This window comes from Polyergus mexicanus, unplaced genomic scaffold (assembly GCF_030449975.1).
Source record: "Polyergus mexicanus isolate NDT 795.1 unplaced genomic scaffold, iyPolMexi1.0 SCAF_15, whole genome shotgun sequence".
NCBI classification, from domain to species: Eukaryota; Metazoa; Arthropoda; class Insecta; order Hymenoptera; family Formicidae; genus Polyergus; species Polyergus mexicanus.
The window spans coordinates 6,095,122-6,217,017 of NW_027223335.1; the positions used below are offsets into that span (position 1 = coordinate 6,095,122).

The 121,896-nt window shown below is 34.2% G+C and overlaps 3 protein-coding genes across 16 annotated transcripts; all 3 read right to left on the reverse strand.

The window, feature by feature from the left end:
- Positions 1-7,670: 7,670 nt before the first annotated feature.
- Unpg (homeobox protein unplugged) lies at positions 7,671-23,901 on the reverse strand. Of its 3 annotated transcripts, none has more exons than XM_070308292.1 (5): positions 22,159-23,901; positions 19,382-19,699; positions 10,177-10,484; positions 9,339-9,844; positions 7,671-8,127 (listed from the first exon to the last, which is right to left on the reverse strand). In XM_070308292.1, exons 1-4 carry the CDS (start codon positions 22,436-22,438, stop codon positions 9,374-9,376), a joined length of 1,377 nt encoding a protein of 458 aa, XP_070164393.1. In that variant the 5' UTR covers positions 22,439-23,901; the 3' UTR covers positions 7,671-8,127; positions 9,339-9,373. The 3 variants fall into 3 exon arrangements, with proteins under 3 accessions (XP_070164393.1, XP_070164392.1, XP_070164391.1); XM_070308291.1 differs by lacking the exon at positions 7,671-8,127 and adding an exon at positions 8,423-8,750; XM_070308290.1 differs by lacking the exon at positions 7,671-8,127 and having other exon boundaries at positions 8,425-9,844.
- Positions 23,902-35,782: 11,881 nt separating this feature from the next.
- On the reverse strand, positions 35,783-37,434 carry Dctn6-p27 (dynactin subunit 6). Its single transcript, XM_070308011.1, has 5 exons — positions 37,326-37,434; positions 36,787-36,957; positions 36,583-36,710; positions 36,243-36,385; positions 35,783-36,165 (listed from the first exon to the last, which is right to left on the reverse strand). The coding sequence occupies exons 1-5, from the start codon at positions 37,373-37,375 to the stop codon at positions 36,064-36,066; spliced, it is 594 nt and encodes a 197-aa protein (XP_070164112.1). The 5' UTR covers positions 37,376-37,434; the 3' UTR covers positions 35,783-36,063.
- Positions 37,435-38,283: 849 nt separating this feature from the next.
- Hr3 (Hormone receptor 3) lies at positions 38,284-119,477 on the reverse strand. Of its 12 annotated transcripts, none has more exons than XM_070307684.1 (10): positions 101,074-101,845; positions 94,533-95,312; positions 62,928-63,155; positions 56,716-56,881; positions 56,148-56,377; positions 52,444-52,815; positions 50,312-50,584; positions 49,563-49,787; positions 48,950-49,293; positions 38,285-43,940 (listed from the first exon to the last, which is right to left on the reverse strand). In XM_070307684.1, the coding sequence occupies exons 2-9, from the start codon at positions 94,654-94,656 to the stop codon at positions 49,034-49,036; spliced, it is 1,878 nt and encodes a 625-aa protein (XP_070163785.1). In that variant the 5' UTR covers positions 94,657-95,312; positions 101,074-101,845; the 3' UTR covers positions 38,285-43,940; positions 48,950-49,033. The 12 variants fall into 12 exon arrangements, with proteins under 12 accessions (XP_070163779.1, XP_070163777.1, XP_070163776.1 ...); XM_070307679.1 differs by having other exon boundaries at positions 100,994-101,084; XM_070307682.1 differs by having other exon boundaries at positions 94,533-95,424; positions 100,994-101,074.
- Positions 119,478-121,896: the final 2,419 nt, after the last annotated feature.

Genomic DNA, 121,896 nt, shown 5'->3' on the forward strand with positions numbered 1-121,896 from the left:
TTATATAATTAAAAGAGTAAAGAACACATACATTGACATCTGTTTTTACTTTTGCATATGATTTCCTAGTTCTGTACTAGAGAAGACGTAGCACACAAAACGAGGCTAAAGGAACGGAGACCAAGGACGTGCGGCACATAGTCGGACTCCATTATGAGATGTAGGCATGTCAAAATTATCATACATATTGGCTGGCTAGATGCCGACACGAAGATATGCAGTCCGGTCTTGAAACGTTCGATTATTTAAACAAATCGGAGCGATACGATCGCAGTCACACCCATTACTTTAATGCGCTCCGTGTAGGTATTCTCGCTCAGGTGAAAGATCCCGTGCATCACGACCAATCCTCGTACGTTTCGATATGCATTTAAGCTCATTTTAATTTCCTCTCTTAATCAAATTATTTCTAAAATTGATACATAAAAACTGTATATAGATTCTTTCGATTGTGTACATTTACTGTTTCTCGCAATTGATTTAAAAAATAGAGATAATTAGTTTTAATGCTACATTACTGGAAATACAAAATTAATATTATCAGACTGTGTAAAGCTTGAATGGCATTCCCACAATTTATAAATATCTTATACAAAGGAGGGAAAAAACGATTAAGAGCCAGCGCGATTAATTGAGCGGTAAGTGAACGTACATTTTATAAATATCCTTTTACCTTGCAAATTATTTTACTCTATATAAAATTTTTCACATCTTCTTTATTAAATTTGCAAAATTTGTGGATTTTTACAATATAAATTAAATCAGTATATACATATAGAATTATAGAATTATTTATTTATTATTTTAAAAAAATACTCGCTGTATTATTCTTCTCATATAATTTGCATGCAAACTTTTCCCTTTACACAAATTGTTTGCGGTAAATCTTCGCGATAATGTTCCCATTCAACGAATATTACCGAAAGCGATACACGGGGGTGGACGGGGTGTGCAATCTTACCGCAGGGTGTACAAATGAAACGAACCCAGGGGTGAAACGCGAGCGCGTGAGCGACGATTTCCCCGCGTGCACGCGTCGAAACGAAATTCGTGTCGTACGAAAATTACGAATAGGTAGGTAGATATATGCACGCGCTCTCTTAACTCTCGCATATGAATAATAAACGAGGCGCTAATGCGCGCCCCTTCGACACCCCCTGTTTCTCTTCGTCTTAACCGAGCCCGGCGTGTCCGAAAGCGCACAGTAATCGGACACCCGCGGTTACATCATTAATTCATTCGCTCGCTTTATGCTCTGTCGCTTGTATCGATTGCCGAGTGTCACGTGTCAAAGTTTCCTCCAGTATGTATATATGTTAAATTATTTTTTAATTAATTTAGAATGTAATTTAGACAAAGAGAAAAAGAAATACAAAGAAATACACACACATAGATATTTATAATATATATCAGTAATTTAAAAAAAAATTAATCCTTGGGAAAATGCTTGAAGATTAAGACAGATTGACAATGTGCGAATGCGTACAAAAGAAAGATAACACGCATACATGTAACGTATGCACGACTTGATATGCAGACGGCGTGCATGGCACGGCGGCATTGCTTACCAAAGAATCCTGATTCTCTTTGGCTGCGAAATAATTCTCAAAAATAGAAGTCGAATAGCAACTTTGTTATGATGGCTAACGTTTACATTTCTTGAATTTTATCAATTTTTTAAATCATACTATACATCTCCATCTTTCACATAACTTTATCCATATGTTTGCCAATAGAAATAACTGAGAGATTAAACAAATTATTAGCAATAGAGCTATTACTTTGTGTAATAAGTAATTTTATTATCAGCATCTATTTCTTAAATATTACGTCATATTACGGTAACACTGCACGGCGCAGCTTGGCTCACTTAAATGACAAACGCGAGAAGCTGAATGGCAAACGAGAAGATATTTGTCTGTGGATCAAAGCGCGGTATTGAGTGGGCGTATCGCCCGGGGGTCAGGCAGTCGATCTCTCTCGGTTTTGCCGCTTAACAAGGATCGCCTCCTCTTTAAATGAGACTCGATGACCGGGCGGAAATCGAAAGCGCGTTGCGATGACACCGTAAAAAAATTACGATTCCGTTCACCGATCCTGTTCGAATTTAATCCCCGGCCGATAGATCGTTCCGCTAATAATTTGCGGCGTGCATTTAGTAAAGATGCATCTCATTGTAGAATTGCATTTGGAATATATTGGAATATATGCGTACGAATATATCTTTTTTCTTTCTTTTTTTTTGTTTCATATACGTATTTATATATATCTTAGTATCAAAATAAAATATTATAGTATCAAATTTTTAGTATCGAGATATTTGATGTCGCGCGTACAGTTTTCTTTGCGTCAATACTTTTGCGGCATCGAAACCGTAACGCGTATCCACGCCAATCAAAAAGTATGTCGTTATCGACGCTATGTAGAAAGAGATAGATGGCTTTTCCAACTGCCTCGTTTTCGCGGTTCTCGATTTAACCGCCGTTAGATCGACCGGATGGATTGGACGCAGGACTCGACTCTGGCGCTTTCTCGTCCGCCCCCGCGTCGCGAGAGATCCTCTCTTCCGCGTCTCTCTCTCTCTCTCTCCCTCCGTCCGATGACAGAGGAAACTTCCTGCGGCTCCGGGTCGATCTTTCGGGTGCGGTGGTGTAATAAAAAACAGTCCAGTCAGCGGGGCGTGGATCGCCGATGGCGCGGACGGCCACGTTTCGTTCATCGAGTCGACGATCGCCTCTCAGCCCTTATCGCGCGACGCCCGTTTCTTTATTTATCCCTTGCTGTTTGCGTTCTCCGTTTATCGGCATAATTTGTTTCATTGGTATCAGCAGGTTTGTCGAGAGGTTTTTTACGTGAGAGTTTTATTATGTGGATTTATAATGCATTTTTTTTTTTTTTTTTTTTTTTAAAGAGATTATTATAGATTGTGTGGTGCTTTAATTATTCTGTATTTTTTGCCATATAAACCGATTTATATTTGTAATCTATTTAAATGTGTATGTAAATAAAGAAATTGTAGCTATATATTGAGCTATTTTAAAAACGAATTCTAATGTTTTAATAATTATAATTTTAATAATAGCCATTATAATGCTACATTGTCTCAGAATTTCGAAAGGTTCCATCGAAAGGAGCGAAACACATAAAAGGAACATGATTAATAAAATCCATTCAAAGTCGCGTGAGAGAACAGAAGATAGAGAAAACCATCTAAACGGTGTCGACGAGATTTCGTAGCAGTAGCTGTCATCACGTCGTCGTCGTCGTCGTCATCCGCATCACGACGATTCTATGCGGTAAGATGCGCGGAGAGAGCACGGGAGACACGGTGCCCGAACAGAGCTGGATGGAGGAAGCTGGTAGCCCAGGATATCAGTATCAACGTGGTGTAATCAACGAACCACGCCCCTTGGTGCTATGCTCTCTCCGTTCCGCCCACTACGGCAATTACACCCTCGAGTCACCCACTGGAGGGGAACATTAAATTCTCCCCTTTTCCCCTTCGCCGGAATCCCCCACTCATCTCCTCGATCTCCTTCCACTCTCCGTTCACCTTTCCTCCTCTCTCATTCTTCCTCTTTCTTCGTCTCTCATTTTTATTTTTAATTATCGTTTTTAAATACTGGGGTAGACAAAATAGTGGAAAATTAATTTTTCAATTCTGTTTCGATCATTCAATATTAATTATATTATCTGTTTTGTTGAATAATGATATAAATAGAATTTTTTGAATTTCGTAAAAGAAAGGATCTGTGATACTACTTAATATAATTAATCTCTACTTAATAATATAAAATATATTACATATAATTATGTGTGCAAATATGCTGCAACATGTTACGTTTATTTGCATTTTACTTATCTAACAATTATTAGATCGATTCTTAATGAGATTAATGAGATTTTGATAAAATTCCAATAATCGTGTTTCGCTCATTCAAAATTAATTGTCGCAATCGGTCATCATGATCTGCTTTATACTTTCGGCTAACTCACTTGTTCCGTAATACAAGGGTTATCCGATATAACGAGATGATAAAACGAGAATTATAAAGCTGCTCGCTCGTGAAATCGCATGCTCATTTTGCTAAGTGCAACGACGTGTAAAGTGATCGCATAAATAGCAACAAAATGAAATTCTTCAGGAAGAAATGTGCGCGAGAACTTTTAAGTCAGCGTATTGTGAAAAATGCGACATTTCCTTCCGTAGAAAGATCTCGAGTTTCCGCGACTGAAAAAAATTACTTTAATTGTTTGAAACTTAATTTAAACGTTCCTGTGCGCGCAATGATCTTTCTATTTTTGCGAAAAAAAATCAAATCTTTGAGCTAATTATATTGTGAGTTACTCTTATAATAATCGTGTCCACAAATCCTATTTAATTAAACTGTATAAACTTTTTTAAAAACAATTTTTTACGCCTTGTTTTTTGGCTTTTATTAGTTATTATACCTGTTTTAATTATTTTGTAATTTTCTTAACACACTTGTTAAACATATTTTTTATATTTCTTTTCAATTCTACTAATTTCAAAATTTATTTTTAAAATTTTTTATTACAATATACATATATGTAAATAATATAATTGCATTACATATTAGGATATTTTGAGAATTTATGTAATTCTTCATTTAATGAATGAAGAATTAGATTTTTGGATTAGATATCGCACAATTTGTTAATTTTTAATTTTAAATCCTGCTGATAAATGATTAGTCACGGAAATTCTTGTAAATGCATCAAATGCATGCAAACACATGATGCCACATTTAACTTGATGATAAATTTGATATTGTGGCAGCTTGACATTTAATAATTAAATGAGTAACAGGAAATAATCAATTAAGGCCAGATAAAAAAAAAAACTATAAAAATAGAAAAAATAAAAGAAAGCATAAAATAAACCAATTTTGTAATAGCGAGAATTGTATGATTTACACGAGCAAACTTAGATTGTTTTATATTTGGTATCGACAACAAATTTTGACATCAACAATCTAAGTGTTTATCGACTATTTAAATTACATAGAATATATATGGTTGATTGTGACGACGAACAAGAATACAAGATAAAAAACTGGTGAAAAGTAAAAATAGAATATGTTTTATGTGTTTGTGAAATTATTTATATATATATATATATATATATATATATATATATATATATAAAACATGCATGCGAATTTAATTTATTTTCTGTAAAAATTTGAATTTTTCGATTTCAGCATAAAAATCGAATATATTCACAATATTATTATAAACTAATTATTACATGGCCATATTTATAATATTAAATATGCAATATAAGTATCAGTTTTAGATTTAAAGTGAAAATACAGAATTCATGGTTCATATGTTAGAATTTGGCGATTTCAATGCCCGACAAAGGACATATTCGCTCTCTTAAAGTCTTCTATACGTCTTGAAAGATTAAAAAGGAAATTGATTTAATCTCGTCAAAGCCAATTAAGCATTGTAGGAAATTTATCGCAATTGAATTTGAAGATTTTTTCAAGAGAACAAATTATACAAATAGAACGAGAGCCAACTATAGACAGAACGTTCGACAGACGTCCGAAACAGTATGAGAGGACACGAATTGCGGACATTCGCTACGCTCTCTCGAGCTGCGATTTGTCCGCCCAATTTCACGGCCCTTTCGGGAAAAATGGGAAAATTTCTCCTCTCTCGGTCGTGGCAACGAGTGTGGGAAATAGATCGCGTTATTCTCCCGCGGTTGACTCTTTGACACGCCCATAGCGAACGCGCGGATTAAAACGTTCCTTTTCCAGTCTTATGTTTGGTGGTGGTATTTAAAAATCATATAAATAGTTTAAATGCCAGCGAGTCACTATAGAGGGGATTATAGTTTAATCTGCAAAAAAATTGCACACGCGTAACAGTGTAAGTTAGATAAATAACAATCAATTCAAACACACATCTCATTCTAACCGAATATTTTTCACTTTATCATTATTTATGTAAGAAAACTTTCAATTATGTTCTTTATAGAGTACTAAAAAGAATTATTATGGAGATTATATTTAAGAATTAATATATTAAAAATGTAGCTAGATTTATATTAGATATCTTTGCGATACCTTTATATCCTTCGTTAATAAAACTATGATATTTATATCATTTAGCGATTTATTTGATGCAGTTGATATCTATATTCTTATTTTTGAAATAAACTCTTTCTTAGAAAATTCAATTTTATTATTACTTAAGTTTATTTTTATATATCTGCGCTATATATGTATTATAGCCTTTAAATTTTCTATATCCATATAGAGATTGTATATTTGAGATATAAATAAGAAATATATGACTGCTGAATTAGATTTAGAAGATTAATTAAAAATTTGATCATTAGTCTTTAAATATCATCAATGATATAGATGCTTCTTTCAAATACCTTCATTGGATACATTGTTATAAACAGAATGAAACATTCGAATTATGTATCTTAACAACTAATATTAATAACATTTTTACCATAATCTCATAATAACTTTTGTTACGCAAATTTATGGACCACCCAAATCTCTCGAGAGATTGATTGAAAAATATGTTATCTTTTTAACAATTTTAAATATGAAAAGAATACAAGCTTGTAAACTTTTCCATTTAATCGTCGAAAACGTAACGTCAGGAAGTGATCGAGTCTGAAAAATTTCATCTCGCCGTTCTCTATCGACTAACTTGGTCCCTCGCCCTATGCAACGACGATGTCAATCGAGGTCACCGTCGCCGCCGCAATCTCAGCATCGCTTTCCGGAGCGAGTCCGCGGACGATTATTAGTTTTCCGCCTCTTCCGGAAACCGTCGGCTCGTTCTCATCGACCGCAAAGAGAACGTGGTAACGTCGTCGTCCACCGCCCGTCGTACGTTACCACGCTCTATAGGGGAGAGTCGCTCTTTCCGCGTCCTCCGGGTAGGCGTGGCAGCGTCGGGAGAGATGATTTATCCCTCGCGCGAGGCGCAGTAACTGCCGAGATCGCTGACTAAACGACCACGCCGGTCCTTTTCGTGTATTAACCGTAATGCACTCTGCCTTGCTATTGTGTACACTGTATACGATCCCGATCCCCCCTCCCTCCCCCCTTTCTACTTCTTCCGACCCCCTTCAAACCACCCTTCACCTATCCCGTCGACCTTCCGTTTTTTTTTTTTTTTTTCCTATCATCTTCTTCCGCAATTTTTTGACATTCTCTCTTGTTGAACATTATTATAACTTATGAATGATACCTCTGTTTTGTGTGCGAAAAAGAATTTCGTCCATGATTAATTATTTTTATCTTTGTTGTAGCGTATATTTATTTCATTTCTGTTCTTTCATTTTAAGCGTAAATTCGATTAGTTAATATACATGTTGTTACTTTAGATTTTTGATATGGATTTTTTTTTTCATGAAACGTATTGATAAAAGCTCTCGAGTTTTTAATGTAACATGATTTTGATATATATTTATGCCATTGTTCCGATTGATTTAAAAGTAAAAAAACACAATGATGAAATAAAAACAGGAATGCTTAAAAATAAGAGGAGACTTTACAATAATTATTATCGCATTTAAAAAATTAACATATATCGATATGTTTTTAAAAAGAGTACAAAAACGATATTAAATTTAATAATTAAACTAATTCCTATGTATTACTCTCGTTACTTACCTAAGAGAAAATCACCTGTCATCAATTATTGTGCGGTGAGAAAAATACCGTGTATTTTTATCGTGCTTCCGTTTGAAAAGTCACGGCTGTTCCGAGTCAAAGAAGGCTAAATCGAATTAGCCGGCTGACACATTGACGCGTTTTGCATCGTGCATCGTCCTGCAGTTGCAGCGGCCCTGCCGAACCCGGCATATGGGGTCACGCCTACGAGGTAAACGGAGGGAGCCCCGATTTCGTCCGTGGATCCCTTTTCAGAGGCTCGGGGCCCGCACGCGACGCAGCCTGCGAAAATGCGCAATCCACCGATTTGAGACGACGATCTGATCCCGTGGGAGCACCCGATGACGATGAATCGACCCGGGGCGGCCGGCCCCTCGAGAAACGCAACGAAATTGTCAAAACAAGGCAAACGCAGGAACCCTCGTGCGATTAGCGATCTCTGTCGATTGATCTTTTGAATCGAAATGCGCGAGATAAATTAGCTGAATAAGAGAAGGCGAATATAAAAGTCAAGAATTTTGAAAGACATTCTTGAAGACATTATCTCTCAAAATTCTCTAAACTTTATTCTAAAATAAATTAAGATTTCTTATATCTCATCAGAGTATTGCAAATCTCGATTAGAACTATAAATCATCAATATGCGACATGCGACCCTTAAAGTTTAGCTTTAAGGGGAAGGGGAAAATATCTTCTTTCGATTTTATTGCGATAGAACAATCCGTATGTATAAACTTTTTTTTATTATGCAAATAATTAATTATCAAGAAGCTAAGTAAACGATGCCTTTTTTCTAATTAACTTTTAAATTAATATATAGACATATAGTTGCGCACCGAGTAGGCATAAGGTAGAAGGCAAATAATATTTCGAATTACAGTCGCACATTTTATTGCCGATACGATATTACAACGTATGCAAGTCTATAGCCCGATATTTTGTGCGCTTCCGCCTCATTGTAACGTTTCGCCGTTGTAATACAGCTGCGATGATCGCACGGCTGATCGATACGCGGTATCGCCGTCACGTAATAGTTGTTCGCCAGGCTCAAACCCACTGCTTAACGTAAACTATCTACAAATACGAGCTACGATGTTTATGCGGAATTACTATCTACCTGGTATATGGTATGTGTATATTTACAAACTTCTAGGACTTGTTATTTACAATGTGCGCTGTGAAGTCGGAAAAAGATATCGAGCGCTCGAGCAATATGGTCGAAATGACTCTCTCGCGTATTTAGAACATTTGAATCGATGGCGCGATAAAAAGCGAACCAAGCGGAGAGGAAGTTCGGCTTTATATCTTCCGAATAATTATTAAAAATGTTTAAGAAAATGTTTGAAAGATAGAAAATATCCCATGCTATTGTTAGCAAGCGATTCATGCATATTTAATTTAATTTCAATGAAATATTCTCTCTCCTATCTCAGTGAATAATATAGCATATAATAAAAGTTGTATGTAAAAGATAAAAGAAAGATATATATGTTGACGTACAAGTATTTATCTTGCCACAATTTTTAAGTTAATGGTGATTGATTTTTAACTCCCGATTGATAAATATCACGACTTCATAATGAGGACATCCGATTTCATTTTGCCTCGCGCGCCTTCTACACCGATTATCATTTTATCTCTTTCCTTCGCGTTTTAACGTACCAGGCGTCCAATTCTCATCGTCCACACGACGTTCACTACCTCCCGGAGGATCCGAGACCAGCTCGATGCGCTGGTACCGCGAAGGCTCTTAGACCACCCCCAACCCCGATCTCTACTCCCATACCGGCACTCAGTGGCGGCTGCACCTGGCCGGTTAAGTTCACCGACGAGTTCACTAGCCCCAAAGTATCGCCCAACACCGACGCCGCTCCCGGGGATGCGCTCTCGCCCGAGGATGGTGTCGGTCTCGCGCGCGGTGCCCTCGCGCACTTCTCCAGATGATGATGATGCGATCTGACAGCCAAACGGCTCACGTGCACTGGTATCGGCACGACGATCCTGGTACTTGAACCGGTATGCTGGCCGGCAGTACCATTGTGACGACCAGAAGCGCCGGAGGGCGTCATAGCTGACGCCGCCGTCGAACCGACGCCGACACCGCCGCCGCTCAAGCCGGCCTTCACCCGCTTCCATTTGGCACGTCGATTCTGGAACCAGATCTTCACCTGCGCCAGAATTATGTCGATTTGAAAAATAAATTATACAAATTCTTTCACAGTAAAGAGAAGGATGAAGTTGCATATGATAAAAGAATTAATATAATATATATATATGCATATTAATATGTATTTAAAGAAATTAAATTTTATAACTTTGGATACGTTTTTCGTATTATAAATTAATTTTAATATTTCTGTAAATTTTCAGTACTTTTAACGTTGCGAGAATTTCTCTCAACATTCAATTAAATTCTAATAATTTTGAATATTAATTTATTCTTTGCTATCAAACCCTATGTATGATTCTTATCGATTTATCGTTTGTGTTCAGCACTGACCTGCACCTCCGATAGCTTCAGCGCATGCGCTATGTGCGAACGCTCTGTCAGGCTCAGGTATTTCTTTGCGTGGAATTCGCGCTCCAACTCTAACAATTGTTCCGAAGTGAACGCGGTACGTCGTCGTCGGGCCTTGCTGCCACCGGTATTCGACGCTGACGAATTCTGCCCGTTCTCTAAGGATCTGCTGGGACTTGTGGTGACATTGCCGATGCCACCGCCATCGGAAATGTCATGACTCTCACCGGAACCTATAGCACCGCTACCCTCTTCGTCGCTATCGGCTGATACACGACCGTTCTCAGATCCTGCAACACATGGATGATTACGAGGCATCTGTCAAATCGCATTTTTCCTTATATCAAAGTTTTAAATCTAATTAATATACCAAAATATAATGTAGCAAAGAAAATTTGAAATTGATAATGAAATAATTTATCATTAAATTATCTGCGTTTCAATATTCCGTCAAAAATGCGCGTTATTCGAACATTCATTACAAACATATGTACGAATAAAAAATATAACACGCTTTTCAATTAAGACGTTATTTTTATGATTAATCCATAATTGAATTATTAAAAACAAATAACAATTATGTTCAACATTCAAAAAACATAATCGTCGAAAAAAAAACGACTTTAAGGTATACAATTTCAAATAGAAGAGTTAATATCCACGACTGAATCTAGAGACATTAAGTCATCAACGAACTTTATCGCTATCGAGAGTACATCGCCGCGGTATGTATAGCCTGGCGGCTATTTAATATGCGGAGCAGATTGGTCGTTCCTTCATAAAAGTTGCGCTCTTCGATCGTCGACAACGTTCTCTCATCCGTAATTTTCCGTACAGAGTTTTTTTTTTTTTTTTCTCTTCATCCGCGAGGCAGCCGAGCGCGGCATGCAATATGCACCGGGATACGAAACAAAGTTACTGCGGAGTTTGATGACTCCGTCGGGTCATCATTTATTGAAAATTATTCCTACAACGTGGTTATATAGCGGTTCGATTGGCTCGCGCTCGGCTTGATCGACGTTTCGACGATCGACTGAATAAGAAATGGAAATTTGCATTAATTCGCGGATGTTCGCAAATGTCCGAGGAAAGTATTTGAAGATTATCTTTAATATCAATGATAATTGGAGGATTTTTATATAAAAAGAATTAAACGACAAGTTTAACCATTTCAAGTCAAAGATGCGTTCAGACTTTTAAAAGTTTAATAAAAAGAAAGAGAATTATCTGTGCAATTTATTGTCTGTAATATTTTAGAGGTCGGTGAATGAGTCATGAATCAATCAATATTATTCACTGCTTTTTTTTTAATAATATAAAAATATAAAAGTATATTAATTATTAAATGTCTTAATTATTGAAATCTCTATTAAAATAATACAATTAAAACTTGCATATGTAGATACTTGTAATGTGTATTTGAAAATGTATCACAGAACATAAAATTTCACGTTCTATCGGATCTAAAGTTGTATTCTAGTAGATGAATTAACATGTATTAAAACTTATGCACATGCAGTCCGTTTCCCTCAGAAATAATATAAATAGAATCGTATATAAGTTTTCCTCGTCGTATTTTCTCAAGTAAGCAACCGTACGTGATTCGCACAACTTTTCCCACCGCAATATGGTCGAGTCGCATGATCAAGAGCCGATCGTTATTTGCGAGCGAATCATTTCCTGCTAAAGTTCGTTGTCAACGGTCAACTCGGCTATGGTCAGCTTGAGTTATTCATCGGTCGCGATTCGCGTCTTTTTTATCCCGAAGTTCGCGGATCGCGCACTTACAGGAGCGCTCAAACTTTCCACCACCATCGGTTTGATGCACTCTTCAGTCGCTAACTTATTCAGAAGGTTTCGATTAGGCGAATGATACGCTTCCGCGAGCGTACACGGGCGTTGTCCCCTGCTTCCCGTCTTTACACTTTGCGGAGAAATCGATCTGGGAGAACGACGTTGTTACATCGTCGTTTAGCGGACCATACTCTTTTAGTCAATAGAGTTATTGGAGCGAGGCTATAACCCGAAACTTAAATACGATAATGAAATCGCTTTCGCTTGTTTGATGGCAATTCTGTTCATTTGGCTCTTATAGCAAATACCTAGGTAAAGACGACATGAAATCCGTAAATAAACATATTGATTCAGTCGCAAAAAAAAAAATAATATATATGCCTTTTTCAATAAAAGAGAAAAAAAAAACTTTACATAGGGATAAAAAAATATGTCTAGTAAATAAAATAAATAAATAAAATAAAGTTTAATAAAATATAATTTCTAAATTAATTTTATTAATGTAAATATACATTTTACATTAATACAGTATATTGCAAATTAAAATAATTTTGATTAAATTGTTGATTTATTCGCGGAAAATACTTTAAAAGAAAGAAAGAGAGAAAATATTTGCACATATTTCACACATACATACACATATACACCCCCACAAGACAAGCACGAAATATATTTTTTAGGCTATATATAGACTATAAATAATAACATAAAATTATGTAACGTATATGCGCATAAAATATTATATTATTTACAACAGGTAGAGTAATTTGCTCATGGATCGATTAGGTCGCAAATTTATCCGCCAATTACACAGACACGCAACAGATTAATTGGGTCGCGGCATCTTTATTGATTTCATCCTAAGAAAAGCTGCTGGTATCTACATGCTTAACGTAATATTACAATATTATCGATTCGTCATATATAATAATAATCAGCAAAAATAACTGACGTGCTTCAGAGCTCATATTTTATTTAACCAGCATGAGAGCAATTATTGAAATCTATCAATGATGAAACAGCCGGAAATTAAATCATTTAAAGATCTTTATCCTTGATTCATCGATCGTTTGTGCCGGGTTAATTTTCGCGATTTATCCAATTCCATTGTTTTCATTCTCTCAACTATTTCTTCGCTGATCAGCGATTCTTTTTTACACGGTTGAGAAAAGTATTTTATACTTTTTTTAGAAATTTTATATCCCTCTGATTATGAATCTCTAACGTATACAAAATATTTTAGAATATATTAGAATTAGATTACCTTTTTTTTTAACAATAAAAAATTTAAGCAATAAGATATTTTTAATTTTAAACGATTTTGAAACTCTTGATTTCTTAATATTTTGAAAAGTAAATATTCTTTCGATCCTAAGGAATTTTGGTTTAAAAATTTTTTAATTCTCTGTTTCCTTAAAAGAGTTCTTCAATTTCACGATTCTTAGATCTTTTCAAATACAATGAAATTAAACAAATTATTCTACGCCTATAATGTCTCGCATAATGACGCGAGATTCCACAATCGATCGGCGGAACCGTGCCAATCCTGGTATCGTCGTTACCGAGGGATACTATTCCTTTTTTTTTTCGCGACAAGTACGGCTCGGTCCTTTACGGAGCAAGATGCGATCCTCCCATATCGTGTCGGACGCACCGCAGGCTCTCCACGCTCGGGCAATGAATAACGAAATTTCACCGACCAGGAAAACTGCGGGAAAAGCAAAAAAAAAAAAAAAAAAAAAGTTCGGGGGTCTCGAGTATCTTCGTTCGATTGCAAGTGCGGGTATCGCGAGTAGTGTGGGAAATAATTTATGTATCTGTGGCCTTCGTAAAAAATGCAATAAGCTCGCGTGAGTTTGATTATAATTGTAGCTTGCATACACTTGATTGTGCATTCAGCATTAAGCATAATTCATCGTTGAGAAAATCATGCATGAAAACAAGTATACAGGATTCGGAGTACTCTATAATGAATAACATGAATATCTTATCCCTTTCGATCTTACACACTTTTAATTATGTCACTGTACTTCTCGCTATTTTTGCAACTTATCGATAAGATTTCGATATTCACATGTAGTTCCAGACATGCACGGGAAATATATCCGGTTCATTAAGTGTTAAGGAAACAGGCGAAATTCGCGACCTGATTCGAGAATAATTTGCTCAATCTCGCGACCCGATATAGCGCTCGGCGCGATCGATCGACGAGCTTCGCCGGAAGCAATTATCTAGATCGGATCGTAGGAAGCGCTCATTCGCTGCTCGCGTATGACTCTGAGTAAATGTATTTTTGAATATGCGACATGAAATTTCAATCGAGCTTATTAATCGGGCGTTCTGCCATTATATCTGTCGCGATGACGTTACCGAGTATTGCATAGACGATCGATATAGCGAAATGTCGGTTTGTCTCCCTTTCTTCTTTTCCTGCATCTGTCACTCGCTGCGAATATAATATCACGCGCATTCTTAGACACGCGCGTAGACAGCCAAATGTAAAAATGGAACGTAAGAAATATAACAAAAATAATTGTAACAATAATAATAATAATAATATTTAATACACGCATACAAAGGAAAAGATAGAGAGTAAGAAAAAAAAAATTTAATAGTAAGATAATAATTTTTGAAAAGAAAATTAAACCAAACTACTTCTCGCAATTGGATAATATATGTATACATTCCATTTTATGTATTTTTTTTTTTTTGTTATTCCGAGAATTTTTATTCCCATTCGATTACATCGCGTTTATCGACGGATTTTTTCTATAAATGCTTCCTATGCAGTATATAATTGCCGATTCGTTGAATCGTCGGCAATTATAGTTCAGATTATACGGTTGTTAATTATGCAACGCTGGCATTATAAATATCACACGATGCTCACGTCGCGGCAAAATTGACGACTTCCATTCACGGCGACGCGACAGCCACTTTGTTACTCTGACTCGAAGCCGATCCTTCATATAATCGGTTCCATCTCAGTCGTCGTCTTGACGGCTATGAATGACGAATGACGTGGTATAAAAAAAAACCTTTCATCTCGCATGCCAAATCGAAATATGATCTTTCCGCTCATCCGACGAGCGATACGCTAATCGGCTTCCCGTCGCAAAATCGGTGAGTGCGATTAAAATTCAAGTGACATTCGATGATTATCTTCTCGTGTGCTGTTGGTATGTCATTGAATTAAATTTGAGTACAAAATAGAGGAAGCGAGCGTTTAAAGTAATTACATTTCATAATTAATGTTACTCTCATTATAGGAAAAACTTAATGAAACACAAACTTAAAATTGTCTCTAATAAATATAACTCTGAATTGTTTTAGATTATCATAATCACAAGAGACGAAATAAATCACAAACGTTTTAATTTTAATTCACATAAAGAGCCCAGATAAATTACAAAAATTAACTTTGAATTATTATAACATTTTACTAAAACAAAACAAAACAATCGTGTTAGAATATTGAGATAATCTATGTATTATAATATAGCGTTTTCGAGTGAAGCAAGTTTGCGAGAACGATTAATGATATTATAAACTTCGCCTTGGCCTACTAGGCGTACTTGGATTATTAGATTAATCAATGAAATATTTCGAGTAAGCATTTGATTGATTAAACATGGCAAAGAATCTTGCGTTTTCAAGCCAAAATAGCATCAAACGGGATATACTTCATATTATTTATGTTAATTCAGATTCAAAACTCATTTTCGGTCGAACATATCTTCACGACAAATTGAGTTACTAGCATTATTAATATAGTTAATAACATAGTTAATAGCATTACTAATAGCAATGTCGAAGAAATCAGGCGACTTATTAGATTTTTTTATTTAGCATTAAGAGATATTTTTATAAATAGCTTATAAATATAGTATTCTGATTATGATTATGATTTTGTTTCGCGTATTTAAATGTCGTTTAATTTTAGATCGTGTGACACGATATATTAGTGAATCGATATATTAGTGAATCCGTTATTTTCGACGAACGAAATAAAACAAGATTTTCATGAATGACTTTTAGATTTCTCGAAGCGAAAACGGCAAATGTAATCGTTTCGCGTCGAATGAATGGAAGTCTGAATTTTCTATCGACAATCGAAAATTTTGTTCGACTCCTACACATTTCCAATTTACATGGCCAGCTTTCGTGTTCTTATGATGAAAATGCCGTTAACACACTTTCTGCCGTGTCACATCTGGGCCAACAATAAATAATTCGCTAGTGAATATCGCGCGAGACTCGTTCTCATTTCAAAGTACTTATCTGTTACCAATCCAATCTTCAATTATATCTATGTGATGTTCACGGATTCGATATTTCTGTACCTCCGAGTAATGGAATCCAAGTCTGTAAATTTAGGATTCTAGAGACTTATAAGATATTTGCCTTAAAGTTTAATTAAACGTTTGAACATTTTAAATGTATTATTGAGAAAAAAGATTCTGAATGATAGAATAGTGAAAAATATAACATTCATGAAGAAAATTTAATATCCTACATTTATTTACGTATATATACAGCTTCAATTTTTAAATGTAATATAAAAAAGACTTCGTTAAAATTAATAAAACGATATAAAATACGAAAGATTACTCGATATATAACGCGAATTTTTTCTATGAATGAAAAAAATTCAATATATATAGAAAAAGATCTATAATATAGATTTCTCTATTAAAAGAATTATCTTTATTAAAAGTATTATCAATACACTGAATATCTTCCAATCTTCAATTACAAAGATTGTATAAACAAAAACTTTAAAGATCCTAGACATTGTAAAAGGAAGAGTTATTTTTAACTTCTCGTCATTGGATAATAGCTCTGACAATCGATAAAATCTTAGCTATGCCGTTGTGTATTTATGACGCATCGTCTCGATCGACGATCGCATTAAAATAACTGCCCGTTCCTAGACCGTATAAAAATTCACTGCTCATCAAGAATAAAACCGATCGAGAATATATGCACAATGCATGTTACTTGATCGCACGAACACCGGCTTTATTTTATCAGCATTTCTTATAAAACCAATTTATCTATTCCTTTTTTAATAGCCAAAATTAGTCAAAATTAAAAGAATAATTAAAATTGTGAAGCTATATATTTCAAAAATACATGTAAAAAATGCCTGTTTGTTTGCATAATTTAAGTGGTATTTTATCTTATGTATTAAATTAAATTGAAGATTTACAGGCAATATATAATATTGTAATTTATTTAAAACACAGTCATATGTGAGAAAAAATAAATTTATCAAAATGTTTCGTCTTTTGAATTATATATTGTGATTTATTAAAAAATATTTAAATTCTTGTACATCATACAGAGGCTTTTCAAAGTACGATATGATTTATATAATTTAATTTTTTTAAATATTCTCTTTCTTTTATTATATCTGTGTCGTTGCTTAAAAAAAAAATTAAAATTTGTAAATCATAAAATTTTTACGAGCTCTGCTTTATCAGAGTTTGAGATTTTTATTTCTTAAATTGTACTTATATCTTTTAATTTTTTAATACTTGACTCTACATTGTTATCCAAATTTAGAATCTATATTTTTAAATTCATGTATAATTCTCAATTTTGGGATACCAATCGTAGCAAAACCAATTTCAGAGATTCGTATTTAACGTCTTCTTTTGACTTTTTTTCATTCCATTGATTCTCATCAGAGCAAGATCAGTGTTGGTAATCCACGCATTGTACGAGAATGCAATACTCACACGTAGGTGGATCGCGACGAATTCGTGGAACGTCGCGATCGCGCCTTACCGTGACAATCGGACGCACCGGTTCGGCGCGGTGCGTCATAAATGACCGATGACAGATTCTCCGAAGTCATTTCGTCTCGCATACGAAATCGCCGCCGGTCGGCGGTACATCAATAAAAAGTGTGTCCGGCCACGAATAAATGCGCGCGCCTGTACACCATCGGAATCGTCCCCACGAAAATACGTGATCGACGATCACGTATCCTTTGACTTTCGGCGATCGTCCGGTGGCGCGTTTTCGGAGAACTATGCAAAATGATATTTTTTTCATTGCGATTTTATATATTATATGCTTCCTTCTTAAATTTTTTATTTTACGGAAAGTATATAATATTTCGAACAATTTTTCAGAGTATGTTGTTTTTTAACTTTTCGATCATTTATCAAATATTTTCAGAAAACTTCCGAAAAAGGACTACATTAGAAAATTCGGCCAGGATATGTTCTGAGATATCTTAATACTACACTCATATACGTCTGTACTACACATAATGAAAGATCGGGCCACGGGATCGTAATAATTTATGCACGCTACCGTATATCTCGATCCTTTGCGGTCGATCGTGGCGACTGCGATCGTGACCAAAGACACGCCACCGGAATTCGTAAACACTTGACCGCCGATTTCTCTCGTTTCGCGATTGAATCCATAGATCATTCCGCGCCCCTCTTTACAGACCATCGCTTTGACGGCAATATTTATTTTCCTACGATTCAATGCGTAATTATTAAATAATCATATTATAATTTAATATTCCTTCTTTCAGAAATTCTTCTATAGAATTTCTTCTTAAAATACCATTTAAAATTATTATTGTGATGAAGATATTACTTCGTGCAGAATAAAAATTTATCCTATTAAGTTAATAGTCAGACAAGATTAAAGATTATCAGGATATAGATTTTATTTGGACAAATTTTCATTCGTTTCAAATTATTGCATTGAAGGATTGCATCGAAAGATTTAAAATTATGCAATATATATATATACAATTTTATTAGCATATAATCTGTCACTATAAGATAATCAAAGTACTTACGTATGCTCTTAGAAAACTAAGATTGTTCCATAGCACTCTTTGCATTTATAATAAGTTACCACTAACTCTTTGTAGCAAGTTACATTTAGTTACATTGTATATTAATGCGTGTTGTGTGTTTTCTACATATATACACTTCCCACGCAAATCTTTTTATTTTATCTATTTTCAAAAAATGGCGTGACAGAAAAATTCATAATCTATTTATAGAAATAATTATATAATAATATTTAATTTAATTTAATTTAAGTTATTTACATTACGTGTTTGCATTACGAGATGCGAACGATTAATTTAAGAGAAGGACGTAAATGTCACATGTATCATATATATCAAACATATTTCTTCACCGAAAGAAAACCCGTCAATTTTAAATAACCCGCAAATTCTCTTATCTCACATTTGTTGTTTCTATTATAAAAACTATTACTCCTAAAAATAAAATATTTGCTTTGAGAAAAATCTTTTTCACGGATTTTTACTTCTCTCGCGCTAACAATATTCTTTTTAAATATAAAAAAGAAAAAGGATATTAAAATAAGATTAAATTTTCTATCTCACCGTGCCGCGACTTGGAGAGATCGTGAGCCGGCGACGCCGGCGAGCCGATGCTGCCGTCCTCGTCTTCGCTGTCGGTGAAGCTGTTGAGCGCACGCTGACTCGCTGTGCGACGGCAACCGTCCAAGGGGTAGTATCCCTGCGGATGACCGGTCGCCGATGCGGAGAGCTGCGACAGCCGGCTCTGATGCAGCTCCGGATGAGCCGGATAGCCGGCGGACGGATGCTGCGGCGGCAGCATCGGAACACCGGCCGCACCGCCGCCGCCATACATCCGCATCGGTAGCCAGGCACTGTACAGGCCGAGCGGCACACCAAAACCTACGCAGATGGTTGACGGGATTAGATGGTTTAGATGGTCAATAAATTCAAGGTACACAAAATAAATAATCGACAGATTTATCCAGATTGTATCTAACTCAAAGCGGCCAATCTATCTTTGAAACTTGAACTAATAAGAATAATAATAATTTTAATTTTAATAATAATAATAATAATTTTAATTCAATGAAATTATTTAGCTACTATTATGATTTAATTATATTGAGTAAAAGTCAATTTAAAATTCGGATATTGAATATTGAACATATTTGTTAATCGCGTTTAAAATAACAATTTAATATTTTTAGCATTTTTCTTATTACATTCTTCTTTTTCTAGAGTTAGATATATAGTAGAAGCGTATTTCGAATCCGAAAACACGAAATTGATTATCTTAATGTAATATTTAATATCTTTCTTAAATATTCTATTAACAGCTTCGTTTACTACTTCAATCTTCCTAGTATCCATTAATAGCGATAAAAATAAATGTAACTGCAGGGTCAATTAATTTTTATGTTTTATTCCCGTTCATTCAATCTTATTAGATGATGTTTCTTGTTTGCTTACATTTAACTTCTATTTTCTTCAGCGCACACCTTTTTAATCGCATATATTCATATTCGCATTCGCAACTATTGTTAATATATATTGCACGTAATTGCTTTGTCTTTTAAGGTAAATGTTAGATTTCGGCTTTCATGTATATTTTTGTTAACTTTCTTTTACCCATTAACGCTAATTATGATTTTATATAACACATATTCTTCTTCATTAAATTCTTAATTAATTAATTCACAGGATATATCGAGTCTTTTTTGTATCAATGAAATTTCTGCGCATTATATATGTAACATCGCGGTTACAAGTTTAACGAGACATAACTTTGAGTTAACTACGCCATACTACGCCTAAGTTGAATAGAAGAAAAAACGGTTGGTTCCGAAGGTTCAATTATATGCATATACGTGACCGCAGATTATAGTTCGCGAAACGTCGCCAGCACCTGGTATCTTTTCACGTTTTGGAGCTTAGACACTACGGCGCCTTTCAGACTCGATAGAATAATTTCTTATAGTGATTGTGTCATATCATTATCTATCCGCATATGTGTTGCATTGAATAATCCAAAATATCAATAGTTGATATCTCATCCAACATCAACAAACAAATACTCAATGTCCGACAACAAATATATACATACATCTAGTATTTAATTTTTATGAATATATATTTATAATGTTTAATCATTGCATATGCATGTGACACCTCAAATATAGTTGCTCGCGTTTTATATGTATGTCAAACACAGTATCATAATCTTTAGTCAGTCACTGCTGACTAAATCAGTACATAATTCTCCTGTCGGAAGAATAATAAAGATTATATGAGAATCATTCATGTTTTAATTTTCAACAACTGTATACGAGTGAAGGAATTTTTCATCTTTTAATGAGGGTTCTTGCACGATGACTTGTTAAAGTTAAATATATAAAGTTAAATAAATGTTATCATTCTACACGTTTGAGACACTTATTAGTTTGATTATTGATCCGTAATTAAAATAAAAACTGATAGAAAACATATTCTCTTAAATTGAATCAGCGAACATATCTTCTTAATAAAATTTCACTATTTGAAATGCTATATTTATAACTGAAAGCACTGCTTGTCAATGATGATACATTGATTTCATTTAACAGAGTATAAGATGCAAACATTAAAAGCTTAATAATAAATTAATAAGGTTTTCCGTTTTATAGATTCAAAAAGAAGATTTCACAATTTCAGTATCTTTTATAAAATTAGCTGTTCTAGTAAAAAAATTTGTTTTCAATTTGTATAAATTATTTATAATAATATTTATAATTACATACGCACAACATATGTATATTTGAGATTTCAATTTGCTTTCTAACAACATTATCACATCTATTGTTAAATATATCGGCGAGAATTGAACGAATTGTCGGAATACAACAGACGTGGTAACGCGCTCTTTTCGCTGCAGTTATCGATTTCTTCATTTTTACGTATTTGTAGCCACCGTATTTTAAGCTGCAGTCACGATATTAAATTTTCGCACATATCTGCATCATTTTCGTCTAAAGAGTTCTTGTAAAATATTCCGAGTTTTATAAATTAATTCTAATCGATTCCTTAAAAAGTATAAGGACAAAAGTATGCTGAAAAATATGATGAATTCTATTTAATAATTTTCTGTTTTCATCTTTACACTGCAAAATCTTCTTTCTTATTTTACGATTGTTCGAATATTTATAACGAGTAACCGTTTTGCCGTTGGAAAATTAATTAGACTGGCATTATTTTTGCATGCAATATTCTTTTCACAGAGAATAAATTTCTCTTAAATGTCAAAATACATTATCTAGTATTATAATTAATTTATAGTGCTGCCAATAGCCCGAGGAATAAATACAGGGAACGAGAGCACTCACCCGAGGGCAGCGTGTTAGCCGTAGCGGTCGCCAGATAATGCCTCTGATAGAGCTGATACTCCCGATCCCGATGTTCTTCCTCCTCGCTGCCGTTCGTCCGATCATCCCGCGCGACGCCACCACCAGCATCGTGATCCTCGCGCCGGCCACCGATCAAGCTCTCGATCGTGAAGGGTCGCGGCGTCGGACGTCGCGCGAGCTTCGCTTCCGCAGCCGACGAGTCCAGCTCGTCGCTCGCCGATCCGACGTCGAGCTCGGTCTCTTCCACGCTTGCGTCCATGACTCGTTGAACCCTGATGGAGCCGATGAATGTGGCAAAAATCGAGAGCTGGACAAATCTCGATTCGATACTACATACGAAGCATGATCGTCCCTTTCCGCGCACAGAAATTGTCCTCGCGCGATTCAATGCGTCGTTTCCGTCTTCTAATAAATTCCGTTACCTTGAGTATTTTAGGAAACTGGATTGCGCAGATTTAATTGCGTTATGCGCCGAATATGAATGAGATTTGCAGTCAGTGTCGGATTAGCTTTATTTAAATTGTCAGTACCGAATCGTTGCAATATAAATTTGATGTTGTCAATTGTTGTTAAAGCACGCTTTGTATGTCAACAGATTTGTGTTAACAATTGTTTTATAGTTTTCTGTTTTATTCTGCTTTGCGTGGGATTACATTTCGTATTGTAATAGCTATGGCACATTTTATAAGGAGCATTACAGTGTGTATAATCTTCGCTGTCAATTGTCTTGCTTCTTTCTTTCTCTTTTCTTTTTCTATTCCGTATAATATTCAAATATAACATGTAGATATCTATTATGAGATTAATAAAAAAATCATAATCTTTTAATTCAACATGGCAGTCAACGTGTCGACGATAATTTCTTTTGCATTTCATTGACGATATCTTCCGTGATAGGAGTCATCGATGAGTTTCACAATTTAACAATTTCCGGTGTATATTTATATCTAATAATATAGATTTAATGTGTACTTTGGCACTGGTTACGATTTTATATAAAAAGTAAACCTTTATTACACACTTTTTCGCTGTCTATCTTCGTCGTGTGCAGAAACACTATCAATTATTGTAATTATAATACAATTTTTTATGAAAATTAGATAGCGTGATATCTAATTAAAATTAGACATGTATGATATCTCGAAATAAGATCTGTCATGTAAAAGATAGCGTTCGATTAGTATAAATGCATTTATTACATGTGATTTCGTCTTCATTCGCTTTATTATTGAAATATCGTGTATTGGAATAAAGTCATCGCCTTTTGCATATATTATAGCATTATATATTGAATAAAACTGATAGACAAATAGTTCAACTTGTCTAGGTCAATGATAAAATATGAAAAACTGTCGTCGGATTCTTGTCAAATTCTTACTTGTTCTTATTCTTGTTCAATTCTAAGCGTTAGATTATATCACCCAATATCGCAAGGGCTAGTAAAAAAATACTGTTAACTATCTGCAAAACCTGGCAGATATTAATCATCAGCACAAATTTGTCGATGGACAAATTATTATGATAATACTCGTAGATGAAACTTCTAGAATTGCTTATGTTCATCTTTATAATTTTTTTTTCTTTTCTTTTCTTTCAACTTTCTCGACTATGAACAATTTTGCACTACTTGTTGACGACAATGATGATGGCACCCGCGAAACTATATATCCACCCAAGTATGAAACTATACCCACATCAGACGGCAACCGTATGGCACACGGATCGACGGGCGACTGCCAAGGGTATAGAGCAAGGTATTTTAATTCGTGATCCCCCCAGCATGCGCGGTTCCGGTGTGGTGGATGGGGTAGCTGCGCCGTACCGACCTTCATTCAACCCTGATTGGTTGCAGGCGAACCAACAGTCGTCCGGCCGCGCCTATCGTTGGTTGACCCACCATCTTGGTGCCAGGTTTTTGATCCGAGGTGCTTGCATTCGGATGCTTCGAGATTGGAAACGGTGGACAGTTCAGGACAGTCGTGGTATAGGATCCATTTTTTAAATGTCACGTCGACTGCTGCGACAGCGTAATTAATGTACCTTAACTAAACACGATTTCTGGCTAATGATTGAAAAGATAAAACTCTCGAGAGCATCTTTCAGAAAGTGAAAATCTTGAAAATTATTTTCGGAGAGCAAATTCTGTAAAAGCAATAACAAAAAAAAAAAAAAAGAAAAAAATTTCTTTTGACATTTCCTTTCCAAGAAAGCTATTCTAATAAAGTTTTTTTCTCTCTCGAGGGTTAATAAAGTTTTCTGCCAATGCTTGATAAATATTAGATTACATTATTCATGAAAAAAAAAAATATATATATATATATTATATTATTAATACATATATTAATTACATAATATGGAATATTGCATACAATATTACACATATATTGGCATTCAAATTAAAGTTTAACAAATCTTATACACTAAAATTATATATGAGGGATAAGTTATGAGTGACAAGGCTCAAAACAATTTTGACAGATAATTGCACTTTCGTAGACGATGAATCGACGTTAATGAGCTTTTTTCACGGTCTATTTTGTACCTCAACATGTTCCCCATTAAATTATCCTTCGTGCCACCCCGAAAGAGTATTTTCTAACAAGCACACTTATCAAAATTGGTGTCTTGCTTCATCCGTTCACAAGAAAATTGACACGACTTATCCTATTTGTGGAACATTATTTGAAGTCACTGTTATACTTCGTCTTCTGACACTCTTACACATTATCGTGCCTGTCTAGTTCCTTTTAAATATTTTAATATGCTATGTATTTCAATTAATGCTAAATACTTTAATTTTTACATATGTAAACTTTTTTTAAATTAACCTTGCAAAAATAAATTGTTTTTTTTTTAATAGAAAAAAAATATTGCTTAGAGCTTAGATAACAAATTCTTTCCATAGCATTGTTTTGGCGTTGCTACATAAAATAATTAAATATTGTCAATATCGTAATTTTGAATGTTGAATAACTCATAAGCGCTTTCTTTGATTATGCTATTTTACTATAAGAGAAATATATTATGCTTTTATAAACTTGGAAAAATACAATTATTAAATTATAAATTATGCTGTAACGTCATTAGAAATGTTATACTCGTTACTTCACACGTATCTGCGTGCACGTTAAATTTTAGGATGGCTTACGCCCACGCATCGTTTACATCGTTGGTGGCTCCGAGCCGGCTAATCGATGGATCACAGTAACGACACTATTTCGATACTCGTTAGCGTGCCGTCGCTTTAATTGGATTCTAAAGTTATATATATATATCATTATTTCCATGCATATCACTTTATATTTTTATCTTTGGTTAAATTTAATGTTTCGGAAATATATACATGTTAATTTAATAAAAAAACATTTTTCTAACATTTACTCGCAAATATTATATATTTATATCACCTGATTATATTGTATTTACTTTATTCATTCCTATTTATACACAACATGTATCATTTGCTTATATTTATTTCACTTAATCTCTGTTGCATTTATTATAAATATTGATCTACTACTAATTCTCTGAAAAAATCTGATATGTGTATATTTATATCTAAAATTTCTATATAAAACATTTTTATAATATCATGTAAGCATATATTTACTCTCACACTTTCTCTCTCTCTCTCTCTCTCTCATATATATATAATTATATTATACATATTATCTTCTAATAATTTATTCGAGTTCTAACTCAAAGATGGAGATGATATTTCTATATTCTATACTCGAATGATATTTCTTAATAATGTAACAATATTTTACAATTATTAATACTCTTTCACGAATTTGAACATAACGGATATAGTTTTACGAGCTGTCGTCAAAGAAGTTTATGGCAAACGTTTGCACTCATTTGCGCGACAGAAAGGCGGAAATGAGTATTGGCGAAGCTAAAGAATCGAGCACAAAGCTCGACAAAGTGGCACTTAACGCCTTGTAAAATTAGAGAAGGGACACACATACAGAGGCAGAAAGAGAGATAAAGGCATTACGCCAGCGATGAAAGGTGTTTAAACGTAGTTCGCTGTGGTAGTCGACCTCCTCTGTCAAGTTAAGAACAAAGTCATCACTGAAAATAGAAAATTTGTAAACTTCTTTTAAAGATTAATCTCGATACGAAATATATGTATAAATATCAACAGATAAATGTGCTGAAATTTTTTAGAATTTTAAGAAACAAACTTATCGAAATATTTCATCGTATTACACGTGTAATGCGATATTGGAAAATAAAAAAGCAAATTGTTTTTACAAATATGCTTTATCTAGTACAACATCATCCCCGGAGAAAGAGCAACGACTATAAATTTCATCTGTGTACCAAGGAGTGGCAATCGGCCAGATGAGTTTCACCCTACAAGTAGTCACTGACAAATTGGGGCAGACCATGTCGCGCGGTGGAAAATGCGAGGCACGCGCCAGGTCGGCGCTATAGAACTACAAAGAATAATTCTTTTTTTTCTATAAATTTTTTGATGAGAAACAATATAAATTAAATGAAATAAACATTACACGCTTGTTATATAGAAAGAACTTGTATGTAAATCAAGCTGAGGAGAGTTGATGCGATTATTTTTTAAGTTACATATAAAAGAATTAAATCTCACATCGTGTAATCGTAATCGCAATAAAGAATTCGAGTCACGATAATAATTGTATAATAATAATTTTTAATTATAATAATAATTATAATAATAAGTAATAATAATTTTAACGTGTCTAAAAAAAGAAGTTTCTATAATAGATTCTTGTAACTTCGTCAGATTCAAATTGCATTAAATCTGAAAGGGGCAATTTCCGTCATATTCGTTAGCGATAAAGCTGAAAATTCTCCAGTTACATTGTACGACCGTCATACATCACGAATAAAGAGAAACGTTCAACCCCAAGCGTTCTACGAGTCGCCATGTGCTCGGCTGCTGTTCGCGCAGAACGCGTAGAAACACAGGAGAGAGTTCCGACCGTGAATGCTCAGACGGCCTTAAATCTCGTCTCGCTGTTCGCTTCGCGGACAGCGGAGCGAAGCGACGCTGCGGGCGTCGTCGTCGGTCCACGTCTTTTTGCGCGGCGAAGGCGTCGGTGCGCGTCCCGCTCGACTCGTTACGCACGTGTGAACGGAAATGTCGACGCTTAAACGCTCGCGGCCGGCCGAGTTTTAATTGCCTGCCGTTAGTTACGCGGCCCGAAGAGAAGCAAGAGGAAAAGGATGAGGAGAAGGCAAGGGCGATGTGCGCGCGCCTTTCTCTTGAGAAGCATTCTCCTCGTTTTTTGCTGCGGTTTTCTGCCGCCACCGATCGCATCCGACGGCCAATTTGTCCTAGCACGCATCTTCCGCTTGTAACTCCCTCGCAGCCAGAATCCCGTCTTCGTGCCTCCCTCGCGTTTTCTGACGACTTTTTTCTTTCGAAATCGCGATGTTATATTAAATAGCATGCTCAATTTGCACAATTCTGAAATCTCCGTTAGCTGTCACTTGTCTGAAACGCATATTTGAATATATAGGTATTCAATTAAAATTTAAACATAAAATTAAGAAGGATAAAAATGTTTAGCTTTTTATATAGATGTCAAATGTACATTTATAATTAAAGACAATCCCATTTATTGCGTGACAAACGTATACTAATATAAACTAAACAAATTTAATATTTATTCTTTATTTATTTATTTATATTACAGGTAGAGAAAAAGTGAGAAGAAATTATTTCGATTAGAAATATTTCAGTATAAAATATTAATTTTAATTTTTTTCATAATTATATAATAATTTTAAGGGCTAACTGCGTCATACAGACAGTTCGCGTTTCTCTGAAAATCGCGGTAGGTTCTTGTGAATGACCGACTCTGCCGCTAATCCATCACTCGCGGGCGGAGATAGATGACGGTTAGCCGACTGTTAAGCGTTAAAGAGTATTCCGCGCGTGCGTTTCTAAACATAGAGCGACACGAAGCGAGAGAGAGAAGGGCCAGGTTCGCGATTGGCGGTGCGCGCGAATGTGCGTGTTGGTCAAAATCGATGGTTAGCAAATTAGTGGGCGTCGCGAAAACCGAGAAGCCGGCTCGGCAGCATCCCCTCTCTCTTATAATGGATTAAATCGCCGGGTCCACCGATGCGGCGAGCGAGGGATGAAGGGGGGGCCCCTCACCGCGCAAATTAGCGAGCCGTCTATTTCGCGCTGGTTGAAACCAAAATTACTTCGTCGTCTATTTTCATAGTCCGTTTCTAATAATCCGATAATAACTATGGACTCTCTTGAGGCAAAAGCGAAGAATGAAGCATCGCTCCAGCATCCGAGGCTGTTACGCGTGTATATATATTCACGCACGCACGTACGATGGCCGGCATGCATCGTCGCGTTCATTTCACGCGTAATCACAAGCGCGTCCCATTTCACGTCGAGGATGCTCGTGCTTCTTGCATGTCTCAATATAGCATCCCGTTTAGTCGCGCCCCGTACGATTAACTTGATTTAGGCATACGCCGTTTAGCGTTTCGACCACGAGACCGCCTCCGGTGATTTAAAGACGTCGCTCTTTGTCGCTGGTCGTTTTTTTTTATATTAAAGGAATAAGATGATCAACACGTCCGACACGGTAGCGGAAAGCGTGAAACGTTGAGAGAACGATATCGGTCTAAACGGTATTTACAAAAAGCTTTCAAGTTCCGTTCTTCAGCGGCTGATCTCGTCTGCGCTAATTTTACATCTTATTTTATTTTTACAGCTTATTTTTTACAAAGTTATAGTTTGCTTTATTCGATCGTCGAATAAAAGATAAAATAAAAAAAGAGTAAAATCTTTATATCTAAAAAACGTGTATGTCTCTATCAAAAGGCTCTTTTCTATAATATCGCATTTTTTTTTTTCGTTTGTTTTTTCGAAGCAGAAAAATATATGAATTCGCTGCGTTAAATCTGCGAATCTATAAATTATCGTATATATGTGGATTTATGGATTTTGAAATTTATAATTTCCCATCACATATGCGATACACAATCGGTTAAAAATACAAAGAGCACGCGCACGCAGTCAGCTATATTCGAATAACGTAGTCGAGATGAACACAGACTCACACACACACTCTCTCTCTCTCTCTCTCTCTCTTTCTCTCTTTTACGGTAGTTACTGTACGCAAAGCATGGTAATCAGACAGCCGATTGATTAGCCGACAAAGTACCGCCGGCAAATTAGAAGAATGCCATCTACACGTCCCCATCCCCGCATTGTACGTGTTACCACATATGCGTGCACGTACGCGCTACCCGTATCCTTCATCAATGTGCCTGCGTGTGCGTATAAGATGTTTCACAAAAAACGGTCTAGACATATATCTTTAAAAAGCATATAATATAACATATACATATATATATATATATATATATATATATATATATTCTTTTCTAGAAGATTTTTTGAAATTGGAAAAGAATAATTTTTTAAATATACTTTGTTCATTTTCTTTTTGCATATTTATGATAAATCTATAGACGCACATACACACGTATGAGTACATATAGGATATTTTTTGTAGTTAATATTTTCAAAAAATATTAAATACAGATAAAGACATTATAGGAGAAAGCTCTTACATTTATTTAAAAAAATATTATATACGCGCGATTATGTCTTTAATTTTTTTTAGACATGAATCTCGTGAAACATCCTGTACCTAAAGATAACGTACAAGATGAGTAAGAAAGAGAGGGAGATTATCTGGTAAGAAGTCTATCCTTGAAGCAGTCCAGTCTTAGTCCGCTCGGTGCATCTGAATGCGCGCTGCCCTTTGAAGTGCACCGACAGCCATACACATATACACACCAACTCCGTCGACATTCCCTTCGTGTCCTTCGAGAAGAAAAATATCGTTATCCGCCCACTCAGTGCTTATATCTTCGAATAAGCGAGGATGTAAGTGGATGACACTGATCCGTGACACTTCCGTATTTAAAATTCTATTTAGTGAACGGAGGTTTAAAACGGAAGTCGGAAAATTTCAGTTCTTCTATCAAACACACAGTTCGGATTTTTTTTAATATATACTTTTTAATTACGGATAGTCTCTAAGTATCTTATTTCAGAAAGGAAGTCTTCTTTTAAATCTGACTTGGTAATATTTTTATAAAATTGCTATTACTGTTTGATTCTGAAAATTCAATATATAAATAAAATTTTATCTCTAAATATAATTGCAAACAAGAAATGTGAATTTATTATTGTGAATTTTTTAGAAACGCTAAATTAAAAAACAAATATTTTCTCGTCAACGGCTCCTAAATAAAAAAAAAAAAAAAAAAAAAAAAAATATCCTTTATTAAAATAATTATCTTTTGAAATTATATTGCCCTATATAAAATAGGAGATTATTAAAATTTTTCATTTGATTACGTAAATCAGAAAATTGTCTTTAGCGAGTTAATGATAATTTGTATATATAAATCAGGAAGTCGTAAAATTATCACTCGCTACACCCTCGCTTGATCGTTGAAAGCCAAGCATCCGAGCACAAAGGATCCGTTGAAATGTCGAGGATGAGGCCAGATCCTACAAATAATCCCGTCGAAATGTCGTCGCGCTTCGGTGGACACATAAATGCCGGATTCGTTCGAGTATGAATTACTCGTACGTCGTGTCGTCGCGACGACAATGTTCTAACGACTATCTTTCTCGCCGCATGTCGGAAAATCTTTTTAATCCATTTATAGCATTTTTTGCTATTTTTTTATCTCTAACAATATTTATTTCTCTCAGAATTGTATGTTATGTATAGTATTATATCTCTCTCCTATGATCTACTTAAATACGTATATATTCTCTGTGGATTTTTATCGAAGTTACTACAACAAAGATTTAATTATTAAATATTACAATGTCTATGTATAATCATTATAATTTTTTTTGAATATTTATATATAGCTAATAATACAAATATATAATAAATTAATTTATTTATCGTTTGGTTAAAAAACAGAAAATTTAACATGTTTTGTTGTTAATAATATTACGTTTAAGATTCGATGAATAAATTATTTAAGATAAATTTAATGATAAATATAAATAAAAAATAATAATTAAAATCTTCACTATCTTCAAATTCAACAAGTTGAACTTTTATATCATTTTTCCTTCTATCGTCAGAGATTTAAAAAATTCATATTGGATATATACTGAATATACACTGTTTATATGCTGTTATTTTATTGCTTTGAGAGATATTTCTATATAACTTATATATTCATTATAATGTGTATATATAGCGTGTATATAAAATAAATGTGTACGCAACCGAATCTAAGCGAAACGAGCGGGAGAGGAGAGGTGAAACGACGGATTCCGCGGAGAATACACGAGAGTATTGAAATGCAAAAGGCATAAAATATATTTGAAAGTTAAATACGAGTCAAGTGGCGCCTCGGTAGGGGGTAACCAGACGCGCGGTGAAGTCGGGGGCCCTTCTCTCACACCACGCAGAATTTCGACGATTTCCCGGACCTCTATCTGTAAATCCAGCCGAGAATTTTGATGCCGTTAAAACTCGCTTATCTCGCGGATTCGTGTAGGAACGCGCACATAATTCGTTGCAAGGACTCAGAATGCGCCAGGGGAAAGATGCATATTGCGTTGTATTTTGTAAATAACATTTTTCACAAAGTCTTTCGAATGTACGAATATATCTATTCTTTTCTGCTGAATTTTCTAATCTTTCTAATCTTTCTAATCTTTCTTCTCCCTTCTTTTAGTAAATTAAAATAATCGTAAGGATAAAATTAACTTTTCTTATCAGTCCAGCTCTTAATAAGGACGAAAATTATTTGTCTTCTCTCGCTCAAGATGATGATCGAGATGAAGCCGAGTTGCTCGTTCGTTAGCGAGATAACCCTCTCACCCTGGCGCGTCCCGATTTCCGAGGATTCTCCATCGCGGACGTCCCATTGTTCCGTAGTCTTAATGCGCGCGTCGCTGTAAACAGCGCTACAATGGAACAACTTCGTTAGCATAATCGCGTCACAGAGTCACCCGGGCGGCCCCCCGCTTTCCCATCTCCGCGCCGCGGCGGCTCCCTTTCGGATTTTACGGGTGGTTTGGCCGCGCGTCCTGGGCCTCCTCCACCTTTTCGTAGGCGGGCCCGATCCGATCCGCTCCTACGTTTAACCGTCGCCCGTCGAATATTATTCATTGTCGCGATCCAATCGTTCATCATTGTATCGAGACTGCCATAGGCGCGGCGAAAAGGGTGCGAAAATTGCACTTGTACCCCTTAATCTATAGGAAATATTCAAAAAAATGGGGAAAAGTTATTTATAGTATGTCTTCATTTTTCGTGAGTTCGGCGAAATCGAAATCTTCAATTTTCAATTTATTGGAATCACATTGAAGTTTCTGATACCGATAAGAACTACACTATACACATATGATATCATGTATTGATGCGTTCAATGTAATGTGTTCTTATTCTTCTTTAGTGTTAAAATGATTTTTGTAGATAAAAATATTAAAATAAAATTTAATAAAAATAAATTTGTTTTTAATTTTAGTGGACTCTTACTAACTTTTCGCATATAACTTGCCAGAAAAATTTTGTCGACGCCGATGTAGATTGCATATTTTTTTGTTACGCATCTCTCATCTCCCCTTTCTCCCCTATCCTCGTACAGATTACAAACTGATTGAAATGGATCACGCTTGTCTCTTGGTTTATTTAACCATAATAAGTAAAACTTTTTCATTATTATAAATTTATATTTTTAAAAGTATATTATTAAAATTATTCAATGATGAAAATAAGCAAAGATATGTTCCAAAATTAGTATTAATATTCCTAAATTAAGTGCGGCTCTCCAGAGTAACAATTCATTCATTTAGCATTTAAATCAATAAATATAGTGAATAGAAATAATCTTTTGTAAAAAATAAAAATAATGTATTATATGTATATCCCTCTTCCCGCCCCCCCCTCTCCCTCATTAATTATATATCGACGATTTAGAAATTAATAAATAATTTATCTATTTATAAATATAAAAATCAATAACTAGTTTTTCCATAAAATCTGCGATCAAGAGAATCGCAAATAAAATTTGTTTTCACCGATTGCACACAAAAGTTTCGTCTGATGATTAAGACTCGTGCACTCCGTGCTCTTAACGCGATGTCCATCGATCAACTTTGTCGGCCGATTACTGATGTTAATTCGCAATTATTATAATCCTCAACAGCATCGAGACTTTTGCGCGCGCGACGCGTTTCTCTCTTCCAATACATCTCCCTTTTCTTTCCGCCTCTTGAACCCCGGGGACGGCGCTCACAATGGAAATGTTAAGCGAGTCGTGGATTCGCAACGCTCGTCACTCTCGTTTGGCATTGGACGAGCGGGGTTCATGTCTGCGGACGTCAATTTGCGAGACTGGAACGTCGAGGAGATCAGGACGCAAGAGGGGGTTGATTTCGCCTTCTCTTTTCTCTCGTATCCTCCAAATAAAGCCTCTCTCTGTCTATCCTTCTCCTAGTTTAGTTGCGCATATACTCTGTAAGCAGTCGACGACCGTGGTGGTCAAAATCAAAACACACCCCAACGGCTGTCCGTCGATTATTATCGTTCGCACGCACCGCTCGCGGATCTTGACAATCGCTCGAGCGACTTTTGACGGCACACCTAATTCGATGCTCAAACCTCGACCCCTCAATCGAATCTCTCATGTCAGTTAAAAGCAATGTAGACGGTTTGTCTCCAAGTGCAATGTGTGTTCACTTTTACGCGATTACTTCGCATGCACATATTTGCTTTATATAATTTATATTTAATTCTCATTTGCACACAATATAGTTGGATTCTGTGTAATTGTACGACTAACAAATAATTTGTATCTTTATTTTCAATTAACATATAATAATATAAATTTTTTCATCAAGAAATTTTATTATTAAACTCTATTAGTTATTTAATATATTGTCTTATTAAATATGTATTGATTGAAATTGGATAAAAAGTTTGTCATAGTAATGAAAAGAAGAAAACTACCGCTGACACTATTTAAGCAAAATAAATTTTTACATTGTTTTATTTAAGAAATTTCGTCAAGTAAAAATATTAATTTAGCTTCATTCTTATAGTTAGTGTGAAAAAATATGTCTTCTAAAGGATTTCAGAAAATTATATGTCTCGATTCATATCACGGGATTTGATCGCATTCCTTCTTACAAATTATTAAATAAATTAAATTTAAAAAGATACTTGTGGACGAAAGTATACTTGAGTGACGCCGTCGAAAAGAGATTACGTAAATTCATCAGAAAAGCATTCGGAGCTCTCTCCTCGTTAACTTCTTCTTCGCGATTGTGGCTGCGGATTCAACCCCCCTCGGAAAATAATCTTTTTCTTCTCATTTTCTCCATGTCTCTTTCTCGCACCCTTTCTCTCTTTTCTCCGACGCTCGCTGCGGACGTCAAAATATGACAGCTCTCTCGAGTCACCACTTTCGCGACAAGAGTTACGTCACGGGGGGTTGCCACGACCGATCATTAAAGTAAAGGCGCGCTCGTGACTACTTTGTTTTGTAAAAATACTTAAGTCGGTGTTTGGTCAATTCTGCGATTTGCAAAATTAATATACAGCATTGTTCCTGAAAAATTTCAGTTATTAAAAAAATTGAAATTGGCTATTTAACTTTTATATCTTGAGTAAACTTTCATATTAAATAACAATATTTACAAGTTCTCGAAATTCTTTTCTATTAATTTTTATTATTTTTTATCAATTTTTCAAAAATCTAGAAAAATATACTTGAAAGACTGTTCAGATTTATATTATATATATTACAAGCAAATTGCTGGTTTATGAAAATGTAACATTTTGATTTGTTGTTATTTTCCTACGAGTATAAATTCAAATATGAAGAGTTTGATAATCACTGGCACGTTTCACTAAGCTGACGGAAGCGGTAAATGGTTCGCAACCAACCCCCTCGACGAGATGCTAATTCATATTCATAGATGTAGCGTTTAGCATTATGCCGTTAAATTCCCCGGAGAGTCGGTTAAGAGACGGAGTGGCTAATATTTCTATTCATATTTCCGCTCGTTGTGAAAAAGAGACGAGGGTGATTTCTTTCATTTTTTTTATGGATCACCTAATTTTTTGTACGGAAAATCGAGAAAAGCTCAACAAGACTAGCAACAAATCGAGGGACAAATACAAAAACATTTAATCGTTACTAACAATAATGCTTGTTAATTTTTTGGATGTATTAATATTGCGCAATGTTAATGCAATATATTGGGATAGTAAAAGGTATTGTTCCACAAATTTACTTTTTTTCTTTCCATTTTAAATTATGAAAATAATTTATGATTATAATCCTAAGTTATATTAAAATGTCATTATGTTAGAAAAATTCAAATATAGAATATCTTGGAATAATAATAAGATAAATATTAAGAGAATGAAGCTGATAAGGAACAAAAGCTGATGTAGAAAGAATTTTGACAAAATTAAATATTGATGTCATCATTAATGAAGAAGTTGAATTCGAAGGAATACTTTTATGGTTTATTGATCATTTATTTGTTTCCATTTTGATCATAAATATAAATTAACAATTTTTAATATCAGCATTAATTATGTAATATGTAAACTTCTTTTCTCTTTCTCTTTCTTATTATTACAATATATATTTAATTTTCTACAAAGTTCGCTAAAACAATAATAAACAATTATAAAAGATTATGTAGCATTTATAAATAAATATCTAATTTCGTTTCTTTCCCCTTCTTTCTTAATAATCACGAATATAAAGTATATTCAATAAATATAATAAGATTGATGCAAAAGTTATACTTTCCCGCGCGTTTTCTCTCGTTTTATTATTATACAAAATTGAATATTACATATTATTAGTCCCAGGCTTCGGCTTCATATTCGACTTGCGAAAATGATGATAGTTCGGAAGCACTTTTAGCAGAAAATCCAACTGTCCAATCTGAGGCTAATTAATACAATGGAATAAAAAAATCAAATTTTGTATTATGAAATAATAGAATAAAAATAATATATAATGCTCACATATGGTTTGTCATTCATTTCTCTACGTTGACACTGACTTCCGTATACTATCATATTTTCGGGTACAATTTCTCGTTCAGTCAAAGAGCACGCTGCTCCAATTACGCATCCATTGGTTAATTCGATTTCTCGGCCAACGTGCGCTTTTGAACAAGAAAAAAGTTATTTGCAAAATGCGTGTATAAAAATTTATAATTAATATTTTTATAAGTCTTATTGAATGATTCTCTTAAATTGTTCTCTGACCTGACAAAATTAGTTCTACTTGTGTGATCTAATACCACAAATGCAATATTTATTTATATGTATTGAAAAATAACTGTTAGAATATTATATATACCTTTTGCTTCCAAAATATTGTTATCTCCAACTTTGAATGACTCACACGTACAATCAGTCTCAAAGACATTGTAGTTTCCTATTATCTGCACCGGTACTGTTACAGATTCCGGAGCATCAGGAGGTGATCTGCAAAATATGCAATATATTAGTAATTAGTATAAAATTGTATGTTTTATGAACAATGTGAACATATTAAATTTGCCTGTTAGCTATAGTTGCCATTTCTTCTATTATATTGCCTTCTCCTATGATGATTGGACCAGCCTCCGCTAGAATGCATGCCCTAGGATGGATTATAGTTTTTGCACCAATGGAAATGTCTCCTTTCAGAATACTTTCTTCGCACACTACTGCACCAGGTGCAATTTTTAAGCTATAAAGATATAATTGTAAACATGTACAATTATCTGTATGTATAAAAATGAAGTATTAGTATATAATACTCTCTCTTCTAGTTCTTCATTTATTTTCTTCATTATATTTAGCACTTTAATATAATGCTTATTGTTAAAAAACCTCAAATGTTTTTGCATCGATCTTCATTACTATTTCTTCTATACGTGCATATTTACATATTGATTTGTTATAAATATGTGTAATCAGGTTAGGAAGCATCAAACTAACCTCAAAAGTACAATCTGATATTGTAACATGAAATGATAACTTTTAATAAATATTAAAATTCAAGTCAAATATCAGTATAATATTATATATATTTAATGTAAGTATTGTTAAATTTACTTGGCGCGGCGATAAGCCGAAGAATTGTTAAAAGTCGTTTTTCCGTCCATTTACGATGTCAGTTTGGCTCCAATGACAGATGACAGTTCCCTGCTGGAGATGCAAAGTATAAACCGCTTGATATCGATATATCGAAATATTCCATGTTTTCTTTCGATAATATCGTGCGCAGAATTTAAAAATATTTTCATTCAAATATTGACTAGCTATTAAAAGAGACATTGTTTAAAGAATTATTAAAAAGTTTTTATAAACAATAAAATCAGATTACTTGTCAATAAATGTAATTTGTGGAAAATTAAAATTGATGAGATAGTCGTGATGTTAATATCCTTCTCTATATCTTACTTATAAAATAAAAATTTATTATTTAACAACACACAAGTTAACATACATATATCAAAATTATTATTATTAAAATAATGGTGTCATTATGTGGAATTAAAAAATTGTTATTATAAATTGTTGACTTAAAATTTTTATCAGAATACAATTATTATTATTCATTGCATATATTAATATTTATTACACTTAAGAAGCTTAAAAACTAATTAAACTACCCATCTTAGAAATAAGGATAATTTCTAAAATAATTTTTGAAATGTATTGAACAGTAAAAAAGATTAAAGCGTAATAAGTAAATTTAAGGTTTTCATTACTTTTCCTTAAATGTTGAACGAAAACAGCAGTTATATTTAGGGGATTATAACAAAAAGAATTCTAAAAAAATATATATTTTTCCATTTTTATACAAGGATAAAGAAAATACGTGTGTAAGTAATGTTATCTTATGGCTTATCATATTAATAACTCTTATTTATTAAGATTTAAATAAATTTCAGGAGCCGATACAAAATATTTATTAGATTGAATATATGAGTCTAATACGTTAACTATTTTTGTTTGTTAAAACGTTGAATAATATTTATTAAAATGTACATAAGTAAAAAAAAAATAGTTTAACTATAATATGATAAAAATTGAAGAACACAGTGTGAGAACATTGTTAACGTATGCAAATACGCGTTCTATCTACTTAAACTATTGTAAGGATACGAGAGAGAAGGAAAATTTCGAGTGTAATTGCGCAACAAAAGGGATAATATATTCACACATAAGAAACACAGAGTATCTTCGTTTAGATATTTAATATAACTCTATATTATCCGTCAACTCTTTTATTTATTATATATATTTTTTATATATTATATATTATAAAATTTAACTCCAAATTGCGATAATAACGTCTAATTGCAACGTGCGTGCGCGTGTACGTGTTGCGCCTTATTATACGCGTGTGAGTTTTGTGTATGTGTAACAATGTGTATTCGTATACGGGTACGTATTCCATATATGTGTGTGTCTGTTGTGTGTGCGCGTGTGTATGTGTGTGTATGTGTTGCTCTTGAATAAGGGGATATAAAGATGTGAGCGAAGGAGGGTATCGTAGATGGTATGCATTTTGCACTCGCGCGTAACATGACTGTGTACGTGTTCGATCTACAATTAAACGAATCCTACGCACTTATTTGTTAATCGGCAGAATAATATGCATTCTCGTAATTTTTCGCTATAAATATATGCAACCGTCCGAAAGCGTGTCAGTCGGCGCACCGTGACGGATTCGCCGTCGCTCTCGTCGATCCTTCTTTAATCGCGTTCGATTCTCTCGGATGTATATTAAGTCTTTTTCTTGCATACTATGTTATACAAACAAGCTTATTCTTAAGAAGAATAAAAAATTAGTATTTTTATCAATCAATTTCATGAATGATAACGTGATTGATTCAGAAGTAATTTCCTAAAATTTGAGAAAATTATTTTTCATCTTTGCATTTATAAAAAAAAATATTATGCAAATATAATGTAAATACGCCACTAATACATTAATATCTAAAAGAAATATAAAATAATTAAAGCTGCCTTTTTTGTGTGATAGTTGGACACTTTTTTACCTCTTATGAAAAAATAACAGAATTATAACTTTTCATACTAAAGTTATTGACATTTATACTAATGTTATTGACATAATTTGATTTAGCAAATAGTGTAATTTAATAAAATAAAACAGATATAAAAAAAGCAAATATACAATTTTTTACTTTTTGTAAATCGAAATCTAATTTTTTTTTGTAAATCGAAATCTGTATTAAAGCAAAATTGACATTGCATATGCATCCGAGAGTTATCCTTCATAGGTCTAATTATGATCTTATCATATTATAATTGCATTTTGCATGATTTCATCTTATTTTGAAATCATCTTAAAAAAATTTTTTAAGGATAACAACAACAAACATTTATATTTATTTATCTTCATCTTAAAAGTTAATAATAATTTCCAATTTTTAAAAGTTAAATAATTTCCAATTTTTAAAATGATTAATTAATTAATAGTATTTCAAAGTGATCTATTTTCTCGTTCTTTGCTATTCTAGTAATGACTTTAAAACCTAAGAATTTTTTTAATAATCAAAATCCGAGAATGCAAGGAACAAATAATGCGACAACAATTCAAAGATTAAAACGTACTTGAAAGATCAAAGATTCAGGCCTGAGAATTTTGAAAAATTAAAAATTCAAGAAATTTAATAAACTCAAAGTAAGAAAAAAAATTAATCTAAAATTTTATGACCTAAAAAAATTGAAACTATATACATTCAATACAATGTAAAATTTGAGATCTTCTTTTCAAGATTAGTACCCTCCAATTTTTTTCTCAAATTTAATAAATATCAATAATAAAATATTAACATTCTATTTATATGTATGAGTTAATATATTATATCATGAGCAAATCTAATATTTTTGTTATCATATCAAATTGCTGTAAAAATTTACGTTAACATTCGTAAATAACAATGATTTAATAAAAATTACAAAGTCATTGCATATTTAAGAATTGCAAATTATCATTCAAGCTGAGTGTGAGTATTTGTTTTAACGTGTAGTTTTAATAATTCTGCCATTCGAGCAAATAATAATATATAAATACGTAATAAATCGAACTATAAAGAGCTAATAACAATACATTCTTAACACTTTCGCAACCGCTGATATTTAACTGCAAATTTAAATTACAGTTTTGATATCGGTACATTCTCGACCCATTAAAGATCGCAATTATTATATTATATTTATATTTTATATATAACTGTGTGTTATATACTAAATATAAGTGGAGTATAACTATCTTAATATCGTTATAAGATGTTGAAAAATTAAATGTCAAAAAAAATGTTCAGAACTTTTAGCACAAATCTCTGATGATTTTTTTTCTGACATTATTTCATCATTACCATTATAAGGTTTCAAAAAAGAAATTATAATGGATTAAATACGTGATAAATGTTAAAGACTGCGTTACCCTAAACAGTATAAATTATTTTACTTACGTAATTATATAAAAAGGCCAAAGACAAACACACAACATACTGCGTAGATTTTATAATAATAAATACTTATATACACTCACACAACAACAAAAAATAAATGATGTTTGTAATTTATACGTGTGGAAATTAGATTTTATTTATTTATATTAAACTTTATAAATACAAACAAATAATAATAGAGCGCTATGAAGTTTCTATAATTAAAAACGATCTGTCATACCCCGCTTATACCGTTTAGGGTTTACATAATTAGCTGCAATATTCATAATTTGCCTTAAACAAATTCACTATAGAATGAGACACATAGTATTCGCACGTCATCGCTATAAGTAACTCTTAAATAAAAATGTGTGTTGCAATTTTAAATATATATATATATATATAGCATTATTCTTTAAATATATTACAAGCTCTCTATATATTTTTAAGATTCTTAAAGAGTTTAAATATCTCTCATATATATATATATATATATATATATATATATATATCTATATAACAAGTTAAAAATATTTATAATAAAAGCACAAGGTGTGACTTACAAATACTTTTATTATTCCAGCTTCTTAACAACATAGTGTTATTTATAGCAAAAAGGTGATGGCGTACGAATACCTTTTCTTTATTCCAGCCTGCCTCTTAGCAAGATAATTTTATACTTAGCAACGACGCGAAGGCGTACGAATGCATTTTAATCGGCCCGGTGCCCAAACGACGTAATTTTTATCTAAAAATACACGGGCGGTCGCGAAAGTGTCGATGAATAATAACGAGCCGTTATTAAATCCTTTCTTAATCTCCTGATCTTCGATCAATGATCGACGACAGCGAGGAAAGCCGGTGACGGTGCGTATATAAACGCTTCGTGAGGGTGTCTTAGCGCGCGATGACGGGCTATTTTATGTTTTTTTTTTCTTTTTTATCCGTAAGAAGTATACGATTTACGTATAAAGAGACGCGTCATACAAGTGCCGTACAGTACCAAAAACGTTTTTAATGCGCGCGCATAATGCGATCGATTAGCTCTATCTATGCCTGCATCCGTGAAAGTTGCATCCGCGCGTCACAATTCATATAATATTTTTCTCTCGCTCTCACTTTCATTCTCTTTCTTTCTCTCTTTCACTCCCTTTCTTTCTCTTTGTCTGTCTCTGCGTATGTATGTGTATGGATTCTCGTGAGCGTGTTATGTGTCATCGTTATCCGTGTAATCCGGCCGAGTTGGTCCAGGGACGAAGAATCTCTGTCTATAACGCTCATCGTACTCATTAATCGCGAAGATCGTCGAATCTCGATCATTCCGCTCCTCGAAATATACTCCCATATATATAGTATTTATATATATATATATATATATATTTTTATTTATTTATTTATTTATATATTTATTAATTTATATATATATATTTTTTTATTTATATATATGTATTTATGCTATATATATATATATAAAGTAGCTGAGAACTCTATACTCGAATCACTACTCGAAGTCGCGACGACGGCGGAACGCGTAACCGCTGCCGAGATTTCTGCATTTAAGCTAATTGTAAGGACGCGTTTATTCGAATATTCTTGCTAAGGCGAAAGAAATTTCAAGTATCGAATCGATGGTGTAATACGTGTTAAGATTAATCGTGATTAAAAGAGTATCCCTAGAGCTAGTTTTGTCGTATCTTTAAATAGAAGACGGTGCTTTATACTTGCTTCTTTAGTCATATCTCTTCACCTAGTAAAACTTATTTGAATATTTAGCGAAATGACGCGTCCTTTACCGGCTATACGAGCGGAAAGAAGAAACTTTGATCTTTTCACAGCTCGTACAAGTTGACTACAATAATGACGATTGATGTAATCATGTTTTATTATCAGTTTCTAAAATACTTTTAATTTCTTGTTATCGATTCATCACACTTTCGACTTTTATAATTTGCTTTTAAATTCCTTGTCCTCCTCTCTTCTTGCCCGTTCCTAAATTTCTTTCTTTTATAACGTTGATAGTTTTCATCACATTTCTTAATTGTTAACGTTTCATTTATTACAAAATTTATTTTTTACATGTCATTATCACGTATCTATATTTTATCATTAATATAATCACGCGTAAATTTCTTTTGTACTATAAATTTTATTCTTTGTCCGTGATTGACGATCAAGATACGAATATAACAATTAATAACGAAGGCGAGATAAAGTTGGAACGTGAGAGATGATCGAGTAAAAGTTGGAAGAAGAAATTCTAAAACGTGATAAAAACATGCTCATTATCGCCATTATCGCGCTTAATTACACCCAACTTTGACGCGGTTCCACGATTCCTCGCCCTCAGTAATATAAGCTCTACCCTTCGCTGACGCTATTCGTTGGGTTTGCTCGCTCTCGTATTCTCTCTGTTCGACGATGTGATAATATCGGTCTCTATGTCGCAACGAGCGGATCGATCGAGATTTTCTTCTCGTAAAAAACATGCCAATTCTCGATTATAATATTATATTACATTATCTCGTCCTAGGACCGTCTAAGCAGGACTTGGTTAATCACCGTTCCTCTTCCTCTTTCTCCTCCCTCTTTTACTATTTTTTTTTTTTAATTAATACAATATATACTTTATGCATGTATCGTAACAACCGATAATTCAGGTCTCTCACTCTTTTTCGTTTTCACTCGTATTCGCTCGTCCGTTTCTCGCTTACACACGCACATTCTCTCGCTTTCGCTCGCTCGCTCGCTCGCTCGTTTGCTTCGCACGCATTCGCGATTTTTTTCTTTGCTATATAATATAATCTTATAATGACATGTGCGTATGTGTATACACCTTTACGTCGGTAAGACGTATCGCGCGCGCGTATACACATACGCATCCACACTATGTATATATTTATATATTTATATTTAAATATATATATATATATATATATATATATATATATTTCTGTATATACTTTATGTTGCTTTTTATGTATACTTTATATATAACAATGTTTTATGTTTATTTAAGGCCCAATACGTTCATTACGAAGGAAATTATCTGCAACAGAAAGGAGACGAATATATGATTAAACAACGCTTGTACCTGGTTTGCTCCCTGTCGTAAGCACCGTATGAGTATAGAACTATTCAGTCGACAAGTTGTATATATGTTCCTGACGTTGTCGTCATCGTCGTCATCGCCGTGAAGGATGCGCAAGAGATGTTCGCGGTACGCCGGACACCAGTAGATGATCTACGCGTGATTGGACAAAGTGATAACTTAAATGAACTCGCCAATTTTGCGATTCAAGATTATCATCACATTTTTTCTTTAAAGAAAAATTAGAGAGAACAACAAATAGAATAATCGGTAAAACTGCATAAAAGATAGACATACCTCCGATTTTATCGCCACTTAAATATGTTATAGAGGAGGTTTTTCTGAGTAATTCCCTGCAAGAAATAAATGGGGGGTGGTATTGGTTTAGGAGATATAACAAATTAAAGTTTCATAGTTTTAAGAAGATTAGGAAAAATGAAGTTTGTGTACGTTGTATTTGTTGTACAGCAGACATGTAAAGTGTTTGTTTACATTTACGGGATAGGTATCCGATCATGGATATTTTATCAATAATATGTTTCACCTATTTCTCGCAATTTGTTAACAGTTTTCAACATGCAACTGCATATACGAGTTTGTGAATCTTGTTGTGAAAAATATTATTTATTGAATGCGTGAGCGAAAGAGGACCTCTGTCTCTCTCTTTCTGCACCTCCCCCCCCCCCGGAAAACAGCTTTTTTTCAATGAAAAAATAATAAATTATATAGCATACACATACTTTAATGTCAAATTTCAATTTGTTATATCTTCTAAATGCCGTTCTCCACTTATTTCTTGCGAGGAATTACTTAGAAGAATCTTCCCTATAACATATTTAAGTAGCGATAAAATCGGAAGTGTGTTACTTTTTATGGAGTTTTACCGAATAACGAAATATACAATATATACGTAATATAATTAATATACACAATTTTTAAACATCAAATATCATATTATAGCATATACTAAGAATCTAAAAATGCACGATAAAAATGTAATTTAATTATAATATAAAACGAGTAAAATCAAATTTAATAAGAGAATGAGACAAACGTATTTTTCTCCTTACTTTTTTTATTGAAGAAAAAAAAAATACTGTAATTAATGCCGAAAGTTAAACTCTATTATATTTTTAAACTTTATTCTAAAATGTCTGTGTAAGAATAATTAGGCAAAAATCAAGATCTGTAAAACACGTATTTCTTCCCTCGAAAGTAAAGCTACAATACTTTCTTTACCTTTAACCGTGTAAAATCTGTTTCAAAGATTATTCCACCGTTCTAAATTTTTTATTTAAAAAAAAAAAAAAAAAAGTATATTATATATTATAATCTTTTTTATTCTGTTATTTATAGATAAAATTTGAAACAAAAAAATTAAGTTGCACACAAAATTTTGCTACTATATAAAACTCTATCAACAATTTTAGCGAGACCATATACCAGCGTTCTATTCAGTTCGATGTGTTTTCTTTATCGCGTGATTCTACCGTATTATTTTTCTTACTTTCCTAGATTTATCTTTAGCGTGCTCATCTTGACGTTTCCTAGGAAGAATCATCCGACCACGGATGATAGGCAACCAATCGATTGTCTCTCGAGAGAGGCATTACTTAATATTTTTATCTAACAATAAGACAGAGAAAGTCCATCATGATAAATATTTGAAAGCCTACCGGACATTTAGTTTGACTTAAAGGCCAAAAATTTCGATCTCGGACAACACGCATATCTTGCACAATAATATCGTTTTCTACAATATATAATTGACATAACGAATTAGATATCGAACATAAGTCTATTATGCGAGCAAAAAATACAGATCATCTCAAAAACATGTATAATAAAGCTTTATAAAATTTATTGAAAGAATCTTGAATGAAAAATGTTTATAATTAAATATTTGTTATAATAAAATATTCACAGAGAGAGTTATATATATGAACAATTTTTATACAAGGCTAATTCAAATAAAAAATCAAAATAGTAATTAATTTTGTATTTAAATCGTACAAATAAATTTTTATCAATGGAAAAAGATATTAAAAGATCAAAAAAATATTATATAAATCTTTTTGAGACACTCTGTAGCTTTAAATCCAATTACTGGCAGTAAAATGTCTCCATATCGATTAACATAAATTTATCGACACTTTAACTCATCTTAATATTAAAATAAATTTATAATTATGCATTCTTACATTCTTATCTATTGTAATCTTTAGATTCGAATACGTTAAACGTAATACATTAATCGTAATGATTTTAAACGCGGGAGAAACATTTTAAAATACATAGACGCATATAAAGTTTAACATAACGTTTAATATTAAATTTCAGGCAAAATTTAACGTTTAACAACAAACAAAAATAAGTTAGTATGCTCTATAAACCATATATACGCTATCCGGTAGGCTAGTCATTAAAATCCAAGCTGGTTTAGAATAATCGCGGATGAATAAGATTGCAGAGGATGAATCAGATTTGAATTAAAAATTCGTGAAATTCTAGAGAAAATATCGTGAATGGTACGAATAACTTTTCTTTAACGTTCAAGAATGATTGCTAGAGTAGATCAATATAAAATTGATAAATATTGCTGATGTTGCGAACGATTAAAATCCGATACAACCTCCGATTATATTCATCCGCCTTTTTATACCTTGATTTCTCATTCACACAAGAGACGTCCAAGTAACATTGAATTAGGGGATTTAATATTCATTTTTATAGAAAAGATTTTTTTTAAAGAGAAATGTGTTATTACTATAAACTGTGAAAGTATATTGAGATTAAGAATTGATATTTTTGAAAAATCAAAGATTCGGACGTTTTCGAAGGAGAAACAGAGTCGGTCTACTTTCGAATCAGATTGATAGTAACCATATATAAACATATTTACAAATTATTCTTTTCTAATTCGTTAATCTTAATTTTAACCCTTTCAACGGTAGTGTCGAGTTTATCTCGTGCCGATTTCAAAAACATCATGTGGCCAGTGACAAATTGTTCTTAATTAATATAAATTATAATAAGAAGAGAATAAAGTTATGACTATTTATATTATATAAAATATAAGTTTTATAAATTTTATGATCTCTAAGTATTTTATATTATATTATTTCATCCTTGCAAAAATAAGCTGAATAAAAAATCTTGGCATTTCTCCAAAATCTTAAACAAGTATAATTTACCGATCAAAGGGTTAAAACATGCACACATATTGTTTTCCTTGTATTATAATTATATATATATATATATATATATATATATATATATATATATATATATATATATATATATCATATTCATCGCACAAATTGAAATGTTATAAAAAGATTTGTACGTGTGAACAATTGAGAGTTCGCCCATTTTTCTGAAAGATTTATTTTTTCTTTTCTTTTGCAATTTAAACAATAAAAAAGATATATATACACAATATAGAGATATATGTAAGACTCTCGAATATTCATTGCATTGGTACTCGAAAAAGCTAGTTTGCAAAAAGTGATGTCAAGCGAATATTTGCGATAAAAAGTATATCAACAACTCGAAAAATATGTTAAATCTTTTCTTGGTACTCAAATAATAATGTATTAAACCTATTATAATGTTTTATATTGTGTGTCAGTACAATACAAAGAAAAAAGAAAATTGAAAATGCTACCAACTATCACAAAAATTTATCCAGATAATTTTTTATCTTCTTTCAGCTTTCCCACGTACTATAAATTATATAAAATGATCTTGATTTAATATTGTTATATAAAATAATATTCTTATTTGTTTTGTTTCCCCGCCTTTATTCTACAAACTTCTTTATTTATAATTAAATAAATATAAAACAAAATATATACAGAATCAGAGAAATGTCCTATTATCCCATCTTTACATTAAAAAAAAATGTTTCACGCATTGATATTCAATTTTTACTTGATCCTTTTCCTTGTCAACGATTTTTACCAATTTATCAAAAATCTATTTAAAAACAAGCCGGTTTGTAATTTTATCATTAATATCACTCTCCCCAAATTTAATTTTGATAAAATGAAAAACATATTATATCTTGATACATCTAAAAATTTTCGAAATTATACTAGTAATACATATTTAGAAACATAACAAAATTAATACAAGTTTTCAATAGATTTCAATAACAACAAGTTCTCAATAAATAAGTAATTTAAAGTATTCTCTCTGCATAAAGTACCAACCAACACATAGAAAATTATTTTTTAATTCTTATCTAGATTTTGAGAATATGCTGTTTCTAGTTTTATCTATTTTAAAGTCTTATAAGAGTAATTAATAGATATCAGTATTTTCATTTTATATTTTTGTAAATTTTGGATTATCAATTTCAAAATTGTTGCCATTTAGACCTTGTGCTCTTTAGGTCTTGTGTTAAGTTTATTACTTTTGTGCGTCATATCGCAAAACGCAAACAAGTAACGTTGCAATTAATTTTAAATTTATTTATTTTATATTAATCATCCCAAATGTATTTTAAATGACTTTATTTTGAATGATTATATTGAAACCATTCAAACCTGACCATCCTAGAGAGAGAAAGAAACTACAGTTAGGATTTATTTAATAAACATGATGCGCTAAATATGGTCTCACTCAAGTTATTTTTATTTATTTAATAAGAATTTATTTAATGTGAGAATGATTGGATTTATTATAATCATGAGCTAAGAACTGTAGAACTGTAGAACTACGTTAGAACTACTAAACATGAAACGTGACTACGAGCCCAATCCTAAATTCTAAAATCCAGATAAGCATTAGCCGACATCGTTTCTCGCCTTTCCGAGCACCAATTCTCAATAAATTGTCTTAAAAGTACTTGTCTTAAAAGCACATATTTCCGAACCCGAAGATTCGGAGTCGAATAAACTAATGTAGCATAAGTGTCTGCCATGATTCGCGTTGTTATTCTCGACATGAGACAATAATCCCCATTAAAATCGCTTCGCGACGAGACGGACCGTCGACACGATCGATCGATCGATCTGTCAACATTTGCGTCACCGCGCCCTTTATTATCGAGATCATTCTCATCCAAGCCGGCTCGCGGATTCTTCCTAGGAAGCGTCGCCGCTTCCGGTTCCCCATGAGATGGTCGGTTATCTCTCTTCCGGGATGGTCGGACTCACCTTGACCGAGCAAGATCCGCGACGCTACTCGCGCTCCTGTTCACTCGGCAGCGCCGGGATGACACTCCGCGCCGCATCGCTCGTTCAGCTGTCGACGCTGAAGAGCTCCTTGTGGAGGGCCGGAAACTCGAGGTGCGGCTGCGACCGCTTGAATTTAGCCAGCGCATCCATGTGCAGTAGCGAGATCTCTCGTAGCTGCGGTATCTTGGCGAGGATCGCATCGCACACGGTCACATCGCCCTTGATCGGTGTCACGTGATTTCGATCAAGTTCTGACCTCAACGCTCTGATCACCGCCTGTGACAGCCTATTGATGTCCCCCAGGCACTTTAGTCCCGGTCGATCTACGCAACGTATCATAAGTTAGTCAACTTTGGTGCTGTTCGAATGATAGTGAAAATGATAGAAAAATGAGATTATTATTATATTATTTCGACATATAGAATTCGATAAAATGAAGTATATAAACGTTTGATGAAGCATACATAAATACGAGTAATGGAACCAACGAAATTTGAAGCGCTTAATGGTATTTTGCGCGCTACGGGCTTTGGGTTATAATTTTAAAAAACAGTGCAAGTCAGACACTCTGTATATCGCGTATGTCATTTACCAGGGCTAAGTAGAACAGCCGCGCTATAGAGTGCCAACTCGGTTTCAGTAAGCTTCAGTTCGGCGATACTTCTGGCCAGCTCGAATACGCAGGAAACAAGCTTCATTTCCGCCGTATCCGTCGTATAAAATGCCTCCTGCGGTAGCAAGGTATCGCCATATAGGACGCAGTTTTGCTGGAGATCGAGGTACCTGCTCATTCGTAGCACAGCCAACTCGAAGGAACCTGTTACATTTTAACAGGATATCAGCATATCCCAGCGCATAATTGCGCGCTTTCTTTATCTTCACTTATCTAATTTTTACATTATTTTCATTCTTTTTTATTTTTATTATTTTTATTATTCTAAGTAAGAGACGATTATATATTTATAGCCCATCTATACTACAACAGTTACAATATTGTCTATTAATTCGTCAACGCTTAAAAAAAAATCGGAAAATTTTCAATAACATTAATTGACATTAAATTATTGTGACATTTAATTGTGTTTTCATTAACAAAATAAATATTGATTTACTTTAAGAAATATTAAAATTGTTACTACAATTGCATTAAGTATAATGAGGTAATGCAATTACTTACCTATCCCATTTAAGAATTAAAAATAGAATAGAATCTTCAGATTAACCTTCTTCTTACACAAAATTTGCGCGTTAAATCACGCGCAAAAATACGCGAAAAAAGAACAAAGCTTTATCGTCGATAGGCGAGAAACCCGTGTTTACGCCAAAGATACAGTTACGTACCGGCCTTTAATAAAACGATCTGGTCGTCTTGCGAGAGCTTCATAAATCCAGGGACCATTTTGGCGAACTCGATAATCTGCTGGATGACGGTGGTTAGTTTCTGGGCACACTCCAACCAAAGTTGCTCGTGCGCCATGTTTTTATAATAGATCATTCTGGAGATGTCGGTGGGCTTCCGGAAGGACTCCTGGATCTGTTCCGTAGATACCAGGCACGTCCTTGCGTGCGCATCCGCTATCGTTTTCGAGAGAAGCTCGCTGATCTGTGCCGGATCTGCGGAAATTCAATGTATTTCCCGCTCGTAATTCGTTCCTTTCCTAGTAGATACATTTAGTAAAAAAAAAAAAAAAAAAAAAAAAAAAAAAAAAAAAAAAACCCGGTGGAAAGATTTATTCGGCAAATAAAAAGGATCTCAAATAAAAATCTTAAGCATGCAGTGCAAGCGTACGGTTAATCACCTTGTCGTACAAATTATCTTCATGTAATATCATCGTTGTAAACATTGTTTTTTATCATTAGATTAATTATTTTCTTAAATATATTGCAAAAATTACTTTTTTTAATAAAAAAATACTTGGTTACACAAGATTAGTCTAATTACAAATATAATAAAAATAGTTAGAACCACAAAGGATTTAAATAATTCCTATAAAGGATAATGCAAAAGATGTTTGTAAATCTCATACACTATAGTTATAATTGCTAGATATTTTGACTACTTGATTAAAATCAAGGATATATATATATAGCAAAAAATGTAACATTTACAAATCACATTTACAAATTTACATTTATATATCAAACACAATATATATATATATATGTATATAATTAATCTTCGAGTATATGTTTCACATTTTTAGAAAAATCATAATACATTTACTTACATTTTGTATACATACGCATAATGAAATCAAAGAGCACTTTCAAACAATAAATGTACTTCTAGATAAATGAAGAATGAGAAAAAAATAAAATTTATATATTTTGAACGATCAAGGTACGCAAAGTAGAGATAAAAATACACAAAATTATATAGAAAAAAACTTACAAAATTATCAAATTATTCGTGTAATTAGGAATACATATACAAGATATAAATATATACAATATGTACACACAAAGAGAATCAAAGACTTATGAATGCTAAATTTTTTACAATTTCTCCAGGAATGTAATTGTAAAAAACACACAGAAAATTCAAAGAGAGAGAGAGAGAGAGAGAAAGAGAGAGAGAAAGAGATAGCGTGAATAAACATAAAATATTTTAAATTAAAATATACATAAATAATATACATATATATTTGAACGTTCAGTAACATATTGCATGATACGAAAATTCAAATTTCGGGGTAAAGTTTCCGAGGACTAACATTTTCAACATTTAATTGTAATTTAAATATTCAATATGCTAAAACGTTTATAATAATTTTATCGTCGGATAGATATAGATAGTTGAAACTTGTAACATAAAAGAGCAAGCAATTTCTATTTTTAACAACTCTTTATGAATTTTTCATAAGGTTAAACTATTTTCCATGTTGATTAATACATTTCAAATGGCAAATCATCCTTCCTCAAGATATAATATAATTATAATATAATTAATATAATATAATTAAATTATCTTTTACCATTATTTGAAAATTATTAAATTTCAAAATATTATGTGATGTAAAATAAACATAATCCTGTTATTTTATATATATGTATATAAAGAAAAAGAGAGACAGATTTAAATCTATAATTTCAAAATTTTATAAATTTTAATAAAAGAGAGAGAGACATAGATATTATATTATCTAAATTATAATAATATGATTTTAATACTTTGATGTGAGCTTATTCAAACAATTTTTCGTACATCATTTAGTGTAAACATATTTAGTAAATATATATCTATATTATATAAAACAGTTTTCGCAAAAAGTTATTATTAATTTAAAAAAAGGAATATTTAAAAAAAAAATATATTAAAATAAATTCTCTCCAATATATAAATTTTTTTGAAATATAATCTCATCATAATTTTGTCAGTCCTCGAGAACATTTTTTGCAAGGGATCGGCAAGCAAGTTGGCTAACGAAGGGATGATCGCATGCCCATGCAAAGGGACACAAACGTAACCTCACATCTCATCGCATGGGACATACTGGGCAGACTCGGCACTTCGTCGTCCTCGGATGGGTTGCTGACCCTTTGCTGTTGGCCGCTTAGGAAGGTCGTCGAGTCGACCATCGTGTACGAGCCGTGGCCCAGGCCGGCGAGCTCGACCGTGGTCTCTTGCTTTACGGCGACGATTCCGCCACCGCTTAACGAACCGCTGCCGCCACCAGCAGCCCCTCCGGCGGCCGCGGCGGAACCGCTACCACCGGCGTTACCACTATTACTACCGCTACCAGTACCGCCACCACCGTTACCACCACCACCACTACTGCCGCTGCCGTTGCCGGTACCGCCACCCCCCGCGCCGCTCCCGGTCGTCGAGGCGGACAGAGACTTCCCTGATGCGCCGAAAAGTCAAAGTTCACGAGGGCTTGAATTGGTCTCGGGAGAGGTTTGGGCCGAATAGGTCTAAATATTTCAGCCCTGTGAATGAGTCCTATGCAGGGCCTATCTTACGCCTGGGCAAACCAGACATGTGTCTTATTTCCCTTTTATTAAGGTATACAGTTTAGGGAAATATAGTATGTATCTTCTCTTTTTTGCCTTTTATTAAAACATAGTGTGTAGGTAGTTCCTCGTAGATATATCTTTTTTTAAAATTCCCAGAATTCTAAAGATAGGCTCTGTGTTCATATGGGACATTTAATAAACGAGGAGAATATTATTTCTAAAACACGTGACAAATTTTTCTTAAGAAATCTTTTGAATATTTGAAAATACGAATAATTAAACTCCAAAATTGTCAATGGTTAATAGTTAATAATTTTCTAGGGCGTTCTGCGAACTTCAAAAATCTATGTATAATTGAACTGAGTTTAAACACTATTATCGAAGCATCTGTAAAGCTTCACATAAAGCCTCACATGAAGCTTGAAACGAATCTCTTAATAAATAAAAAGATTATCCTATGATATATGTCATCGGAAAATCTGCATAAAAATATAACATTATCAATAACGTTTAAATGTAATGGTAATGTTTACCTTCGGCAGATATAAATGTGTTCTATTTTGCGACATAACTCTGTCAAAGTGATAATTTCTACTATATTACATAATATTCAGGTTGAGAAAAATTTTGCATGCGATATTTAACATAATAACGGATTTTAACCTATATAATAAAATATATGAATAAGGCATGTACATTATTCGATACTGTACTATTTTAGGATTGCACCGTATAAACTATAGCAACTTAAGTAGTATAAGGATGTTTGTATAAAAAAAAAAAAAAATAAAAAAAAACGAGCGAGATTGAAATTGGAAACGAACGACAAAGCGAAATCGGTGCATTCTCTCTCTACATCATTAAATCCTTATTATTTCAAATATTTTTTATACTATTAAGTTGCATAAAATTAATACCTCGTAACAATAAAAATATAAATTTTCTAATAATATTAATTTTTTACATTATTGTTATAACTTTTTTTTACTTTTTAAAATATATAATATTTCTATAAACTTTCACGCACGAAATTTGATTGTCTTTTATATTAGAGTAATAAAAGTTTACGTTTTTTTTTTTTAATTAACTATTATAATATAATGTATCTTTTTTTATATTTTAATTTTTCGCTTTGATCAATATGTTGGACAACTAGTGATAAACATTGTCGTTGTGTCAGCCGGTTGCATGGTAAGTCATTTATATCCATTTCGCTCTTGTGCAAAGTTTCGTTACTATATATTGAATCAAACTCAGACTGGATCTCAATGAAACTAACACAAGTTACACAAGTTTGTTGATTAAATCTAAATTAACTTGAAAGACGATGCAATCGATTTTGTTGCTTGAAAACTCGAGACATATTGTTCTCAATATATTATTGCATATTGTTATTGGTATATTAATGAATTATATGCTAAACTAATATCTTCAATAAATAATATAAAAAATATAAAAAAAAAATAAATTACTTGATATAAATTATTTGAATAAACAATTTAACTCCATATAGTATTAATTAAAGTTACATTTCAAATTTCTTATGACGAGTCTTAAACAAAAATTTATAAAAAACTGATAAGTTTCGGTTATGCTAATTGAATTATATTTACTGTAATATTTTGTAATTTTTGTAAGAGATAAACAAATACAAATTAATACTGCATATATAAATAAATACAAATAAGTAAATAAATATCGTTATCGCGTAGAAGTTTTTTAAAAATTGTGTGCGGAAATATTTACAATTATTGAAATTATTAAATTATTGTTAATTATTATATTTCTCATAATTATTAATTACAAAATAAAATTTAAAGAGAAAAGTAAGGATATAAAAATATCAATGAAAATATTATGTCGACAGAGGGTGAAAAAGTTTGCCGCGTAATAGAACACAAAAAATATTTGCGGACAAAAAATGTTTTGTCTGAGAAATAATGATCGATGACAAGGTCGGTAGCATGATAGGAGATAGGAGACATTAAAGGCGTAAACGCAATTAACTGCGAGTTAATGACAGTGCTCCGAAATGCATTTAGCGTGCCGGTTACGAAGCGAGAACTTAAAGTTACGCCCACATTACAACATCTAATTTAATGCGTATTTATTAAAATGATCCTTTACATAACTCTAGTGCAATCGTACCAAATTTGTTGTCTTCGTATAATGTATCAAAATAAATCTACGATAATGTAAAATATTTACATAAAAGAGAAATGTATCAAGATCTTGCGAAGCTACCATTTTTTCAGTTCTATTATCTTATTGCGATTTCTTTCATCTTAAGTAAAATTAAAACTTTATGTATTTTCGTAATAATAATAATCAAAATGCAAAAGATTAATGCGCGTCTAGAGTTTGAGTCTTTATAAATCAGAAAAGTTTCTAATTATATATATCTCTCTTTTGTATTTATATTTTTGTACAAGTAAAATGGGGGGGGGGGGAGAAATGCTCTTAATTTTTAATAATAATATCTAAATTTACGTTAAACTTTTTATGTATTAGGGATTTATACATATGATTTTTTTTTTTTTTTTTATTATTATAAAGAGGAGTGCTACTGTATTTATTTACAGAAAAAAATTGGATTATGCAACGCTCCATACACAAGTATCGTTGATCTCATTTCTTCAAGAATTCTTTGTACAAGTTGGAATGAATTTTTTAATGGAAATTTGATTGGACAATTTATTTTTTCATAACTTGAAAATTTTTCTCATTAAATACCTTTGTAACTAAGCGCCAATTAAAAATTCTCTTAAAGTAAAGTTTAGTTAAAATTGGCTAAAGAACAAGCTATCTTTATTATTCGTGAAATTTAATTTCGAAAAAATCTTTTAATCTCCAATGTTTAGTACTTCAATTGATTACTTATTAATATTGAAACAATCACATTTCTTTTTATATTCTTTGCTATTTACAGCTAAGGAAAGTTATGGTGTGATTCTGGAAAATCAGCAGCATCTTTCGGACTAATCAAAAATTTTCAATCGCGATGTGATAAGAATGAAATTAATTTTTATTTTATTACGAGATTTTTGGTTTCTAGATTATATTTTTAATATACGTATGTATATATGTGTATGTGTAATATATTCGGAAAAATATGAGGTAATATCTTTTATGGTTTCGTTTAATGATACGTTTTCGAAATTAATGAATGATTTAATCGGTCCACGTATATGTTGAAAATGGTAAATAAAACACTACTTACCGGTGGTGACTACGCTGGGGAGGACCCCGGTCGCTGTGACGGCTGAAGGTGTGTCGGGAGCGACGGTATCCGCGACCTGTGTCTGCGTCGGCCTGGGATCGTAGGTCGTCGTGCTGTCGACGTAATCAGCGCTAAGCTCGTAATTCGTCATCGCCTGATGATTGTAATTCGTGCCGTAACCGCCGGTGCCGGGACCTGACGATGTGTATTCGCTACCACCATACGTGTACCTGTCGCAGACAAATCATGTGTCCATGTGTGAATCGTCTTCTTCCTCGTGTGACGAGAATTACGGAACAATATATGCTTTGATATATCGTTCGACGGCATTCGTATTTAAGTTTATATCACAACAATGACAGCTACATCAAGCTATTCTACTTCTTTTATAAATTATAAACTTTTATAAATAATTTAAATAATTGTGTACAATATATTTGATAAATATTTATAAATAATTTTATAAATTATAGATGTATATAAGTAAAAGTTTAATTAAATTTTCTTTAAGCAAACTGACGCAATTTTGACGTTCTATTATTCTAATATAAAGATGAATAACACTTACCCGCCATTATAGGGATGGTGTTGATCCGAACTACTCGGTGTTTGATGCTCGAATACACTGCTGTCTGGTGCCGTCTCCGAGGCCGCCCTCATTTGTGCCCTGTGGAATCTAACTTCATCTTCGACCTTCTCCCGTTGTTTCTTCGACATGCGCCCAAATTTAACAGCTGTCGGCAAAACAAAGGGTTTCATTAAATTTATATCGGTTTATTAAAACGAAATTATATAAATATTAATTTCTTTGTGATAAAATAATTTGAAGATATAATCACGTTTAGATTATAACATATTAAAAGAAATATATATATTTTTAAAGTGCTCTTAATACTTCATTACTTAACGTTCTCTTATATCGTAAATAAAATTTAAAATTCATTGATCAAAAATCGTTAGTCACAATGGAACGGCCCTTCGACGATTTTTCCGTTATGCTTGTTGTTTATTTTAGCTAATTAAAATTACGTTGAATATAACAAAAATATGAATTTTAAATATAAATTTTGCTAAAAAATAATGCACGATTCGACATTTTAATGCACTTTATAGATCAAAACAGTATTATATACTACGCGTGAATTTTTTACCACAACCTTGTAGACATTGATCCTTATTCTTCCACTTATTACATATACTAAGTTATACAGGCGACGTAAAAATTTCATTTTAATTCCGCACAATTCCTAGATAAGGTAAAGTATGCATAATCGAATAGCGCCGAACGCTTCATTTCGATTATCTCTTTCGCTACCTTACCCTTCTCCCCCTCTCACCATTCTTACAGACTTATTATCGCCATTGACGAACAATCATTGAGATTAGATAGAAGGAGTCATCGACGTGACGGTTGCCGTGAGGCGATAAAATCTAACGGCCGTTTTGTGAATCGATCGAAATCGAGATCGCGCAAGATCTTCCTCTCACTGTCTATCGGTCGGCGGACCGGTTCGTCGGTCCCTTCCTCATCGCGAAGAAGGCTCGGCGAGGAACGCGGAAGAGCCTCGCCGCGTCCTCCTCGTCTTCCTCGGCGACGCTATCATCGTCTGGTCGCGACGCACCCACCCAATGATGTCACACACACGCGAACTACTCGGGCGAACACGCGCGTGTACTGTTTCGAAAGCGTAACACATGATTTGGGATGTCTATAACTTCATGCGCATATATTTTTTCACCATCTTGGAATTCATTTTTTCTTGACAATCATTCTGAACCGCGATATGATTCTTTTAGAAGCAATTAATAATAAATTTGATATACATTAAGCTGACTAAGCTTTTGTAGGTAGCAAAATATTTTTCTGACTTTAATTTTTTAAGAAATATATATATATATATATATATATATATATATATATATATATAATAAAAATTTATATATATATAAATTTGTATTATATATATAATCAATATAAAAAAATTAGTAAAAAAAAAAAAAAAAAACAACAACTCAAGAAACGCAAAATAAATTGATTTGATAATAAAATTCGAAAAAATAATATTTCTTATTAAATATCTCTTATTAAATGTTTCTTATTACATGTCGTGTTAGACCTGTTAGCGTTAATTTGTATGATTTTTATTGTCTTCTAATATAATTAAAAAAAATTAATTATTTCTGCTATTATGTACATGATATCAATGCATTTGCAGTGCATCCTTGTATGCGTAAAATCACGCGCGTGCGTATCACAAGGGTGGTTAAGGGTTCAAATGACGGGCGAGGATCGAGAGGTTGATAAGGGGGATAGCGACGTCAGCAACTCTAACAGATATCATGTGGTGGCACGGCGAGGAGAGGGAGGAAGAGGAGGGTGATCGACCGAACGCGGATAAAGTGTAAACGAGAGAACGAGACAAAGAGAGAAGAAAGGAGAGAGAGAGAGAGAGAGAGAGAGAGAGAGAGAGATGGTAACAGGAAGAGTATGCACACCGACCAGTAGCTTACGATGCACTTTCTGGTATTCTATATACGTGCGCGCGTCCAGTAGAAACGATGTATGTGTTTGTTGCTTATCGTGTCGGAGGATAAATAAAGCGAGATACTGAATCTGAAATGTACGGCCAGACAGACTTCAGTATTGAATCCTAGTTTAATCCTTTCAATCCGATTTCTGATTTATTAAAAGAAAAGTTTAAATTCTTCACAAGGCTCTCTCTCTCTCTCTCTCTCTCTCTCTCCCTCTCTATATATATATATATATAATAAACAGAGATCAAAATTCGTAAAATTTAAATAAATCCAATTTTAAATGCTTCAATATGACAAATAATTATAAAAGCAATAAATCACATATCAAATGAATGCAATACCGTTTAATTAATTAATTAATCAATTATCATTATTTTGAGATATGCGTAATTTGTCTTAATTATTTTCGAATATTTATTTAAGATATATACGGTTTATTATTATAGTAAGAATAATAAAATTATAAAAGAATATAATATAAGTAACGATGATTTAATGATATACATTAATAGCTGTAAATGAAATGTAGAATGTTAGATATGAAATTTTAAATATTAATACAAGCCAATACGTTATTTTAATAAATTTTATATATTTTAAGTATAATGAAAAACGAGGAATTTCTGTATTATAGAGTCAAATTTTGTTTCATTTCAAGTATTGTATTGTTATTCCAAACAACATTTTTATTTACATTCTCAGAAGAAATCCTATAAAATTTGATTAATTATCAACAAGTTCTCTATTATACGATAGGTGATTCGTTAAAATCGAGCGTGACATCTTGTCATTATAATTAATATACTTACAAACGAAGGCGTGCAGTTTTTGATTATACAATCGTTAAATTTTATCGGTTATTTATTGATTTTGTCTCTTTGCATGAGGAATAATTTCAAAGCTGGGCTTTCAACGAACGCAAATCGCGCATCGACCATCGTCAACAATATTATTTATCCGCAGCCAGATAAAAAAGCCATGATAATTGACCGAAAAGCAGGAAACTGCGGTCACGCCCGAATATCGCGGCTAAATATCGCCTGACCGTGAAGACGGCAAGACGTATTATATTATTTGTTTAATATTGCGCAAAATTAATTAAAGTTAATGTAATAGTATATGAAAAATATTATACATATAATTATTATATATATATATAGTGTAAAATTAAATTTTATAAAAAAGAAAGTAAAAAAGAAAGGATTAAAAAAATATATAATATGATTTCCTAGAGACGTAATTGATTACATCAAGATTTGTTTTTAAAATTATTTAAAACTCTTGATTAAATTTTGAAATAAATAACAACCATCTAAAATTAATCATGAAAAATCAACAGCAAGTAAATATTAAAACAAAGTTGATATGAAAACAAAGCTTTTCTAAATCAATTATAATAAAATGCAAACTTGTTGTCTTGTTCTGTTTTATCTCGTTTGTTCCTTAATTTGTAACCAATAATTTTTTATTAATAATTTCATATAAACTATATTGAATGTAATCTGCGATCTGCTTTCAAGATTTTTGATCGTTTGATGCTTGATTTAGATTCACGGAAGTAACAATCACGAAGTTACAAAAATAGCTCGCGCATATAAAATTTATGCCGCACCTCTGCGAGCCAGATCGGGTTTATTTATCGAGCGGTATAGAAATGCTTGGCGACATGAGATCGAAGAACGAAACAAATTTGCTCAATCGATGCTACTGTTTTGCTCCGCGATGTACAAAAAAAGATAAAGAATAACATAATTCTGAAAAATACAGTATTTGTAATTAAAATGTCCTCGGGCCAAATTGAATAAAAAATGTCAGTTTTCTTTTTTACGATAAATCACCCTGTACGTTGCAATAAATTTTGCGAGTCCATTTAGTTTTGTGGTGAAAAAAAAAAAATATATATTTCAAATTAATATAACAAAAAGATTACATTTATTTTCGATTAAAACTGTAAGGTTTACTTTCAAATTTATTGTATAAATGTCTTGGATGATATAAAGCTAGAATAATTTCATATAAAACTCTTGCATCGCCTAACTAGATAATACTTTATTACACACCGCAAAATAAATTTCCATTTTTAATATAAATCTATATGTATCTGCCGCGATAATCGCAACAACATGTCCGCGACGCATTGCTGTTGATAAGAATCCGGTTCATCGTTTGATACATCTCGAACGAACGATTTCGATATGTCATTACAATGCAATAAATAATTAAGCTATGTTTCATCATTTTGTTAATCAACTTAGATCAATTATCGTAAAAATAATTGAGAAAATTATATTTATTCTTTGTTGTTTTATACAATAATTATACAAATATCTATATCATATTTAAGAGATAATAATTCTTTAACAAAATTTTAAATCTACTTTCAAAATTTTTGACGCGATGCTTAAAATAAGTTTACCCTTGCTATTTCAATTTTATCCAGATCTTTTTACGAAATTAGTATTTATTTTTCTATTATTGCAAAAAGTGGTAAAACTATAATACCGGAAACTTATTTCATTGTATATGTCTTTAATTTATTTTCCGAGAAGAGAAATTTAATTACAACAATATTATATTTCTTTTTAAAAATAAGAATTTAACTAACGCTAATAACTAAGAATAATAACTTTATAACTTCCATTTCACGAAACAAATTATTCTTATAAAGCAACAATTTTAACATTGCGCTACAATCTGTTTTACATTCTTATTCAATTTCACTGTAAAAAGTGATACAATCTTCGATTACAATTAATTTTGTATAAATTTCTTGGAAAGTTAATTATATAGAAAATACGCTAAATGTCAAATTGCCTTGTTACTCAGAAAATCATAAAAGTCGTTTTAAGAAAGTACAAAATGTGCAGATTTTATTTGGAATATAATAGTTGTATTTTTACGTAAAAGATTATATTTTAATTAACGTGAGATATCTGCATCTCGTCTTTATAATGGCATCAATAAATTCTAAAAAATTTATAGAAATTTATATAAGATTTTCGGATCTAGAATTGCTATCTCAACCACTGTGTCTCCGACCGGTTTCGTTCCGATAGGCTTTATCCGTCCACCCACGAGGTATCTTTCGTCTCTGGATTCGTCTTGACGGCCTTGTCTATTAATACCATTAGTCGCTTTCGAGAATAGGCTTCGGACAGGGTATACACAAACGCGGCTGTTTAACGCGCTAAAGACAGTTCGTGGCTCGCTCCGATAAGCTACAGCGATGACTCGCCGCGGGGAGGAAAGACGAATCCCTGATAAGGGGTCGTGCACCCCGGGATTGGCACGCGTAGTCTCTCGTCGCAATCTGCGTGTATCTAACTGCCTTCGTCATTCGTTGACGCTTCTTCGATTTTTCACGTGAATGGATCGCACCGTTTGTTGATGCTCCATTATGCAATAAATCGTTACTAATAATCAATCAGTTTCCTCTTCACTCATTACTCAATTCGTCAGAAATTTAAAGAAATAAACAATACGATATTTTACTATTTAATTCTACGTTAATTAGATTAATTTATATATAGTTTTCAAGAGTTGAAAGTTGCGTTTAATATATACAATATTATGTTTCCTGTTAATTTTTTAAAATATAATAAAAAATATGATGACAATTTTTAAATTAGATACGAAAATAACTACATGAAATATTATATACATTTTGCGATTCGTGCATTTTTTCTCGTCACATCACTCGTTTATATTGCGTTATTATCTGCACGTCGCGTAAATATCAGTCATCGGTGTTGCTCGCGTATGTCGCAATATTGCGTCCACACGCGTGATAGTCCTTCGAACAAAGAAGCTTTTTAAAGAGCTCGTGCGACGCTCAACTATGTTTCACGCGAGTCCCGTAAAACTTGTATATCGCTGTAAACTTTCTGTTTGATGCCGATTGTATATGAGAATCACATAAGCATAAAATATCGCGCATTCGAGAGATGCATAAATATAATCTCCAATTCTTCTAAGATTTCTTATAGATATGTTATAGATGTTATAAATGATTATCTTCTTATGTATATTCATTGGTTTTTTCGCAAACGAAAAAAAGAGTTTTGCTATATGTAGACATCCAGAGAAAAAGAAATATATATATATATATTATAATATTTTATATGGTGTGGAAATAATTTTTATACGATAAGCTTTTAAATCTTTCCAATCAAAATTTACGCAGAACGACAAGATAATTTGTCTTTTTAAAAGAAGGTAACGAAAGAAACAGTCGAGAGCACTCACCATCTCTTGACATGCCGAGGCGTAGGCACTTTTGCAACCGACAGTACTGGCACCGGTTTCTGTTTACACGGTCCACCACACAATTCTTGTTCCGCGGACATTGATAGTTGACAACCGACGACTGCGACCGCCTGAAAAAGCCCTTGCAGCCCTCGCAGGTGATCACGCCGTAATGCACGCCGCTGCTCTTGTCCCCGCACACCTTGCACGGGATTATCTCGATCTGGGCTGCAATTATAAGAAAGACGAATATTTCAATTGCGAGATCTCCTGCGACGAGATGTCTCGCGAAAAGTTTCGCCTTACGGCTCGCCGCGATCTTTCATATTTTATTTCAAGTATTTTAGGTCGAGAGAACATCAAAACTCACGTGTGTGTATTATATACATGTGTGTATTTAGTGATGTACCAATCACAATGAGTTATATACATTTGCGTATAATCTTCCTCTCTCTTCTTTACATTTCACATTTCTCTCTCTTTGCTTCACCCAATTAATATAAAACATAAAAAGATTCTTTAAATCTATATATCAAGATATGTAAATCTTTCTTTAAGAATATACATATATTGTAAAACATCTTTTTTTTTTAACCATAAGACAATAAAAAAAAATTCTTGAGTAACGTAACAATATTTTCTAATATAAACTATATAGTTTCGAAATTAAAATCGATATAAATTTTAATAAATTCAATGTACTTCGTGTCTCTCAATAAAATGTAATTTATATTATATATTATGCATTTGTAGGCAAAGTTTGATTCAACGGTCCGTTTGCTTTTTTCATAAATCTTCTTTTTTTTTTTTTAAATAATTCTACCTCGTATCGAATTGGCCGGCAATCTACGATCGTCGAGGATCGCGCTGCCAGTGCCGGTGGGAGGCTGCGCGGATCTCTCTCTCGATCTTTCCGTCGACTGAGGACTCGTACTATCCGCACCCCACGTAGGCCCGCCAAATCCTGACAGACTTCCTTCCATTTACGAATCTTTCTTGCTGATTTCATTTACGATTTATCGTTGGAACAATTTATTTCTCGCGGCTCGATCCCGTAGATCTGTCACGCGTGATTACAATCGAAATCAGTCGTCCGTCGAATGGACGTTCTTGATTAGTCTTTAATTAATCTTTGTCGTAAAATCATACAATTAAATTCACATTTGCTTGTTATATGGTGTTCTAAAAAAAAAACAAAAAAACATGTAGTCATTGTTAATGTTTTGATTAAGCGTTTAAAAAAATTGAAATTAATTTGAAACCATGAAAAAGGGAATTCCGAGAATTAAATTTTTACTAGTATTTAATATTTTTTAATTTTCAATTATGTATTTATCTTGCTAAATTAACCTAATTGTGTCATTTTCTCATATTTATTATAAAAAGTATAAGAGTATTATATTCCTACAGAGAGAAAACAAATAATTAGGTAAAATTCAAAATAAAAGAATTATATATTATATATTATAAAGCTTCGAACATATATATAAGATAAAAAGATCAAATATTGCTTCTTTAAATTTTATTTAGCGAAAAATAATATTTCTATATAAGCGATGATGATTGGCGAGTCTCAAAGTCTATCGTTTTCGTTATCTGTTGGAGTTTGATTCTAATTCTTCGTTCGCTTATCAAGAATGAGGAAGATAATAATATCTAGACAGACACTATGCTATCGTAATTTAATTCGATTTCTAATAGACACTAATATGAATTACATTTCTTTTTCACATGTCAAATTTACAGATTGAAATACCTTTTCGCGAATCTCTGACCGATAAATCGAAAAGAAAATATAATCTCTTTATTAAATATTGAGATATTTTAATAATTTTTCTTGCAATTTTTTTTCGAATTGAATTTTCGCTCCGCATATATTTTTAATACGAAACGCATATCCTTTACGTATTAAAATGAAGAAATGTGAAAGTAAATTTTCGATTCGTGTAACGCTTTGAAATTATTTCCCGTCAACTTTCCGAGAAATTAGATCGATTCCCGAGATTGAAAAAAATCGTATGAAATGAGAGACTTGGGTGATGCGCGGAAACAGAAAAGCCCGATGCAAAAGCAGTTTCGTAAAGCGAGAAGGGACGGGCGGATCGGTCGTGAGAGACACGGAAGATGATTCACACGTGTGTGTGTGCGCGCGCGCGGAAGCGTGGATTCGGTGCGTGCGGCCAGCCGCCCGTTTGGATATATATCGCACCTCTCCCGTCCGGCAACTCTAGCGCCACGAGCAGAGCGTCGAGGCGCTTGCACCATACGTACGCGGCCGAACATTACATAACCGAGAACGATGAACCCAGAGTACAGTCACCCGGCACGCTCGCATCTTCGACATGCGTCATGCGGAGAGCGCAGCGGCATAACGGCGTGGCCGACACTCTTATACCCGGAACTCCCGAAATCGAGACGACCGTCGATATATCGTTGCAATTCTATATGCAATGCAATTTTTAGATATTCATTAAATAGTAAACACAAAAATCACACATGATCTCTGGCTTCATTGTATAACAGATATAGTATAACATAAATGATGTATCACGTTTAATATCTGTGTATAGTAAAATAGAACATATTAAAAATCAATTTAAATAAATTATTTTTTTTTTGTATATATACATTATATATATATATATATATATATATATATATATATATATATATATCCAATTGATTTTATTCGTTATGATATATCTATTATCTGCGAGGAGTACTTTTGATATTTCTCTTTCAAATCATGTTGCGTTATCATCTTGCGCTTTATTTTCTTCAACTTGTCACGATAATCTTTTTTCAATAATGATAAAAATAGTTAACACCGCGAGAGAATTCTTTTTTTTTTTACTGTAATTTTATACAAGAATCTAGCGATGTAATTTTCTGTTCGATTTATCTTATGTTTTTCTTATGTTGTAGCGAATTTAATCTACAACAATATAATATCTGTACAATGCTCACTATAGCGCGTTATATGATCTTCTTTTTTAATTGATCTAAGTATACGGATTGTTTTTATTAATATTTAATGCAATGTCTCTCTCTCTCTCTCTCTCTCTCTCTCTTTCAATTACAATTACCATATGAATCTAATGTATACATATGATTGTCTATATTGCTGCTATTGTCTATTGTTAATGTACAAACTTTATTTTAATTTTTCGGATCACAACTCGATTACTTTCTTTGTTACAGTAAGCTTTATTCAACTAACAATGAGTTTAAAAGTTTAAGATATAATGCCAAGTATGTTTACGATAAATAAATATTTTCTACAAATTATATGTAACTTATCCGTCGATATAACTTTACGATATCGAGAAAACATTTTGAAAAATAGAATTATGCGTGTATGTGTGTGACTATATTTTTTAAATAACATCACGGATAAAATCGTCGCGCAAGGATCATTTTCGACAGATGTTTGAAGATCGTTATGCTCAACTGCGATGCACGATCGTTGATTTAGATTTCTCTTGAAGATGAAATTTTTAGAAATTCTCATAGCGATTCCCGCAGAATTTATGCACGTTACTTCACATTGTTAGACGCAATAAGAAATATGAACATTTTCACGCGTAAGCATAGAGTTCGTCAATAATGTTGGACATAAACTTCCCATTGTAAAGTAAAATTTGATTTTTCTTCGAATCTTGTCCCCGTAGAGATGAACAATCTTTCGCCCAAAGTACAATAGCGCGACGCGAATAGCGCGCAAGCGCGACGGAAAGATATGGAGTTACGCATATACACGCGTACACGCGCACTCTTCCTCGTGGTATTTTTCACCTGGAGACCTTCTAATCGCACAATTCGATTACACTCCGTGTCTACGTCGCATACATTTCGTATGACACGCGAACGCGCATACACGTACCATATTCGCGATTTTTATGCGATAAGCGGACGGAGAACACAAAGTTGACGAAAAATGGAAAAAGACGATGGGCACTTTCGCGAATCGATTTTCGTCGATCAGATAAGAAATTTTTTACTCGTATAAACGGAGGAACACGGCATACTTCCGTTCAATGCCCGCGTGAATATATGAAGGAGAAGATGACGAGGAAATCCCGGAGAATGTTACGAAGAAACTGCACGCAATAATGAACAGGAGATGAAGCGAACAGTGGAGGACAAGCTCTGAAAAAGTGAGAGGAGAGCAAGAATTTGTCCATGTACATATATAATGTGTTAACGTGCATCGAAACACTCGCGGTCGCAATCAGATTTCTTCGAGCGATCGAGAATTTCGGCGAGACACTCGGAGCGTGTATGATCGCGCGAGTGAAGAACGAGCGTACACGCGGCGCGTCTGCGTCCTCTCTCTTCCTCTTTCGTATCTATCTCTCTTGCGAAGAGAACACCGACCTCCTTGCTCACGCTCGCGCACACGGCTGGAAAAACTCGCGGAAAGTTCACGACTGGCGGTATGAATATTTCGGGGATTCTGACGAGCCGCGGTGGCAGTAACGTGTCGAGGAAGGAGTGAACGAGAGCGAAAAAGAGAGAGAGAGAGAGAGAGCGCGTGTACGCCCGCACGTCGCGGATGGAAGAGAGAAAGAGAAAACATCAGTAGAAAAGACACAGACAGAACGGGCTTGAACCAAAGGAAGGAAAGAGCGAGAGCGAAATAGAGAGAGAGAGAGAGAGAGAGAGAGAGAGAGAGAGAGAGAGAGAGAGAGAGAGAGAGAGGGAGAGAGACGGAGGGAGATGTTTTTCGGGGACCGGCGTTAGCGGGCTGGCATCTCACAATATGTCAGAATTCCCCGCGCCTCCCTTCTTCACGCGACGATGCGAAGGGTCACTGAACTACGCGCCTCCGCTGATGATGGCCGAGTGCCTCACCCTTTGCTCCCCCCCCTACCCTCTTTCCATCCGACACCATCTCCCTCCCTTTTGACAGCAAAACGGCCCCCACCGCCCCCGCGAAGACTACCGAACATTGTCGGCGACGGCCGATCCGTGTCGGAGAGGACCGAAAGCCGCGCCGGCCGGATTACGAGCGTGCAGCGCGCGCTTTCTGATCTCGAATCGTGCGACGCGTTTGCTTTATTAGCGCGCCTTGTTAAGGTCACTGGCGTGCTACCTAAATGCATGCGCGTATCGTGTTTCCCGCATTGGAAACGCGGTTCGCGTAATTTTGGGGATTTCGTGGCGGGGATATAGAAGTCGCGACGCTCGTTTTTTGACAACGAGCAGTTTGAACACGTGAAAACAAGGGATGAGAATACAAAGAGATTATTTATTTTCTTTCTTTTAAGATATTTTAAATTAATTTTTTCACAATGATAAAAGCTCATGATTTCTGACTTACATTTTGATTCGATGATATGAAATTGTAAATGAAGGAAGAATTTAGTTTTTTATATTTATATTTTGTATATCTAATATTGTTTAAACTATTAAATAATCGCAGAAAATTAATTATCTGATCAGCATGATCAGTATGTTTACACATTATCGAGTGTAACATTCTTTCGTCAGTAATTTAATATTTTCTTAAAAAAAAAATAAAATAAAATTTACTTCATCCGATCATATACACACAGTTGATACTTCTTATGACGCCGCTTGTATTCTGGCATTTCGTAAACTAGTAGCATCTCCTGAAATTTATACAGAAAAAATTCTTCTCTCTCATATATTATACGCTCTTTTCCCTCTGACATCATTATCTGGTCCTTCATCCTTTTCCGCTTACATTCACATCGCGGTCCCATCCCTTATTCGATACTCTATCATGGTATGCAACCATTCTCCTCTTCCCTTTCATTTTTCCTTCATTATCCGACTCTCTCTCTCTCTCTGTTCTTTCCCGAACACGCGCCGGTTTCATCCCCACCACTTCCCCACCGCACGTCGTTCTTTCCACGCCATTTTACTCCTTCCTTCTCTCTTCGTTCCCTCACCGCTATTCTCCCACCCCTTCCTCATCGTTCCCCATTGTCCTCGCTCGCCTCCCTGTCCTCTCCCTTCTCGCACTCGCCGCTCACTTGTGAGTGATTTCCTCCACTCTCCCCCTCGCCGTGTCCCTTTCGCTCCTTCGCTCATTTATTGCATAACCGTGCACACGAGGTTGCCAACCTGCGCCGCGTAATACTCTATAAATACATTTCGCAAATAAATATTCGCGCGACGACGATATGCATGCGCGCGAGCCGGTGATTGCAACGCGTCGTCATTATCGTCGTCGTTGTCGTCGTCTACCTTTGTGCCGTGGAATTTAACATGTAAGATTGCGCGATACCGCGGATAAAGTAGATAAGCCAGCTTTTGATAACAAGATGCGCGCGCCAGTGGCTGATGCGTGTACCGATTCGTTTATTTACATTGCTCGTTGTTTAGGAAACGGGCGAGATAGTGATTATCGTTAAATTTGCTGTTTGTCGCTCATCAATCGGAATATTTTGGTATGATATATTTTTCGCGCATTATCATAAATCAATTTAGATCGATTTAAAGCAATCTGAATCCGTTTTTGATCGTAGGTTTTTCACACCATGAATTCTTATTATTGTAATAAAGATTTTAATAATGCGTATGCATTCTGCGTACCATACATTATTAATACAAATCTTCTAATATTACAGACTCTCATCGAGAGAAATTCCTGGTACTATATATATTTTTTAAATCTTTGATATCATTAATGTAAATAGATCGTAAACATTACGGGTATATGGTCCATCTAAATTTGAGCGTATAACTCTAATTTCATCAACGAGAGATGCGCGCTAATTACCCAAATAATCATTGCAATTAATAACTTGGATCGTTCCGCCGTACCTAATTTACACAAATATTGAGTCATATGACAACTGGTAATAACGCAAGATATAAACCATTTTTCAGACTTGAATGCGTAACGATTCAAACGTAATGTAGATACGAGCGAGTGAGTGCAAAGGGTTAACGTCGCCGCTCGTTCGCTCGCATTCACGCGACACGCAGGCTGACGTCACTTCTGACCGGTCCCGAGACGACGAACTTTAAGACAGGCGTTTCTCAACAGGCGTATAATAAACGTCGAACGCGTAATTCGTGCCAAGTCCGCACGTAATGCTGTAACCGCGGTATAGCGATACGCTCGCGCGCGTCATCTCGGAAAGCTCGCGAGGTTCAACGACTCTCTCGGGCTATTATCCGTCGTACGAGCGACGCGCATTGTTTGGCGAACGATCGTAGGCGATACGCCGAGATTTCGACGACGCAGATCGCGATGACTAAACTGTTAACCCATTTCAGCGATGAAATAGACGAGAATGTAGAAATATGAAATAATAAGCGTAGAAATTGATCACGCATCGAGAGATATTATGATTTCTTTTGATTTTTTTTTCGCACGAAAATTTATTGTACATTTCAAATGGCTATCAAATTGAGAGAGGAAAAGAGAGTGTCTACATAATTTATGTGCATATTACATTGGAATATAATTTTAGTGCAAAACTCATAAAAATTCAATTCATAAGTATTAGGAATGTAATTTATAAATTAAATGTCTGATTTTAGGTAGATCAAAAACATAACAAACATTTCGATATCATATTAGAAATTATAATAAAAAGATTAGTTAAATCCAATATAGAAAAATTCTTTTTATATTTTTTCTCTATTCTCTCTCTTAAAATCTAAATAAAATATAAAGGTTTTAAATCCTTATATTACATCAATTTACATTTTAATATTTATATTTTTCTGGTTATTAATGAGTGACCTAGTTTGTAATTTGATAATTTATGAAAATTCAACTACGACACCATATACCGATATCAGGATATTATTTTGTTACAATCCAAAAATGATGTAATGCGCGAGCTTGATACGAAATCGTTAAACACGAATGGAAATTAAGGTAGAAATTATTCGAATCAAATAAATTTCAATAAAAAAATTAATATCTCGGAAAGCTTTCTGAACGCGTTATAACATTCGGATCAATCTGCTATTAATCACCGAATACGATATTGATATTATAAAACGATTACTCAGCGCGATAGAAAACGAGTTATTAATATCATTATATCTCATCTGATTGAAAAATTCGATTGAAAAAAGCTTCTCTTAAATAGATATCAATTCCGAATTTATCGATAACATCGCAATGATAATTGATGCAAACCCTACGTCAGAAGATAATGCTATTTTTTTGTCGAGCGTTACATTGGCAACCATAGGTAATAATAATCGTCACGCTTTTTTATATCAAATTTCTAAATGCATTTAATTGTTGGCGTGATGGAGAAAATTAATATATTGATAAACTCATATATTGATGCACAGAATATATTCTCTCGTATTACTATACTTTTTTTTTCGTTATAATTAATTTATGCGATGTCATATCAAACTTTCATTCAAGATATCATACGATTAAATGTAATTATAATAATGTAATTTATTTCTCTAATTAATTTGTAAGTTATGTTACTCTCCTATAACTCTGAATCTTTCTTATTGTTATGATGGATTAAGTTCAAGAAATTAAAATAAAATTTCTTAACTTGGTATATCTCACATTTTACTATTTGTTCTCTTATTTTTCTTTCTCCTTCTCTCATTTTAATGTCAGTATTTTAATTTATTTAACTTTTATATCATAATGTCCACCTAGTTTTCTTTATTTACTGGTATGCAATTAGTATTAGAAATTACTATTAATAAATTTTGTTTTTACTATAACATTGACAATAATAATATTCAGATTATACATCAAGTTAAGAAATATATTCTTAAGGGATTATCATGTATAAATAATAAATATATTTTTTCTGTCGCGTAGTACAATTTACTTTCATACCGATTGCTTTGCGTTCTGACCTACATTTCGGATCGAGATTCACGCTGCACTCGCTATGACCATGCACTGGTTCCATGAATCGCACTCTAGGAATCGTACTATAACGCAAGAAGTCGAGTATGGTAAGTCTTGTAATAGCGACATTGGAGATTTTAAATTAAATTATACAAAAAAAAACAAATGTATGCATATTGTGCCGAAAATGGCATATTAGCTTTTGATATTAAAATCCAAGTGTTTTAATTACATACTCTAGTTACATGGCTACTCTCAAGTTACGATAGCATAATTAATACGAGTTTAAATTAAACGAGAAAATATTACAATTTTTATTAACGATCAAAATCGATGATCGTAATACTACCATAGAAAAAAGCTTTCGTAAGAAATTTGTTGAGTTGATTCTGTCGGAAACAACATCTACGTTCGATGTAAATTAATGCGGATCGAGACTTGTTAATGGGAATCACTTCCTCGAGTATTTTGCACGCATAAATAATGTTTGCAAAAAGATTTTCATATGTTGTAAACGATAAACATTGATTGTCAAATAGATTATTGCAGCTAAATATTCGATTTTAAATATTGATTTGATTTTGAGATTCAAGAATTAAATTAAAGCTTCTCACCAAATGACCTACATTTGCGAATATTGTAATTTCGAGATTCATCGTTTATTAATCCGTCAAATAAGAATTTGAAAAGTAATATGACAGATATAAAGTTAAATGATGTCTATAGAATTATGCATACACGTTCATTAAATAAATGTAATAATAAATGACTATTATACTTCCCAATTATCTTGATTATATATATATATATATATATATATATATGCACAAATTGATTACTACAACGAAGTCAGTTATATTATAAATCCAATAATACGCGTTTTATTTTTTGATTAAAAAAGAGAAATAGAAAATAGAAAGAGAGAGAGAGAGAGAGGGAGAAAGACTTTCGATAAATTATTTTCATATATATTAAAAAAACAAAACTTGTTAAAGTGTAAATGATAAATGCTGTGATAGAATTCAATGATAAAAATTATATATATATATATATATATATATATATATATATATATATATATATATATATTCTTGGGATTATATACATTTTAAGCCTCTGTAATAATTCATACAATATTCGTCGGAATTAAATTTCACAGTGTAATAATTGATGGTTAATATTTAACTATTTCGAGGATTATTTTTAGATTTTCCATTTTTTTTTTAAATAATAAAATAAGATAAAATAATATTATTTCAATGAATCTTTATGTATTACGAATAGATCGCAAGATATTTGTTATACAATATATTAATATCATCTTATTTCGAATATTTGTTAAACATATTTTTTGATATTACTAAAATATTATTAATAGAATACGATTTTTTTTTTCCAAAGAACCATTTCTTTTCATAATTTAGAGAAAATGAAAATTCGCATCATGTTTTATGGGAAACATTACGAATATAAATAAAGAGAAAAACAAAGAGAGTTAATATTACTCTCGAACGGTTTCGGCTAAAAGCTCGTCGCCGATTGATCGATACGGGATAACTGATCTTCAGAGAGTTATGCAACTCTCTCGATTTTACGCCATTTTGTGAGAGATGTAACCGGTAACGGACGTGCTTTACACACAGGGAGCACAATTTCTCTCGCGCTCTTTCAATTTCTCTCTTCTCTCTCTTTCTCTCTATTTATCTATCTATCTATCTCTCTTTCTCTTGCCCGGCCGCGGGCAAAAGTGACCCGTTACAGTTTCCTTAACAGAGATCCCAGATGTGGTAACGCTTGCGACACGGATAATCACAGTAGTACACATACACGCAGGCCAGAGGCGACCGATCGAAAGATCGCTCTCTCTGCCAAGATCGTCCGGCATTCGAAATGATCTTCGGATTTGGGCCGCGCGAGACGCGAATAGCTATTTCGTATAACACTGTGTATAGTGAACGCGAGTCTAAACAGCACCGCGTTATGGATGCGTCCGGACGTACATTGCAAATTTATTTTCGCATCAGCTTCCTGGAGAATACTCCGCACGCACAATCAATCTGTCTATTAAATATATCAACGATGAAGATGTACTTTAATATATGGTACAAAAGAATAAATTTATATATCTCGGAATACAAAATAATAAAATACAAATAAAAGGTATTCTCTGTATAATTTTTTGGGGGCATTGATACATTCTTAAAATGTTCTATTGATTTTTCTTTCTTTTCATTCATTGCGAAATATGTAATAATTACTTTTAGCAACTTATTAAATATATGACACAGTTTTGAAGAATCGTAAATATGAAAATATGAATGAAATTTCGCTTTATTGCGAGCAATCATGAAACTCTTGCCGCATTTCAATGCCCGTGACAGCTGCGTTAGATTGTGTTATACCGAGTACGTTGTCATCTGAGGAACGTTGACCTTTACTTTTTGGCATTTCGTTCTCTCGTGTGCTAAGACTTTCATTATATCGGTTGTTTTGTGTGTGTGTGTGTGTGTGTGTGATTCGTCGGAGCATTTCCAGCGCGACAGAGACCTTACTTTTCACAGATTATGGGTTATGTGTAAACCTTGTTGGTATAGTAAATCTTGCATTTCAATTTTAAATCGTGCGATTAATGTATTTATAAATATTACGCACATTAGATTTAATTATATTAAATTATATTCCGCCATTAAACGAAATTATATTAAATTTCAATAAAAAAACACATATAAAGATAAAAAGTTATCTGACAACAGCGTATTTTTAAAAAATAAAAAAATATAAAATTAAATAAAATCTTATATGATGTGGTAAATTATTCGTACGACACATACTTTGCGAAGAGAGATCGGAGAGAAAAACTTCCATGTTAGTAAAAACAAATAAAACAAAAGCCAATTAAAAAAGCGAAGGCAAATCGTAGCATGAATTCAATAGTGGCGAACGTGGGTTCACTATACTATTGTATACTACTATACTGTAATAACGCGTACGTCCACGTCGCACTCATTGACAACTCGGTTCGCGGTTTTAGACGATGGTTGCTTCGACAACGGCATATATCGGCGCAATATAGTTTCATATTATCCACTCCTCGTGCAATGAGGAAGACATATTTCATAATTCCATCGACATAGGTACCTATTGTTCTTTATGTGTACTCTCATCGCCCTATTGCAATAGCCGTACTATAGTCAGGAAGTGGATATATAAAATTCAAGCCCTCTCTTCAAGAGAACAAGATAATATAACTTCAATTCAATCGATTTCGGCAGAATTAGATTTCGCAATTTTGGAACCTAGTATAATCGAAGGCTTGACATATAACCCTGTTTCTATAAACGTTCTATATTCTTAAAGAAAATTCTTCTAAGAAACACATTATTCTCATTGATAGTATAAATATTACTTATAAAAATATTGAGAGATTATATAAGAGAAGAATTTTTCTAGAAGTGCATTTTTTTCCTTCAAAATATTGTTCAGAAAAATAGCTTATGTGTACAGGTTTCTGTTTCTAGCGATTTTATATAATATCGTTTATGCTCAATCTTAAATTGCAATGAAATAATCATCTTCGTCTCTTAATTATTTATTAAAAATTTTTTAAATAGATATTGTTAAAATCAATTATTAAATATTATTATCTAAGATCCATCGCCTAAAAAGTCAGTTATTGTCTGTCCAAATAATAGATTTTTCTACTTTTTTAATTCAGAATTATGAATAAGAAAATGATAAGAACCATGTCACGTAAATTCAAATTTCGTTAGATTCGACTGAGTGAATGAAGAACGATTCTTTTATATGTGAAAAGTAGATATAAATTATTTGAGATAATATGTGATGTATTTCTTATATTAATGACAGGATTTTATTATACACAATGATATGATACACACGTGTTTTGTGTCATTGCGTTGTACTCTTCATCGTCGTGCAATCGACGAATAGAGACGGTACGAATCATGCAACGAGTCATTGGTGGGTATCGAGACGTAACAATTCAATGTCGATGAAATCTCACTTCGATCGCAGATTAGAACAATGACACGCGCCTTCGAAATTACGAATTCATTTTAAATTCGCAAAGAAAGGGAGAATATTAATTTTTTTCTTTCACATAAATAAATAAGATACTTTCAATTGTATCATTACACGCGTCAAGTAGTATCTTTATAAAGTATCAGAGAGGAGTATTAAAAATGATGAAAGGGAAAACCGATCCTGAAATCTATATCTAACAATTGCCGGATATAAGTGTGGAAAAGGGGGTAGGCAAGTAAAAGAACGGAAAAGAAGAAAGAGAGAGAGAGAGAGAGAGAGAGAGAGAGAGAGAGAGAGAGTAAGATGCATACAGGTCGCGTCAACGGACGTAGAAACGAGCGATGTCCAGTTCTTTCCCTCCCCCTCCCCCGTACCCTCACCCCCGCGTGCGAAAAGTCAACGTTTTTCCGGCGGTCAATACGAGGAGAACCGAGAGGCGACCGGGTGTCGGAAGGTTAGTAACTTGGTCAACGGTGAACGACCGGGAGTCTGCATCACGCCTGCGCCGTTACGCCGCTGACCCAGATGCGCGCAACGTGATTGCCGCTCGGCCGTTCTCGTCGATCCTCGGCGGCCCCCCTTAGGGGGCCCCGCGCGGCCGCCCCGCGGCTGACCCACATCGCCGTTACTACTGCTGGCCGTCACTACTCGCCTCGTGGACGGCGATGCGCGAACGTTCGTTCTTTTGCGCTTCTCGTTGCGCGTTCTTTTCCTTCAAAGATTTTTATATATATAGTAAATTAATCCCTTCGAGATACGAAACATGTATATCAACGTCACTTTAGAATGTAGGACAAAAATATTAATATTTATAATTTTATTATAATCATTAATCTTTGCGATATGTATCGCCAATCATTTGTCGTATAATAAGGTGATATATTTTTTTAAATACTCTATCCGATTGTCGTTGAAACTGCTAATTGAATATCGATTGTTTGTAATTATTTCACATTCCGATTTATGTATATTGTCTCGCTGTACGGTTAAAAATAGCATTTAATATATTAAGTTGATTTCATAGACGATATGTTAATTTGACAAATATTTGAATCCCGACTTTAAATGGCAATTACGTGGCGAATGTTATTGTATTATCATTTATATCAGTATATATATATGCTTTACTTTATTTATTATTATTTGCGATATCCTTGTTATTATTTTTCGATATACTTATACGAATAAATATTTGTCAACTGCATCAATTGCAATTGCATTTCTTTTTTTTTACACAAGCTGTTTTTTTCTTTAAAAACAGATCTAGAGAAAGAGAGAGAGAGAGAGAGAGAGAGAGAGAGAGAGAGAGAGAGAGAGAGAGAGAGAGACGATTATTTAATCTTCTTCACAATTGAAAATAAAATAAAAATTATCCATGTACAAATAAATATATTCTCATATATAGTAATTGAAATTTTTGAATTTCTCTAAAGTTTTCATCGACGATATTGCTTTCTTGTACTTTTAACAAAGTTGAAAAAAAATATTTACATAAAATATCTCCTTTTTTTAGAAAAAAATTTAACGGGACTCTATATTTGTTAATATTCTAACATACAATACTATATAACGCATTAAGTTATGAAATAATCCGTAGATTTTCTCATTGTTTCACGGATTTTGCGCCCCTTTTCGCGTTCTGCACCACGGAATTCTCCAAGGTCTGTCGTCCGTGCGACTTTACGGAGAACTTTGCGTTCTCCGACTTCGATCGAATCGCCAAATGCGACGTGAAAAGCCTTTTTGCGCTCCACCCTTTTGCAACGATTTCTTGTATGTGTGTCAAGGACTCGAACGTAATCTTTTTACATGTTGCATCTTCAGGTTTATGCAAACAAAAAGATAATTTTTTTATTATTTTGATTTACTATGCTGTTTTATTTCGTTAGATAAAATCGAACATTGCGTCGATTTAATGAGCCTTCGAAAATCGGAAAATATATACAAGGTATCTTAGGGAAACTGTGTAATAAAGTGACATTCTTTAATAAATTTTGGAACCATCTTTTTCAACGAATTAATTTTTAATATAAAATATCTTCAATTAATAATTTATTTCGTATTCAAATTTATTTTCAATTTAAATTAATTTCGTATTTTGCTTCTGTACAGCTTTTATTCTTATCTTATTCTGAATGTAACAAAAAAAAATATCTATTTATATCTTAAAATATTATTTAACATACAGATTTATTAGGATATCCTATATAACGAAATATGTCAAAAGAGTGTTGACTGATTGCAAGCTTTTTGTTTTGTTTTTTTATGCGACCCTGAAGTCGTTTTTGTTTTCGCGATAACACGAGCGATTGACGCGCGAGACGTGCGCAGTGAAATTTAGAAAGTACGCCCGCATCGGCATGCTTGCGACCCACGTGCACTTAATATTGGACACACAATCGGGATATTTGAATACATATTACGTGTACATGAGCAGGCAGGTGAATTACGCCGTCAAAGAGCCGTCTGCTTTATTGTCATTTGTAAATTTTATTGCAGTGAAATAAATTGGAGTACTCACGCATAATTTAGCCTCATTACGAAAAGATTGAATTAACAAAAATTGCGCTCTTTCTCTTTGTCCGCTCCTCAAAAAGATGAACATTATTTTTTATTAAATACAATCAAGAAAAATTTATTTTTAGGCTACCTCCCGGCGTTGTTTTCACGTGCTCAATGATCCTTAATGAATCTGTGTTGGATTGAAATAAAAATGAAAAAAATAACTTTTCTCTGATAAAATATAGCCAGTTTTTAAAACAATATTTTCCTCGGAAAAACATTTGTCACGATGTAAGAAACGTTGAAAGCATGTAAATAATGTAATATAAAAATGTAACGTATAATAATAAAAAAAAAATATATGAAAAAAATTCTAATTTCAATTTTATATTATTATTCAGACAAGTTACTACACAAACAGTACGCGTACAGTATATTCATGTAGTAACTGTCTATTATTAATTTTAAATTTGCAAAAACAAAATCAATTTAATATTACATTATCTATTAATTTTAATCGACAAAAAATAAAAGAAATGTAATAGAATTTACCATTATAATAGAATTATCATAAAATAATTAAAATATTTTTTAATTTTATTTGCTAGATATAAATAAATATAAGTAATACCTACAAGAATAAAACAATCTTATACAATTTTTATAGTATTTTAAAATTAGTATTTTAATTCACAATTAAATTACTGAATTCTGTCTATGTCGTTTTTCTCTCTCTCTCTTTCTTTCTTTTCTAGTACAGTTATTGAACATTTATTAAATATTAAATTGTATTGTATATATATACAACATCTATAATGTTGTTTTTTTAAATTTCAACAAATCGAAAATTGATATCAATGTTACGATATCAATTATCCTATAGAAAGAGATGTATTTGGAAAATGTGTATGTACGTGTATATATGCGTATGTACACGCGTACTTGTCTATAATTTTATTATTATGCTTTTTATAATATATAAATGAAATCCACACACATACACACATAAAGTTGCATCTATGATGTAATATCAAAAATCTTGTTAAAGAAAATGAAAACACGTTAAAACTAGTATAATATTAAAAAGTTAACGCCGTGTGCGCGCTCTTCGGAATATAAAATATCTCACTCTGCTTTTTTAACTTCGTGGTTAACCTACATTCTACGGGTAACGAGGGCGTCTACCAATATTAAAGTACATTTATTCGCGTCGATACTTCATATCGATCGGGAGTTTCGATGGATTTCTCATACGGGATACCTTTACAGGTTGCAACGTATCATTTTCGAATGGATTTATCTTCGGAATTTATTTTCGTATTTAACATACACTATCTCACACGAATCAGTAACTCGAATTAAGGTATTAATTCCGAATTATAAATGCTGAAATGTGAAATTTTCATAGAAATTGAATATTCTCGCAGAATTGAAATAATTTATATTCATCAAACTTCTTTTACATAAATTAAATTTTCACTTTTGAAAACTATTTATATTATAAGTGTAACATCGATTTATGCTTCATTTTGTATAAAATATAGCTCGGTTTTATATATTTATCGTTATAAAATACTTAATAGTTTGAATTAAATTAAATTTGATTGTCATTGGTCATTTCATTTAGCTCATATAAATTTGAGCTAAATGTTTACGACGCCTTTTTAGTATAATGATGTTTAATCTCGTGACCGTCTTTTTAAAAATTTTTTGGTAAAAGTTATCAGTTTCTGATAGACGATGTATTTCAAAAATTACAATGCAATAGTTTACAACGTTGCTCATTTATAATGCTCATTTTTATTGCTCGTTTGCAATGTCAGGCCTAATGAGAAAAGTGTTTAGAGTAGTAACGCATATCGCATCGCTGTCAGAGACGTTCGCGCGATCGACCAATTACAACATCGATTACACATTGCACGCCCACGCATTTGCACGTAATGCATGAGCCCTGTCATCGGACTGCTTCCCGACACCATATACTCTCTTGCACAAAATCGTAGCGATCATTCGATGATGAAGGAATCGTCGATTGTATAGAGATATGTCTTAATTCTTTTTAGCTCCTTATAATTTTTTTAAACATAAATTATTTATTTAAAAAATGAGCTAAATTTGGCAAAAATACATTCCCTCAATTCGTTGTCAGTTACATGAATGGTGCCTATATTCGTATCATATGATTATTACTTAAACTTAGATAACTTTCGAAAATTTGATTTTTTGCGCAACTTTAACTTTACTTATCTTCAGCATCTGCAAAAATTTTTCATCGCCCAAGTAGGAAACTGCGCAAAAATATATATATAAATATGGAGAAATATGTGTACCGGTCGTTCTGAAATTTATATAATGTGCAAAGTTATTAATAAATAATAATAAAAAAGTGCATAGAAACGCATATTCAATGAGGAAAGTTTTTCGCATGCCGAATTCCTTCATCGTCGATGAACAATGCGGCTGAACGTAAGAGTTCACGAGTTGCGCGTGGGTGGATGCAGGTACGTGAGAGACGACGTAGGCGAAGCGCGTTGCATTGCCGCCACGTATAATATTCAATCGCGCATTATGAATCTTTGTTTTGCGACGAAGGCGATGATCCATTAGCGATTCAAATTGAACCTGGTTTATCGGGATGATCTAACATTTAGGTATTATTTGCAGTTCTTTATGCCAATCAAAGATTTACGATGCATCTAAAGGGTATTCATGGAGTCTACAGTTTGCGCAGACCGAGGAGCTTATAACAAATTAATTTTCTCTCTCTCAACACAAAACAGGATATTAAAATCAAATTCGCAGGATCAGAAATTTTGCTAGAAGTTACCAAAAAAATATGGATTTATCGGAAGATTTTTTCCCTCCCTCTCTCTCTCTCTCTCTCTCTCTCTCTCTTTTTATCTATAAAATTTCATTTCTAGATGATTCATAATCTTTTCTCGCGAGCTTGAAACGGTTCATTGAAAATACCGGAATATCGCGTGTTTAATAAAATCCCATACGTATGCCACACGCACAACACGTATACATACATGGGCGCTCGCTGCCAACTATTACCGACATAGCCGACGACGCTCGTACCTCGTTATTGCGCAGAAAATCGCGATGCGAATGCGAAATCGTCGAGGACTGTTCCGTGAACACGCGCTCTTCGCAGAACCCAAAGTCGCGTTTTGCTCGAGGCTGCGACGATGCGGCGGCTTCGCCGCATTCGTTGCGACACGAGTGGAGTACGAAGTTATAATCCGGCACAGTGTAAAAAGGGGAAAACGTATTCTCCGAGGGGACGGAAACGCGCTTCTCGCGTTACGCAATCCTCGGTCGAGCAACGACTTATTATGTCTTTTTCTAGACGCCGAGCAAATTTAGGATGATCGGTCTTGCTCCTACTACAGCTTGTTCTTTCTCTTTCTGAATCGTGGGACGATTCAATCGCAGATTTTGTAACATATTCTGTAGAATACACAACTCAATTATGTATCTTCTCGCATAAAGTTGCAATTTTCAATCTTTCTAATCTTTTATTTAATTTATGTATCGTAATATTATGGTATAAATATTATGTATCGTGTGTTTATTTGTAAATACAATTTTTAAGAATTGTTATATATATATATATAAGTTTATTATTATGCAAAAATACTGGAAAAGAGAGATAATTTATTGCAATAATAAATATCTAATGCAAATATGAAAAAATATGTGCCATCCTTTGTATCTTTGTTAAGAGAGAGATTTTTTTTGAGAAAAGAATAATTTTTATTGCGTAGCAGTGATAAGCATCTACGATATATGCAGACATTAAAACATATGAGAACACATTCTCTAGTAATTGCAACTTTTACAAACAAACATGTTTTCTAGAGAAAGGATATAAGAATTCCTTGAAAAAATATGAGAGAGAAGAACATCTAACTGCGCATAGACAGATATAGGATCAATAACATCGATATGCCTATTTAAAGGAGAATGATTTTTACTTTTAAAGAATTTTGAAGTTTCTCATTCAGCGAACAATAGCAAAACATTAGAGCGATGATACAGAAACATTTGATTATCTGAAAATATCAAGCCGTCTTGAGGCTTTGAATTTATAAAGATCGTGATAGTTTATTTGTAAATAAAATTTATTCAAATATTAACAAGAGAAAAAGAAAGGAAAACTCTCTTTCTCTAACTTAAGATTTAATTCTCATCTTGATTACTTAAATTCTCATAAAATCATTTCATCTTGTGCCCGTAAATAGATTAAAATTTGTGATATTATAATAAACGTAAAAATATATGAAAGAGTATACATATAGATATTTCTCTTAAAGTCAAGATTGTGAAAACTGTATAAAACTGCGTATATATAATTGCAGTCGAATGATCCGTACGCACTTTGAAATACGAAACCGGTGTCGCGATTTCCATTATCCGTCCCGGTGCCCGGTGGCGCGATGCACCTTTTTGGTAATCGTCAGTAGGCGACGCGGGGCGTCGGTCGGCTAGGAGGAGATACGGAGGAGAGGCCGAAAGTCTCGGAGGAAATTCGATGACGGCGATGACGCCGTGTATGCGTGTGCGGTGCGTATGAGGAGAGAAGAGACAGGCGGAAAGTGGGACGGGGGACGACGCGGGAGCGCGCGCAAAACGTCGGAGACGGCAGGGGTACGTACAGCGAGGGGGCACTTGCGAGAGGGGCTGCAGCGTGCGCGCATCGGCGCGCACCGCACAGTGCATGCACCTTCGAGAGGTGTGGGTGAGACGCGCGTGTGTGTTGGCGCGAGCGTGTAACTGGGTCGCGGGTTCGACAACTTCAGCCAAGGCTGCTCGCGCAGTGGTTCTCGATCCTCTCCTCCTCGCAACGACGTTCGATTTTGTATCGAGCCGCCACCGGCGGTGTATAACACAGCGAAAGCTGCGATATTATTGTTATTGAGATGTAATGCCATTTTCATTGCTATTGTTTCGTGCCGCGTACAATTGTCGAATAAGGCCTAACATTTACATTCTATTGAAATGTGAATTTTATAAACTTTATGAATTTTGTATTGTTATTTTATACTAGCGTGGGGTGTATTATAGTATAAAAAACATAAGGAAATTATAAGAAAGAATATAAAATCATTTTTTTTTATATAAAAAAATCTATAACAAATATATAGTTTTTGTATAAACAAAATATAAAATGTAATATTAATATTCAATAAAATATTAAAGAAAATATTATTTTACAGCATATGTTTCTTTTACAGTTATGCTAATTTAATCTACGTTTATTCTAGATAACGTATTTTTTCCAATGTATGTGATCTTGAGACAACAGCTGATACAGTTTTGTATCGTATAACAATATTAATTTTTAAAATGGAGATAAGAGAAAAACATCGTCGTGCAATGTGTAATCTTCAAATAACAACGCAAGACAATATTATATAAATAAAAATACATTGCCTATTTTAATGTGCAAGTATTGAGATAAATATATATATATATATATATATATATATATATCCCTCTAAACATTAATCTTACTATAAGTGTTGGCTCGATATTCCTCTAATAGTTATATGAGCATATAAAATAATTGCGTTACGATGACGATTATAATATATTAATTTAAAAGTTTCAAATTTATCGTTCGAATAATGATTTGATTTTCAAGTAGGGAATATTATCATTTGAATAATTAGATTTAGTGAAATATGTCTCCTTAGTTCGTTTCTCCACTTGCGCGCGAATCGACGAAGGAAATCGCGAGTCGCGCTAGGTTGCGAAATATTCTTGCACGTAGCCGAAGGCGAAAATGGCAGGTGTCATTGCGGTATAGCGGTGGAATTATGCGACAGGTATTATGCTGCACTATGTATTATCCGTTTGGTTGCTCTGTCTTTATCCTTTTAGCCAGACGATAGTAACTATATTTTTCGTCTATTTTAACCTTTCTATGAATGAGATCTTTCTTCGACATATTGCATTATTTGTTTTTTTTATACATAAAAAAAAAGCAAAATAAAAATTACATTCTTGATGGATTCTTTGGAAAAAATGATCCTATTCTATTTGAACACGTACGTTAAAATTCTTGTGCTTTCTATTAACCATAGATATGGAAAAAAAAAAAAAAAAAAAAAAAAAAAAAAAAAAAAAAAAAAAATATTTCTCAATTATCAAGACATTTGAGAACAATCGATGCTATTCTATAACTTGCAAGCAGAAGGCAGGAAATGTTGAACATGCACGTATATAGGATATTCGTTCTTTCACCTCCGAGTTATAGAACGACCGTTCTCGTTTCACAGTATTGATCTAATGTTGACTGTTAAAAAGCTGTGACACAATCAAAGCGTATTGTTATTTGAATTATTCAAGCTTTATTTTAATTTTTCGAAATTTTCTTTAAAGCAAAGCCGGGGGTAGTCTCACAGATTATCGAAGAATTTGCAATTAAAAGAATCTCTCTCTTCTTTTTTTTTTTTTTAATACCTTCCAAGTTTCGAAAATCTGTTGAAAAGTTACATTCTGCACAATTTGAATTATCATGACGATCATGTTGAAATTACTATTCCGTTTTCAGAATGATTTGTATTCTAACATTGGACATCAGTCGTGAAGAGACGCAATGACATAATATCACTTGAGAATGGGGATTACCTTCGGAAAGATCAATGGTCCGCCAAGCGGTGCTCTCGCTCTAATCGCTATAATTATTGATAGGAGCTTAACGATGGTGACAACGGGATAACGATCGCGAGTTCTCTCTCGGTTTTTTTTTATTTTTTTTTATTTTTTATAGTACCGTTTAAAGTCCCCTTGCTACGCAACACCTTTGCTACGGCCCCGATAAAAAAGACAGTCACGTTGCGTAGTTTGTACGTAAATAAGCGCCGGGACGAGATCCGACTATCATATTCACGCAGGATGCGATTACATAAACCAGCAGTCTTTCTCTCGATCCCCTCTACCATTCACTTCTTGTCTCCTTCTTCTATTGTATTTTCTCTGTCTTATCTTTTTTCTGATTTGTGTGTGTACATGTGTGTACTTATATTTGAAATCTTTAAATAAAAATTACTTCTTCTCAAAACTTTTTATTTATTAAATTTATTTTATTACATTTATGCCAAGAGATTTATATTTACTATTTATTTCTATTTACATTTTTAAATTTCTGCTATTTTAATATAATTGTGTTGTCTGGATATTTAATTTCATGTAAAATATTATTACACGTTTCTATTTTTTTATTAAGGTATACATATATAGCAAACGTAATTAGAGAGTATGTAAAGTTAACATTCTGTGTTTTTTATTACGTTTTAAATTTCATTTCTATCTTTATTTTTTAGTATGCAAGAACATCTGTATTTATCACTTTTATATTTTATCTGTATACGCATATTATTTTTTCTAAGTTTCTGTATGAAATATCTCAATGAAAAGTTATAAGATATTTATCCTATTCTGTTTCTATTCTATTGTCGCTCTTTGTGGCGCGTGCGACACAGGTACGCAGGCTTGAAAAATACCAAGTTGGCGTGCTCGAGCACGAAATCGCAACGACAATGCGCCGCGACGCGGACGTTGAGTAAACACGACGCTCCCCGGAATCGATTTCTCCACCCTGCGCAACCCCCGTTCCGCACCCCCGTCCCCTCCGCGCTTCCGTTACAAGGATGCATCATCCGTCGCACAGCTGAAAGCGCAACCCACCCCCGCAGTTGGACTTTTGCTGCGGTCAAAAGTGCGTATTAACGATTTAGGAAATTGAACCCTCTCTTTACAACGAAGTTAATAACATTTATAAAAGAGAATACGAACTTCCTATTTATTAAAAAATAAATTGAAAACACTTTGATATAGTGTCTTGTGTTTTATTTGATTTTTATCTCATTTTAATTAAATCGTACTATAAAAATTCAGTATACTATAAAAATATCATTTTTGTCGATGTAAATAAATATGTCATGTATATATGTGTGCGTATGTACGCGTGTGTGGTATGTGTATAATTTCAATAGAATCTCTCAATATGATTATATAAATATTATAGAGATAAAGTATATTTTGCTTCCTTATGGAGAAAGCTTTGTTTTTTGTATTATTATCGTAGCTTTAATAATTTCAATTTTCTGTATTTTTGCGTTGACATAATTGAATTCGATTTTATAAAAAAAAAAGAAAAAACTGTTCTTAAAATCTTTTTGATATTAAGATAATTTTTATGAAATTGAGACAGTCTATGTGTATGTGTAAATATTTGTTTGAATCATTATTTTACCGATAATAATTCAGACAGAAAGATAAATTTGATCTATTTTAATATATTCCAGAATCATTCTTGTTTTAGAATTTCTACAATCGCGTAAACGAACGAAGTCGATCGATTTCTCAATCTTATGGGGTATTTAAAGCTCTGCCCTGCCCTGCTCTGCTTCCGCTCCCCGTCCTCTCCCTCTACTGTCCCGGTAGCAACCCTCTCTGCAAAAGCGACCGTGCCTCCCTCTTGCAGTATGTATATATGTATGTGTGCGCGTTATGTAAGATATACATTAAACTTTAATAGCATTTTCTCCAAAGAATTCCGTGACGATGTTTTTTTTTAGCCAAAGTTTGTGTCGAGCTTATCTTTTTTCATAAATAGTTATAAATCTTAATAAATAAGTCTTAAATATAAAGATATAACACAAGAAAAGATCAAAAATTTGTGATCTCTAAAAATTATAGCTAAATCATATTTTTTTTTTATTTTACTCAATCTCTTAAATTCACTTTAGATGATTAAAGTTACAATATTATTGATGCTTTTTGGCAGAGAAATTATAATAGAAATAATTTTTTAACATTTTATGTATTATTACAAATTTAAATGACATAATTTTCTTTTTTAAGACTGTAATTTCGTAAGAATAATTTATGATTCATTCATACAAAATTTATATTATATTCTAATTTTTAATAATCACACACACAATATTTTAAAAATATTTATCTCCCATTATTTAAAATTTGATTTATCTGAAAAAAAAAAAATGACACTGCCAAAGAAAAAGTTATGCACGCAAAGTACTCGGTACACGATCAATCTCGGTTTTCCGATGCTCTACTGGAGATAGATCGACGATCAGTTCCAAGGACACTGCTAACAAGCCTAATGATACAACACTCGCATAGGTATGTTCGAACGGATAGGTCTAAATCGATAACGATGTCGACGAGCCAAGATGCTCGCAATGTTGTCCTACATCCGATCGCGTCTTAGCACGCTGAGACCATGCAATCGATCGATGATCTTCCCTTTTCTGTGCTCCCCTTTCTCACCCTCCATCGATACGAAGAGGACTTCATTTATGAGATCATTTAGCGGAATAATTTTAAGCGGTGTATATATATTTTCGTTAAGTATATATCATTATCTGAAGATTCGCGCGCGTGGAAATCTTTGGTTTCCTTTTAATAAATTTCTCTGCGTTTAATGATCGACGAAGAATTCATAAAGAAATAATATATTGTATAAGATAAAATTTTTCTATCGATATAATCATAGATTTTACTCCCCCCAAGATCGCGTGATACTAATCATGCTTATAGTCCCGTGACACAAATGTAAAAGTGCCCGTTGAAAGCTGCCGCGATATCGGGATATCCCGCTTTAAGGAGCTTCACGCTCACTCGTAAGGCGCATGCACGTCGCTACGTAACTTCCTTTTCGAGGATCTCGAGACTCGTCGACGCATTATAGCAGTGATTCCCCACATTTTCAACGCACGACAGCACAGGAAGTAAAAACTACGCTGAACTCGTTCACGTCTCGCAAGGCGCATTACCGGGCTTGTTCCGTATCATATTCTGCGAATTGCAAGCCTTCGCAAAATTTTTGCAGTGCTATAAAGTTACAATTTCCAGTAAGAGGATTGCTACTCATTTTGTCAGATGAATTTTAAAATATTTCAAATATTTATGAATATATGTATATATACATTATATAAACGAATGAGATTATACATACAGTTCTAAACTTTCCGACTATATTACATTTTCGTTTTATTATATTGCGTTACAAAAATTAAGTATAAACAACAATATCAAAAAAATGTAAATATTTAATATAAAATGTAAAGAATTAAATTAGAGATTTGTAATAGAAACTAAATACGCATTTGTTCACGGTCTCTATTAAAAAATCTCTAATTTTTAATTTAGTATTCTCTTTCTGGAAACGAGTATCAGTACCAGTTCGTAGAGGGCTGAATTAAAAATCAGCAACATTTCCCTTTGCCTTATCCTTTCATCATATTTACGAAAAGCCGGTGCTATTCACGAGCTGGAGATTCTTGCACTCCATTAACACAGAGAGTTCGCATCGACGAGCTGGAAAGCCTCGTCTCTCGTCACAACGAGTGGGAGATATTACAAAACGGCAGTAGAGCATTGTTTTACATCTCCTCCTGCTCCTCCCTGTCCCTCTCGTCTCGTTTCGCTCTTTACCCCACCTTTTATCTCCCAGCGGAGAGAAACGCTCGTGCTTTCGGACGATGCGGAAACGATGCACGTGCGAGCGTATCGACGTTTCGTCGTCGCCGATGACGGCGGCGATGGTAGCGGCATCGGCATCATCGTCGTCGTCGTCGTCGTCGTCGACGTCGACACGACGAAATGCGCTCGTCGGTTGCACGGCCGTGCAACTATCGATCTGGGAACCCACGCTTCCGTTCCTCCTCCGTCCTTCTCCGTCGCCACCGCCGCCACCACCACCATCACTATCACCACCACCACCACCACTACTATCTACCTCCCGTAACTGCAGCCGCAGCTGCAGTAGCAGCAACGGTAAGGACTTCATCGGCGATTTTGCGAGAAACCGTATCATTTTTGTTTATATCTGTTTATACATGTATATTCTTATTCAAGTATCACATTTTATGTTTAATCATTATGTATTAATTCAAAATTATATACAAAAAATTGTAGACCTTGTGCTCAAATATAGCTTTCTTGATTCGAAGTAAATGTTTGTTGAAAGAAACTGCGATGGATTTTATGCAATAAACTTCCATGAATGTTAAATTAAGTTTTTGTACAAGAGATTATGTAGCGTGTGTGTAATAAAATAAATCTATATGCTAATCTTGTCTTATATGTATATATATATATATATATTAGTATTAATTGTGTTCGTTATTGTAGATGCATGGAAATACGGATGAATATAAAAATAATAATAAAATATAAATGAAATAAAGTGTAAAATTATATTAATATCGTTCCATGATATATAAAGATAATGGTATAATAAAATAGGGAAAAAGGATAGCTTATTGTTGAGCAGTTCTCGTCACTGTGTTGCTACAGTTACATTCATGAATTGATCATTCTTTATTTTTACTTTTCGCTATCTCGCAACAATTATTTATTTTAATTGTCTGTATAATTTCAAATGCAGTTAAATTACTTAATTTCCCTCTCAATAATTTTAACGATTTTATATATAATGAGAGAAGTGAAAGCTACGCAGATTTATCTTTAAAAAATAAATCTCTTAGATATTTCGCGCGCGCGAATCTAAAAGAAAACTCAGATATAATGTAATGCGAATAAGATATTAAATAGCGCTTACGTAAAATAAAGAATGAGAAAATATTTCATCGTAAATCGATTGACATAACGAATACTGTATCTTGAATGACTGTACTTTGCACGACGACGGTGCATAGAAATAAATTTCATTGCGTCGTTCTAGGAATAAATTAGTCCGTGATATTTTATTAGCAGAGCAGCGTACAATTTCAAATAATAATGGTGAGAGAGAGAGAGAGAGAGAGAGAGATGCCGTTTCACGCGTCGCCGATTGACTTTCGCATCGCGGATGAATTATCATCACGTTATTACGAGATAAAGCGCAACAAGGCATCCGATTACTTGCCATGCAAGATAACCACTGTGAGTAACTTCCAACCGAAGAATGCATTCTTTATTTTTTCGCCATTAGTAATAATTTTATTCCTTTCGCTTATTTCGTAATGCATTTTTATCCGCATCTTCGTGTTATCTCGCTTCTCACTACCTTCTGATCGAGAGATTAACTGATCGATGATTCGTTTACGCACATACGAATTAATTAATGTATGCGCGTGCATTTGCGAATCTGCGTAATTAACAGGTCAAGAAGATGATTAAAACTTTTAAGTAAATGAGATAATATATGAATATATGTGATGCATATGTGCGTATACACAATGATAACATTATCATTTTTAATGATTCTGTGATAATTATTAAACATTCAATTATTATTTATTAATAATTTTGTCATTGAGAAATCAGTATATAATACTCTATTTATATAATAATTTTAATTGGTCTGTCTCTTTCTATTCTTAAAGGAGTTATATGCTTTGAACGCTTTATATTATCTATAGCCACTATTCCTCGCATTTGCATCTCTTTTTCTCTGATCATTTTTTTTTTTATTTCTATAACTTATCATAGCTTATTGCCACACTTTGGTCATGTAAATATCTTACTTTGATCTCTCAAGGGGCTTGTCCCAGATTTCGCATAAAGCTACCATCAATCTATTTGTCTAACCCTTCGCGAACGATGGCGTTACATTGAAATTCCCAACGACGCGCGAAAGGGAAAAGTTTGAGGACGCTCTCGCCATTTCGACGAAGTCGACGTGACGCGTTGTGAGACATCGATGACAACGACAACGAACTTTCGATCGACTTCGTCGTCGGGCGTCGGGCATCGGCCAGGATATTTTTTCGCAAGTGAAAGCGCTATTGGCCACGTGAGATACACTCGTTCGGTGAACGGTGGCGCGCATTTTCGGAGCGGACGAACCGGTTCGAAGGTTCTTCGTTGCGAAATCGATGCACGCCGATGTAACCGTTTCGCTCATTTCGCGAATAAACGAATATTAAGATATTTGTCGAGAAGAAAGATTTTCTTAAATATCCGAATAAATATATATATATATCAGGCACTAATAAATCTTTCATAAAAGATATCAAAAATGTAGGAAATATTGCAAGAATATATTAATATTATAGTTGTAATATATTTGTACTTTTCGCTATTTATCATGTGTAATGTTGTGTAAGCAAATATTAAGTGATTAATTATTTAAGCATAATGTAACAATTTATATCATTATAAGATTTCCGGAATCTCCATGCTTAATATAGATTGATAAAAGTATATCACGATAAATTTAACTATATATATAGCATTAGTTTATTATTAAGTTATAATTCAGTGCGATATTAACAAAAAAACATAACTTTTTGCTATTTATCTTAAGAAGTTTTTTTTAATTAATAGATAATTCTTTTGCTTTACGATCTATTCGATTAAACGTGAATTAATTTGTCGAATGCTTTAATGATTCTTGTTGCGCGAGAAATACAATTGATTCTCTATACTTTGTTAAGGATTATAAATAATCCTTAAATATAGTATTAAACGTTATCAATAATTTTCAACATTAAAAGTTATAAATAGCTTTAATTTTACTTGGCACATTTTTCACGAATTATTTTAAATTCTATTTTAAATTTGTATCCGCTGTCGGTTCTGGTCAGTTTAAATTATATTATTTAATATTTTCACAGTATATATCACTTTTTTTCTGTAAAATGTCAAACTATCAGAATAGTTTATAGCTCTCTCTATATGAACATATTATTTTCTTTTAACACATATAAAAGTTTAAAAATTGAAAATTATTTAGAAACGCATCTAAAATATATATGCTAAATGTTTATAAGTATAGAAAGTAGTAGATAATAGTATAATGCAATGAAATTTTTCGTAGAAAAGCTGTTTAAGAAACGAGAGACGGTGCAGAGAATTTAAATTGTGTGTGTTATATTATAATTATTTAAAACATATACACAACGTATATATTTGCATTCTTATTAAAAATATTCTTTCGATAGAAATAATCGCATTACTGTATTAATATAATTATCTCATTGACAATATACAATATAATTATCAATAACAATATATATATATATATAATGATTCAAATGTTCTGATTATGAAATTAATGCACTATCGTTATCGATGTTTATCTGATTTATGCATCTGTCTATTATTATCCTGTATGCTAATACGACACACGAATTATAGCTTTACTACAAATCTGTGAAACAAAAATTAAGTTAACTTGATTAATACGAGAACGGAACTAATGCGTGTGAAAACAATAATCCGCATTTTTTCATCGTCGTTATCTTCTCAAATTATTTTTAATTTGCTTAAGTATCTTATATCAAATTAAATTTGTAACTTTAATATTCAGAGTATTTTGAAGAGCGCTGGTTTAAAAAAAAAAAGCCATGATTATTCGTGCATATATAAAAGATTGTTATTGCAGTCATATAAGATTAAAAAAAAAAAAAAAAAAAGGAAAAGAGATAATTTATATTTATTACAAAACGTCCAAAAATGTATGAAAGTGATTCTACGATATCGCGCCTCGCGGTTGTTCCGAATACGAATACTCGATCGAAACGCACGATGCCGAGCGAATTATGCAAAGCGAAAGTACCCACGTAAGAACGGGTTGCGCAAAAACCCCGTAAGAAGAATACTCATGTGAGGCTAGCTGGTAATACCGTATTGGCGAAGAGGACGCGGGAGTGAGTTTCCTGTCGACAGATTTGCGCCGTCCTTATATATATGGTAGATATATTTTAAGATTTATCATTCTTCACGTCTTCTGTCAATCTCACAGGCAAAATACGATTCGTGCGAGAAATGTATAAAAGTAATCTACTTTTGTAATTATTTTCAGGAAAAATAATACTTAAGTATTTTGATTAAAATTTATTCTCACGCTAATTATTCCTGATTTATTCTCATTGCAAAGCTGCTTCAGGCCGCAACAATAATTATAAAATAATTACAACCTATATGCTATAACGTGTTATAATACGCAATATATTAAATTAAATATATTTAAAATATTAATCACATAAGCATACTAGAAATATATTATATTAATACATTGCTATTATGAATGTCTATATCTTCTCCTCTGTCTTACTTTTGTTCCCGTATGTTTTAATAAAAACATTTGTAAAAAATTAATTTAATTTATTTATTGAACATTTTCTTTCTCTTCTTCTTTAAATTTCTTCTTTAAATTTTCGCATAAGAAAAATTTATTTTATATTGAATAGTTAAGTAATAAAAGGAAACGCAAATCGCGACATACGTACGATTCGATTCTGATCGAGAGAGATTCTTAATAATGCATACAGTATATATATCAAGCGTCGATTTTATGATAAAAACGATAAACGTGTATCGATATATTTTTCGACTGAGCATTTGTAACTGACGACAGTTAATAAAGTAAAATATTTATATAAAATCTTATTCTAATAATATAATAGTAATATTCAACAAAATATATCGTATTTTCTCCACTATGTCTATTATTTTTATGTTTACCCTATTCATTCGTTTTTAAAAACAACAATTGTGCGTCAAAGATTAATTTAATTACTATTAGAGCGCGTCCCACTTCGTGTTACAAATTAGTATGCTAATCAATTCACAAGAGGTGATATTTGGTATTGACTATCCGTTGTTATAAGTGGATATTAAAAACGTAACAAATGGACATGCCAAAGCGATGTGTAACGAGAGATTTATTACAACGTTTGGCGCAAACGTGATTAATGAGATTTTATAATTCATGTCGAATGGCGATCCAAACATCGCGTTCTATTTCGTCATGTAGATGATATATGAGTATAAAGGGTTAAAGATCGAGTATCCCAATATCTCAATACGCCTCAATATCTCGTTTTTGCCTCGATGAAATTTTAAGTTCTAGAAATTCAAATGTCTGGGAATATATCAAGTAAAATATTCAAAACTTTTAGATATTTGGGGAATGTATAAATATTCATCCTTTTTAATAATTTTACGATTACGTTATCTTATCCGATTTTAGATCTCTTTAAAATTGAATGTACAAAAAAATCTATCAAGATTAACAGTCGTTGATAAATAGTAGGTTACAACAAATTAGATAAATTGCAGTTAGCAGGTCGCTATCCTTATCTAAATTATCCCATTTATAATGCGGATAAAAGAAAAGGAAAGATTAATTTAATCCAGTTTAGCGGTCAATTAACCCGTAATCCTCGTAATTTGAATCTTATAGATTTAAATATTTTTTAAGTAAATCGCGCGAGTATCGTTTATTTCGCGATCGAGTCCTTTACCTTTTATGCTCCCCGACGAGGTGTGAGGTGTCTGGGGTGCGTGCGAGGTCAACGGCAACGGCGAGCCCGAGGAGGTCGCGGAGTGTTCCAGCTTGGAACTCACCGCGCTCCACATCTCGAACATGTTGAACGCCGTGGTGACGGTGTCGCGGGCTGACGTTTGCCAGGCTGATGCCCTGCTGAATCACCGGGCGCCCTTCGCCGGCTCGATGTAACATTCGCGGCCGCGTAACCGCGTTAACCCCCTAAAGATTTTCGACCCTGTCAGGGCCGATGCACCGCTGCTCTTTAAAGGACAGTTTGTCTATTATAATCGCGACACTCGCGATTAATATATTTTGTCGATTCACCGTAAAGTTATAAAGTTCGTATTTTTCCGTCCTTTTCTTTTTCCCTGTTTCTTCTTCTTCTTCTTCTTTTTCTTCTTGTACCTCCCCCTCCTTCTCCGCCTCCTCCACGCCACCCCAACGACAGTGCAACGTGACACGATTTATCGCGTACTACCACTAACCCCCTCGATCGACGTAAAAGTCGTCGTTGTTATCGTTGGTTTAATGATCGCACCGATCGGCGTTCGCTCTTAGTCGCCTCGAAGTCGCAGCACGCCGAGTCGAGTACTCGTTGCAGTCGTTAATGTCGTTGCGTTCACTTGGTTTGCTGTTATCGCGGTCGTTGGCGCGCTTTCCGTTGTCCGCGTAACCGTCGTTGCTGTCATCGGGAATCGCGCGAACTCCCAACGACGTGACATGGCTTCGTCGAATTTCCTTTCTAGTTCTCGATCTGAAAGGAAGTTGTCATCGCGCCGCGCGTGTGGGCGATCATGCGAGAGTTGTCGTATATATGACATTTGTCGCTTTATATTCACTTTGTGAGACTGTTTTTCTAGCTAAATCTAACGGAAATTTTTAAGCAACTAAAAATACTAGTAGAACTCTTTACTGTTACTGTATTATGTATTATACAATATAAATTTGTACGTACAAAAGTTGTCTCAAATAAAAACTTTGTGTGAAATCTCTTATTCTTAATCCATAATACAAAGTGTTTTCTCTCCTCCCCTTCTCTCTCTCTCTCTCTCTCTCTCTCTCTCTCTACCCTCTCTCACTTTAATTTTATCATTTTTATTTTTTTATAAAATACAACAGCATTATTTCATATCCATTTAGATTAATCCAGTATATGACCAAACCTCCGTTGCAAATCTGATTTAATGTGATTTCATATATTTTCTCAGTTTCAATGAGTGATGAGAAAAACGAAAGAGGATTGAAAATATCAAATATAAGATTAACTCATGCTTGATCGAACACAACTTCCATCGAATCGTTTCGTGCTACTTTATCTCGGACGGAGAGAAAAATTAAAATTTCGCCAGACAGCGAATCATTATAATATTCGCAGAATCAACAATTAAAAGAAAATTCTTTGAATACATCATGAAGGAATTGCGACACGTTATAGATTAAAAAGACAAAAAATGTTTCATAGAAATACCAACACAAAATTCAAATTATGAGACATTTATGTAATCCTTTCGAACATCCTCGGATCAACTTTCTAAAATGACAACGAAAATCGCTTTTATAATATGCGGTCTAAATAAAATGTAATAATAAAGCAAATAGTGTATGTACAAAAAGCGAATCATATTTATACATACAATAATATATAATATATATAAATTGCTTTTATCATATATATATATAAATAATAAATTCAAACTTTTGATTCAATTTCTCGAATAAAAATATCAAAAATATTTTAAAGCCAATTTTTTAATCAGAAAGTTTTAGGAAATCAATATAATATACAATATATATATATATCAAAAAATACACATTATTATGTATTCAAGAACTGAAGATTGTAAGCATTAGGCTATAAAAACCGTACAGAATAAAAATAGCTATTAAATAAAAGCAGTTCGAAACGAATCGTTTAAGATGAAAAAGTAAAAAAATTTTAATAGGCAAGTATATAAAACCTGACGACACGTCATTAATCCTGAACGATCGATCTCTGGCCGACACGAAAAAGAGGCCGACTCCTGGCGCATCGATCCTGCATTTCCATGCACCGTGATGGTTCCCCTTTAATCCCAACCGCGTTGCAAGCAGCGGAGAGCTCGCGTCGAGGGGAACCGCGCTTCGCTATCGAGCGAAGCTCGGCGACCACCGGCCGAGCTTTGCGAGCCTGTTTCTCAACCACCCACCTATACAGGGTGTCTCAAAAAATATATATACGTCGATTGTACCGCAAAATCGGGAGATTGATTCTTGATTTTATTTGACTGTGTTTATGCAATTCAAATTTTATGCAACGGATCTTTAATCTATTAAAAAAATACAATATATCAGTTTATACATTCTAAATTTAATGTTTAATTTTTAACAATAGAGAAGTAAACAATATCAGGAGGATTACTAGATTAAAATATAAAAATTTTAAATAAATATTAAGATTTAAAAAATCAGACTTTTAAGAGATATATCTCTATTATATCTACAGACTCAAAAAATCCAATTATCTAATGGACGTCCATGAGTACGATAGCATTCAATAGCCTGAATATCTAAGAAAACAAAGAAATCTAAATAGCCACGTATTAACTAAAGAAAGATATTAATATTATTATAATTTTGGAGTCTTGTGTGTAAAAAGAGAATCCTTGATTTACGATCGTTTGAGAAATGCAGCTCTCGCGAGAATACTGAGATCACTGTTATATACGAACGCGGTGGATGTCCGTTGACCACAATGAAAGGAGAAAATTGCGAGGGAAGAGGAAGGAAGGCGGAAAGTACAAGAGATAGAGGGAAAGAGGAGGAGGGCTCGCTGTACCGTACGTACGGTTTAAGTTCCCACTAGCCTACTGACTCGATGCTCTCTCTCTCTCTCTCTCTCTCTCTCTCTCAATCTTTATCTTCTTCGTTTTATTTTTCCCTCGCTTTAGATCTAACGCGTATCTTCTTGGCATCAGCAAAAGATCGTGTTGTCCGATATATCGCAAAGAGCAACCGTGTGCAAACTGCTTTAGGTTAATCCGATTCATTGATTAATTTTGTTGTAATAGTTGAACCAATTAATTGATAAAATAAGCTTGGTTTTAATAAATTTTCATTTCGATTCAAGCTTCAATTATTATGTTCAAATTGAATGATCGGAAAACGATTAGATAAATTTTCAATTTTTGATTTCAATAATAAATGATATTTATATTTATTTGTCTAACGAACAGTTATCAATTTTAATTTGTTTTGTCTCTATTACTGTCTGTCTTTATCTATCTTCATAATATGTGATAAAGATAACAATGCATAAATTTATGATAAAATTAGGAAAGCAAGTTAAGATCTAATGAAATATTTTTTTCTCGATATTACATAGAATATTATTATTAATAATAATGCTATTATTACTAGAATAATAATTTATATCCATATTACAATTATATTCTCCCTTTCAATAATACAAAAAAATATATAATATCGCGATATTAAATTAATATAACAAAATAAATAAAACAAGATGACAACCTCACGATTCTTTTCACTCAAGTCCGTCACATATGCCGATGCTAATGACGAGCTTCAAATATTATTTTAGAATTGTGCTGCGAATAAAGTCTAAAAGTCGGTGAAGTACGCGCGCGGGCGTGCGCGAGCTCCTATTCGCGCGTGTGAATTACTTTCGCCCTGGGGAAGGGGGGAGGGGGCACCGCATCTTATTTAGGTCGTATACATCGAGCGTGTACTTCGGTTCTGGCACGAGCGTGTCGGCGGCGTTATTACGGCATCACCATTATCACGAGAAGACAGAAACGAGAGAAGGAGACAGAGAGAGAGAGAGAGAGAGAGAGAGAGAGAGAGAGAGAGAGAGAGAGAGAAAGAGAGAGAAACGCACAGGTGACCCGACCGTGCGCACGCGACTCATACTTATCCCCATCTGTCTCGATCTAAGCGATTTATTGGATATTTTACTTATTTCATACATCCAGCGGAGGCAACAGTCGAGCAGTTATCGAACCTGATCTATGTAAAGACGTAAATAATTGATTTCGTGCGATTTAAAGACGATAAATATAATATATCCTCGTTTTCAACTATAACAAATAAATTCATAAATGTATGGCAACAAACAATAAACAGTAATTAAAATATATGACATGTATTCTTTAATAAATATGCTCTATAAAAATTTGAAAAACAATCATGGATTTATTTAAAATAAAAGAATTCACGAATAAATCTCTTATTCTTTGCTTAATTTCAAACATGATTTTTATAAGAGAGATATAATTAATAAAACGTTAATAAAAAATATTATTAAATCGAATGATATTTTCGCCACCGAAGTGTTTAACTAACTCTGTCATTTGTATAAGAAACACAAATTTCACAAATTTCAGTTGGCTGACATTTTAAGACACTGCGTGCAATAACATAATTTTATGTTTCCTATCGTCTTTGTCCAATCACGTCACATGGGTATTTCCGGTCACTCCACGAGGACACCGTTGTAGATAACAACGGGAATATCGTCTATCTTCTAATATACATTCTATGATTGCACCATGCAAATTATTCTATCGTGCGCCGCTGATATCGCACAAATTTTGCACATTATATCGATTCAGGCACACTTCTGAATACTAAATAGGTTCCTTATAAATCTTTCTAATACTTATGAAATTTATACGTTAAAATCAATAACGAAAAACAGATTCGATCATCAGCCTTAATTATTTTTTAGTTTTCATCATGATTTTATTTAAAAGACCTTTTTTTTCTAACGATAAAGTCTTTTATATAAAAAGCAACAATTACAAACAGAAATTTATTTTTTAAAGGCAGAGTTAAAAGTAATGTAAAAAAATATTTTATAAGTATATGTATTTTTTTTTTTTTTAATTACAATGTTAAAGAATTATAAATAATAAGAAATAAAACATATAACATATTAAAAAGCTTAGAAAAAATTGGAAGGGAAGCGATATTAAATTTGCCAAGAAATAAGAATTAGAAATTATATCATAAAAGCGCCGGATATATTATACTTTTACTATGTATATATTTTTAATATTGATTTTCGTCTGATTTAGAGTTTCGATTCTTTTTCGTATCCATTCCCTATTGAGAAAGAAAGAAATCACTATTTGTATCGCCTCTCGCCAATGCAATATATATCTCCAGAATGAGAACCCGCACTTTTCCGTTCGCCTTCGTGCAACACGCGCGCGTGTTTGCGCGCACACACACACACGTATAAATGCATACACTCGCGGGTCTATATCGCCGTGCGTGCGATGTAGGTATTACTTAATAATATTCATAACCGGGAGGTAAATGCTGGAGTGGGCGAGAAGACGGGAGGGAGAACGAGAAAGAGCGATAGAAGTAAAGAGACGAGAGTCTGTTAAGAGACAGAGAGAGAAAGAGAGAGAAAGAGAGCGGGACAAACGTCGTGAAATCGTGGATGATCGAAGATGTGAAAAAATAAGAAAAATTTATGAAAGATCGATAATGTAAAAATGAAAAACACGTCATTAATATTCTATAACGCCAACGAGCTTTCTTGAGTGGAGTGAATTTTTTCGAGAGAAAAAAAACTCGTTAATTGATATTCGTGATATACGATATTACTATAAAGATACTGATGAATAAATTACGTTTTTTCTTTTTCGATGTAGCACGAAATTTCATATTCCTCCGTAATATACAAATCAGTTTTATATCTTAAACCGGAATTCTCACTGGACATTTTTTACGAAATATGCCTGTCCTACTGTTCAATGTTAAATGTTATAGCGTTATAATTTGATATTTACGAAATAGAGTCAACCACATTCTCTCGTATTTAACAAGGTATTATAATGTATAAATATTTATACATTATACTTCGTATTACATATATACGATGTATATATTTGTAAAATCGTGAATAGAAAAATAATCTACATAATTCAATTAATTATCCGAATATAAAAAATATAACAGAAACTTTTACTATGACAAAATAAAATTTGTGAAATTTATTTGTTTCCTGTTTTGAAATTTCTATGTAATCCTAAAATAATTTCTTGGTATGGTTCCTCATACGGAGAGAGGAGCCTACGGTACAACCTTATTTGATGGTATAAAGTTTTCATTGATGAGAAAGCTAATGCACTCTCCCGCCCTACCCCTGAGGATCTATTTCTACGTCGCTGTCTGGCACCGTTATGACGCATTGCTCCTCCCAAGAGAAACACCTCCTCCTTAGAGAGAGAGAGAGAGAGAGAGAGAGAGAGAGAGAGAGAGAGAGAGGGGGTGAATCCGCACGAAACGAGTCGAAGGGGTGCGTTTTATCCTGCGACCCACCACTGTGTCGTCTCGTTCGTCGAACTGAACAATTGCGTGTAACGTCGCAGCAATATCCTCGAGGACGCGCCTCGAGGTATCATAAAAGAATACGAGACCAACCCCGAAGAAGTCGCGGTGACACTTGCTCGCACTCGCTTCTCCCTCTCCGCCACGTTGGCGAACGCGTTCGCATCACTCACTTTCACTGACGCGCCGTGCGGCGGGCCGGCGGGCCGGCCGCTACTGTCCTTCCGCGCGCAAGGGGTGGTACCCCGACGCCGGCACGAGAAAACGTCGATATTCCTCTTTTTCCCTCTCGTCGCGGTACCGCCGGATTATAACGACGACGTGCACGACAATATCCACGAGCGCGCGATAGATAAAGACGAAGAAGTCGACGAAGAAGTCGACGACGACGACGACGACGACGACGACGACGACGACGATAGCACTCCGATACTCCGTATTGTGTCCGTCCGGACGTGTACGATACGGGGCGTCGTCGACTGATACACACGGGCGGACAGTCACGAGCAGTCCCACCGCATCCCGACTATCCGCGCGCAAAGGTCGCACGCGGGCCAAGTAGCCGCGAGGACGGGCCTCGGCTCGCCGCGTGCCATCGGTCCCTTACGCGGGGACGCGGTGGTAACTGCGGCGATCTTGGACGACGCGCGAGGATCGCTCGAGATCGCGCTTTCTCGCGATTGTCGGCGTCGCACGGCGTCGGTATCGCTTCGCGAATGAACACCGGTTACTCCGTGATGCCGAATAGCGCGCGCACGGGGGGGATTATTCCGCGGATTACTCCGAAACGAGCAGCACACGGTCGCGCGCGCGGGATAGAAGGGATAGGGGGAGATTTCGCGAGGCACTTGAGAAGAAATCGCGAACTGTGTCGATCGCGAACGATCCCTTTAACGGACACCGTGGCTGTCGCGCGACCGTGGCTCTGGGTTGACTGGTGCGCGTCGCGCAAGACCGGAGAGAGCCAGCCCCACCGTTTGCCCTCTCGCTCCCTCTCTCTCTTCCCCTCTCTCCCTCTTTGCCAATGCCTCTCTGTCTGTCTTTCGCGTTTTGCGGGCCGGTTGAAGAGAGAGTGAGTGAGTGAGAGGGACGAAGAAAGCGTGAGCGCGATAGTGAGGAGGGCTAAGCGCGCAGGGCATAAAGTGGGAGACAGGCGTGAGGAAGGGTGGAAGGAATGCGTGGCGGAGGGGATGCGAGGGAGGAGGAAAGAGGAGAAGGCGCGTCGTGAATAAGGAAACTCTCACGACGGTAGGGAAGAATGAGGCAAAAGGGTGAGAACGGGGAAGGAATGATCGGAAGGTGGTGGGTTTTCAGATAAGTCGAGATGCGAGGAGATGCGAGAGGAAAAGGGTGGTAGGGTCACTGTAAACAGGATCACGTTGGGGTAGGTCTAGCCGCGGCTCATGCTCCCTTCGATACTTTCCGGGGTCTTCCGCACGGACGCGGATGACGCTCCGATCGCGAGGTGTTAGCCCTTTCGATGTTAACGATCCTGATTACAAAGGGTCATTCCGTATGACGGGATGTTTATAACAAAAATATGAGCCTTTAAAGTGATTTCAGCTTGAAAAGTTCTGATAAAATGCAATATGCTACATTACATCGTTGTAACGTAATGATACATAAAGAATAAAAGGGTTATCGGAGGAGTTGTACGTTCATGATATTACTTTATAGCTGCTAATGTTACTTTCGCGATTGTGATAAGCTTCTATCCAATACTTTTTATATATTCGCATAATTTTATATACGTCTACACGTTCGCGTTAATTACAAATTTGGCAAGAATGATTCATAACAAATTATATAAATCCTCACTTGAATTCAGAAAGATTATTCGTGTTAAACTATTAATTAAATCATCTTTTTCGGGTATATTAATACAATCGTATAATGGACGTACAATCTTTAAAATCATTAATAAGAGCTCGTTTAAAAGCGCGTTTTTTCACTCGGCGTTCCGATTATGTCATCTCTTCGTCGCGCGCTAATAAATATCATAAAGAACGATTTCATCGTAAATGTAACACATATGCGTGACAAAGGGGTGGAAGGGGAAAATAGAAGGACAGGGAGGGAGTTATAAAAGCGTTTACTTTCTGTCTATGAGCAGCGAGGTCGGTTACAGGATGGCGCACGCACTCGCCGCGCCGCGATCGATCTCAGGAACGATCGATCGGTAGGGATGCCGCTGTCATCGTCGTCGCGACAAGGTGTTATTATAACAGAAAGGCGTCATCGTCATTCGGGTACTATCATTTTACGCTACTACTAATCGTAAATCTTGATTTCATAGTTGAAACAGCGAGATCCGAATTAATGTTCAATTATCGGCAACAAAATCCTGATAAGAAATATAAGCATCGATGAATTTTATGCAAGCAAGGATCGTAAATTATGTCAGACACATTTATGCTTACATGTATCTTCGTTTTAATTTCAAATAATGATTACTATCTTTTTCCGAAGCAGATTTTCACAGTGTGTTTCAATATCAAGTACGTCTTTTATTATCGTTTTATTAAAAAAAAAAAAAAAAGAGACGTATATTACGTCACGCATAAAGTAACATAATGAAAGTTATTTGAAATTAATTTTTACTAGAAATTAAAATTTACGATAGAGAGAAATATTTTCTCTCTCGGGATAGGTGTAATTTTATAATCATATAATATAACAGTAAAAGAATGAAAATTCAATTAATGTTTCTAATACTTAAATAAATATTTAAATACTTAAATATTTATAAATATTTAATTAGGAATAAATGAAAATTAATAATAATTAAAGAGACTGCTGGAAAATTTGGCAGAAGCGCGGGATATTATCAACGAGCTCTCGTCTATAATATAATCATATCGTTGAGTTATAAGAAGAGGTAGAAGAAAGATGATAAAAATCTAATAGCAGGAGTTAAAACGTTTCTCGAGACGTAAATTGATAATGTAGATCGTAATAGCCCCCAAAGGAACCTAACGACCGCCATGGCCGTAAATAAATTCTAACCACTGTTCCGCACAGAATTTCTCTTCTTTGATCTTACTCCAGTCTTTTCACATATAAATTTCTTTTCTGTATCATTTCTCTTTCCAAAGTAAACATTTAATTGCTTTTTTTATTTCTCTTTCTTAATTAATCACTGTAAATAATTTTCCTATTTTCATATTGTATTTACGTAGTTTTGTACGCTTTTTTGCATAATGTTCTTAGTTTTATATTTTACCATAAGTGGGTTAGCGCAATTTTATTAAGAATAGCTTGATTAAAAATTTTACATTGGCATAATCATAGTAGCATATTTTGGTATAACGGTTCGTCTTCATTCAGTAATCGAAATACACATAGAACCTTTTCTCGATCGTACAAAAGCGTCCGACACTCGATATCGCACCGTTAGGTCGTTCACTCCCTCCCACTTAAGTTTACGTCGTTTCGCGCATTATTCCAGACGACGAATTCTTCGCAGGTACGTGGGAAGACGGCGGCACGATCGAATCGATCGGCCCAAACGAAAGAGAAGAGGTTTTCCATTATCCTATGCCCTATTATCCGCTAAAAAATAAATAAACCGGAATTCTTCAAATTTTGATATATAAAACCCATCCGGTGTTACGTCTGTGTGAATCAAAAGTACTATCGATTGTTCGGATTCGGAATCCTTTAAATTTCAATGTCTTCGGGTGTATTTCAAAGTCCTCGGAAATATTTATGTAACAAATACAATATAATCTCACGAATGATGAAGCTCTAAATTAAATGAAATTTATTCAAATATAATATATAAATGTAGATAGAAAGAATTAAAGAATAATTTTTAAATCATTCGTTTATATATATATATATTTTTTTTTTATCTAAAACGGATAATTTTTTGTTATTTATCGCTCTGAAAGTTATACATCTTAATATTAAATTTTACTATTGATATCGTACTATTAAAAATTGTAGTTGTTTCCTTTCAACATTTGACATGTATTAATTTCTAAATTAAAATTGACACGATGAAAAAAAAAAAAAAAATCAGATTAAACCAAATTATTATAAATACAAATTTAATCTCCGCAAATATTTTGCGAAATATTAAAGAGATTGCGTAATTCATTTTTCAGTTAAATGCTTCTTTCTCTGTATTCATTACGAAAGTAGTAATGAAAAATACAGTCAAAACATAGCTTTCCAATTCATTAACATAAAATATGACATCAGAAAGACATGTCTAGTTATTTTTCCACAAGCCTTCATTAAATATCCCAAAAATACAAATGCAAACAAATGCGTTAATAAAGAATAATATAACACGATATAAAAAAACGCACACATTATAGTACAATCATATACTATTATAAAAACGGGGCGATACTACTGTTATTGCGAATTTTCACCGTTTCACCGACATAAGGGCGTGGAATCGTGCGGGTTTGATAGAAGATCGTGACGTAATTCTCTACCGGTTATCTCGTCTGTGTCATGGAAACGACAAATTACAGTTATTTACGCGCTGTCAATGACCCATGTGGCTTAAAACCGGACATAAAAGAGCGATGACTTGAACGGTCGAGGACATTGCGGTTTCGGAGTCAGAATTGGGAGTTTCATCAGTATTTCGCCTATCAACACGAAATTCCGTTATTATAAATTGTTTCCTTTCAATATATATATATATATATATATATATATATATATATATATATATATATATATATATGTGTGTGTGTGAAAGAAAGAGAGAGAGAAAGAGAAAAAGAAAGACACGTATTAATTCCTAAAATGTTAACTTAAATGATTCAAAAAGCAGAGAGGGAGAGAGAGAGAGAGAGAGAGAGAGTGCTAATTATTATTACTGTCATTAATATACTTATTCATATACTTATTAAAAATTAATATTATTTGTTATTATAAAAAATTTGATTTTGATTATTATAAATGATCGTTGCTGCAAAATTTGTTATTAAAAGAAAAAATAGATAAAAAAAGAATCTATCACATAATAATAATAAAGTTATCGGCGCTTTTAAAAGTTTCATTCGTCAGTTTAATTCATGTTGAAAGTTATATTGTGTACAATAGAGATATAACGTAAAAAAATAATAATCAATTATTTTACGAAGACAAAGTAAATTTTCCTAAGAATGTGTCATACTTTCTTCGATCACTTGCTCTTTCATTTGAATAGGCTGGTTAAATTAGAATGATATACATATAGTAAGGCTTTTATTAACTTTATTAAATTCCTAAAAAGAGGCATAATCAACCGTCACCGAGAAATATTTTTTTACTTAAAAATTAAAATAAGAATTATCCTTTTCGTTTCATTGTCTACATGATCTCAATTGACGTTGCCAAAAACATACTGTTCGATTATCCAAGACATGTCTCGATTTAAAGTCAGAAAATTGATTTACTTAAAGCTCTCGACTTCGTATTAATAATAATATATATTCTCCATAGAGTAAGCAGCCTAGATATTACGACGTAGCTTACGTTCTGCTTAGGGTAGCAAACCCCGGTGTTGTTGCGACACCGATGTAAACATAATGCGATCGAGGCGCAACGTGACATGGGGGTGGCGGGATCTCGCGTTCCTCATCGCGATCGACATGGAGAAGGGCGGGGGTGATGGCCGAGGGCTTTTCTCGTTTCGCCTTTTTCCTACGCGAGACGGAAGAAGGCGAGGCGAGGCAAGTCGGGGCGACGCGATCGATAGTCACGTACGCGTTATACATGTAAGTGCGATCGATGCGGGCATAGGCACCACAAAGAGCGAAGGATGTGTATAGGTATGTAGGTAGGTAAATAGGTAGGCAGATAGGTTATTAGGCATAGTAGGTTGGTAGATCACGTTGAAAGTATACAGGGATGTACCGTTAGAATCGCGGCTGTTGCGTGTTAACTTTTTACCACGCCATTGTTATTCCCGTCGTTGTAAATCGCCGCCGAAAACCTTGCCGCGGAATCGCCGCGATGGCGTAATCGCGCCGTGAAAGTACTGCGAATTTGCGACGCGACACTGCTGAAATAGAGCCGAAGGAAACTTTCCAGCGTACGGTTGGAACCGAGCTATAGCGTTTCTAAATATTGTCATTTGTGTGTTAGCCACGTTTGTACGCGTATGACATGTATAATAAATTTATTTAGATTTTGAGACAGGTTTTTAAAAAATTATAATGAAAACCTATTAAATGTTTTAGCAGATTGGCAATAAATACAAAAACTAAATGAAAAATAAGAGAAACGATATTTTTAAAAGATTGAGTGAAAATAAATGTTATATTTCATGGATATTAAGAGAATAAAAATAGATTTGTTTTACATTGTAATTAATAAATTGAAATTTAATTTACATTAAAAAGTAGAGTGTGTTGTGAGAAATAATAGTCTCAATTAAATATTTAACACACACGCACATTAAATTGAGGAAAATAAAATTTTCATTTTTCTATACGTTGTTTCCGAAATTACTCAATCGAGCTTTTGCTGCCATTAAACCTATAGAGCCAGAGGCAGAACGGCGCATATAAAGTTCAGTTGTAGAAAACACACGAACTCGTTTCGCGCGAACCGGCATTTACACGAGATATTTTCCGCGTCTACTCGCGAATTATTGGAGCGCAGTAACCATGCTCGTTGAAAAAGCCGTCATATCGAACTCGCGCACGAGTATCCCAAGGTCGAAAGTCTCCGAGCCGCATTTTCTTCGACAAGTCAGCTTTGTAGCGAACTGGCGAACATGTTACAGCCAAAATCGGCGCGCACGGCTTAACGGGGGAGCTGCTTTCTCATTCGGGTTCATTGCGCTCTTTTGGCGGGACCCGCAGCGTGTTAAACGTGCGCGCAAGTAGTAAGGTGAAATTTCCAAACGCTGACTCCGTCGTAAATTACGTTACGACAACGAGGCGTTTGACAAGCGGTCGGTCCCTACGAATATCGTTGCACGAACCGACAAAATCCGGATCCGCCCGTCTCTCTCGCCGCAAAGTGAATTCGGAATATCGAAACCTTCGTCTTTCTTTTTATACATTTTTTTGCATTCGCTGTATCCGGTGAAATCGGCAGACGATGGGTCACGGTGCATCGGTAATTTTCTATTCTTTCTGTTTTTCAAAACCGGACGTTCGTTGGTCAGAAATTCCTACGCTGAAATTACTTTCGAGAAAGTTGATGAAACTTTTGTGGAAACTTGACAGCGATCACGATTAAGTCTTATTTGTATTAGTAGTAATTTAAACCAAAATCATTTAACGCTTGTATAATTTTGTTATTTTCCTTTTTCTTTTATCAAAATCGCGCTGTTATAAAATGGATTCAGTGTATCCTAATATTTATTTCAACAGGATTTTGATTCATATTAGGATACTCCTTGGCAATGTTTTCAACCTTCTTTCGCGAATCGAGAAGGATCCGTTTTCGACGAAAATGAGAAGGAGAAGGTGAGAGAAAGATGGAGAAAAGGGGGATATATATTTAGACGAGCTGGATCGATGCCAAGCTCATCAACGAAAATGAAATCTAGGTCTTTCTCTCTCTCTCCTTCTCATTCGTTTCGAGTCGCTCTCAGTTGTTGAAATGTCGACGACGTATTCGCGATACACGCGTATGAAACTTTATCTCGTCGATCTCCCTTTGTATTTGGCGCTTGAGACACATTAAAAAAAGATTCGAGTAGACTTAAAGATCCTTGAAAAGATTATGCAATAAAAAAATCTTTACAATTAAGAATTAATATGTCTTATAGAGCACACCATCAGTTGAATTAAGAGAATTCCTCTAATATCTCTCAATGATGGGAGATTTTTATAAAATTTAAATATTATTCGTTCTACGTGTCTCGAAAAGAAAAAATTACAATACGAAAAATATTATATATGGAATTTTCTTATGCAATATATAATATCAAGAAAATATGAAATCAAAAGTCGATAATTCCTAACCATTTTTATACGGCATATAATCATATATAGAATCTATAAATCTATGAAAAACTCCACGTCACACGATACAGATTATTTAGCAAATTTATGCCAATAAAAAAAGCAAAGCATATTTTAATACATACGTTGCATTCGTAGATCAGCTGCGCGCTTCCGGCAATGCAGTTTATCCGACATGAATTAGTTTCGTGATAAACGCGATTTTCTAATAAACGGTAGTTTACTATGCAAGCACAGCAATAAATATGCGGTCGCGCGACATTTCAATCGCCCTTCGTTACGCTATCGATGTACACCCGGGGCTTAGCTGGTGGCTATCTCGATAGCGCAAATCCGGCTTTCGAAGAAGGCGCGAAAGCGCGCGAACGTAGAGAAACGTCTGTCAAGCTAGTCGAGCTTTCCCCGCCCGCGGCTCCAAAATTATTTCCGGGCCCGGGTCGGGCCCCGATCATAACCCGCTCCCGGGTCCATTTTTGTCAGTCAGGCCCCTCTCGCTCTCTCGCAGATTACGTAACTCGCGTAAAGAAAGAAAAAGAAAAAAAAATGGAGCGTGCATTGTCGTACAAGATAATCAAAGAGAGAGATACGATGTAAGAATTTAAATATAATTTTTTTCCTTATACCCCTATAATTAATTCTTCACTTATGAAGCATTCGCTGATTAATATTTTTAAGCCATCTGCGATAATTACATTTTTCTTTGAGGTATGGTGTATAATACATAATTTTTAATATGTAAAATAATAATATTACAGATAATAATATTAATTTATTATATTATATATTATAATATTTAAAAAATATAATATAAAAATACGATGAAGAAGATAAGCAAGAGTTTCAAATCGCTTTAGAATGATTCGCAGAAACTTCTTGTTAAAAAAGGAGATAACAAAATATCAATTAAAATAAGATTTATTTCAATATATAGAATAAACTCACGTAAAAAAAAAAACACACACACAAAAAAAACACGTAATGTTTCTTTTAGAACGAGTTTCTTTTTCGGGTCGTGTCATAATACTTCAGAAATAATCGTACGCGTAACAAGCGTATAGAAAGTGACTAGACCAGTCAATGTCGAGTTGATACTTCGAGATCGCGCGATTCGAGCAGCCGATTAACCGATATTTCTGCCAAGGTACATTTTACCTCGTCGCGATCCGCGACTCATTCGTTTTCACACACAATACGATCCCATCTAGTATAAATCTATCTACAATTATTGCGCAAATACTCGATAGCTCATTGACACGATTGCATTTTATCATTCTCCGATCTATTTTCAATTAGCCATCGGCTAAGCCGACGGGTGTGCTTCGATTTACCGTCTGTGTATTTGTGCGTATACGTTATATTTTAGCATGTATCCCTTCTACCGTAATATATTGCTTAACCCTTTCCTATGTGCGCTTGTTTATCGATAATTTGAATTTTTAATACGAATTTTTCGGATTAAATCAATCTTATAAATTCTTGAATTCGTCCGTGTAATTTATCATACGAATTAATTATAAAATAATATAAAATAATAAGAAAATTTAAAATGCTTTATCGAGAGTTTTATTATATTATTTTTTTAATATATGAATGTACACTCACTGCAATGTCCGTTCTCACTGGTCGCCAGATACGTGGCTCGTTTATACACACACCAATAAAAGTAATGGTCTTACCTGAAATAGAAGAAAAACATATGTTAATGTGGAATAAAAAAACTAAGTTTATATTGCTTAATTACAGAAATTATTTTCCGATGGAAATTAATTTTGCTTAAAATTTTAAGAGAAAAGAGAGATAATTAATAAAAAATCATGTATATAAATAATTGTGTAAGACTGTAATATACATATGAAGTTTAAAATATATATATGGTATATATATATATATATATTTTTTTTTTTCATTTATATATCAATTTATATATCAATTATATGTATAATAATTATTTAAAGATTTTGATGGAACGCATAATATTTCTAGCTTCCTCTCATATCACTCTTGAGTCAGACAAGATTTTATAAAGGTTATGAAATTTCTAAACAGTTTAAAGTAATGTCGAGTTTACGTACAGAAGCGAATTACCAGTTACATGTGTTAGATTGACTGCGTAGGATGTCGGAGCGACATTCGAATGGGAGGATGAATTGTAACGTTCGATCGAACAACAACGAATAATATTCACTGAAAGTTTACCGAATAACGCTCGCGTACGTACAGCTAAAGACGCACGCCATGCCCGAACCGTTCGAAACTGACGAAATCGCCGGTAGGCGGAGCCGATGATTTCCGAATACACCCGAACAACACACGTGTGAAGTTGCCGAACAATACTCGGCCACACTCGGCACTCGGCGCGTACTCGAATAAATCCAAACGCGGTTGACAGATGAAACGTTTTTTATTTAAAATAGCGGAAAGTCTCTCGTCTAAAATGCGTGAAAATTTATAAAATTGCAAAATTCCAGTTATCAGGTAAAATATGCATGGTTTTTCTTTCATTCCAAACATATTTACCATTAATCCGACAAAATCGATTAATCGAGTGCGCTTTCAAACGCCGTACGACTTTTCAAAACGGAAAATCTCGCCACATCACGCCTCATCTCCCGCGTACGCGGGAAGCGATATCATTGTCGGCGAGGAGCTGTCGCAATCGGAAGTTTCGTCTCGCAAGCGGACGGTGCGTCGTTCTGATTCGACGCACTCGCGGCGATTCGCCGTGCGAATCGGTGAGCGAGAACGTGCCCGTTCGAGCACTTACACGTTTCTCTCCGTCAAGATCTCCATGTTCGTCGGCGCAAATAAAAGGTAACCCTCTTTCCTCTTCCCTCCCCCCCCCCCCCCTCCTCGTCGTCTTAACGGTTGACTGAGGGTACACATAACGCGAAATAATTTATCTCTCGAGAATTTCTGCCTTGTTTTACTTATAGCGTTTCATGGAAATTCGCATTTTTAAAAGAACACGGGAATATTAATCGAGATTTTTTCGCAATTTATTTTCGTTTTAATTTTATGCCTATAAATGATACCTTTTAGTCTATATTGAAAAAAAAACTGTTGTGGAAACTCGGAGATTAAATATAATCATATACGATAATCGATTCCTCATCGTTATTCCTCTTGTCTTACGTGTTTTCTCTCCGGGCGATTTCCAGCGACTGTCCGGCGCCCGCAAGATCTTCGTCGTCGTATCGATAAGAAGGAGAGTTGTCGGTAAGTTCGCGACGGTCGATATTATCGTGTTATCAAGTACGCTATAAGTCCGTCTGGGCGCTGCCGATCAAGTCGAATCGAATCGGGCCGAGCCGAGCAAAGCCGAGGCGACCGGCCTTGCAAGGCTGCCGGTCATTGAACCGTTGGCCTACTGTCGTCGCGTGCGCCACGTAACACGTGAGTGTACACGTGAGTGGGGATAGGCGTCGAACGCTGGAGGAATAAAAGGACGAGTAGAAGCGGCGGGGCACGGTGCGTGCGCTATCTGTGACTTCGAGACATCCGCGAGAAGATTGAAAGGGCCACGGCGCTAGTAATTTGAATGGAGGTGAGTTTTCGTATTCCTCGTTTTTTTTTTTTTTTCGATATGTATCAGAATATTCGATACCAGGAGACGATGAGATTTACGAATTAAAAATCCTAGAGCTTAACAAAGCAGCAAATGTTCGAGTAAGTATTAATTAAAAGAAATGAGTTTCTTCTACATACATATCATGGTCCAAGTAATGTAAAATTAAGAGAAAAGGAAATACGTTGTTAAACGGAATTAAAATTTCTGACATTTCCCCATTATTTTGAATCTGAAATTTAAATTGTATTATTTTCCGTATATATCTCAACATTTGAAAACAAGTAACATTCATCGTTAATTATATGGGAAGTATTATTTTTTTCTGTATTGGAAGAATAGAAAAATTTACATTTTTTATGAATTTTCTTTTTTTGGAAAATTATGTTAGCTGCAAATTTAGAATAAATTAATAATAAAGAACAAATGAGAATGCGAGATTATATTGTGATACAGTAAAAAAAAATGCACCTTTCACAAATAAATGTGTCTAAAAAAATAATGTCTAAAAAAGAAAAAAAATTATTGATACTAATTTTACGTAAATGAAGAGGCCAAGACCACGTCATGGTCGCGTGCGATTTGCGCAATGCGGGGCTTCACTGTCGAACATACTATTGCTACATAAAGCTTCGGATAAGCTCGTTATATACTGGCGCAAATCTATCGCGACAGACTGATTAAATTGATATACATGACTGTGTCTTTACTTAAAATAAATTTTTGATATTATAGGGAAGTAAAATTTTCTCTCTCTCTCTCTCTCTCTCTCTCTCTCTCAATTTATTATGCGTGATAATTTAAATATCAGATTGAGACTGATTTCCGAGAAAATTAAAATTGAAATTTGTACTTTGATTATCTAAAATGGCACACACATTTTTGCGTGTGTCAATTCAAATTAAAAAAATTTTTGGAACTAATTATATGTATCTTTTTTTTTTTTTTTTTTTTTTGTTAAAAAATAGAAGAAGAAACACGTTTTACGTGCTTAAATTCGGACAATTTTTATGGTAAATGCATTCTTTTTTTACTAGAGTAACTCATAATGAAATTTTCATAATTTATATTATTCGTATACATTTTTTTATTAAAAGCAAAATTCGAATTATTTCGAAATAAGTACGTGCGCGCAAAATTTACGATCGAGAATAATGAAGAATGATGATTATTTTCCTAAGAATAATAATAATATCGACGGTAGTTGGAACTCGCAATAATGACAACAACTTGTCGTGCTTTGCTACTACCTTCCGAGTTTAAATCGCATCATTCCCGCGATCAGTTACGTTAACGGAGCCGGTTGATTCAACGTAGTCGAGGCTAACAATAATAATAACGATAATAGCGATACCGTCGGGGAATGCACCGGGGAATTCTCCCGGACACGAACGGTAAAACGACAAGGAGCCTGACCTCCTAACCCCTAGACCCGCGGGCACGCGATCACGTTTTCTCGCGGCTCATCTTTTCCGTTACGCGTAATTTTACGCGGCGTTCGCGCGCGCGCGTGCGACACGATCGACACGGCGCTTTTAACGCGCGACAGTGTGTGTGGTTGCGCGAACCTTGTCGCGATTGTCGTGTAACCGTTGTCGAGAAAAATTACTTATACCGAATAACCGGTATTCGCGCCTCTACCGGTGCAGCGTCTTTCAAACTCGACGTGTCTTGGGCGAATGTCGCGCAGACAAGCTTTCATTGTCACCTTAAAAGCGATCGTGACGTGATTTTTGCTGATCGCAGATCTCGATTAATGACACTTATTTTAATCGAACGGCAGACTTGCCTGCGTTTGATGCTTTCTGATTAATGATTAGGCGAACGGTAATTTTCTTTACACGTTGATCAATTCTCGCATAATTGTGTCAGATGGATAATAATTATACACCGTTAAAGTGTTCCTTCCTGATCATTGATATGTTATTATTGTACTCCCTCCGGCATAAGTTAATATTAATTATATTTTTTAATTGGCTATCTCTCTGTCTCCTTCTGGATCCTAATGTAACATAGAGAAAGAGAAGGTTCAGCTACCGTTAAATGACATTGATAGAACTATCTCTTGTCACGTAAAATCTATATGTTTACCGATCATTGACATATTGCTACGTCATATAAAATCAATGTATTATCTATTGACGTATTTCCAATACGTCACGGAAAAATTGCATATTGCCTATTATTTATGCAATGTTATAATATCTCTCGCGTGTATGTGTGTTAGCTATTGTATTTTAATATCAACCCTATGTTACTGATCATTATTTATAAATATCCTGTATAGATAAGCGACTAGGCAATCTTTAGATATAAAATGTAGCGGTAAATGCTATAAATTTAACTCTCAAATAACATTGTCAAGAAGGTGTTAATCATCTTCAAATATCTGACAGTCTTGTATAGTCATATGCGCGTATTTCATCTACTCAGCTTTTTAAATGTGATTACGTTTTTCATTGTAACGTTTGCGAGAAATTTTGAGACAACTATGTATTCTGAAGTATTTTTCCTTCAAAATATTATATAAATGGATCTATAATTAATAGATCCATTAATAGATCCTATTGTAACAGTATACACATACACATATATATATATTAACATTTTGAAAGGAGGAAAAAAAAATATATATATATATATGTACATACACACACAAAAAAAATAGTATGTCATTTATGATATTTATTCATTTTTTGCTAATCATTACCGATGAAAAATGTAGGAAGACATTGGATAATCTAATAATAGTCAAAAATATGAAGTAAATCGATAGTTTACGCTCAGTCTCAATATAGAACTATTGCATATTTTACATTATGTTGTAAATAATATTAATAAGTAATATAATAAGCTTATTTTATGTCAGAATGAATTTTAGAGAAAGAAAATGAGAAAAAGATCTTTAATTTTTAAGTTTTAAATGTTCACAAGAACTCTCGCATATATTTCAGCAATAATTTATGTAGAAACCGTTCAACGTTATTCTTTTTCTCTCGTCTGTTGTGAAAAGATGCGGGAACAATTATCGGCTTATTCTTTTACATAAGCGTCGTTACGTTTATCCAATATTATATCGCAATTTGTTTTTACACGCACATATCTTAGTGATTAATTTACGCGTGTATGTATGTGTAAAAGGTATCTTATAAAGTTAGGACAAATTTTCATGTTTACAAAAATTATAGAAATGCAATTGTGTCAATTATGACAAGAAAACTATTTTCTCTCTTCCCGTCCATTTATATTCTATAATTATCTATCCATAAACTTGCATAGAACGTAAAATGTTATAGCATAAAAGACTAAACGACACATTGTAGGAGAAAAATTGCGTTTTAGCGTCTTCTCGCGTAAATACGTTGAATTTTCCCACCAGGTCTCACCTTTCCTTCGCGTATTCGTGCTCGTCAGGTCGCGAGGGAGCCTTAGCGAACGCGACGAGGATGACGGGAAAGGCGGCGGCACGTGGGGGCTACTCGTGCATCGGCGAAGTAACGGTGTCCGGTAACCGCGTCAGAGCCGGTGCTAGCGGTACTCGCCGGCGTTCCGTTACTCGACCGACAGATCCGCTAAAGCGACTCGAGCTCTCTCTTTCTCGCATGATGCGCGCGCGCTCCTTTCTCTGTCGCTGCCGCCGACGCCGACGCCGTCGCCGTCGCCGTCCCTCGTCACCCGGGCAAGTACCGGCGCATCGTAAGAGCCCCCGCTCTGTCTCGTCGGTGCGATTCGCGTGCTGGTAATGGTCCAGCGTTACGCCAACGCGATTCCGCGATTACGCGAGCGAGATCGTAGACCCGACCGCCGTTTCTTGTACGTTATCGATTTTAGAATACAAATCGCGAAACGCGAGATGCTTTTTTTTTTTTTTGATGAACGTAAATAATGAAAGACTAAAATGTTTCCTCTCCCGAGATGTTAAGTACGATTCATCGATATACATGTTTCAGCAGCGAATATTTTGAGAAATTTGCTTCCTCTTTCTTCATGAAAGTTTAAATCTACTATACTTATCAAATCCATAATTTTCGAATGCAATTTAACATTGCAAAATTACGACATCTCAAAAATAATTAAGACAACGTAAAATTCTAAAAAATATTAAACTTTATAATTTTTCAGATATTCTTTAAATGTCTTTTAAACTTATCGAACAATTATATATCTATATAATTCATCAATTATTTCGCCTTGGCAAATTTTAAACCGTGCATTATGTTTTTCCCATTACACATTCATCTTTTTATGTGGATCAACATATTTATCTATTATTTATATTTCTGATATCACGCTTTCTTTTTTTTTTAGTTTTTCTGCTATCATTTAGACAATCAAAATTGCCTAATATAGCCTAATATCTTTTACAATTTTCATTTAAAAAAGAAACGCTAACATCAAGATTAAAGAAACTTTCAAACGATTTTCTTTATTTGTTCCCATACCTGTTCCTGTGATCGGTGGTGACGTCAATTGCGAACTGCTTATATCCGGAGGTTGTTGTGTTTGTTGTTGCTGTTGCGGTTGTTGTTGTTGTGTTTGCTGCTGTTGCTGCTGCTGCTGCTGCTGCTGCTGCTGCTGTGGACTGTTTGCAGCTACGTGTACAGTGCCCGGACTCGCAGCGCTTTCAGCCATTTTTCGCGCAGAAATTTGCTTTCAGCAAAAATACGGATTATAGCATTTCTACGCGATAATCGTTGACGACGGCGTCCTTGTTATTGCGTTGCATCAAGGCCAGCGACAAGATGAAAATGGATCAACTGTCTAAATAGTCGGTCGCTTTCGATATTGCTCGACAAGGACAAAGTGCTTTGAGCTTCTATCCCATTATATTCTTGTCATATATAGATATTTGCGTATTTATTGCAGATTAGTGTCGATTTATTTACATCTATTTGTAACCGTTGAAATCATCGTCTGAACATTTCAAGAAAGATCTCTCTAAAGCGTCTTTCTTTTCGAAGCGCCCGATATTCCGTGCTATTTTTGCGCTTCTTAATCTTTCGTTGTCGCTTGTGTTTTATTGATATTTATATTGGCGAGATAATGGCCTTATACCTTCTTGTGTTTATTTAGATTGTCATTAACGGCTTGTATCGGTGCGCCACGCTTTTACAATATTTCGACATAACGCGCCAATGTCGGAGAGAGTTTCGCTCTCGATATATGTGTCTTGGATCGATTCTTCGACAAATATGACCAAACATTTGTTTCGATTCATCTTCAAGATCTAATCAATTTTGCCAACTTGAAAATATAAAGACAGAATGTGAAAGCGATGACAAAGGTTAAGAAAGAGGCTTTCCGGAAGATCGTTCAGTATCACTGTACATTAGAAGAAATTTTCGAAAAATCACCATTTTTAACTTCGGGCATTTAAGGGAGGAAGCGTCATTTGCATTCCCGTAAACGAAGCGAGTGATTTTTGTATACCAAAAACAGGTGAAATCGAGATTCGGATCAAGAAGGAAGGAGCGATAACAAACATCAGGGAGGAGAATATGAAACAGGGGTAGTTGGGGCGGCCTCGAGTGGCAGTCTGCCGAGTCGATAGGTCAGTGGGTCTCGTTCGGAGAGGGTCGCTTCGATTCAACCACGCGTTTCCTTCACGCGCAGCCTCGAAACAGCAAGGGAGCGTAACGGTCGAAGTTCTTAGACCCGGCGCGAGTTCGATCTGTACGACCGACTGGAGAGACGAAGAAGCGCGAACACACTATCGTCGAAACACGAGAAACTTTAACAATAGTTTACCTCGAGAACAATCGATTATTCATATATGTATATATATATATATTATATGTAACAATTTTATAATTTTTTATTTTATACTCCCGCGTAGAAATAGGTTTCTTTAACGATACAATAATTGTAACGATCGATTTTAACGATTGCGGCTTCAATAAAGTCGCGTCAACGAAGCACGTCACGCAGGATAACGACTGATTTTTATTGCGAGTTTCGAGGAGAGAAATATTTTAAGATGAATACGCGTGAAGACTGTTTCACCTTTGCACTTTTTTCTTCATTTACAAGTTGCATTTATCGCCAGGTCATTTATGATGATGTGATGTTTCAACAAAATTCGTTATTATTATAGAATCGTTTGATTTATGTCATCACGGTTAACTCGAGATAACTTGGATCCGATTCGAGGAAATGAAGAGGCTTCGCTTCAACCAAGGCATTCGTGATCTCGCGCGATTGGTAGGTCGACAGGTATCCTTCGAGGATCCATGTCCGATCATGGTTGTCGGTTATTGGCTCGCCCTTTGCGGATATCATTTATTGAAGAACATCGGATAGCCGATCGGGTCGAAGGACGAACGATGAAGGAGCGAGGCGGTGCTCGCGACCTTCGACGATTAATTTGGCGGCTACGATCGATATCTCGTCATCGGCCAGCAGCCTCGCACGCGATAAGATACTTTAACACTCGCGACGAAACGCTACCATCGCCGTTTCGCGATCGTTCCTCGAGCGCGATTATCCGTGTCGCGATGTTTCTCCCCCGTTGACAGTTGCCGTCACGTCAATTTCGTCATCGATCACCACACTGCCAAGAATGTCCACACCGCGAACCACTCGTCGTCCTCGCATATTCTGTCCGGTATCATCCACGGTATTTCTTATTAGGAGTTTAATGAAATGCGTTATTTCCGTTGTTAATCAACAATTTTTATCGTCCTCCGAAGCCCTTCTTCGTACCTGTATGTCAAATGTTTAGGTGTTTGTACGATCATCGGCTTAATGCCGGGAGAAACAAGCCGATGCGCTTGAATGTTGTTGAAGATAGCATCAGAAAAGCACGACAAGCTCAGGGTTGATACGAGCGCCTCGTGGTTTCACGTCATTGTCCGTCGTCTTCACCGATGATGGAATCGGAGGCTCGCAGGTCGCGCGAATCAAGGCACGTTACGTTTTTCGTTGGAAATCGCAAGCGAATCGCGCGCAGGATGAATGACTTTGCGTACTCCCGGGTTCGTCGTCGAGGAAGGAGCTCGTCGAGTCCTCGTCCCGGGCTCAAACCTTCCTACCTTCCTTCCTTCCTTCCTGCCTTCCTTTCGTTTCGGCGTTATGCACTTTGCGGGGCACCAGTGGCTCCTGCTTACATCGACCGTCACCAGATGGCATCCGGGAACTTGACTCGCCCCCGAGCAGCCCCGTTGCGCCCCCGGAACCCTCGCCATCACCACCCCGTCCGGATTACACTACCTATAGCGAGGGATTTCGCTATCTATAGGGAGAGACTCCCGTGCAATATTTATGACGCAGGTGAAAGGATTTTTCTCATGCCAAAGTCACTATTTAAGTTACGACGTAGAACAAAGAAGTCAGATAAATAAAAGGCTAAAATAGTATAGGGGGAACAATATGTATAACTAAATAATATAATAAATAATTGATTGAATGAATGAATGAATGAATGAATGAATGAATGAATGAGTGAGAAGAAAAATTATCATTTATATCGATACTGTTAATTGATTCCCATTTTTCATTTCATTATATTTCATCATTCTTAATGTTATACAAGATATAACCGTATATGCGCGAAAATATAATTTATATTTATACTTTTTTTATATCACATAATTGACACATTTAATAATTCTTATTATGGTATGTATATTTTTGAATAGTTTTTTCTAAGGCGATAGTTTTTTTTTAATAAATATATTTATATTGAAAATGATTACAAATATTGACGTAGCGTTGTTACGGGGTTGAATTGCACACCGGATGTATTAACGAATGAATCAACTAGCGTAAAGCGGCCTTTGCACGATTCGGAGATGATACACCCTTGCGCATGTGCGACTCCCGCACGACTTCGCTACCCTTCCTTCGATCGCGTTACTAGCCCCGAGTTCGTTGGGGGATAGTCTTATCGGATATTTTCTCTTTCGATGACAGACACGATTCAAATCCAGAAGACAGCGATTCATATTATTTAATATTTCTATCAATAAATAATCAACGAGACAAAATGAGACGACGTCAGCACATTTGTCGAGAAGTATCGAAATTTTGAAATATTCTTACTATTGGAAAAATTATGCGATTGAAATTTTTGTTAAATAATTTTTAATTCACGTATACAAGATAATAATTTTGTTAACTTAATATATTGCTATAATAATTTAAAAATAAATTTTTCTTCAAATATATATATATATATATACATATTATGTACATATCGATACGTACATAGAAACAAATTACTCGCTTATAATTTGCGAATAGATTAATGATGATAAAATCTTTCATTACTAGATCCTTTTAATCTCGACAGCATTTCTCTCTCCGTTTTCGCGAGTCGCTTCATATCCCACTACCGTTATCACGCACACCCCTTTTCGAACGGATCTGCAGTTCGAGCGTGTCCGTTTCGCATTAAAATCGTCTGCGGGACGCGAATGGAGGGGAGCCACGCGCGAAATGATCCCTCTCCTCCGAGTCCTCGAGGAGGCTCGCATCGAGGCTCGACGCGAGAGCCGTTGCATTTTCAGAACGGTACTCCTAACTGTATCTCACATATATATATGTGTATATGCGCGTGTGTGCGTCGTGCCGCTCACCTGTCGGACAGCCGCGCGCGCCGATCGCCGAATAACAGCAGCCGATGAACTCAGCGCGCGACCGGTGCGGCCATTGATCAAAGGAGAATTGGTACATCTCGTTAGAATCATGTATCGCGAAAAAGAAAAATGCTTTGTTTCCATCCTTATTATATTGAAAAATTTTCCATCTCGAAAAATATTTATAATATATTCTAAATCGGAATAAAAATTACAATAAATTATATTTTTATATAAATATTATAAAAATAAGTTATAAATAGATGTATCGGAGATTAATTTTTTTCCGTCAAATTTAGATCATATATGTATATCTCTAATATTAAATTTTTTATTCAATTTAACACTTGCCAAAGAGTATGGTACATGTATACATGTACATAATAATTATTAATTTATATTTGGAGAATTAAATTTTGTGAAGATATAACATTTTTTAAATGATGATTCGCGTAATTTTTTTTTTCCCGTTTACGATATTATATAAATAAATTAAAGGAATTGTGCTCGTGCTCCTCGAAGAAGGATGCATGAGGAGAGAGAAGCAACGGTTAGCGGATCTTCTACGCAGATATTTACGTATATGCGGGTCGCGTGTACGGACACTCACGTAATGTGGGCCCGTTTGCCGGAGATACCGTAAGACCTTGCGACGTTACGTCACAGCGATAGAGAACTGGCGTGGTTAGGAAGACGCACGAAGGACGACAGAGAAAGGGGTAAAGGAGAAAGGAAGGACTAACGCACTTCTCCCTCGTACGGAGATGAACTCTGCGTGTTTTAAATTAGAATTCTTAACGCGCGTGGATAAATTCTATTTCCGTCCACATACACACGATGTCCCGAAACGGTATATATATATATATTGTGTTACGTTTGGCTTTGATCTATTTTTATCGGAAATTTATTGAAGACTTTATAATTATC

Bases quoted from the DNA above. Each gene is read 5' to 3' on its own strand.
- Unpg (XM_070308292.1), bottom strand. From the start codon at position 22,438: ATGGACGCAAGCGTGGAAGAGACCGAGCTCGACGTCGGATCGGCGAGC. The intron at 19,700-22,158 runs GTGAGTGCTCTC...CCATCTGCGTAG, and splicing joins GGCTAACACGCTGCCCTCGG to GTTTTGGTGTGCCGCTCGGC. The intron at 9,845-10,176 runs GTCAGTGCTGAA...ATTCTGGCGCAG, and splicing joins TGAAGCTATCGGAGGTGCAG to GTGAAGATCTGGTTCCAGAA.
- Dctn6-p27 (XM_070308011.1), bottom strand. From the start codon at position 37,375: ATGGACGGAAAAACGACTTTTAACAATTCTTCGGCTTATCGCCGCGCC. The intron at 36,711-36,786 runs GCAAATTTAATA...CATATTTTGCAG, and splicing joins ATGGCAACTATAGCTAACAG to ATCACCTCCTGATGCTCCGG. The intron at 36,166-36,242 runs GTGAGCATTATA...TGTATTAATTAG, and splicing joins AAATGAATGACAAACCATAT to CCTCAGATTGGACAGTTGGA.
- Hr3 (XM_070307676.1), bottom strand. From the start codon at position 117,025: ATGGCTGAAAGCGCTGCGAGTCCGGGCACTGTACACGTAGCTGCAAAC. The intron at 56,378-56,715 runs GTAAGTGTTATT...TGTCTGCGACAG, and splicing joins CACCATCCCTATAATGGCGG to GTACACGTATGGTGGTAGCG. The intron at 49,294-49,562 runs GTAAATGACATA...TACGTTGCGTAG, and splicing joins GGCTGTTCTACTTAGCCCTG to ATCGACCGGGACTAAAGTGC.